Below are 143,653 nucleotides of genomic sequence, written 5' to 3' on the forward strand. Positions count from 1 at the left end.
TAGCGTTTGAATCAGTGGATTTAGTAAAGTTGATTGTCCGCCCCATTGTGGTTGGGCATTGTCCAATCTACTGAGGGTCTGACTAGAACAAAAGGTGGAGGAAGAAGAAATTCTCCCCGTTTTTTTCCTGCTTGAGCTGGGACATTTCACTTCATCTTCTCTTGCCTGTGGACTGGGATTCACATTATCAGCTTGCCCGGTTCTCAGGCCTTCAGACTCAGACAAAATTATACCATCAACTTCCCTGGGGTTCCATCTTGCTGAAGGCAGATCGAGGAACCCCTCAGCCGCCATAATCACGTGAGTCAATTCCTAGTAATAGATCTGCATCTAGATCTCCTACTGGTTCTGTTTCTCTGGGGAAACCTGACTAACAAACACACCCTCTAAGGACATTTCTGAGAACTGCGTACACCAATCCTGCTTAATTCAGCTTGACCAGAATTCAGTGATATGGGCACACCTAGCTTCGAGGAAGGCTGGGAAACATTGTCTTTACTGGAGGAGGCCGTGACACTGCTTATTCAGGATTTCAGTGTATGAAAGGTAAAGGGGGGAGAGTGGACATCAGCGGACAAGGAGCAGTTCTGGCCACTCTTATTATTTGTGTGTCGTTAGATGACTAGTCAAGGTCAGGGCTGTCCCTAGGCTAATTTTAAATGTTGAGTTGGGATGGAGAATAGATCCTTTTTTCCTTAAATGCACATCTTACTTAGTAACGTAACCTAACATACGTAACTGACATTTGAGCACCTGCTCTCCTTGAAATGGGGCCGGGGAGCCAAGACCACGTCCTGCACAAACTCTGGGGCTCCCTGCATCACAGTTAGAAAACCACATCAGAACGGAAGCCCTTTAAGAAGAGCCTTCTGGTAATGAAAGAGTAATTGGGCTTTTATCAAGGATTAGCTTTGTAACATACATGTTCTGGCTGTGCCCTTTGTTTGGGAAGGCAGAAACTGAGGTTCAGAGAGAGCAAACCGCTTGTCTGAGGTCTTAGAGCCGAACGCCCATATATCTCCATCCCTCACGCTGCCTCCCATTCCAAGATGAAGGGGCCTGGTCTGGGTTTTTTCCCCAGTATTCTATTGTCCCTTATCATGGGATAGAAGGCTAGATCCCTGAAGTGAGGATCTGGAACCCTTGGTACCCAGCTCCCAGTGATCCTCTAGCTAGTCTCCTGGAGGGGTGAGGGGGGAGTTCCCCAAGTTCCCTTTGTTAACACGGATGGTCCTGCAGCAGGGACCCTTTGGGAGGGCGACTGTTGGGCCCCATCAGTCGCCACGATTTTTAGCTGACTCTGAGATCAGAGGCCGAGGGGCTCTTTAAACTGCATCCAGGAAACTGGAGCATTCACAGTGCTCCAGCTCAGTGTTGACCCCCAGAGGAGGGAGGGTGCAAGGATGGAGACACATGGGTCCTGGGCAAAGCAGTGGTTTTGAGTAAGAGACCTGAGATTTAATCCCTCATTTCCCACCGACTGACATTGTGACTTTGGGAAAGACCAGCCAGCATGGGGCAGACGTTCAATCAATCCTTGCTGAATAGTAATACGCATCAGATCCCGTGCTGAGCTCTTCGGGTGGGTTAACTCACTGAACCCTCACGGTCTCATGCCATATTAGATGCTAGCATCTGTCAGCCACACTTTTCAGAGGAGGGAACTGAAGCACAGAGCAGTTAAATAACACCCCCAGGGGACACGGATAGTAAATGACAGGCACTCTCCCTCCAGAACATGTGCTTTGAACCCCTCTGGTGTAAAAGGTGGCACACACAACCTCTTGGAGTCCCTGTTCCTTCATCTCAGGAGGCTGTTGAGAGTGGGGTCACCTTGAGCTTAATCGGTTTGCAGGGTGGGATTGGAACCAGTGCAGCATGGCTGGGGAGTGGTGAGCTCATCCCTGGAAGGCTGTGTCTGTGGGATGGGAGCCCCCTGAGAGATCCTGGGCCAAACAGCAAAGCCCCGAACAGGGTTGGAGTGACAGTTCTGTGATGCGTGTGGTGTTTTCACTTAGACATCCGGTCCTGCCCCATTTCCCATGGCTGTGCACCTGTGCTCCCCAGACAGAGGCAGTGGAGGTAAAAACAAAATGAGCATTTCACCAAATTGTCCGCGGGAGAAGGCTGGGCAGTACTGGTTTGGTGTCCCTTTGACAGAGGGTAACATCAGGGAGAAAGGTGTTTCCTCAAGTCTCGAAATATATTGAAGGGTGTGGGATGCCCTCATCTGACCCAGGAGATAGCAGTGCTGGTGAGGTAGGTAGTTCCCAGCCAGCCCAGCCTCACTGGGAGCAGGAGGGGAGAAATGGCCCACGCACAAGGTTCCTGGGGGGCTTCCAGACTGGAGAAGGGGGGAAGGACCTCCCAGGGTGAGACTGGGAAACCCAGCAGCAATGTTAAGAGCACGTGATGAGATTGGGGATGAGAAGTTCTGAAACCTTAGCCAGTCTGTTTGGAGCAAATTAAGCCATGTTAATGGTGGAATCGCTTTAACAGAGGGAAACACCAAGGAGGAAGAGATGCTCCCCTAGTGTCTGAATTCCTCAGGGTCCCATGGTGGACAAAGGAGAATGAAGAGGCAGAGATGGCCAGCCTGCGGGGGAGAGCGGAGAAAGCAGAGGAGGGCAGAGAACCCCAAGAGCACTGTTGGGGGGAGCCTCTGGGAGGGTCACCTTAAACATTAAGTGAAATACTGAGAGTAATGATTATCTTGATAAATGGTAACTATTGTTCTTACTGTGGACTAATAAAGTACAGCCTGGGTCTGTGAGCCTCAGTTTCCTTCTCTGGAAAATGGGGATAACAGTGCCCCCTTAGGAGGGTTTGAAATAAGGGGACGTATGGAAAGCAATTAGCTCAGAGCTTGACAGATAGTAGATGGTCAACAAATGGCAGCAAAAGCACACAGAACTGCCCTGTGGATACACGTCTTCTGTCTTCTGGCTCCCTTGCTGTTAACTACTATCAACCAAAGAAGTAGGGGGCGGGTACAGCTCAGTGGGAGAGTGTGTGCTTAGCATGCACGAGGTCCTGGCTTCAATCCCCAGTACCTCTGTTAAAAGAAATACATAAATAAATAAACCTAATTACCTCCCCTCCCAAAAAACAAAAACAAAAACAAAAAAAAGTACCCAAAAAACAAAAAAACAAACAAGTAATCAATAGTCAATCAATGCAAAAATTAATCAATAGTCAATTTAAGAAATAAATGGAAGATTTTATTAGAGCCAAACTGAGAATTATGACCTGGGAGACGGTCTCTCAGAGAGCTCTAAGAATGGCTCCAAAAAGGTAAGTGGGGGGAGGCCAGCCAGTGTATATGTGATTTTGGGGAGGGGGTCCCGTGCAATCAAATACACATCAATACACATCACAGGAGAAGGTTGCTGTTAGCCTCCGAAGACAGACATCTTAGTTAATGATTTTAGTGCTTTTCTAATTATGGGAAAATGCAAGAATCCAGGTTCATAAAAAAATTCTTCTGAAGATACCCAACTACCTGAAGGCACCTCATCGTGATCTTCAGCCTTCAGGGTGTATTGTAGGTCAGCGGCCACAGTGGCCGATGCCTTGATTCTTCTGGACCGGATGGTGGGCAACGTTCTTTATTTGACAATCCCTCCCTTTCGGTCTTAAGTCTGACCAGGATTGGGAGGCATCTCATGACCAATTTGTCCCGTGGTGCTGGGAATGCTCATTCCCGAGTTAGGCAAGGATTTTGTTGATTGGCCTCTCAACGTGCCATTACTGGACTAGACCCTGTTAATAGCAGGCAGAAGCCTCTGGGCCCCCATCTTACTGGTCTGTTAGGGTCCAGGATACAGTTCCCTCTTGTTGCTTCTTCCCACATCTGGAGTTACACTCTTACCATCACTGATCTTATAAGATATATATTTGATCAGTCGTTTCAAGTCACCTAATTATCATTACTTTTAACTGAGGCTCAGTCACGTTCGGTACTGCAAGAAACAATAATCTTATAAAATAGGCAAAATACAAGTAATAAAGCTTGTAACGTGAATAAGGTCCTAAGTAAGTATTTAAGCTAAGAACCCCCATTAGATGCAGTCCAGTATCTCCCCAGGTCCCATGACCAGTCTATTCCACACCAGTTGCTGCCTTTAAGGGTAATTATATCTTGGCATCGTAGGGAATGTTCATCCAAGATCTCTGCACGTATAAGGCAAGGAGGTGGGCCGTCGTGATCCTCTGCAGGATCGAGAGAGCGATGTTATCTTCTGACGAGTTACAGGACTAGCGTCAAAAGGAGGAAAACTGATCTTTATGGTTGAACCGGTATTTCTGCCTTCGGGGAGTCTGGTTAGCACGTAAGACAGATGTGCTGTGTGCGTCAGAGGGAGGCGGCCAAAGGGCAGAGAAAACATTTGATGTTTAAATGTTTAAACGTTTCTTGTCTTGCCTTGAAAGGTGAATTTTATTTCATCATGACTTTTATTTGTCTTTTTTGAGCTTATAGTTTCCCCGCACCGCAACCCCCCCCCCCCCCCCCGTTTTCCTCTGAGAGTTATCACACGCCAGGCACTTTCTCATTAGGCCATCGGAGATTTCATTAACTGTCCTTTTAGTCTTTTTGTCCGAATGCCTCTATGCTCAAAATTATAAGTAAAATGTCGAGCTTCTCCAAGTGCGAGGCTATCCTCAGAACAGCACCCAGCACTGGAGGCTGGTGACGGTCCCAGTGGAGGAGTTGTAGCTATATTCCTGAAATAATGCACTTTGCAATTCTTTCAAAGCAGGCTGTCATCATGGCAGTGTGAGATCAGGGAGGGCTGACTCCCTGGGGCCAGGGAGGTGACCTGAGTGGATTAAGTGTTTTGGGTACACCATATGCTTTAGGTCATGACCCAAATGCTTAGTACTTGACAAAACTGATAGTGGAGATGCCTTCTTTAATACAGCTGATAAATTTTGCCCAAACTCAGTCATTTCTCCTCTGACTTAAAAAAAAAATTTCAAACTCTAAATTTTGGACGTATTTGGTTGTCACAACGTGGGAGGGGGGCGCTACTTCTGTCTGGTGGGTAGGTCAGGGATGCGAGAACATCCCACAGTGCACAGGACAGCCCCACATCAAAGGGTTATCCAGCCCCAAATGTCAGGAAGGCTGACGTTAAAAACAGCCTTCGTCTAGAACAGTATTCTGACTTCATTTGTAATTTTCCTGCCCTCCGTAATGTAAACTGTCTGGGGATCTCTCTCAGATTTTACCCGGATTATTGAAAGAGGTCAGGCAGTCCTGCACTTAACCCCGCCTCCAAGTACAGCCCCTGTACTTACATGGCAGCCAGTCCACCAGGCCAGTCCTTCCTCTCTGCTCCCTGGTCTTTCAGGGGCGAGGTAATTCTACCGAAATTATGAGGATGGAGGGGAGAACCAAATTTTGTAAACATTGGAACCTGCTTCCCAGCCATTTTCCTTGATCTTTAAAAACGTTGAGCCTGTTAATTAAAACACAACAAATCATTCTGTGCCTGCAGCAGTCAAAGGGCATCTACTGTAAGCTAGCTTTTAAAATATTTCCCTTTGTCCCTAGCAGTTCCTTGGAGACATGAGTCAAAGGTTGCTCTAAATGGGATTGCTGTTGGAAAGAGCTGGAAGAAAAGTTGACAGGAACCTTTGATGTGAGGCTTGCAGCATCTCTCTCCCAACAGAGGGGCTGTTATTATAATATTAGGGTCTATGCATAGGTTTAGAGGTAACTATGCATTTTACATTTCCAGGATTCATTCACATTTTAATTAAAAATTAATTAATGTTTAAAATTGCTATCTGCTTTTTCAAAAAATTAAAAAACATGACTCCCATGCAAATGTATAGGAAAAATATGTGAAAGATTTTACTCAACTCATTGATTAATGAGGAAACCAGTAAGATGTTATGACTGGTTCAAAGGATACTTTGAAGAACAGACATTTATATAGGTAATCGGGAATGCTGAAATGAATATCTGCTGATAGTTGCAAAATTTGTCACTATCCTATAGGGCAGTGAAGTATTATGTTTCAACAGGGTGGAAAGGAAATGATCTTTACCAGAGAACAGCCATTTGCATTGTTACCAGTGTTCCACAATTTTGACTTCTACCCTTACAGAGTTGTGATGTATCCAAGTCCATAGAAATGCAATCAAACATACACCTCTATAGAATCCAGTAATTCCCAGAAGGGCCTTTTGATCATGACCCTCACTCACTGGAAAGATGCCCAGTCATCTCCTTTGCCCATTTCCAAGTCTTGGACAATTTATTCTGCAGAGCAAAGGTCAGAATATGTCTAGCTCCTTCAGCCTTTCTGGCTTGGAGCCATACACATCCTTGAGTCATATTATGTAAATATTTATAGGATGAACATTTAACTTGTGGACCCAACAGCCCTACACCCCAAATGTATGAAATTGAAACTAAAAATCGGGGGTAGGGGTGAGAGAGCGTTTGACAGAGAAATAGAAAGAGCAGAAATAATAGCTGTCATTCATTGCCTCCTGTGTGCCAGGTAGGTTGCATATACCACCTCATTTAATTTTTGCAAAATCTGTATTTTGTAGGTGAGGAAACTGAAGCTCACAGAGGTCAAGTACTTATCGAAGGGTATACAGTGAACATGCTTATTGATTTGCTGGCTTTTGTGTCTCATGGTCTCCTTTATGAGGGGGTAAGCTCTGGAAGGCCAAGGGTGTCCTTTGGTTTATTCTCTGCCTTTTATCTTTGCTCAGCCTGGCTCGCAGAAGGTACTCAATCAACATTTGTTGAATGCATGTACAAGTGAATGAATGAATGCATGAGAATGAATGAATGAGTCAGTGAAGGGAGTAAAAGAGCTAGGGCTTGTTACCAGGTTTGTTCAGCCTCCACCTCCCATGCTTTTCCCACAATACCACAAAATATGGCTCCTCCTTCACTCTCTAGTATAAATAATTTTGGGGACTATAATTTAACACCTTCACTGCTCTGGCAAAAATGAGTAGTATTTTAATTAGCAGGAAGTTTAGTGGGTTTAAAATAAATATCTGACTACAGCTTAGGTAGTAGACAAAGTATGATGCAAAAAATTTTGCAGAGAATCATTTTTTAGAAAGTCTCACAATGAGGGAAATACGCAAGGGGTAAATAAGAGGAAAGACAGTGTTTCATAAAATAGTTTTTTCGTAAGTTTCATTGGAAAAGGTAACTGGAAGACAAATTCAGCACATGAAATATAAAATTCCCTCCAATCTGCTCCATTAAAGTGTAACAGACTCTTCATAAGGATGTTCTGGGTCAGAGTAACTGGAATCTCTAGCTCCTGACATTTAGTAGTGTTACTGAACTCAGGTTCGACTGCTTATTGCTCAAGAATTCAATACTAAGAAACAAGTGTTGGGTAAAAGGAAAGATAGTTTCGTTAAGGAAGCTGGCAATCCTGGGAAGAAGGTGAACTCACGTCCCAAAGAACCAACTCCCAACTCTCCAGGTTTTGCTCGGAGATCCTATGAGGAAAAGAGGAAGGGCTATGTGCTGGGGAGGGGATAATCTTCAATTTTCAGAGATGGCTGTCTTGATTATGTGCTTCCAAGTAGCCATCAGGTCTTGCTTGCAGCTGGAACATTATCTGAGCCATATATCTTTGGCTAGCTGGGAGGGCCCTGCAGGATTCTGCTGGGTTTCAGTCGGTGCTGAGTAATTTTTATGAATGAATGAACGAATGATTAACTCATGCTTAAAGTGCTTTTAGATGATGATGAAGATAAATGCAAATTAATAGTTCTTTAGAGAAAGGTAATAATAGTAATTATTCCCAGAGGGGTAAAACACTGTGTGCATAGATGCAAGTTTTGTGTTGTGTAAATTAAAAGTTCCTGGTGAATCTTTTATGGGATATGATAAAAACTGAAAACTATAGAATCAGAATTGTGGAATTTTCTTGCCTTTCTCCTTCTGCAAGCTCTCAATATCATCCAGCTGGAAAGAACCTTGCCTTCCTTAAGAAAATGAGAGCGAGTGTGCTAGCACTTTATAATTCTCTTACCTTCTATGGCTCTCATTTTTTTCCATACAGTCCCTGAAGGCAAGTTATGAAGCCCCACTTGAGTCAGTGCATGTTAAAAATGATGTCAGAGGGAAAGGCACAGATGGAAGCCAGCCCCAGAGATGAGGCATTTATTCAAAACAGTTACCAAAAGACAGACTCAGCACATAAAATATAAAACTACCGCACACCTGCCCTATTAAACTTGACTGAGTTTTCCAACTTCTCCCCACGTTTCTTATTTGGAATTGAAACTCTGAGGCACTGTCCTTGGCCTGCGCTTTCTGTCTCTCTCCTCCCCTTGGTCCAAACTGTACTGATGTTTTCTTCCTCTGCCTTTGAATTAGTATGCAGTGGGTTTGATGGAGGAGTTGCAACTCGTAGCTGAAGGTTCTCAAAGTACAAGAAGACCGTATTCTTGGCTTTTGGTTATCAAACACCAGCAATGCTATTTTCGGTACCTAAGTCCAGAGCAAGAGGGAAAAAGCTAGGTTAACAGGAAATCAAGAGGTAAATCATTTAGAGGAGAACCCTGGCTTGACTGAAGCCATTCCCTTCAAAGCTAGTGGAATTTCTATTTAGAACAATTTTTCTTTCTCTGTCTCTTTGTCTCTGTCTATCTCTGTCTCTCTTTCTGTTTCCCTGTCTCCCTGGCTGTCTCTTATGCAAGTTTCAGTCTTAAGAAGACAAGGCAGTGGATGTTGAGATGACACAAACCTGTTTTTCTAAAGGGTCACATGCTGCCATGTTTGTTGGCCATAGAAACACATAATTTTTTTTGAACATAGTTATTCATAGAAATTGTCAGGTTAACCAGAATAATGTATTCACTAACTTATTTTGTTTTAGCCTTAGTGACTCAGAAAAATAACCAAAGTTCTTCATAAAGAACATCTTGTCAAAGATTGAGGATTGTTGAATGACGAAGCATTGTGTACTCCGACAATAATTAATTTCAATCAACACTTCATTCTTTTTTAACACTTAACTTCTAATGTCACATAACCCTGATAACTTTTGTTGAAACTTTAAGTTTCTTATTCCAGCCCTGTTGTAATTTTTCCTTTATTATAGCTCACTATTTAACCCAGCACTATCCAGTACACCTGTCTGTGATGATGGAAATGTCCTGTATCTGCACTGTCCAAAATGGTAGCCTCTAGCCCACTGTGGTCATTGAGCAGGGCTCTTGACCAAAGAGAATGTGAAGTCTGGGGGGTTACATGACTGACCAGGGAACCACTGGCAGCTTATGACTGAACCTGAAGGAATCTTCTGGCTGTTTCCAGGATGCCACACTGCCTCATGCTTAGATTTCACTTGGGCAGGAAAAGTGAGGAGTGATTTTTAGAAAAGGAGACCTAATTTTTGCACCTAATGACTGAGTATGTATATGGGAATAACATCACCCTCTCTGGTCTTGCATATGACAGATGACATAGAAATTTAGTTGCACTAAGTCAAAACCACAATGATGTATCACTTCAGAATGGCCATCATCAAAAAGTCTACAAATAATAAATGCTCAAGAGGGTGTGGAGAAAAGGGAACCCTCATACACTGTTGGTGGGAATAAAAACTGGTGCAGCCACTATGGAAAATAGCATGGAGGCTCCTTAAGAGAACTAAAGACAGAGCTACCATATCCTGGGTATCCATCTACTCCTGGATACATATCTGGCCAAAATGAAAACTCTAATTTGAAGAGATACATGCCCACTAATGTTCATAGCAGCACTATTTACAATAGCCAAGACATGGAAACAACCCAAGTGCCCATCAACAAATGATTGGCTTAAGAAGATGTGATATATAAGGGACTATTAACCATAAAAAAGAATGAAATACTGCCACTTGCAGCAACGCAGATGAATCTAGAGTGTATTATGCTCAGTGAAATAAGTCAGACAAAGACAAATACTATATGATAGCACTTGTATATGGTATCTAAAAAATAATTCAAATGAATCTACGTACAAAACAGATGCACAGACATACAGGTTACCGAAGGTGGTGGGGGTGGGAGGGGTAGGGATGGGTGGGGGTGGGGAGGGACAAATTAGGAATATAGGATTAGCAGGTACAAACTGCTATACTTAAAATAGATAAGCAACAAGGATTTACTGTATAACACAGGGAATTATAGTCAATATCTTGTAACAACCTATAATGGAATATAATCTGCAAAAAGAATCCAAAACTCGAATCACTATGCTGTACACCTGAACCTAATGCAATATTGTAAATCAACTATACTTCAATGAAAAAGAAAAGAAATTCAGTTGTGCCAAATAACAGAACTATAGCATCAGAACTCCAGGTTAAATTGAACAGAACAAATCATTAGGTCCTGTCACTGTCTGCCTTAGGCTGTTCAGAACAGATCTTAATATTGTGTTCTATGTTTACTATTTATTCATTCAATTATTAAACACCTAGGATGATCCAATTAGAGTGGGGTTGGGGGATCTGAGATAAAAGCAGTTGCAGGAAGACAGATGGCTGACCTTTTCAATCCACACTACATCATCTGTCAGGGTTTTATATTATCTTTCTGTGCACTGGTGTGTTAGAACGATCATGGGCTCTGGAGACCAGATCTGAGTTCAAATTCAGTACTTCTCTTACTAGGTTTGTGACCTTGGGCAGATTATTGAAACACTTTTAGCCTTATTTTTAAGATGGGGATATGCTCTTCTTATTGCTAAGATTACATGAAATAATGCACATAAAATGCTTGGCATAGTATTGCATTTGAAGTGAAAATTCATTAAGTTTTAGCTCTCACCACTACTACAGTTATAATTATTATTACTGTTTTTTATTATTAGGGATAAGAATGAGCCCTGTGAGGCTTAATTATCTTTCTTTTCTTCTTTTTTTTTTTTTTTTTGCAGACAAGGAAACTGAGGTTTAGCTAGGTTAAGCACTGATGAAAGAAGACAGGGCTAAAATTTGGGGCAGGGCACAGCTGGCTGCTCTCAGGAGGGAAGAACTCACCTCTGGGCCCCACCTAGAGAGGGTGGCCTTTGAGCAGAAGTGCTGGGGCCTCTGGAGGTGTTCCATCAGGGGCCCCGACCAACAGGGGCTTTCAGAGGAGGAAACATCAGGCCTCATTAGACATCTCACCTAACCTACCTATGTCTGTACTGCAGTTTTCATAAGTTTCCAGAACTAGCATTTGCCCTGGAAATACGCGCATTCAAGATCAATTTAAACTTTTAACTATAAATCAGACAAATAACACTCTTTCCAACACCTGTTTTGTGCTAGGTTCTGGGGTAAGTGAAAGAGCTACTGAATTAACGTTACTGTCCATCTTTCAATCGTTGGTCTATTCATCCTTCCCATTTATCCATACCACAAGCCTTGAACACCTACTGTGTGCTAGACACCGTCCTGAAGGTGCTTGTCTTCTGTAGGTCGTCTTTGTTCCTATCAGACTATACTCTCCGCTCAAGATAGGAAGTAGGGAGGGAAGAGTGAGATGAACGTCAGTGAGTGTAGTTGGAGTGGTTGCTTCTGGCAGAAGGTTTCCATCACTTAGCCTGCGGAAATGGCAGGCAACTCATAGGTGAGAGACCGATATGCAAAGAGTCACTAACGCTCAATGTTTGCAGCTATAGCGGATGCCTGTGTGCACATAAGGGGTTAAGGACTGCTTTTTGCCGGTTTTATAGCTCCAGCCACTGGCATTGCGGTTAGTACACGTCAAGGAACCAAATGATTTGAGTTTTCTTTTATTTGGGCGCATTAAAAAAAAAGTCTTGAAATTTGGTAATAGAAGCATCTAAAGCGTCAGGGGTTGTCACCGAGGCAGGTCTGAGTTGGAAAGAGAGAGAGAAGTTTGTGGAAGAGCAGCGGCGTTCCGAGTAGCCCTCTCCGCTTGCGTAAAGGAGGCGTGGGTGTTGGGAGAAGAACGTGCTCGGGTGAGGGGACTCTCGGCGGCAGGAAATGGATGCAGCGAGGTCCCTGTGGGTACCCTAGGGCATCGCGCGAAGCTGCTCAGCTGGTCCAACCGGGAGCGCGGGCAGAACCCCGGGCTTAGCGCTCTTCAAAGTCCCCAGCCAGTCCCCACCGGGCACCTGGCCGCGCGCTCGGCTCTCCCGCCGCGGGTGAGTACGTTTACGGAAGCGGTGCATTCCGCCGGCCGCAACCGCCAGTCCCCGTCCGGGAGCGGGGGAGGCCGCAACAGGTCGCCGCCGGCACCCTGCGCCTGGCCGGCGGGCCTCCAGGACAGGCGCCTTTCCGGGCCCGCCCCGTCCGGGGGTCTGGCTGGCGCGCGGGGCAGCCAGGCGGCCTCTCCGGAAGCCGTCCCGGTGGTCCCCGAGGCCGACTCATAAATCATTCATGAGCCGGGGCCGGGCGAGGGGGGCTGTGAGCAAAGGGGGCGGCGGCGGCGGCGAGGGCAGAAGAGGGAGCTGGACCCGGCGCGCGGTGAGTAGCTGCATCTTCATCCCGGGGCTCGGGAGGTGTCTGCGGACTCGACCGCGGGGCTGAGCGCTCCCCTTTCCAGAAAGCTGGGGCGGGGAATGGGGAATGGCAGGGCTCGCTCTGCGCCCGTCTCCGCCCAGCCCTCGGCGCCCCCTCCCCGGCCCCGTGGCAGGTGGTGCGAGCTCCAAGAGCGGCGGGGGAGCCAGCGGGCATTCCGGGCGGGGGGCAGACGCGCGCAAACTTTGCGGGCTGCGTGGTGGGCGTTCTTTCCATGCGCTGCGGGGGAGCCGGCGGCAGTGGCTCGCCAGGTTCCGGGGCGCGAGCTGGCGGTGGGAGAGCGGGCGCGACCCAGACCCCGAGGTTGCCAGCTGGGTCTCTGAGAGGGCGAAGGACGAGAGGAGGCTCGCCTGGGCCTTGGGAACTGTTCTGCTGGAGAGTGACCCGGGGTTGCGGGGCACTGACCCTCCCGGGCTGGGTATGGGAAGGGGTCACCTTCCTCTGATTTTCTAAGTCGAGTACGCTGGGCAACTGACCATCACAGGACGGGGGCTCTGGGGGGGGTGCAGTGGGAGGCCTTATCGCCGCGCCCATGAGGGAGCACTCGCTCCCCTGACTTGAAGCATCCCTCTGCCCACTTTGGGTGCACAGCGCGAGGACGTTCGGCGATTGCTGGAGGGGGAACTGAGAGATCGCGGCGCACCCCGCCTGTACGGCGCGAGCCAGGACAACAAAGGGAAACGTGGACGGAGGGAGAGCTTCGCGGTGCGGGAGAGTCGGCAGCCTGGAGTCAGTTTTCCCGAAAGTCCGCGCGGGGGCTGGGGATCCGATCCACGGGGGCTTGAGGCACACCGCTCAGGACCCTCACCACCCCTCCACTGGCGACCCCCGATCCATACCAACCTGCGTGCAGCCGGGAACCCGCGCTGGCGCGCCGGGCGCAGCCAAGTTACTCCGGCAACCCCCTCCCCCAGGCGGCGGCGGATTCCTCGAGTCTCCTCGCTTCCCGCGCCCGCCCTGCGGCTTATCCTTTGTCCCGCAGCCCGAGAGAGGCTCCTACCCGGGAGGGAGCGAGCCCCGGAGGGGCCCCGGCCTGTCTTGGATTGGAGGGAAAGACTGAGGAAGCCATTGCCGCTAGCTTTCTGCAGCAACAGGTTGCGCCTGTAGCCCACGGAGGCTGCTGACCTTTCTCCTGCCCCGGCTTGAGAAAGGTTTTCCCGGGTTCCGGTGGGCGGCGGCTGACCTTTGTTAAGATCAGCAGGTGTATGATTAAGGGCCTTGAACACCCCTTCCCCCAGCCCCAACATAAACCCACTGGAGACTCAGACAGCTGCTGGTGATGGCTGGTTGAACTACATGAAATTGCCGCTTTCTGTGGGTCGAAGACTTGACTATCAAGGCAACTTAGTGTGTGAAGTTTCTACCTCTTTCCTCACTCATTTGTGAGTTTCCGCCTTTAGTACCTTCGGAGCTGCCCTGCCTGCCAGGGTGATCCTGGGAGCCACAGTGGAGTTTAGACTATTTCTCTGTGCAGTGGCCGTACACACCCTCCACCACACCTGCCAGGCGTTTGTGTGTCAGGGCCTGTACCTGTTCCAGCTGCAGCCCTCGCACACAATTCCAAACCCCATTTTACAGATGAGCAGAGGACAGCTTGGAGATTGTTAAGCGACTACTGTCACAGAGCTCATCAGTGGGACTGGAGATGTCCCCGTCTCAAAAGCGAGGGCTCTTGTCCCTGCAGCAGCGCCCTGCAGTTTAGTTTTGTTTTCTTAATGGGTCCCCTAATCTTTTTTTAAATGACCTTCCTTAAGAGTTGCATGCTGGGCTATTTCTGTGTGTCTAGATAAGGACCCAGTTTTACTTTGTTTTCCCCCTAAATGGCAAGTCAGTGAAGCAAAGTGCATCAGAGGACAAGTGAGAAATAATAAAACTTTAAATCAAATATTGTTTTGTTGGTACTGTTTAAAATATGAAAAAATGGGTTTTGCAGGGGCCGAGAACTTGCTTTGAGGTTTGTTAAAGGTCAGGTTGCTTTGTTACAGGCGACAGAAACCAACTCTGGATAACTTAAGCAGAAAAAGGGAGTGGATACTGGATGGCTTAGAGAAATGACAGGAGGGCTGGCTAGCCAGGCTGAGGAGCCTGGAGGAGTGGGACACAGGACATGCAGCAGGTCCCCTGATTGGTGTATGGCCATGGCTGCCCCCAGAGACTGGCTGTGGCTGCTGGCAGGCCACCATCATTGTTTGGATGAGGTAGACACCACCTCTGCCTCAGTGTCTCTCTCCTGCACAAGCCCAGGAGTGAGCGTCTGATTGTCCAAGCTTGGGCTCAGTTTGGGCACCTCAGCTGGCCTCACAATGAGAGGCAGGACGGCCACCCACAGGACTCACAAAGGTTGGCTCAGAAGTTGGGCAGCTCCCATCGCGCCCCACCCCCTCAGTAAACCCAAGATAACAAATATCTACAGATCCTTTAAAAAAGTCCTTCAAAATTTCCGTCATAAAAAGGAGAGCAGAAATGAAGCTGGATGGTCATTGTATTTGTTTTTAAACCAGTGTTTGTGGACATGCCCATCCCTGGGCTCCAGGCTCAGAATCATGTGAGGAATTTGCTTAAAATTCATGTTCTTGGGTCCCTCTCCCAATCTGAACTCAGCGCGTTTGGAGTAGAAACCAGGAATCTGCACCCCGCAAACCAGAAAATGGTGACTCGCCCTTATTGATTATAGTCTGGTGCCTGTGTGAGGAGAGAGGCCCTGAGGGAGCCGGTTCCAAAGCCTGTGAAGTCGAGGGTCCCAGCTGAAAGTATGGCGCCCAGAATGGTAGGCCGGTTGTTCCGCGGTGGGTGACTCTAGCGAGGCGACAGTCTGCTGCTTGTGTTGGAGGAAACAGCTGTAAGCAGTCCAGCCCCTCCCTTCCAGAGGCTGGAGGCTGCTTATCAACAGATGCTCGGTCAGTTCTGAAACAGGTAAACATGACCACTTTGGCAGTCTTCTCTCTACCTGCCGCCATTTGATTTCAGCAGTCCTTACTGAGTGCCTACCGTGTGCTGGGCTCCGGGGGCGCGGAGAGGATGAGTAAGTCAGGGACCCCCCACGCAGACGTTGGGCCCAGTCAGTTCAATGTAAGAAGGGGACTTGGGAGCTTTTGTCTTGTGCCTGTTGTTCTGCAGTTGTGTTTGGGAAGATTGAGGTGTTTGGAAAATAGCACGGATTAGCCAGGGGGTCCGAAGGAACAGTGCTGGTTCTCAAATCTTACTTGTTTTACTAATTACTCACAGGGGCAGTGGGTTAAAAATGCAGATTAATGGGCTACATCTTGAGCGATTAGTTCCGATCGATCATCTGCACTTGAAATAAACACCCCGTTTGATGCTGATGCAGCTGAGCAGTGGGGAGAGCTTTCCTGGATTTTCTGCCGGCAGCTCCCTGAGCTGCTCTCAGTGGCGCTGGCTCCCTGGGGTGGTTTCATAGGGAAGTTAGCCAGAACTTCTTTTTTTGGCACAGCTGATTAAAACTGAGATGTAAAACTTCCTTTCCGACTTGGTGTGTATCGATTGTCTAGTGTTTCATAAGTAGAGAGATTTTATTATGCTCTTAAACTTCAAGAGTTCCAGAGCAAGATGTAAAGAAACCTGCACATGCCGCTCAGGTGCCAACTCCACTGACACCCTGTCTTCCCATTTCATTTGGGATTTCCTTTCCCCTGCTTCTTCTCTGAGGGAGTCGGAAGGTCTCTTTAGTTACAGCTCTCCCGTGGGCCTTCCGCCGTCTCTCTCCCGCTGTTTCTCTGTGTCCCTGGCTGAGGCTTGGTGGCATTACCAGGAAGTCAGCCTTTCTTAGCAGCTGAGCCCTTAATCCTTCCACCGGCTCCTGCCTGTCCTTTAACAGACAACAAGATAAGATGTGAGCGTGGTGTGTGTATTTGTATGGTGTGTGTATTATGTGTGATGCTTGTGAGTGTGTGTGTGTGCATGTGGGTGTTAGTATGTGGCATGTATGTGTGTGGTGTGTGCGCGCACGCCCACCTGCCTGCCTAAAGGAGCGTGGTCCTATCCTACCTGAATAACCACACCCCTCCCCCCACCTTCCCATCTTCCTCCTACCCCGTGCTGGTCTCGCAGACTTCCAGAGAGGGGCCTTGCGAAATAGCTAGCATGCTTTGTTTACTTCTCATGTGCTCTCTCCGGAAACGATCTGAAGACTGAGCAGAGCGCTGATTCCTAGTAGAACCCGGGAAAAGTTAAGCACTTCAGAGCCCAAGGACAGGGACAGCGGCCATGCCTGGCAGGGACTGCCCTTTGGAAACAGTGCCCAGGGTCCCAGTGGGTCTGTAGGGGAGATGGAGCTGGAAGCTTGGGGTTTGATAAGGTTGGCACTGGGCTCCATAGAAGATCTGGGCAGCCCATGATTTCATAAAGGGAGGATCCAGGGTCATTCCGCTGGCAGAATCAGTTGGAGTGGGATGGGGCTTAGAGGATGAGCCCATATCCAAGGGTACCCGATATGAATGAGCATCTTCAGTCAAACAGCTCGTGCAGTACTACCTCTTGTCCGGAGCTTTCTTTGACACCACCTATTTCTGTGATATAGGTGGTGGGCCCTCATACAGTGTGTCACTTTCTTGGTGGTCCCTCTCCCCCATCTCACAGTATGTGTTTCAGGAGCACCCTGTCCTTATTCTGAAAGTTATTGAGTGTGTATCTAAGATGAAAAATAAAATCAGGGTGTTTTCTGTCCCCAAAGAAGTAAGGACAAGCAGAGCATCCCGGCTACTCTGGGAGGTTCTGTTTTGATTCAGCCTGTGTTCAGTTCTGGGGATAGAAATTGGAGGAGGACAGGGTCAACGTTGCTCTCACTGGACACTGGGCTGGTGGCACTTCTAGATTCCTGATCCTTCTCCCTTTCCCTGGAGGTGGGCGGGAGCCTCCCCCTGCTCTGCCTCTCATCGCCTGGACCCCTAGTTGTCCATCTGGTGACTTGGGGCAGGGATCTCCATCAGGGCTACCTGGTGAGCGTGTTAGGAAGACAGAGTCCAGTGTCACCCGGCCTTGAAGGGTGTGGTCCCTGCCGGGCAGGCCACGCTCGTCTAGTTTGGGTTGAGGGTGAGTGGAAACAGGGATGTTTGAGATGAGATCAGTGAGCACATAGCAGAATAAAAGGCGTATCTCCAGAGACGGGAGAACAGCCCCAAACTGGAGGAAATAAACAAGCATCATCTCGTCTATTGCTGGCGGTCTTCGCTTCTCTGACTGCGAGGGAGGGCTCTGCAGGGACAGTGTCTTGGAGCTGCGGTTAGACTTCGTAGTTAAAGCAAATGACTGGGTTTGAATTCTGTCCCACCATGAATCAGCTGTGGCCCCAGGCAAGTCGCTGACATGCTATCTGGGTCATCTGTAAAGCGGGATAACGCCTTAACCGAGGGCCTGCCTGCAAAGCATGTAGAACATGTCTGGCATGTAGTAAGTGCTTAATAAATGGCAGCTTCTAAGACTGCACATGCACTTCACTACCTGGTGTTTCTGGGTCTGGTCCCTGGAACCTTCTCGCTTTCCTGCCCTTGCGCTCTGAAGCAGGCTCAGTGTTTGCATCCCCGACAGCGGATTAGGCTGAGGGCTTGCTCTAAAGCTTTGCAGCCTCTCCTCCAGGGAAGCTGTGGGTGCAGGCAGGCTGTGTGCATTAGTGACCGCTGCCCCTTCTCTCCCTGCCAGGGATGGTGCCTTGAGCGGCTGACCACCCTCCACTTCCCGGAGAACGTTCTCTGCCGCCCATCACCGCATGCCAGCCCAGCCGGAAAACCGAGGGCTCAGCACACAGTCCTCACCACGCCTCTTCTGCACAGCATCACAGGCTCCTGTCTTCCTCCAGGCTTCCAGAACCTCTGAGGCAGAAGGCCCCCGGTCCTACCTCATGTTTGGGGCATCTTGCTAGCTATGGCCCCAGTCCTCGGCTTCTTCCTGCTGCTGGGGCTGTGTGGGGACACCGTTTCAGACGGGTCGCCGCCATCCACCAACAGTTTTGATGGTTTGGAATTTGAATTTCCTCCAACAAACTATGAGACCGAAGATTCTTATGAAGCTGGACCCATTGGCATCCTCTTTCAAATGGTGCGCATCTTTCTCCACACTGTGCAGCCCCATGCTTTCCCTGAAGGTAAGTGCCGGTTGCGGGAAAAGATAGGGTTGGTCCCCAGACACACTCAGGTGCACACATACAATATTGTTTGTTTATGACAACACCATCCGTGTAGAATATATTCAGTATTTTAAAGTGTGAGATTAAAAACGATTAAATTGCACAGGAGCAGAAAGTATTGAGACAGAAATTAAGAAAACCAGGTTAAATAGGTTGTCGGGAGTGTGAATATAAGAAATGAAATCAAACTGCGTTGCTGCGCTGTTTTTCCAGTTCTTTATCCTCCATCTCCTCCCTTTTATTTTTTTTTCATCTGATTAGTGCACTGAATTATTCTCAAGTACGTACCAAAGGTAAAAATTAGGATAAAGATGCAACTTCTCTGTCATCAAATGAGAAGTTAATAATGACCTTTCATGACCATGTAAAATTACAAATGTAACTCCCCCACCCACCACAAAGTGCAGTTTTGACACTGCTCAGGGCAAGGCCAGGCTGGACAGAGCCTGTTACCTGGGTAACTGTTGGCTTCAGTTCTAAGAGTCTGAGTGAGGGCGGGAGGGCGTGTTCACGGCACCGGGCTGTTCTGCACCGTCCTGCTGTGTGGCCTCACCGCCGCTCCTCCTCTGTACTCCCGAGTCTTGGGGCTCTGTGTTTTCAAGTGTGGGGTGATGAGAATGTAAATGGTGTGTGGCAAGTGCCTGCTATTAGGGTTCGGCAGTCTAAATTTTTATTGATTTAATGTTAGATCTAGCTTAAGCTTGTTCTTTAAACTATGACGATTTGAAGATGAGCATGATTACTAAAAATTATGAAATTTGTAGTAATGTTATCATCTTCTTGAGCTGGTCAGCTGTTGTGCATAAGAAGATTATTTGTGTGTATGTGAGAGAGAGAGGGGAGGGGGAGAGAGAAAACGAGAGAACGTATTTTGTGAACTTCAGCTCTTGTTTCTATTGCAGGCAGTTCATAGATTTTTGTTCATGTACATTTTTAAATGTTGTTGTATTTTTTTAGATTCCACTTATATGTGACATCATATAGTGTTTGTCTTTGTCTGACTTACTTCACTAAGCGTAATACCCTCCAGGTCCATCTGTGTTGTATCATTAATACACATTTATATTGAAACTTTCTTTATGTTTGTCTCAGATTAAGCAGTTGAAACAGTTTGAAGTGTAGTTCTCCATTTTTAGTTTAAATTTCAGTTGAGTGAAATAAATCGCTCTGAGCCCCGCTGTCATAGGAGAGTCCTGCACGTGTAGTGCATGCTGTTTATGTCACTGCTTGAGCGACTAAATGTGGAAATCCTAAGGGCAGAAGCAGAAAATAAACTGAGTTTATTTATTAATGTTGAATACAAGTTCACTGTTCTCAATAAATAGTTCTTCATTTGTTTTTAGACTTGATGTAAATAAAATTAAATAAACAAGTATCTACTAGTGTTTTTAGTCTTGGCTTTTTTGTTGTTTTTTTCTTTTAATGTAAAAAGCATAGAATTCTGTTGTTTAATATGAATTTACAATGACTTCTTTAAAAAGACTGTGATGAGCATCTTCCATGGGTCATTCTAAGACAGTCATGTAATTAGTTAATCCTGTAATCTCTTTCCATATGTTGTTCTATTTTGCTCCTTCTAGACTTCTTGGGAAGACTTCCTCACACATATTTTACAAGGAAAAGCAGTGTTTTTAAAGGTCTTCATTCAAATGATCAGGTTAAAAGACATCTTTCTGGTGCTTTCCGAGTTTTTCGACTCCAAGGTCGTTATTAGTTTAGAATTTGAATCCTAATGTAATCTGAGGCTGTTGGCCTTGCTTGTCCCTTCACCTTCATTAATACTTGTTACTTCAGAGAAAGAAATTCCCAGAAGTTTCAAAAGTAGACCAGAGCAGACCAGTACTCCCCCTTTCAAAGTCACCGTTAGGTTGCTTAGAGAATACAGTACTGAAGTTAGCAGGTGACGTCTTGGACTGTTGATTTTCTTCCATCATCTCGTTATTTATATTCTTTCACCCAGTTGCTAGATTTCATAATAGTCTTGAAGTGCCCATTAGGTGCTTTGCAACATAAAGAAAACATATGAGACAATCATGGTTTTTCCATTTGGGGCCAGTACGTTTCATGAGCGTCAAAACAGAGGCAGATGTCGTCATAATTGAAGATGCAAAAAAAAAAAAAAATAGAGCAAGAGGGAGAGAGATGGATTTCCGTTCATTAGGTTAACTAACGTAGTACACTAACCAAAACAGATGACTTTGGACGAGTCTTCTGTGGAGTAGCATCTTCACAGATTGTGATACCCCGCAGGTCTGTCGTTCCACGTGAGGGAGAAGTGTTTTGAGTGCAGAGTCCCAGCACAGAGCAGAAGAGGAAGGGAGGAGGGCCCTGAAACCTGGGCTCTGTCTTTTCATGCCCTCGGACTGGGGAGTTTTCCACTTTCACATCCCATGTGCGACCAAAGTGGTGTACCAAGTTGTGCATTTGGAACTCCCTAAAGAGAAGTTGTACCGTGTTCTATCCTGGTAAATACAAAATGGAAAGGTCTAGTTTAGCTGGGGCTTGAGACAAAGGCTTATTTCTGGATAGAAGAAAAGACCAGGAAGACAGGAAACTACACTGCGGCAGAATGTGCTCTAGAACCTGGTGTGGGTATTTCATAAATCCCTGCCCTGGACTGAAGTTGCCAGAGCAGAGTGGTGACCTGGGCTTGGCTCTCTAAGCAGAGAGTGATGGCTTACATTTGGGAGGAGTTGTCAGTCTATGCATTCAACCTAGAAAAGGTGTTGATGGCAGGATGAGTGAGGAGGGGCTGGGGGTGGGGGGTGAGGGTGGGGGTTGGGGGGGTTGGGGAGGTTGGGGATGGGGGGTGGGAGAGGGAGTTGGGGAAAGAGCATTCCAGACAGAGAGAATGGCTTGTCCGGGGAGTGAAGGAGACATTGGTTCATGGTGGACCGATGGAGCGTGTATCGGTGGAATAAGACCACCAAGGTTGGGAAGCCAGAGCTGGAGGACCCGGACTGGTAGGCCAGGGGGTTCTGTAGGGGGGCAGAAGCTAAGGCAGCAGGAGCAAAGGTTTCATTCACTCGAGAAGCATTATTGAAAGCCCTGCCTTCTGTGGTGCACCTCGCTGGGTGCTGTGAGCCAGCGTGGACGTGAAGCTGGGTTTTGGGAAAAGAATCCGACAACAGCTGGTAGGATAGGTCACAGGGAGGGTGGTAATAATGAACTAACGTGGAATGAGGCGAAGGCGATGGGGGAGCAGGGCAGGCTCCAGTTTAGGTCCAAAAGGCTTGGTTTCAGTCCTAGCTCTTGCCTGTTACCTGCAGGGTGCTCTTGGCCAAGTTAATTTTCAGAACCTCTGTTCTCATAGACATAGTATGACTATAATCACAGCCCGCTCCGTGGCTTTTATCTGTGAGGCCGAAATGAGCTGATGTACGTGAAGCCTCTGTTTAAAACCATGTCTGCAAGGCACAGAGAAAAATCCTCAGTACATGTGGCTGCTATTAATATTACCATGTGAGGGGAAGAGTGGGCGAGATTTGATGCCCAGATTGGTGTCGGGAGGGATGTGGAAAGAAACGGTGTCCCAGGAGGGCTCATCAAGCTGTCCCTGCTGCTGCTCCCTCGGGACCGTTCTATCCGGAGCTACTTTCCATTACTTTTGAGGTTCCGTGGGCTGTATCTCCTCAGCAAGCCCCACGGTGGCAGGACTGGGTCTAGGAGCCAGGACTTGGATGCAATGCTAGTTCACTGATTAGTCTCTACTACCAAACTACCGGCGTCTAACGGGCTCCTGTTTTTCTCTGTTGGTTCTTCCCTGCTGTCCCCAGTATCTGCCGTAAGGCATCCTGTGCAAAGCGTTAGCTCATTTGACTCTCAGGTAGTTGATGGTGGTAGATGGTGGTCTAACTTCTATTTATTACATCCCCCTTTACAGACTGGAAAACTAAGTCAGGACGAGATTCCACATTCAAAGTACACAACTAGCCAGTGGCAGATTGAGGACCCCCCAACCCCCATCTCCAGGACTAGTTATTTCTCGTACTTTGTGGGTAATTTATTTCCCTTTTATTTTATCATAGTGCTTTTAAAATGAAGAAATATGAAAAATAGTAATTTTTACACCTTAAAAGCATGCAGTGCAGAAGATTATCCGGTGTGGATGGTAAGCAGTGTCTTGTCCAGTTTTGTGTGTCTGGGATGAAGTTGGTATAAATCATGACCCAGATTAGAGCCTTTCTAATGGAGGAAGCAAAGAAAAAGGTCTCCTCTGCTTTTATTCTTAAAGAAGTTTTCTAAAGTCATTCTCCACTCTGTGTTGGTATATTTTAAAATTAGATTTTAGGATGGTTGACCTATTTCTATCTGTTTTGGGCTAATGTGATTTGCTTCCTGGAGTTGGCGAGCGTGGGAGCGGAGCTGGTAAGTGGCAGACCTGCAGAAGAGGGAGGGATTAAGCGTGGTTTCTGCAGACTTTGAGATGCGTGAGGATGTGACATTCAGTGGGAGTCTCCCTGTTGACGTAACAGAAGCCTATTAACGAAGGGGGTTTATTATCAGGACTCTGGGTTACCTCATAGTGGGGAGGAGTCAGCCACCAGGGACTCCACCTCCTTCCCTCTTGGCTGCTGTCTGCCCGGTGGCCACTTCATTCCTCCTCCTCTCTCCCATCCCCCTCCCTGGATTCCCCCATCCTGCAGTCCTCATAGTGGAGAACCTGCCAAGGCCGTAGGTTTCAGGCCGGCTTCCTGGAGAGTGGCTGGGCATTCTCTTTCTTTCAGTCCTAAGTCTCAGTTCTTGTCCCACCTGGGCCAGTCACCAAGCACGGGCCCATCAAGTCGCCGTGGCTAGAGTGACACCTCGTGCGTGGGCCTGGCGCTGCGAGCCGTCGATGTCCCCCTGACCTCACAGGCATGGAGGTGGTTTCCAGGAAAGAGGGGTTGGGTGGACAGCCTAATAGGTGTGTCTGTGTCAATGTCCACCTAGAATCAGGAGGTTATATTGTATCCAACACCTGCGTGTTCTTAATTCAGAGCCAGCACTGTCTCCTTTAGAGCATGAGACTCATTGGCACCGGGCCTGGCTATAAGCAGGGTCATGGAACCATCGTCCTCCTTCCCAGGTGTCACTCGCTGTGCCGTGCAGGGTACAGCTGTCATCTCTTTGCATCCTAACAATTATAACAGCAAACTGCTGTTATGTGCCTGCTTTCAGGGGTTTGAACAACTCAGTGGCTCTGTGAGTTGGTACTATTACCCTCATTTTACAGAAGAGGAAGCAGAGGTCCAGAGAGCTAACCAGCTTGACCAGGGTCACACACTAGCCGGTGGGCAGGGTCAAAGTTGAAGCCAGGCAGGCTGGGTTTGTTGTCCAGGCTCACAGTCGTCACTTGTATTTTGTTGATAAGGAAGGAGAGACTCAGGGAGGTTGAGGGACTGTTGGCAAGGTCACACGCACTGACGGCTAAGGGACCAAGCCAGGGTTTGCCCCAGAGCCCTGTGCTGCCCAAGCCTGGACTTGTCCCCCGTGCTGCGCCGCGTTGCCTCCGTGGAGGGGATCTGTTGTATATCAGATCAAATAAATGGCATATGTGCCACCTATGAGTGTGGGTGGGTTTGAGGAGAGGGGACGTGTCTGGAGACAGTAACGGGCTCTCCTCTAGGCCATCCATCATGGTACAGCTTCTGCAGCTAAAATGAAAAACTAGGCCTGTTGACTGTGTTCCCATAAGCTTGTCCATGAAGTCGTGCTGAGCCCTGCCCCAGCCTCTTCCCCATGAGAAAGCAGTACAGGCAGGCTGTTCCCTTCTGAGGAATAAAAGTGGGCCAGTCCCCAGCAAGACACGAGAAGGAAAGCTTCCCTGTCCCCAGCGGTGACGTTCTCTTGGAGGCCTTCAAATACATCCAGGAAAAGACAGATTAGGTATGAATATAAAATGGCCCCCTTCCCCCAGAAGCTGCTGGATGAAGCCCACGTGGTGTGAGATATCGCTGGTCCACTGAGTGGAAGAGAAGTTCTTGGATGTGCGCTTGGACATCCAGCTGTCGAGTGTGGTCTGGACAGGGCAGTGCTGGGGCAGGACTGTGAGGGATGTTCCCAGGACGGGTGGCCCCGGGCAGCCCTGCCACGTACCCTCTGCCTGGCTGGGGTCTAGATTCCGAAACGGGCCCAGCCCTTGAGCGGTGGTGAGCACTCTGGAGCCACTGCCTGAGTTTGACTCCTGGCTCCTGTGTTGACTAGCTCTGTGACCTTGGGAACGTTGCTTAAACTCTCTGTTCCAGAGTTTTCCCTCTGAAAAATGGAGATAATAATAATAATAGTACTTTTGGGATCATCGTAATATCTAAGTAAATAATATTTATAAAGCAATTAGGACATTGTCTGATATACACTAAGAGCTATGTGAATGTTTGTTAAATAAAATATGAATGCATAAAATCTATATTCATTACAAACTTTTAAATTAATGTCACACCTCAGTGATCACATGGACAGAAGAACAAGTATTTATTTGACTTACACTGTGTTGGCTTTTAGGGCTGCTGTAACAAATAATCACAAACTGGGTGGCTTAAAACAACAGAAATTTATTTTCTTATAGATCTGGGGGCCAGAAGTACAAAATCAATATATTGGCAGGGCTACTCTCCCTTGAAGGGTCTAGGGGACAGTCCTTCCTGGCTTTCTCCAGCTCCTGGTGCCTCCAGATATCCTTGGCTTGTGGCTGCATCACTCTAGTCTCTGCCCCTCTCCACACAGCTGCCTTCTGTGTCTCTGGCTCGAATCTCCCTTTGCTTTCTCTTATAAGGACATCTGTCATTGGATTTAGGGCCCATCCTATATTTGGGATGATCTCACCTTGAGATCCTGAACCTAATCTGCAAAGACCCTTTTTCCAAATAAGCTTACATTCCTGGGGTCAGGACTTGCTGATTCTTTTTGGGGGCCAACATTCATCTCACCACACCTATTACAGACTTCTTTAGTTCTCCTGGTAGCCCCAGCAGCTCAGAGATATTAAATGATCTGCCCAAGGTCATATTTCTGAAAAATAATGGAATGAGATTCAGACCTGGTTGTCTGATTCCAAGTTCTTGAATTTCAATGCTGTAAGTATAGTGAGCACCCACTGGGTGCCAGGCCTGATGCTATTTGGCAGACACACTGGGTTCCCCTGCTCTCAAAAGGCTGACATTGAGCACTGAGCCCTCCAGCTCCACAGTCGGCTGTGATGCAGGCAGGCTGGTCCATGCTGACTGTCAGGTGTGAATAGTGGGCTCTCGGCTGTCCAGAGGAGGGACTAGCCATTGTGGGGCAATCAGAGAAGGCTTCCTGGCGGAAGTAACATTTGAACTGAGCTGTGCCGTTGTGGAAGAGTTCAGGAAGCAGAGGAGAGCATGCCAGGTACACAAGCAGAGGCCCTAGTGATGCATGTTGAGACAGGGGCTCGTGGAATATGTCTTGTAGAGCAGTGAGACCAGAGCCCTGCTTGTCCAGGAGGCTGTCAGGACACAAGCCTGGGGAGTAGCTTGTGAGCAGATGGCGGATGGGCTCTGGAATGTCATGCCAACACGTGTGCTCGGGGCTCTGCGGACAGCGGGAAGTGGACATCACTCAGTAAACCTGTAACCCCGACCAAAGTAACAGGAAGGAGGCTGGGGATGGGGTGTGTATTGTTCTCGAAGCCCGTTCCTGGAAATTCTCTTGTACACTTGGACATGTGGCATAGCTCGCTGCTACTCCAGGTGTGTCCTTTGGACCAACAGCATCTGCCTCATTTAGGAGTTTATTACAAATGCAGATTCTTGGGCCCTACCTAGTAAGTCAGAATTTTCTATTTTTTATTGAAAAAAAATTTTTTAAACAATTTTATGCATATAGAAAAGTGCACCTAAACCTGCAGCTCAATGGCTTTTACTAAACTGCACACATCTGTGTAACTAGACCCCAGGTCAAGAAACAGAAGCCCCCAGAAGAACCCTCTCGTTTCCCGGTCGCTGTCCCCAGCTCATCCCCAAGGAAACCCTCTCCTGATTTTCAATGTATAGGTTAGCAATGCCTGGTAGGGGAGTATGTTCTCTTTGGTTTCTAGCTTCTTTTACTTCACATTTTATTTGGGAGATTCATCCACGTTGTTGCATGTAGTTGTAAATATTCACTGCTGTTGTTCTGTCACATGAATATACCATAATTTATTTATCCATCCTACTGGATTGGCATTTGAGAGGTTTCCAGTTGGGGCCTGTTTTAATCATAACAAAACACCACAGACTGGGTGGTTTAAACAGTCAACATTTCTCTCTCCTAGTCTTGGAGGCTGGAAGTCCAAGATCTTAATGCCGGCGGATTTGATGTCTGGTGAGAGTCCTTTTCTTGGTTTGCAGATGGCTTGCTCTCCTCACTTGGTGGAGAGAGAGGGTTCTGGTCCCTTCCTCTCCTTCTAAGGGCACTAACCCTACCGTGAGCCCAGGCTCTTGACCTCACCTAAACCTAATCACCTCTCAAAGGTCCTACCTCCAAATACCGTCATATTGCAGGTTCGGGATTTGAAATATGAATTGATTAGACACACCAATGGATGTTTGAGTTTCCAGTTGTTTGCTGTTTCAAACACCGTTATGAAGACCACTCTTGAATATATATCTTGCATACTTATAATTGGGCAATACAACCAGTACGAGGAATCCCTGGAAAAGGAATTACCGTGGCATACGTACCATGGTATGTGCATTTAAAATTTTCATCGCTATTACCAAATTGTTCTCTAATTTATATACCACTTTGTATTCCCTGTATTAGTGCATGAAAATGCTTGTTTCTCCACACTTTTTCCAGCTGTGGTTATGAAGACTCTATCTGGCTGGTCTGACATGCTATAGAAAACATGCTTTATTTTGTGTACCTTTAATCATTGGTCAGTCATATCCTTTGATCCATTTTTCTTCTTTATTTTTTTAAGATGGAGATCCTGGGGATTGAACCCAGGACCTCCTGCATGCGAAGCATGCACTCAACCGCGGAGCTATAACCTCCCCCACCATATATATTTCTTTTTTTCCAAAAAGACTTGTGATTTTGCCTTTGCTCATTTTTTTCAGTTGAGTTATCAGTATTTTTCACCTCTGATTGGTTCCCATATTTCACCGAACTTAGAAAATACTCGTTTCTTGATTGGTGACATATATTTACATACTCAGAATTTAGAAGTGCAGAAGGGTATGCGTCGTGAAGCTTCTCGCCCACTCCTGGCTCTCAGTCCCCAGCTCGCTGCTTTCACAGACGCCTGCTGTTTGCAGGTTTTGCGTGTGCATTTGTGTGTCTGTGTCTGTTCCGACTTGTTTTCTGCTAAGGCAGGCAAACGTGTGTCTGTGGTCTTTTCTCCACAGATGATAACATATTGTGTATATTGTTTGGCACCTTGCTTTCTTTGTAAATGCATATTTTGGTCGTTGTATTAGTACATTAAGAGCTTCCTCACCTTTTTTTTTTTATTGCTGCAAAGTAGTTCATTACTTTTAATGTGTTTCCACCATTTTGCCGTTACAAATACTGTGATAAATAACAAGTTATTTCACAGATGTGCAGGTAAGTATGTATTCCTAGAAGCAGAATTGCTGGGTCAATTTATAATTTTGTGAATTGGCACATTTGACAGGTAACCCCTCATCGCACTCCACAGAGGTGGATTCAGTTTTGTCCTGCACGAGCGAGGCAGAAAAATCTCGCTGAATTTTGTCCAGTGTCTTGGGAGGCGGACATCATCTCTGTAATATACACATGGGGGAAGAGGCTCAGAGAGAGGAACTCACTTAGCCAGGGTCACACAGCTTGTGAGTGAGCAGAGCAGGGATTTGAACTCAGATCATCTGATTTCGGCATCTTACTCTTTTCGTTACACTCTTAGACTCAGCTATCGCCCGATGCCTTTTAGTCGGATCGAACAATGCACCCCATGGAAAATGCTTTTGTAAGTTCTTCTATTTCCTAGAAATCTAGAAAGGCAAACAAGGAGAATGATTTTAAACTTTTGCTAGAAAAGTGTAGTCCAGTAACTACTCTGGATTTTGGACCATTTCAAGGTGACCTTTTAGACTCTGTATTGCTTGTTTTACAAATAAGTTTCCCCAGTGTAGCAGAAATGGGCTCTGGAGTTAAGGACTGGCCTTTACTGACTTCTAATGTGCCTTTTAATAAATGAAAAAGAATTCATTTTGTTTAGTCTGTTATTAGTAATTCTACCCTTCTTCATTTGGAAGTCTATTTAATTTTGTTTTTTTAAACTTTTAGAGTAGAACATCTAGTAATTTCATTTTTATTCTTATTTCTTTTTCTAAAAATTAAAAAAAAAATTTTGTGGGGGGAAGTAATTAGGTTTATCTACTTATTTATTACTTTTGGTGGAGGTACCAGGGATTGAACCCAGGACCTCGTGCATGCTAGGCATGCACTTTACCACAGAGCTGTACCCTCCCCCTTATTCTTGTTTCTTGATAAATGCATTTAAGCCTATAAAATTTCTCCTGAGAACAGTGTTGGCTTTATCCTGCAGATTTAGAATGTGGTGTTCTCATTTTTAATTTCCAGTAGTTCGTAATTTCAGTTTTGATTTCTTCCTTTTACCCAGTTTGGCTAACATCAATTGAGTCAATTTTACCTTTTTGAAAAGGCATGGATGACAAAGAGTGAGCATGAGTTGCTATAGTGTATTTTAAAAATCTCCAGTCTTCACCTGTGTAGGCTGCCATCCGCCTGGGCTTCGCCCTGAGCTGTGAGCTGTGCGTGGAGGACTCGTGGTGAGCCCTGACACCTCTCCTTGCTGCTGTCTGTGACTGCACAAGGAAACGGGTCCCTCCGGCTCCCATTAGCATGCTGTCGAGGCGGTTAATTACATCTCAGGGTTTCCTTTTGGTGAGCGCATGTGGAATAAAACTTTCTTTCTGAGAAGAGTGGCTCCCCCTTCAGCTGCAGGCACAGGACACAGATGTGCCCCTTGCTCCCTGTGTTCCTCTTCCACAAATGCCAAGTGCGTGTGCAGCGCATGCTGTGCGGGATGGGACCGTGGGTCAGATGGGCTCTACCTGCACAGAGCTTGGGAGTTTCAACTTACGTCCCTGGACTTCCTTTTCTCTTTTCATCTTTCATATTCATGTTACCTTAATTGTATACATATCCCTGTAAGCCTTGGAAGAATAGGGAAAAAAAGTAAAATCCTGGAAAACAAAAACACTAATTCAAAAAGATACATGCACCCCAACATCATGGCAGCATTATTTACAATTGCCAAGATATGGAAGCAGCCTAAGTGTCCATCCACAGATGAATGAATAAAGAAGATGTACTATGTGTACACACACACACACACACACACACGAATACTACTCTGCCATAAAAAATGAAATTTTGCCATTTGGAGCAACATGGATGGACCTCAAGGGCATTATGCTAAGTGAAATAAATCAGACAGGGAAATACAAATACTGTGTGACATCACGTATGTCGAATCTAAAGGTAAAAGCTAGTGACTATAATCCAGAAAAAAGCAGACTCACAGATACAGAGAACAAACGAGTGGTTACCAGTGGGGAGGGTGGGAGAGAGGCAATATAGGTGTGGGGAAGTGGGAGGTACAAACTATTGGGTGCAGACTGGCTTCGAGGATGTATTTTACAACACGGGAAACATAGCCAGTATTTTGTAATAACTGTACATGGCGAGTGACCTTTAAAAATTATATTAAAATAAATTAAAAATTAAAGATAAAAGTCCTAAAAGCCAAGTTCTTATTGAGTGGGATTAAAAAAAAACAAAATAATTTAAAACTAGAAGAGAGAGGATGGAGAAGGCTCTCAGGGCAGTAGCTTCGGTGAAAGCAGTCTTTTCAGTCTTTCAAGGAGAGCAGTGACTCGTTTACAGAAAGCAGCTTGAGAAAGCTGTTTAGTAATTCTGTGGGAGGGAACTTCTAAGTTAACGCTGGGAGCCAAAAGGTGGCGACATAATGTTTGTGTTTGACATTTTTTGAGCGCTGATTACCTCATACAGGAGTCCTTGCATTATTATTTTAAAATATTTAATATTTTAGTAATTGATGGTGATGCAGTATGATGTTTATCACTGCCCTTGAAGGCTCTCCTCCAACCTGATTGGAAGTAAGTAGCCTGAATCCTGGGGAAGGGGAGGGGGGTGTGGATGTTTTTATATCCCCTTGGAGGTTGGCTGACCCAGAAGCTCAGCCTAATGAGATTTGGATGGCTGGCTCCTTGGGGGGCCGCTGATTGAGACGTGCTGTGCTTAACGCAGCCAAGTCTACTAGTCTACGGTGTTGTCCAATGACTGAGTACTCGGGAAGCCAGCTTTGCAAGGAATTGCATTTCTTTAAAGAGCCATTCCAAGTATAACTTGTGTAATAGAAATAAAGCAGAGTAAAAATGAGTATCTGCTCTGAAATCAAGTTAATAGCTGACTTCAGAAGTGAGTGCTTCCTGAGTTCTGCACTGAAGTAACAGCACAGACCCGTCTTCCTCAGGACCAGTTTGCTCGGATGTAATTCCACGTGTTGTACTGTGGGAGTGTGTATCAGAGCTGTCCACTTCTCTCCCACAGGGCTGTCCTCCCCCTCACTAGGGCTGCCGGTCGCCTGGACCAGTGGAGATGCCTCCTCACTTAGGGGGAGAGAACGGGGAAGTGGGGGACACAGTAGCCTCTGAAGGACCGTAACAGTCACCCCAGCTTCCTCCCAGCCCTTCCTGAACGTGCCACATGATGTCCTGCCACAGACCCTTGGCATCTGGCCATTCCCTTTGTTTGGACCATTCCTCTGCATGGCTTGTTTCTCCTGTCGCTTGGTCTTTGCTCAAATGTCAGCACCTCAGGGACCATCTCTGGCCACACTCTCTAATTTAGTATCTCTCTCCAAACACACCACACTCCCTGATGGTCCTGACTTGTTTCTCATACTATATGCATACTTTCTCTTCTCTTTTGAAATTTCTACCCTGAGCCCTCCTCCACCAGCCAGTGGCCTCCTACTTCATGGAGAAAATGGGTGGAATCCCATGGAAACTAATTCATCCCTCCCTATTTTTATTTCCAGTTTTTCACTAGGCTTATTCAGGCATTTAGAATTCTTTCCCCTCAATGACTAATTAGTCAAAAGGTATGATCATTTTCAAAGTCTTTGAAAGAACTACCCATTTCCCAGAAGGTCCTGAAATGGTTGATGCCGCCACCAGTAATGTGCTGGGATTTTTTAAGACTGAATTAATTGCATCTTGTTACTTTATACTTATTTCTGATCACTCCTGTGGTTGATGGTTCTCTCATCTGTGTTTCCTTTTTGTGGAGTTTGTGAAATGCCTTCTGCCCCAGTTATGTAGCCGAGTCTCTGTCTTTTTAGTGTTGATTTTGTGTCAACAGCTCTTTGTACAGAAACCTTTCGCCTAATCAGGCCACTTGGTTTTAGGGACTCTATCATTGAGGGATGATCATCTCATCAGAAATAATCATCCAATTTCCTAGTCCCATTTTACAGACGAGAAAACTAAGGCCCAGAGATGGGAAGCTCGCTCATTTCAGGTCACACAGTCAAATGAATGCTGGTAGGTCAGGCAGGCAGGAAGGACGGCAGGGGAGTTGTTGGCTGGGTTGGAGGCAGTGCCTGCTTTGTTGTTTGAAACTGGATTCTTGGTACTTGGGTATAGCAGGAGCTTTTGTTGAATGAATACGCTTTTTTTGACTAAGTGAATAGTTTATTATTGTTAGTTAATATCATTCTTTGCAAGCACAAGAGACATACTTTTATTTGTTTCCATTTTGCAGGTAGAATATGTTCATACAAAATATACAGAAACAGAGATTTTAAAAAGGTCCATTCTCCACCCAAAGAAAAAACATTGTCTTCAGATTTTTTTTCCCTAGGCAAAGACATTTTAAAATTTTTTTTATATAGTGAAAATCACGCTATATCCCCATATAGAATGTAAGCATAAAGTTAAGACTTGGAAGAAAAAAAGGTATTTAGGACATCTGGTTTCAGACCGTGCACCCACTGGTCTCCAGTATACGCAGAATATCTAGAACTGACTGTGCTTTAGGGTCAAATCATTTTTTATTATGATAAATGAGACTTTTGAGAAATAGATTGCACATTTAAAAACCAGACTGAATTAAGGACTTAGAGCCGGAGGGAAGTCAGATTTTGTGTGATATTTAATGTACCATTGGAACGGCTGGGGTTTTAAAGTTCAACAGTAGTGGTGATTTGGGTTATGATTTAGTTTATAAGAAGTCTTTGATTTCTCAGCCTTCCTCCTTTGGAGCTTAATAAAAAAGACGAGGCAAAAGACATACAGGAATTTCTTAAAATGTAATGAAATATAACTTAAGAATAGTATCATGATTGTATTTCTAGATTTCTTTTTTCAAAGAAAATATTCTTACCTAGAAGAAGTTATTTCTTAGGTTGGATTGAGGTGTCTTGTTTAGGGCATGCAAGTTCTACTGAAGATAGGCTGCAGGTGCATAACACTGGGTTAGGAGTGATAAGATTTACGTGGGAGAAAGAACATTTCCTACTTTAAGGAATGAACAATCTCCAGTTGAAGAGATGAAATATATTTACAGAGAACAAATAGTCCAGGAGACATGTAAACTGATGGATCATTCAATCTCACAAGTGGTTGATGAACTGTAGGTAATTAGTGATGAGGGAAGTTGGCAAAGGCCCTCGAGTGTTAATTTGAAGGACAGAAGGAGGGTTTGGATAGGTGGGGGGATAGCATCACCAAGCCTCAGAGGGTTGGAATAAGGTCTTTTTTGTTTGTTTTGGGGACAAAGGAGGAGATCTGGCTGGATTGGAGGGGTCTTGTTTGGAGGGAGACATAATTATAGCAGCTGCCTATTGATTGTGTAATATGTGCTGGGCTTTTGACGTATTATTTTTAGCAATGGGTATTTATTACCTCCGTATCAAAGATGAGACAATTGAGGTCCAGGGGTGTTAAATAGATTGCCAAGGTCACACAGCATTAAGTATCAGATCTGGAATTTGAACTCAGGATCACATGATTTAGGGTGGCCATTTAATTTATCATCTAAACCAGGACTTTTTAAGAGTGAGAGAGAGCACTGATAATGATTAGGCCAGGAGAGAAGGTGTGCACCGGACTGTCTGGGCGAGCCAAGATCCGTATTTGGTCAGTCTGATTCCAAAGCCTGCACTCGCTTTAATTTCAGTGGGAAGGATAGGGTCACATTATGCACAGCTTTAAAGATAATTAGTGGAGGCCATGTAAAAAGGGTTGTAGGTTAGTTAATCTGACAACATTGTCTAGAAAGGAATGGAGTTAAGAGAGATGTGAGTCCAAGGGATCAATTAGGAGGTGACGTCACTAAAAGTGGGTTACGTGGAATGAAGATATGAATTGAAGGATGGAGTGAGAGGGAAGTAAGATTTCCTATATGTTTTTATTAATCTGTTTCTTTATTTTTGTTTTTGTTTTGGTGGGGAGAGGTAATTAGGCTTACTTATTTTTTTATTATTGGAGAAGTTACTGGGTATTGAACCCATGACCTTTTGCATGCTAACTATGCACTCTACCACCTGAGCTATACCCTCCCCTTTCCTATAAATTGTTTATAAAAAATTTTCAAACCTACCCCAAAACTGGAAAGAATAATACAGTGAATCCTCATTAGCCAGTTGCCCAGATGAAAAAATTTATCAGTTTTTCTCATATTTGTTTCATCTGTCCTCTTTTCTTTCTTGTTTCTTTGCTGGGACATTTAAAGCAAATTCAGACATACTATCATTTCACCTTCCACATCAATGTGCCTTTCTAAAGAATACGGGCATTTCTTACTATCCACACTGTCCTTACCGAACTACCAAAATTAATAAGAATTCTATTTTTTTACTATTAATTCTCATCATTAAGTGTGATATCCATTTTCCCAGTTACCTTTTTACTTATTCCTTTGTTCCTTGAGTCAGAATCCCAAAAAGGAAAGAACAAAGCATAAAATGTGTGACTTTCTAAAACTGAGTTCAAAAGTTTTGCCCCTAATAAACAGGAAAATAGGTTAACTGGCTAACTAGTATTAGAAACAGAGTTTGGAAAAGGGAAAATGATTATAGGGAGAAAGATGAGAAGAGATCCAGGAACTTTTGCCTTCCAGATTTTTATCTTGAATCATTTCTAAACTTTAGAAATGTTACAACAATAGTGCAAATGGACACCTGTCTGTCCTTTATAGATTCATCAATTGTTAATATTTTGCCACACTACTTTGTTACTATTTTGCCACACCACAGCATGCATCTTGTAAGACTTAGTCTCTCCTACATAACCACATGCAAGTATGACACTCAGGACATTTAACATTATTGTAACACTTTTATCTAATATATAGTTCATATTTACATTTCTCAGATTTCTCCATAATGTTCTATATAGTTTTTATTCCCTGGATCCAGTATTCAGTCGAGAACCCTGCCTCACCTTAGATTTAGTCTCCTTTAATCTAGAACAGTTCCCTAGCCTTTTTTTCTTAATAGCATACAAGTTTTATGGACGAGCCTAAGCCATTTTCCCCTCAATTTTGAATTTACCTTGATTTCTCATGATTAGATTCAAATGAAATCTGTCGGGGTACTACGTGCATGCTGGATCCACTCAGTGGATCCCATCTGGAAGTTACTGATGTCAGTTTGTCCCATGATTGGTGAAATTAAGTTTGATGATTTGATTAAGGTGGTATCTTCCAGTTTTCCCCATATCCTGTCCTGTTCCCCAGCCCTCGTTGGCTGAGTGCTTTTAGCATCCAGGGATTACCCGTGCCTTCATAAATCATCACTGTGTTGATTGTGAATGGTCATGCTCTATCATTTCTTTTCCATTCATGAGTGGCTTTCTGCTGTGTCAGGAGCATTGTGGTGCCATGTCACAGGAAGGGAGAAAGCCCGCACAGTCTAGTATTTCCCCAGGACTCAGGGGTGACTTTTGAGTGGCCCGAACAGAGCTCAGGGACTTGGGATCTGTGGGGTGCCGTGAATGAATGTATGTAATCGCAGATGCGGGGGAAGGTGCACGTGCTGCCTCAATGGCTGGGGGGCCTTATTTAGCCCCTGCACCCTCCGAGGGGGCCCAGGGGCCCAGGTGTGGGTTCAGCCCTCATAAAGCATTCCTTCCGTCTCCACCCTGGCTGCGGGGCTTCCCATCCCACCGCTAACAAACAGGCAGTGCTGTTGATCCAACAGAAGTTGGTTTGTTTTTGTGTTTAAATTGAAAGGAGGTGGACTTTGGGCATTTCACTGACTTCCTCTTCATTTGGGGTTTTGTTCTCTGACACTTAGGAAGTTTATGTAGGAGAGATTCAGAGCAAATAAGCAGATGTCGTTTTTGTACTGGGGTTTGGGAAGTTGTCTTTGGGGGCCTCCGGGCTCTTGCTAATCCCAGTCTCATTCTGAGTTCCCAGCTCTGCCCTGCCTCGAGGAGTGACTGGAAGACAGTGGTCGAAGTCCAGGCTCACAGACAGGCTCAGGACTTTCACATAATGCAATTCTGTCTCTCTTTTAAAACACAGCTCAAACATCATCTGCTCCACGAGTGTTTCCTTATTCGCCACAACTCCCCCGACTTGACCTGCTGACGGTGAACCTTGTATGACCCCATCTTCCCAAACAGCACACCTACTTTTTATCCACTTGTCTGTGCTCCCAGTAGACTGTGAGCCCCAAGAATTTTATCTTTTCGTCTCTGTATCCTTAACACTCAGTATAGGGTCTAGGACATATTTGTGCCTATTAAGTGTTTTTTTCGAGATGTATTTTTATTGAAATATAGTTGATATACAATATTATATTATTTTCAAGTATACAACATAGTGATTCAAAATTTTTATAGATTACCCTCCATTTAAAGTTATTATGAAATATTGGCAGTATTCCTTGTGCTGGATAATATACCCTGGTAGCTTATTTATTTTATACATAGTAATTTGTACCTCTTAATCTGCTACCCCTGTTTTGCCCCTCTCCCTGCTGGTAATCACTAGTTTGTTCTTTATATCTGTGAGTCTGTTTCTATTATATTCATTTGTTTTATGTTTTTAGATTCCACATATAAGTGATAACATACAGTATTTGCATTTTTCTGTTTGACTTTTTTCACTAAACATAATACCTTCTGGGTCCATCCATGTTGTTGCAAATGGCAAGATTTCAGTCTTTTTTATGACTGAGTAATATTCCATTGTGTATATCTTCTTTATCCATTCATCTTTTGATGGACACTTAGGTTGCTACCATATCTTGGTAATTGTAAATAATACTGCTGTGAACATTGGGGTACATGTTTCTTTTCTGATTAATGTTTTCATTTTCTTTGGATATATACCCAGGAGTGGAATTGCTGGGTCATATAGTTGTTCTATTTTTAGTTTTTTGAGAAACCTCTGTACTGTTTTCCATAGTAGCTGCACCAGTTTACATTCCCACCAACAGTGATGAGGGTTCTCTTTTCTCCACATCCTTGCCAACATCTATTACTTGTGTTCTTTTTGGTGATAGCCATTCTGACAGGTGTGAGTGATACCTCATTAAGGTTTTGATTTGCCTTTCCCTGATGCAATGTTGAGCATCTTTTCTTGTGTCTGTTTGTTATCTACATTTCCTGTTTGGAAAAATATCTATTCAGTTTTTCTGCCCATTTTTAAATTGAGCTGTTTGTGTGTGTGTGTGTGTGTGTGTGTGTGTGTGTGTGTGTGTTATATAAGTTGTTTATATATGTTGGATATTAACCCCCTACAGTCTTATCATCTGCAAATATTTTCTCCCATTCAGTAGGTTGTCTTTTGTTTTGTCGATGATTTCTTTTGCTGTGCAAAAGCCTTTGAGTTTAATTAGATCCCATTTGTTTATTTCTGCTTTTATTTATTTTGCTTTAGGAGACAGATCCAAAAAAATATTGCTATGAGATATTGCTGCAGTTTATGTCAGAGTGTTCTGCCTATGTTTTCCTCTAAGAGTTTTATGATTTCTGGTCTTACATTTAGGTCTTTAATCCATTTTGAGTATATCTTTTTGTGTGGTGTGGGAAAATGTTCTAATTTCACTCTTTTACATGCCGCTGTCCAGTTTTCCCAGCACCACTTACTGAAGGGACTGTCTTTTCTTCATTGCATATTCTTGCCTCCTTTGTCGGAGGTTAATTGACCGCAAGTGCATGAGTTTATTTCTGTACTTTCTATCCCATTCCATTGATCTATGTGTCTATTTTTGGGCCAATACCATACTATTTTGATTACTGTAACTTTGTAATATAGTCTGAAGTCAGGGACTGTGATACCTCGAGCTCTGTTCTTCTTTCTCAATATTGCTTTGGCTCATGAGGGTCTTTTGTGTTTCCATACATATTTGAGAATTATTTGTTCTAGTTCCATGAAGAATGCACTTGGTATTTTGATAGGGATTGCACTGAATGTATAGATTGCCCTGGGTGGTATGGCCATTTTAATTCTTCCAGTCCATGAACACACTGTATCTCTTCATCTACACTCCTATTTTGAGGAGTGTAGTCTGACCATGTCATTATACCGATGAGAAAACTTCAGCCTGGGAGAGCGAGGAACTTAACAAAATATCATGGAGCAAAGTCTCTCATCTCCCAGTCTTGTCCCCTTGCCTGCCATTAATAGATGTTTTGTCAATATCTATCTTGGATTAAAAAGCCCAAAGATCTGTCTTTTCATAAACCACCATTACAGCTACCACCATCACCACCACTATTTGGGGACATTTATTTTGTGTCAGATACTCTTCTAAGTGCTTTTCTACTTACAATACTTAGAATAATCTTGCAAGGTAGGCAGTATTAACTCATTTTACATATGAAGAAGTGGGAGCCTAGGGAATTCAAGGCAAGGGCCCGAGTCACTTCACATCCCACAGGCTGCAAGGCTGGACCTGGGATCTGGATCCACACAGGGCTGTGTACTGGAAAGAGCATGGGCTTCAGCATGAAAACACTCCTGAGTCTGAATTCCTGACTCACCGTTTATCACCTGAGGGATCATGTGCAATGTATTCAACCTTCCTCGGCCCCAGTGTCCTCATCTGGGAATGGGAGCGATACGGGGACTGCTGGCAGGATTCTGTGTGGTGGCCATCTCGTGTCATTCTGATGAGCTCATGAGTGGCAGTTGCTTTCTCTCCATTTTACAGATGAAGATCTCGAGGCCCAGAGGGTTTCTGTAACTTGGCCCATATTCAGACCGGTCACATTGCTTCTGAGTGCTGGAGGCAGAACTTGAAACCACTTCTGACTGGTTCTAAATCATGTGCTCTCTCTGCTTTGCCACATTGCCTAGAGCGCTTGGCTCTGGTTAATAGTCCCTTATCTTCCCCTCCCTTTCCTCTAAAAGACTGAGAAAGTTAGAAAGTGGGAGTAGGGTAGTAAAAGCCACAGATTGGAGATTTGGACAGAACAGGATAGGTTATTATGATTCTTAGAGAATTGCCACTGGATTGATTTATGGTTAAAAAAATGAGGATTAATTTAAGGAGAGTTGAACCCTCTTATTCAACATGATTATGATTGATAGTCGATTCGTTAAAGTCGGCAAATTTGGGGAATCCTAAAAATTATACGTACTTTTTTTTTTGTTTTTAACATTTTTTGAAGTTGAAGTATAGTTGATTTACAATGTTGTATTCATTTCTGGAGTAAAGTATAGTGATTCAATTATACATAACGTATTCATTTTCATTACAGGTTACTACAAACCATTGAATATAGTTCCCTGAGCCATACAGAAGGACCATGTTGTTTATCTGTTCTGTACACAGCAGTTTGTATCTGCCAATCCCGAACTCCCAATTTATCCTTCCTTCCCTCCTTCCCCGTCCGGGTAACCACAAGTTTTGTACGTACTTTTCTTAAGCATGTTATTTTACCTTGAAGTATAAATGTAAATTCCCTCAACAGTCTTTTTTTTTTTAATTCATCTCTGAAAGGTTTCTAACATCTGGATCCTCTCTGGGTTTGATTCTTCCTTGGAGAATCTTTTTCATGTGTCTTGTGATTTTTTCCTGAATGCTGGGCATCCTGAGGAGAACTGTAGGAGCTGGGCTGAACCGTGGTTATTCCCAGATACGGACATGCCTTCTCTGCTTTCCGGAGGCGGAGCCCTCCTGGTCGAGCAGTTTGCTGTTGGAGCGTCTTCGCGGGCTTGCAACTCCCCCAGCCGTGGAGTGTGGTTGCCATGTGTGCAGCGAGGGGCCTGGCGTGTGGAGGGTTTTCTTCCGTGTGCCCGCTCCTCCCTCAGCCCCTAGCGGTCCCTGCTCACCTGTGCCACCGAGGGCCCCTCTCGTGCTCCTGCTCCTCCGCCCAGTGGCAGGCTCATGGGGGGAGGCAGTGAGGGATGGTCTCCGGCTACCCTGGTCCAGCCTCAGGCTTAGGCTGGCCCTGTGCGCTGAGCTCGGGGAGTGGGAGGGGCTTTTATCGGTGTTCCTCTCCCCCTCCCCATGGCAGCCAAACTCTTACTGGGAATTTGCCTTCGGTGCTGGAAAGGAGCGAGCTTTCTGCCCAAGAGTGCTTTCCTCCCTAGGAACAAAGGGCTTTTGCTCCCGCCCTGTCCCCCAGCAGCAGTGGGCCTTTACCTGTGTCCCACAGGCAGGAGGGTTTCAACCTGTTCCCCACGGGCGGATGAGTTTTGCTGACATCCCCCACCCTGGAAGCAGTGGAGTTTTGCCTTGGCCACAGGGCACAGAGGGTTCGCTGCCCTTCCTCAAGTGGCTTTAATGCTTTTTCTCTGAGAGAAATGTCCAGGGAAGTCTGTGGTCTTTGTGTGTGTCCCCAGTGGCAACCCATCACCTGCCCACCTGCCACCATGGGGACTTTCTCCAGGCACCTCCCCCGCCCCAGTGGAAGCTTGCAAGCAAATGCAGACTCCTCCACATTTCTGGGTCCTCCAGGTATTCCTCGGGGACACGCTAGCCCATACGTGCCCTTTAATAGGTTGGGAACATTTTCTGTGGTTCCTTTTCGCCTGACCAGCAAAGGGGAAACAGCTTGTGGGTCCCTTGTCTCTCCTTCAGTAGTGTGGTGCTCTTTGAATCGATTGCTTTGAAGCCTCAGTTCTCTGGTGTGCCCAAGAAAAGTGAAACACACACACACACACACACATATCTGGCTAGTTCTCCATGCTGGTGAGAAAGACCTGTTTGCAAATTCCTACATCCTCATTCCCCACCAAACATTCTGAAGGTCCATCGACTATGGGGCTCTGGATAGGAATTTCCCCAGCATAACTTTGATGATGTCCAGTTTGGGTTTCATTCATGTAACAAGAATGTGTGGTGTAAACTAAGCACTGATTTTTTTTTTTTTCCCTAGATTTTTATTGGTTTTTCTATCTGGGCTTTTAAAGTTGCCTCCCCTACACTGAATTCAACAGCTCTTGTTCTTTTTAAAATGACTCCTCTTTACTGAGTTTTAAAAAGCATACCACTGAGAATTTGTATCAATCACTTTTGCTTTTGGAAGTCATGTTTTATCCGCTTACATAATATTTAATTCAGTTATGAAATTGCATCCACAAGTACAATGAGCAGACAGTGGTTTGGGGACACACACGAAAGACTCTGGGAGACTGTTCAGCTCAGCTAGTGCAAGAAGAAGGGGTGGAGACAAAGCCCAAAAAAAGCTGCTTCTGGTGATTATTCACAAAACACTGGAAGAGTGTACCTTGTCTGGACCACACACTTGTTGGGACAAAACTGGGCTTATCCAGATCTTGAATATTTGGTTATTCCTTTCCCAGTCATTATTGGGCAGCATCTAAATTTTGCAGATTTCAGCCTTATTTCTTTTCCCTTTTTTTTAAAATAACAAATACTACATGCTGAAATACTATAAAAATAGCTCCAGGTCACATCTCCTATACTAGATACTGTAAAATCTGATTCACATGTATGGGAACTGAAATTTTTAACTTGATAGTGTTACAAACTCAATTTTTTAGTGATTTTTTTGGAAGGGGAGGGTTTGGAAAAAGTAGAAGGGTATGTCAATAAAAGTACTTTGTTTAAAAACTTTTTAATATTCTCTTAAAAATTCAAGTGTATTCCAAGTATACAGAGGAAAAAAAAGTCCCCCTCCACTCACGTCCTGGTCCCACCTTCTGTCCCCGGTTGTGGGGAGGCCGTGCTCAACAGCTGAACCTTCCTCTGTCACGTGGTAGAAAAAAACAGGGTGTAGTGGATTCACATTCTCACAGGAGTGTGTGTGCGATCACCTGGACCTCGGTGCCAACCGAAGGATGTAAGTCAAACTATTCCTTTTAAACATCCTCAAGCCAACGTTCCTCAAACAATCCAAAGATGATAGTGGAGCTACGCTTTCCAGGAATGTCTTAGGGGAGGAGATGAGCCAGACACCCTGGGACTCCACAAGCCCCTCCACCCTACTCCCCCGATTTACCAGTGGTGGCGACACAGATGGCAGACCCGTCTCAGTCCCAGCGGCCCCCTCCCAGCCCCCGCCCATCATTAGGGAGCCCCTGGGCCCTGAGCCCTTATCCAACTTGCATCTTTGTCCGAGCTCCAGGAGACCCCAGAGGTCTCCCTTCTCCTGTGCAACCTGAGAGCCTGCTTCCTCTAAAGGAATTTGCAGTGATTGAAGGGCAGGCCTGCCCGTCGCAGGCTTGGCTGCTCGTTGCCTGACGATGAAATAGGATCCCCAGGCACAGACTGGTGTAAACATCTGGTCGGGGAAAGCTACAGGGGCCAGCCTGGTACCAGATGTTTTCCCAAGAATCGCTTCCTGTGCGCCGTTTTTCCGAGCTCTTTTCTTGAAGAGCAAGTCATTAATTCTAGTACAAGCCGAAGTGTGCCAGTCCTGCCGGGTAGCCGCCCCAGTCAATTCAAGGACAACGGTGCAGTCCCGTGCTGACAGCTGAAATGAAGGGAAAACCGCACCAAGGGTGTTTGAACTGTGCTTTAAATCCAGGAAAGGGGGCTCACCCTCCAGAATACTGGATGATATAGTTGGAGGCAGGGGGAATATGTTTGGAGTTCTAATAAACCCAGCTTGGCTTCCAAATGTCTGAAGCATCAATCCTTTTATTAAAAACCAAACCAAAGAGTTTAGTCACGTTGATGGAGGAGTTGAGCGGCAGAAGGTAGCTCTCCGTGAAACGGAAAGGTTCAGGACCTGCCGCCTGAAGTGGTTGCTAAAATGCATTATCACCCAGGTCCTGAAGTCAGACAGACTCAGCGCTGCCACTCCAGAAGGAGATATGGTGGCAACACAGATGGCAGACCCGTCTCGGTCCAAGACCTGAGGCAGTTGCATCGTCTGGGTCCCCAAATCCTCACCCACACCAGCCACAGGAAAATGTGAGCCGAGAAGTGGGTCAGTCACGTTCATCCAAGCCTCAAAGGACAGTGGACACACTTGACCAAACCAGGCTGCTGGGAGATAGGCTCTCTTAAGTACATTCTTCAGAAAAGCAACACTGACCTTGCAAGTGATAAACTCATTTAGTTCTGTCATTTTTGATGGAAATATTTTCAAAAAGCATTTATCTGTCTGCGCACACCAAACGTAAGTCAATTTTGGAGGTGGTTAAGGGCCATCATTTCAAGGTTGGCGGTCCCCTGCCTTTGCGCTCGCTCGGCCCCAGTGGCTTGGCTGGAGGCTCCGCTGGTCGGGAGTTGCACTGACGATGGTGAGTCTTCCTGCTGGGTAACAGGGCGGCTCAGACAGCCTCTGCTGCAGCACCCCTCCGGGGCGTAATTATTCTATGGAGAACACAGCTGACTTGTGCCAAGTCGTGATTTGTCTTCTGTGTCTACAGTGGTACCCAGGGACTTAATGAGATGCTAGTCTAGGTGTTGCTGTGAAAGTATTTTGTAGATGTGGTTCACACCTACAGTAAGTTGACTGTCAGTGAGGGCGGCTACCCTCGATAATGTGGGTGGCCCTCATCTAATCGGCTGAAAGGTCTTCAGAGCAAAACTCGATTTCCACAGAAGAAATTCAGCCTTGGGACCGTAGCATCACTTCCTGCCTGAGTTTCCAGCCTGCCTGAGACCTCAGACTTAGTACCCATAGTTCTTTTAAATCAGTCTCTCTCTCTCTCCCTGTTTCCCTCTCTCTCTCTTTCTCCTGCTGCCTCTGTCTCTTCCTCTATTTCTATCTCATCTCTTACACAGTTCTGTTTCTTCGGAGAACCTGATGTCTTAACATAGGCAGTTATTACCAGCGTTTGGGGATGAGGGTGGGGAGCAGTGTGTAGTTGGATAAGAGTTTAGTTTAGCCCTTTCCCATTCCAGTCACTGAAGAATCAAATAAGCAAGATCTTCTCATTTTTCTTGAGGCAGAGTTTGTGATTGCCGAGTTCTTACTCTGAAGTACCTATCTCTGTGTAGGTGGTGCCATCCTGTGAGCCCATCTGTGAGTCATCACCATCTACCCTAAGCGTGTGGTTTAGAGATGCGGTGGTGGGCACAGGTCTACCTCTAAATAAGCTGGGAGCTTGCTTTTACCTTGGGTGCTATCTTAACTCACATCCGTTCTAACCAGAGGACTCACACCCAAAAAAGCACCTCAGCTTTTCGTCAAATGCTGGTCAAATATATGTGTGTATTTATTTGCTTTAAGTTAAAACAAAATGTCTGAGGCACGAGTCCCTTTTTATTTTTCCACCAACGTATCAGCTGTCAGAGCTGATCACGTCTGCTACGCCGATGTAAGGTAGATTCGGACATTTTCTATGCGGTGAGTTGGCTCCTTAAACGTTTTTCTTGATAAAAAGTAAACTGAGTCAAATTAGTCAAATAACCAGAGGTTTCCTAATTTATTTGAATTAATGAGATTTTCCTGCCAAGAGAAGAAACCAGTCTCATTCTAGAAATTGGAATCAGGATGTTCTAAATCATATAAACAAACCCTAGAAAACCTAGATGGATGAGAGAAGACAAGGTTCAACTAACAGCAGTGGGGTACCTATGTCTGGAATCCAAGACCCTTTCCCCATGGGGCTCTAGGGAGAGGGCTGGGGGCCACATTCAAATCATGTAAATGTTAACATTTTCACCAACTACCTTTGCATCTTGGTTGAAATCTGCATCCTCCTCCAGAAAGAACAGTCTAGACCTAGAAGCTGGTGCTCACGACCAGTTTTACCAGCCACCCTGTGCACCTAACTCTTGGAGAGGGTACCGCCATCTTACAACCACTTAGTCTTAACCCTTTGTCTGATGCCTGTTTCCCAGGATAAAACTGTTACCTGAGAGCATTTTACGTACATATGTTAGCAGCAGAGACGTGCTTGAATCTGTGGCTTGAACTGATTGGGAACACACGCTTTGTAGATTAGGAGAATTCAGGGGAGTAGTGAAGCTTTTGAAAGGCTTGTGGACCTGTGGATGACAGCTCAGGTTGTGCAGACCCGTGGATAAGAAGCAGGCAGGAAGAGCTCTTTCTTTTTAGTATTTTGTATCTTTTTTTAATTGGCTATAGTTGATTTACAGTATTATATTAGTTTCATGTGTACAGCATAGTGATTCAATACTTTTATAGCTTACTCTCCATTTAAAGTTATTAAAATAATGGCTGTACTTCCCTGTGCTGTACAGTATATCATTGTTGCTTTTTTATTTTATACATAATAATTTGTACCTCTTAATCCCCTACCTCTATCTTGCTCCTCCCCACTTCCCTTTCCCCACTAGTAATCAGTAGTTTGTTTTCTATATCTGTGAGTCTGTTTCTATTTTGCCACATATATTTCTTTTATTTTTTAGATTCCACATAAAAGTGATAACTTAGAGTATTTGTCTTTCTCTGTCTGATTTATTTCACTAAACATAATATGTTCTAGGTCCATCCACATTCTCGCAAATGGCAGAAATTCATTTTTTTATGGCTGAGTAAAATTCCTTTATATAGATTGCATATGTATATAAGTATAAATATATATAAATACATATAAATATATATATATATTTGTGGTGTGTATATATATATACACCACATAGGAAGAGGGTTTATTTGAGGTATACTGCAGTGCATTTTGTAGTGATTTTTCTGGGTTCAAATACCATTTCATGCATTCTTTTGTGAATACAGAAATCCCGATCTTTGAATGAAGATGTCTTTTAAATCCTGGTTTACCTTAGTGCTAACTCTCAGCCTCCTGTATTATGTGTATGTTACACCTGCTCCTGAGAAAAATGGGTTAGTTTTTATTTGGCCAAACCTGGCAGATGAGGCTGTTGTTAGAGGATGCTTGCAGTGGGAAAATGTTGGGGGTCTTAATTGGTTGGCTAAGGCTTTTTTAGTTAGGGCAAGTGACACCGTCTGCTATAACAAACAAGCCCAAATTTCAGTGAAAAATGCTCCTCTCTCACAGCTCCATTCAGTGGAGAAGTGATGGAGTTGGGGGGTGGTCAGGGCATTCGACTTAATGGTTCCGTCATCCTGTTGGGCTTTGTGTTTCTCTACTGGCTCCTCCGGTGGGTGATGCGTAGATGGATAAAGAGGGTACGTGAGGTTTTAGAGGAGGTTTTAGAGGCCAGGTGTGGAAGTGGTGGGATATGTGTCTGCCCACATTCCAGTGGCCAGAACTCAAGGCTCAGGGCCCCACCTAACTTCAGGAGGGCTGACCGAGGAGAGTGAGGTGACACATGGTTCTGCTGGGTGCTCATTCGGGCCACAAGCTGAAGGACAGGAGAGGGCAGAGCAGTGAAGGTGGTGGGGTACAAGGGTGATGGTGAAGGATGCCAACCTTTACACGTTAGTGTCTTACAAACCAACCATGCCCTAAATGCTTTTCTCAGGGCGAAATGCCTCTTGCTCTTCCGCACCCCACATCATGCTAGCACATCCAAGACGTTACCATTTTTCAGACTGTCTAGGATGGTGTTTTATCTGGACTTGTCAGGAATTCCACTTGGTCTGCCTGCCTGAATCCCATCCCCACAGGAATTTGTCCTGATGGGGACAGTTGTCAAATTGATTTTTAAGAGCCTTTGGAAAGTCTTTTGTGCCTGGAAAGAAACACTTAGAGTTGTGTTTTAAGTCATATTTAATTTACTAAAGTTATACATTTACAACCCTAGTGTTTGTAGGACTTTAAATTGAACTTGAATATCATTTTTATTTACTTATAAAACTCATAGCTTTAGCAAAAACGTGAATAATCTCTTTCACTTTGACCAGTGTTGATTTAATGCACAAATTAACAGATTAAGTCGCTCTTAGTACAGAGACCCCCATACCATGTGAGTTTAAGATGGTGCCACTGGGGGTCAATGAGGGACACTGTGGGTGTCTCCAAGCGGGGCACGTAACACTATTTATGCTCTTAGTTAATCACATTTCCAAGTAAACACTTTAATTCCCCGAGAGGGCTGACTCTGCTCCAGGGGTGTGTGTGTGTGTGTGTGTGTGTGTGTGTGTGTGTGTGTGTGTGTGTGTGTGTGTGTATGTGTGTAATTTTTATTAATAAGAATTCTGAGTACAACAGCAAATTTAACCTGACATTTAGGAAAAAAATGATTCATCCTCTAAGGTTTGTTCATAAAGAAAAACCTATTCTGTGCATTTTATTCTCCAGTTTTAATGCTTACACCACAATGCTTCTAAGTCTATAACTTAATTTTAGGCTTAATGTTAATAATCCTACATTATTGCATCTGGTCAAAGAGACTAGAAACCATCAGGTAGAAATTAAAATAACCTGAATATAAATCTTGACTAAAAAGCTTTAAAAAAAAAAGCATTTTAAAACAATACAGCTTAAAATTAGAATACTTTTGGCAGATAAATTTAGCAGCTATGAACAAAATTAACATTTCATAATATTTTATCAAGAACTACATTACAGTAATATTGTTTTACATATAGGAGAATGATTTGCCTATTTATATCAAATATAAAAATCTCTTTATCAAAAAAAATTTTTAATCTAGTTTAGCACTTTGGGGAGATTTTGTTCCCAAAAAATGGCAGGAACAGAATTTAGAAGATGAAAGGTGGGGTATATTTTTTAAATCAGAGACCTAACCGATAAGTCTTGTCAAATAGATCCTATGAGCAAAATCTTTCCAAGAGCCCTTCAGTTTGTCACAAATCTGATACATCAACTGCCAAGACAGATGCAAAGGACTGGGCTGCAGCAGAATGAATGTGACACTTGTGAACCACTGAGAGTGGGGGGCAAAACGGGACCCCGGTCCTTCCACAGGCTTTCTGAGATGGACTGTAATCGATTCTAAGTTCTCCCCTGCGATGAACCTATTAAAACTGCGATAGAATCTCCCGGAGTGAGGTCCCGTGGGTTCCCAGATGACGTGTAAGCAGCAGCAGGTTAATGCCAGGGCTTTTCAAGGAAAGATGCTTGGGTTGTGTTCTACAGGCATCCCTGATGTTCACTCACCCTAATTAAGAGCCGCTTAGTCAGAGATACACAGGGAAGCCAAGGGAAGAATGGATGTTGTGGCGCTGAGCATGAGGGCTGCTCATTGTGTGTTCCTGTGACTGGGCACGCTGGGAAGGAGAGGGGGATAAGGAAACAGAGGCCCTGGGGCTTTGGGGAAATGGAATTGCTCCAGGGTGAGCGAGTGGCATTGGAGCACTTGAACTGTAGCTGGTCTGATCTGAGATGTGCTGAAGGGCATCTACACGGGCTCCTGAACACTTAGTAGCAAAGTAGGACTGTAAAATAGCTTGGTAATATTTATATTGATTGCATATTGAAATAATACTATTTTGCATATATTTGGAGTTAAGTAAAACATGTTAAAATTAATTTTAAATTAACTAATCACCTTTTTAAATGTGGCTACTAGGAAATTTGAAACTACTTATACGACTTGCAGTATATTTCTGTAAAACAGTGTTGTTCTGGACTGCAGGAAGGGAGACCATCTCTGCTCCACAGTCTTGGGGTGGGTTTTTGGCCAGCATGGCCAGGATCAGCCTTGGCAGGATGTCAGGGGCAGCTGGCAGCCAACAGACAGGGATCAGCCACCAATGAGTGTTGTCACTAGGTGTAGCTAGGACCGTGCCTCGGATACTCAGGACCACGAGAACCCCAGAAGGACTCGGGAGGGGCCGGGGGTCCTCAAGCAAACTGATGGGAGCATCTGTTTGACGTGGAGAAATGTCACCGTTTCACAGAGGTTGCCGGTGGTGCGTGATCCATGTTCTCCCTTATTGGCTCACCTCCAGAGAGCTGTATAGAACAACACCTGTTACGTGTGTGCAACTGACAAAAGCAAAGAGACTGGTTCACCGTGGGAGGACACTCGTGGGGCTGGGCAGCCTCAGGCTCCTTCCTGCCCCTGGTTTGTCCCCAAGGAGCCTTCGAGAAACTCTAGGGCTCCCAGGGTACCTACCAGCTTGAAAATCCCTATTCCTGCAGCATGTCCTTTACAGATGTGTTCCACGTATTTGCTCTGTGCAGGTGGGAAGCTGTTTTCCAGAAGGCCCATAAGAAAGCTTGCTTTGTTTACTGGCCAGTAAATCTGAACGTCTCTGCTTTATAAAAGGGTTCACCGTGGGCTTTCCTCCCCCCTCCCACAGTAGTACACTTTGGAAGTGATCATACAGGATACTGTCATAGCATCCCAGAACCTCATTCCTGGGGCCGGAGACAGTGTGCAGTGTGCGAGGGGCCCGCAGCAGGGGAACAAAGACCTGTGCCTGGGTCTGGCCTCAAATCCACAAATTACCGCTTTTAGACAAGTCACTCTCCCTATTGGGCATCACTGTGCCATGGCATTACTAGATGGGTGAATCAGGATACGAGGTAGCTCCTGACCTACTGAGAATTTTAAAACTCTCCAAATAAACATGCATAGAAAAATCCAATTTTGCTTAGCATCACAGGGTTTTCAGTGCACTGCTTGGAGATGGGAAGGGAGAGACAGCTCATGTTAAGAACTCTTGGGTTAAGTTATTGTAAGATTCCTTTCCTTTCTAAAATATCATGTAAATGTGGAATTATTAAAGAATAAATTAAGCTTGTGGTTCCAAATTATTAAGAATTAGTAATTTCAATGTAACATTTTATCAGTGAGTATTAATGAGGAGTTACGTGGTTTGCTGGTTCATATTGAGGTGTGTTGTGAGAAACTGAAAACCTAAAAATGGCAGCCCTCCAGTTCTGCCACTGGCAAAATAGTAGGTCAAAAATATTTGTCCTCCATTCTTTGCTTCTAGCTAGAACCTCATTAGCTTAATTATTCACCTACATTAAGAAATAGGAATAAAGTTATAAGAATATTATATGAAGGTGCAATCATTTGTGAACATACATAGGCCTTTATTTTCTAAATATGCATTTTATATTTTTATCGAAAAAGTGATTTTGTTTTGTGGCTTTTCTTCCCAGATATTATAAGAAAAATTCTACAGAAGAAATTTGACCTCTCAAAGGACTATGATAAGGTAATTTTTATTGATGTATTTGTTATAAAAAATAAGTATGAGCAAAATTTTGACTCACTTGAAAGTAAATCTTTAAACAACCTGTTATTTAAGAATTTAGTAACCTTTCTGGCTGAGTTTTATGGACTGTTGAAACGCCTTATAAATACTATTTGAACTGCAGCAAAAATTTCAAAAGTTAACACTTGCAGAAACATTCATCTTTCAAGTTGTACGTTGTTGAGAAACTAAAATTTCCTTAAAGGAAGTCTTAACGCTACTTTTTTAGCTAAGGAGAGAATACTCCCTAACTGCATGAATTGTTTGACCATCCCTAGAAATAGGGATATGTACTTGTAACATATGCATGTGTATTTGTAGGGGGAAAATAATTAATTCCGACCAGAAGCTCTTCTGCAAGGACGTGACTTTGCAATTTGTGAAAAAGATAAGCAGGGCTGGAGCGAGTGGGGAGGTGGCTTTCCAGGCAGTGGGGACCACGGGAGCAGAGGACAAGGTGTGAGAGGAGGAAGCCCATGGGCCAAACTGATGGATGAGCTGAGGCCAGTTCAGGGGAGGGCCTTGAAGGCCTCGCCCAGATAAGTGTGCAGTATTTGCAGAAAGTATCCAGGTACCTTGCATGTCTCTACTTAATACAAGGTGCTGCTAATTCACTCCATTTGCATCTAGGATTAACTTAACAGAAGAATGTGTTCTTTTGATTTTGACTGATGATGAGTGTAGGTTGCCAGGGAAACAGATGAATGTTTGTTGCATTGAAGGTTAGGATAATAAAAAAAAAGTTGAATCTGTTTGTCAAGCTCTTAGTCCTGCAGGGTCAGACACCTTGTTCCTCCTCTCCCGGTGTCATCAAGACAACAGTAAAAGTACCAGTGGACATCCTTTAATGGCCAGCACAACAAATGTGAATGACAGTGTCCCCAGTGGCTGTGAAGGCAGTGCGTCCACCAGGAGGGCTGGCGAAGTCTTTTCCAGAGGTGGTAACAATGGCTGCGTATTCTCAGTTTGCAGTATAATGATATTCGAGAGAAAGTAAATGTAGAAGCCAAAGAGGAAAGCCTCGTCTCTAACCATTTACACACATCAGAGAGCATGAGCCAGTCGCTCCCTGGTGCCAACAACTGTTCTTAGTACCGCGGAAAGCAGCTTCATTCTTGAATGCCGCTGGCTTCATTTATACCTTCCAAACATGTTTGTCCTTCTCTCTGGGCAGAATAAAATGATTGTAGCTTTTATATTTATATTAAAAATTAGCATGCCATTAGCAGTCCAGCCTGAATGCCAGTTAGTTCTGCCAAAAAATGGGTGGGGCAGGAGGCTGTGCTTTGTCTGTGTCCAAGCCTTGGAGGACCAGGTCCTTAGACCCTGAGGCTGCTCTGAGCAGCCTGTCCAGCGTGAGCTCGAGTTGGCTGTCACTGTCCATGGCAGGATTCTTAGTTGGACCAGTGCTTTGTGGTTGGCTTGGTATTAGACCCGGAGTTCCTGTAAAATCGGGGACCCCCCCAAGTTCCTGATTTCCTTTCCATCTTAGGATAGTGGATAAGAACTTTTGGGGTGGAGGTGAAGTGAGGAAAGGAGACAGAACTGGGCCCACGTGAATGAACTGAATCCTACCTTAGATGTGGAATCGGGTCACATTTTCCTGGTAGCTAAGGAAGAGGGACTTGGTTAAGCAGAGGCACCAAAGAAGCCAGGGCCCCTTGGGAGGGGAGCTTTCTGATTGGTGTTAGTCAGATAAATGCTGGGCACATTGAGTCCGTGTCCCCCAAAGCGGACCCAGAGTCAGGGATTCCAGGGCAAGTCATTTATGCAGGAGGTGCTGGGAGCACTGGTTGGGAGGTGGGAGGTGACCCAGGGGAAGAAGGGCCACTATAGAGGATGTGCCATTCCACCACCTGCCCCAGGGGACGACAGAGCTCATCCTGTGGAGGAGATGCAAGAGACCCTGTAGGACACCAGCCTCCGGATTAGCCCAAGGGAGGGTGAGAGAGCTGAGGTATCTATACTCCAAGACCCAAGAGGCACTGGTTAAGGGCTGCTGGGGGTGGGGGACAGTGCTAATCCCTATGACCCCTGACCTCCCACGGCTCCTGAAGATGCCTTCGAGCACAGATGGCAGCAGTAGGAAGTCTGAGGAGGTGCACTGGCATGGTTAAGGCTGGGGAACATAGGTGGACACCAATAGCATCTCCTATACTGGCCGGTGCCCACTGGCTCTAATATGTGCAATGGGACAGATGAGATCTGTCCAGGTGAGTGGCCGTCGGGGGTCTTCTCAGCTGTCCTTGTCCTGAGCTCAGTCTCACCTCCTGGTGAGCCCTGGGGGGCCGAGAGTCAGCGATCCTCTGCCGGGCGCTCTTTTTGTGAGCTTTCCTCATGAGGAAGTTAGGAAGCAGTCAGCCGTACAGACCTCTTGTTCCAAGGGGTGGGCCTGACTTTGGAAGGGAAATGGGACTCCTTTTCCCAGACCCACCTCCTTCCTCCACTTCAGCTGAGAGTGAGAAGTAGTACTTCAGGATTCTGGGCCTCTTCTCCTCCCATTTTCTCTCTTTTGTTTAATGTATTCATTTAATCAGTATTGAGGGAGTACTCACCAGAGGCCATGCATGGTAGGGGTGCAGATGTGTGGAAGGATGGTCTTTACCCCAAGAATCTGCGGCTGGTGAAGGGGGGCGGTGGGGTAAGACATGTAGATGCGTGGATGTCATGGGCTGAACTGTGCCCAGAACGCGTATGTTGATGTCCTAATCCTCTGTACCTCAGAATGGGACTGCATTTAGAGATGAGGTCTTTAGAGGGGTAATGAAGTTAAAATGGGGTCATTAATCCACTCTGACTGGGATCCTTATAAGAAGAGGCGAATAAGACACACACACAAAGGAAAGAGCATCTGAAGACACAGGAAGAAGATGGCCACCTGCAAGCCAAGGGGAGACATATCAGAAGAAACTAACCCGGTCAACACCTTGATCTTAGACTTTCCGGCCTCCAGGACTGTGAGAAAATAAATTTGTTGTTTAAGCCGCCCAGTGAGTGGTACTTGTTACGGCAGCCCTAGCCGACTGATACTGTAGAGCCAGGGGGCAGCACAGAGAGAGATACACATCATATAAGAAGTGCTGATAAAGGCTGCTTTGCCCGACCTCACTCGTGCTGCAAGTCATGGGGTAGGGATTCGGCACTTAGTAAATGGTAGGCCATGGTTCCAGGTGGAGCTTCTTCGGGGGCAGGCACAGGGCTTGGGACGCAGCCCTGCTGCTTTTTCCAGATGGGTTTGCCATGTTTGGAACTCACCCTACACGTTTGTGAAAGACACATGCCTTGGTTCCTTGTTTCCTGCCCTCCTAGAGGATAAGTTGCTTTAAGTGTGTAAGTAAGCATGTAAGAACACACTCTCCTCCCCCAGTAAGGGAGGTATCTTTTGGGATCTCAGAAAGCATTGAGACAGGAAGCAGTACGAGATAGTCCCTGACCGCGTCATTGTCTGAGGCTCCCGGGAGTTTAGAGCTGAGGATGATGCTGACGTGCATAATTATTACTATTATTATTACTGATTGAGCTTTACTCTGGCAGACACTTCCACATAATATATGTTAAATAGTACATGTCAAGTGCTGAGAACAGAATAATGCACAAAACGTGCATCGCCCCTCATTCTGTTGTCATTGTAACTCAGGCTCAGAGTCGCATTTTAACCATGCCGAGACCTGTCCCCCAGAGACTCCCATGTAGCTGGTCAGGGTCGGCTGGTCACTGATACTGCTCAAAAGGTTCCCGGGGGAGTGGTAATGGGAGATTAATTGGAGCACTGTCCCTCAGTTCATTAGTGTATCTGATTGCATTTGGGCAGCTCTCATCTGCCAAGCCCCGGGTGGGTCCCTGGGAGAGAGCGGGGAGTGTGACTGTCACAGTTCTCCCTCCCCTGGGGCTGCAGCAGGCTCAGGAATCGCCCACATGGGAGCCATCACCCTAAGTCGGGTGAGTGCCATGAAGGGACAAGTGTAGGACTCCATGAAGGAAGGATTTACAGCTAACTCAGACATGGTGATCAAGACAGACTTCCTGGAAGAAGCAACGTCCAAACTTAGACTTGAGTTTCATCAGGGGAGCAGTGGTGGGAATAATGTTCTGGGTGAGGAGGTGGCAGGAGGGAGCCCAGAGTGAAGAACGGGAGAGAGCATGATGCTTCCTGGGGACTAGACTGGTCAAGAAGAACAGGACGTGCCGCCGGGATTAAATAGCAGAGGCCCACGTGGAGGAGTGTGAATTCCACGTGGTGGGAGCCCCTGGGATGCTATTCAGCAGGGGAATGCCCCATCAGAGCTTCATATTGGAAAGGGCACTTGGAAGGTGGTGCCTTGGGCTCTGGGGTTCTAGGCAGCCGCTGATTCTCTTTTACAGAGACCATGTGGTTAGTGTGTTAAGCATTTGTAGCTCTCCCTCCCATTCCCCGGTCCATGACTGATTAGCATATGATTAAGGACCTTTCAAGAAATCCAAATGTGAATTCAAACGTGAGCCCTGGAACTTGACTCCACCCGCAGCACCGTTTCTCTGATGAACACTGCTTTCACGCTCCTGTCTGGTGTCCTCTCTCCCTTGATTTTCTCTGTGTCGGGTATTAATGTTCTTCGTGGTGGTTGATCACTCCAGTAACTTTTCTGTTTTCTCACTGCACGCTGCCTCTGCGGGCACAACGGCTTTGACTTCTACAGCCAGAAAACGTAGTCCTGACTCTGAAGGTAAAGTCCTGGCCTCTGTTTCACGTCGCTCTGTCTAAAGCCCACGAGTGGTGTGATGCTTTGGCCTGAACCCTCTGGTCACTGTCATCTCCACTGTGATGGTTTTAAAATTACTTGTTTCTCTTTTGTTTCTTCCATCATCTTTCATCTTCTCTTACAGCTTTAGTGGTTCACGAAAGTATAGCCACTCATCTCGGCAAATTTAAATCTTGATCTCTTCAACACAGTCCACAAAGCCCTCCGGAGATCTTGGTATGTCAGGAAATAACTGAGGTCCTTGCCAGACCTTGGCCAGACTTCGGCCTAGACGGGGGCTCTGGAAATGACGTACCTTGTTCCTGACACTGTTTGACCTCATATTTAGTCAGAAACATTGGGAAAGTTGTACATAAAACATAAAATTTGCATTTGGAGCTAAAGATAGCACATTTAAAACATTTTAATACACCTTTCTCTTCTGGGTTTGGGTTCAGTGTCTGGGGCTTCAGAAAGGATTTTAAATTCCTTTAAAAATAGTAACTTTTTTTTTTTTAAGTAACGATTTAGAATATTTGCTGGGAAATGAAAGCAAACTAAGTAAGAGTTTGGAGTGTCTGGCGTTGGTTTCTCTATTAGCCAATGATGTGAGTCCTCAAGGCCGGGTTACGCACCAGCAAACAGTGACTCTTCGTGGCCGCAGTGTCGGGCTGAGTTTGAGGAAGAGAGTGTAAGTGATGAAGGCGGCAAAAATTTAATCACTTTTTTGCTCCTTTTTTTTTTTTTTAAGCATTTTAACCTTAATATGGGCGTAGATAATACTCGAGGGCCATGTGCACCTGGCTTAAGACTTACAAGCATTTGCCCACAGAGTTAGCGAATATTGATAGAATATTTGCTGCGTGCTGGCTAATTGCTGACACATTACATTGTTTAATTAGCTGTCCTTTGCAATATGCCTGTGACATTAGTGCTCGCAATGCAGCGCTTCGCAGTTTAGAGAATGAGAAGCCCGCTGCTGGGATTTAATTAGGCCTTCTGACTCTAAGTTCAGTGCTCTCTCCCAAGACGTCACATGTGCTTCTGGCAACAAGCCGTGGGCTTTGCTTCGCTTTGCTCAGCTTGGCTTCAGAACATACTGCTATCTAGCTGGCCCATGAGCTGCAAACTGCCAACCTGTAATTTCCTATCATTCTTTAAAAATGTCTTGCTTTCTGGAAACGTGAGCAACTGCAGACATGGACTGGAACAAGAACAAGTTGTATCCAGTTGCATTGATTTTTATTTCTCCTGGAATAAAGCCAGCAGTGATTATGAAAATATGTTTAGGTCACGTAGTTGTGTCTAAGAGCTGGGCCAGTTCCTAGGAGCCTAGGGATGATCTGAGACAGGCTGCCGAGCGCAGCCTCACTTGTTAAGCATCTGCTCCGTGCCAGGTACTTGGTACGTTATTGCTAATCACAGATTATCTGTAATGTTCACCGTGACCTTACAAGGTATATATTATTATTCCCAGTGTATGGATGGGGAAACTGAGTCACCTGTGATTCACATGTTTGATCCGGAAAGTCTGAGCCTTTTTCCTAAATGTAGATATATTCCGGACTCTTTTGCAACTAGCTATGAATTTATCATTAATCGATCCAGTCCAAACTGCTTTGAATCCTTAATGACGACTACTAGTTCTACGTGGTGAGAAGCACCCTAGGTATAGGTTATTCATTACGCAAGTACTCCTGCCAAAATTTGTCATGCCATTTAAACAAAATACCTTTGAGGCTGAAATTCATTTGCAACTTGACCTTGCATTTGGATATTTTCCTGGAAGTTGAAAGAATTTAGTAATGGCTTGGTCCCATATTCTGATAACTCAAATCTCTGCTTCCACTGTTTCAAGAAGGATCTTCAGAATGGATGCACACACACACACAAACACACTCCTTACAATTTAACTCACGATGGCAAATAGGTTAAAAAGCATGAAATGTGTACCCTGTGGAATGTTCTACGTGTGATTTTGTGTTACAGCATGTGCTGTTTCTTTTGTTTGACTTGCAGATTATCTACTATGAGATCGGAATTATTACCTGTGCTGCCCTGGGATTGCTGTTTATTATCTTGATGCCCCTGGTGGGGTTTTTCTTTAGTGTGTGTCGTTGCTGTAACAAGTGTGGTGGAGAAATGCACCAGCGACAGAAGAAAAATGGCACCTTCCTTAGGAAATACTTTGCAGTCTCCCTCTTGGTGATTTGTATATTTATAAGGCAAGTAGAATCTTGGACAACAGCTGATGGTGTTTTAGGTCAATGAGAAATGTCTCGTGTTTTAACTGTTAAGCCCATGAGTTTGAAACAACCACCACCAAAAAAAAAAAAAAAAAAACCTAAAAACTAAAAACTAAAAAAAAAAACCCATAACAGAAAAGAGAGGACAAAGATGCTTGCCCAGGACAGCTCAAAAAGATGTCACTTTTAAGCAGAAGTTAGCGTTGTAACCAAGCTGCTCTAGCTTACGTGATAAGCCAACCCTTTGGCAGTTTTTCATCTTGAAGGCATCCTGATACACCTCTGGCCTCAGAAAGCGTTCACCAGAACGGCACCCCCCTCCTCTGAGTAGCTCCCTAGAGCCAGGCAGCAGGCAGGAGGGCAGAGCAAATATTTGCTAGTTGATTTGTACATCGTAGGTATCTTGAAGGATGGGTAGAGTCCCTGAATTTGGCAAATTGAGAATATTGTAGAATGGAATTAATTTTCTCATCATATACCCAGTTTTCTTGAATTTGCGATTAAGCTGAAACCCTCTCTTGAAGCCTGGAGTACGTGTCATGGTGTTTCTTCTGCAGCTCCTACTGCTGCCAAAAGTTTTCCAGTCGAGTGACAGATGGGACGTGCCCTGCTTTTAGGACGAGGACATTAAGTTGGGTCCAAATCAGACTCCTCGGTTGAGGAGTGTGCATCATGGTACTGGCCCTCTGGTTGGGATATTTGGTCCTCTCTTCACATTTCCTCATTCATTCAACTGATGTGTCAAATCCAGGGGAAAAATAAGTGCCTGTGACATGAATAATGCCTTAAGGAGACACAGAGACAGCGAGGAGAGGCAGTCAGCCTCTTCCCTGAGGTGTCTCTACCGCATTTCTCAGTAGCCGTGAGGAAGATTTTTCAAGTTGCTAAATAACTGATATTGGGGAGTTTAAGCAGAAAACAGAATTGAACAGAACAATTTAAAGTTCTAAAGCTGTAGCTGCAAACTCAAGAGGAAGAGTCTTTAAGTGTGGCCGCCAGTAGGGGCCTGGTAACATGTATGCTGTCGGGGGGACCATTCAGCGGCATGCAGTATACCCAGGGGAGAGAGCGCTGGCCAGCTCTAGATTTGCTGATATAAAACAGTCCCCAAGTGAGATGCAGTGAGACAAGCAGGTGGCAGACCATGTGTAGAACACGGCGTCAGTGATTGAAAACAAAAAAGTCAGGACACAAGCACTTTCTTACATTTGCACAGAGCACATGTGGAAAGATTGCCAGGACCCTGGCAACGCGGCGGTCCGACCTCTGGGAAGGAAACAGGTGGTTGTCTCTTTTAGATGATCTACCATGCTCAGCATTACCTGCTGAATTAGGAACACTAAAAATTAACCCTGAACAACCGAAAAAAATCCCCTCAGAAAGCAGAAGCTAATGCACTGCCGCTGATTCCAGGGAAGTCATTTTTTGAACAAGGGCATAACTTCTGCTGAAAATAGTCAAATAACAGACCTTAACAATATGCTCTTTAACAAATTACAACTGAGTGTTAGCTCGTTTCACGCACCGTTGTTTGACCACCAGGGAGCTTTGTTGTGTGTGTTTTCTCTGCAAGATTGGGATGTGAGTCTCATTCTCTCTCTACCCGCCACCCCAACTCCTGTTTCCCTGTGTGCCTCTGCCTCTGTCTCTCCGTACATAATTTGAATCTGTTTCTTCACTTTGCATTCTGCAAAGCAGCTTAGGATCAGGTTGATGGTAATTCCAGATGTCCCCCCTCTCTCTGCTTTGCATTTGAAATATTTTCAGGAATGCACAGAGGAGTAATTACCTCCTCCCCAACCGCCAGAGAAATGTCAGGTATAGCCCAAAGCCCCTTGTACGTTTCCTTTAAGCCTGAAACTTACATCCTTCATGCATCCAAAGACTTGGACAGCCATGCCTCTCCCTCCTTGTACACCATGGACATCAAAGATGAGGCTCAGGTGACAAAGTGTCATTTGAAAAGACTTGCCCTTAGGGCTTCTTGTCAGCATGATTACTTACTTAACAAGTTAATAGTTTTCACTTGATATAAATGCATGTGATGTAATTTCAGGAAAATTCTTTATTGCATGTAGTTACTTATTTACCCAAATAAATGTTCACATATATAATAATAGGCTTTGAGGGTTATTTATTTTAATGGAGCATATGTCCTGTATTGGGCTTCTATTTTTAAACTGGATTTTTATTCACATTACATATAATTATGCAATATACACGTTATAGTTCACCCGGAACTGACTGCATTATTTTTATTAGGTTTTAAATACCAAAATATATGAAAGCTTCAGTGTCAGAAAGAAACTTGAATGCTATATGCATCTCTTATTTTTGAGAACTCAGACCCATCAAACAAATTTAGAGAAGTTTTTTCTCCTGAGTGTATTTTAGTTTAGAAAATTCTTAAATTTTCTTACGTACACAGATGTGAGTCTGTAACCTCCAACACATTCAGTTAAGATATTTTCCCCCAACCAAGTAAAACTTATTAATTAATATCACAATTTTAAATGTCAGTATAATTAAACCAAATTTGATCAACCATTTGAGGCTAAGTGACACATTTAAAACTTATTTATTTCACACAGAACACTGAATTTATATATGAATTATAAATAGGCCTAAATAAGAGGAGTATTTGAGACTGTTTCGTTTACTTCAAATTCAGACGAGAAGTTTAAACTTCTTTGCCTTGAAGTTTTCAAATTTAAGTAGCTATTTTGATGTCTTCCTTCTTGAACACTTATTGGTTTGCAAGTATCTTCAAATCATGAGTTGAAATAATGTCTGTGTGTTGTTTGCAAGTAATCAAAACTAGCCAATGAGATTAAAGACTAGGCGAAAGCAAGGATTTCTCTATTATGATTAGATAGAAAGGAGAAGAAAGTTACGTCCCCACATCAGAAGATTAGATAAAATAAGAGGGGAAGGAATGCCAACAAAACCAGAAGGCAGAAAGAGGAAGAAAAGGAGGTGTTAACCCCGGCTTATGTTGACCTCAGCGGAGACTGGATTCTGTTGACAAATAATCTTTGTATATGATTTTTTAAAACTCCGCTCAGAAGCCCACAGTAGTCCACTTGCCTTTTAATCAGGCTCAGTTCCACTTTGTGGCTGTACACTAAATGTTAGAATTAAAGATGAGGTTGGCTTTTAAATGAGTCTTGAGTACTCTAACATTTCATAGGTTCTGTTTTCTTTAAAAATTAAAAAAAAAATTTTTAATTAAGAAAGGCATAGATGTTAAGGAGAAAGCTTCCCTATATGTGGGCTTTTCCAAAGGCAAGCTGCGGAATGTTTAATTCCACAGACATTGACATGTGTTTGCGTAAGTCTGTTTGACCATCAGCAGAAGATTACATTTCCACATCTCGCTGTGGACGGTTTACACAGATGTGTCTTACTCCAGAAAAAGCCAACTTTCCTTTGCACCTGTCATCACTGCATTTTTCAGAATTTCATAAAGGTTATAAGCAACAATGAAAAGGAGAAGCCATGCATGCCTTTATTTCTCCAGTACAGAGGCGTTTCTAAGTTTCCAAGTGCGATTAAGTCAGCTTTTACTAATTACCGTAGTGAAAATTGAATCCCGGTCATTTTAGGAAGACAGCTGTTTTCAAAGTTCATTTATTTTTGTTGTTGTTAGGATGTGGTATCAATTCCTGGCTTGGTGGCCACAAGCTTCTAGCAAAGAAATTGAGCCAGTATGCCTTGAAACTCATGAGGCTTTCTTAAAGAGAGGGCTAGTTATTTAAAATCGATACTCAAATTGAAAAATTATTTTTGAAAAGTAAGAGACCAGTTACACACTGAAATTTATTTGGCTCTTATTGGCTAATTTCATTGTCAGTAGAAATTGGTAGAACAAATTGCTACAAATTTTAAAGGTTTAGCTATACTCTTTAAAAACTTTAAATATTTACTTCTAAGTGTATTTGAGAACAAATTGGTCCGTCCATATAAAATATAGAAGATGTAGTGCTAATATATCATAAAAAATTCCTGTCTTCTGCTAAAATTTTCCAGGAAATTTTGTTGTCCTGCATTAAACTTGAAGGCTTTTCTGTCAAATGTGAGAGAGCTGAAAGTCATTTGATTATCATTTGACTGAAATTTTATTCACTTTTTGTGTGAGGTGAATTTCTTTCATCCTCATATCCTAAGAGTTGATTGGTAGTTGTTTAAAAAAACCCAAAAACATTAATTCACATGATTTTTTTTTTTGCTTTAAAGAGCATCAAATAATAGGGAATGTCTAAATCAACAGCAACAAAAAGCGTAACTTTTTCACTTTCTATTTGTGTGTAAATAGCAGTGTTAAATTTGAGATTATAAATGGAGACCATCAATTTGTGTAGTATATAAAATTTTTTTCTTTGATTTGTTGCTAATATTTAAAAACAGGAAAAAAATTTAAAAATGAAAATGGGAGATTTTACATACAAATCCAGACTCCCAGATTTTTGTAAATAATGGGAAGATCTGGCAATACTGGTCTTCCATCGAGGTGCCACTTGCCGGAGTTGCAGAACATCTGCCGCACCCATCTTTGCTCCCCCAGCTCCCAAAGGTCGGTACCCTACACTGTGCCCTCCATGCTTTCTGCCTGCCTCTGCGGGCTTTTGATGTTCCCATCTTTGATTTAAATGTAAAATTTACAATGAGCTATGGGTTTGAAAATCAGCTTTGAAAGTTGCTGAATTCTATCCCAGAATTCTGTTTAGTACAGTTTTTTTTTTAATGATCTATGCTTTCATTTTAATTGGATTCATAACTGGGTAGCAGAAATGTGGGTCTCTTTAACTATGTTGCATTGAAATTCAGTGTCATATTGCAGCGCTGTGATGCTGTTCATTTTACTGATTGATGATCTTTTGAGTAAAGGCATTAATTCAATAAAGGAACAAAGACAGTTTCTGACTTGGACACTCCGAACATGTGGCTAATCTTCTAAATGGACCAAATGAAACAAAGCCCAGTCCTTAAACCCACATTCACTGATCACCCACCGTGAACAAGAGACCCTCAGTACCCAAAGCCAACAAAGAAGCAGTCAACCTTTCTTTCAGAGCAGTTAAACGTAGGTGAAAATAAAGACAAAATAGGAGACGAAGTGAGAAATATCCCATCAGAACTTCAGGCGCGCCCTCTAGGGGTTCATGGCTAGGCGTCCTCCCATCCAGGTGGACTTGGGCCTGCTGTTTGCTTCCCAAGTTCACTTTGACTTCTTATGTGACAAAATGAGTCTGGAGCATGATGAATGACGAATAATTTGGATGTGATGGGGAGGAGAACAAGGGTCCCAGTGTGAAATCCTCTGGTCAGGTGGTGATCCTGACTTGGCATGGTGCGGAATGTTTGAGATTTGGCGTGGTAAATAAAGCTCCAGGCACGTTGCTGTGACTCAGCCTTTCCTTCCTACTGTTGACACTACACCAAACTCATTGTTTTGGGTCGTTTGGCCTCATTTTGCATGAATGTATCATTTAATAACTCTTATTGCTCTGGTGTAATGTCAACCTCATAAATACTGATGCAGACCTTTAAGACTAACAAAAATGTATTCCAAGGTGGTCATTCTAAATGGCAACTTTTAAAGGTGGTCCTTGACACCCAAACTTTTAAAATAATCGTAGATACCTTGTAAACATCCATACCCCTCTTCTTTGCAGTTTGAGAAGCACTGATCTGATCGAGTTTCTAGCTTTGTGATGCCAGGGAAACTCAGAGGGAAAGTGACTTTCTCAGGCTCACACAGTGTGAGTTAGTGGCACTAGAACCCAAGTCTCCTGTTTCTACCCTAGTACACGTCCCACTGCAACATGTTAACCAGAAGAAATATTGTTCATCATTGTGTAATAGACTTTTTAGGATTAGTTTGGAAAACCCAAAGCACTTGTGTAATACTGCTGAGGGAAAGTATGTTTTTATGAGAACAGCAACGAACTCCTTGGAATAACTCATTACCGAAACTGGGGTGAATGATTCCTCATTTACCCAAGGCTGAGAGGTTTCCTGGGAACATGGGACCTTTGGTGCAAAAATGGACACTTGGCCACCCTACTTGTAAATATATGAATGCATACTGCCTAAGACGTTGCTTTTGGTGAAGATGCAAAAGTATTCATATTCTGCATCAGAATTATTTTCCCCAAAGTTTGTTATTTGCAAAACATTTTTCTAAAAACATATTCACACCAATCATTGAGTGGTTATAAACTAACAATTTGTTGCAAACTAAATTTTGTTATTAACTTCTCAGGTAACATCTACAGCCGATGTGTTGAGTTTATGTGATTCCCTGCTGCCATCTAGAGGCTAAATCCAATGAGGGGGGGCTTGGCAATTAGCAATTTTAAATGTAACTTTTTAATGTTTAAAGGCTTTGACATAAAAACAAACCAGTCGATCAAATTAATTGAAGTCAGTGAATTGTTGGTAATTAGCCAACATTAAGAGCCCTTAAGATTAAATGTAGACATTTCAGATGGTTCAAAAAAATGGTTTTTATTTTCATGTAGAACTTTGCATGCAGGATGCCTTTCATGTAGTGTTTTTGAAACTCTTTTCCGAAGTATATTTCGTATGGAAAGAAGTGTTCATATCATAAACACATAGGTACGAATTTCCGCGAAGCGAGCACAGCGATCCACCCCTCCCCATGTCTAACCGCTGGCCTTTAGCATCAACGTTGTGTTTGATTCTGTATTTCACGTGAGCTAGGATGACACAGTATGTACTTTGCTGTGTGTGGCTTCTTATGTAGCATTTTAATGCAAGATTAGTTCATGTTTCTTTTCAATCTGGACAATACAGTAATAACAGACAATTATATTAACTGAAAACGTTATCATTTGGGTTTTTTTTTCAGTAATGGAAATGGATTTTTTGTGTATATATATTTTTATAGAAGTATAGTCAGTGTACAATGCTGTGTCAATTTCTGGCCTGCAGCATAATGCTTCAGTCATACATGAACATACAGGTATTTGTTTTCATATTCTTTTTCACCATAAGTTACTATAAGATATTGAATATAGTTCTCTGTGCTATAGAGTATGAACTTGTTGATCTGTTTTATATATATTAGTTAATGTCTGCAAATCTTGAACTCCCAGTCTGTCCCTTCCCATCCCCTTCCTGCCTCCCAACCATAAGTTTGTTTTCTATGTCTGTGAATCTAAAAAAAAAAAGACAAAGGAACTTATTTACAAAACATTTGGGTGTTTTTGCTGAGAGTCTTCTGTGAGGGAAGCAGAGCTATGCATGTGGGGTTTGTGTGTGCGCTGTGTGGAGGGTGTGCACCTGCCTTCCTATCTGTACAGAAATGGGACTGTATTCCACACGCTGCTCTGTAACCTTTGTGACTTTTGTTTCCCCTGTAACTGATCGTGAACATTGTTCGGTTTATAAGGCTTGTATTTAACAGAACAATGTCTCTTGAACGGATGTGGGTGTTCTCTGAGAGGATGGAGTCCTGTTCCGTGGCTCACATTTGCTGGTTCATGGATTATGGTTCTGTGGCAGGAAGGTTGTGGCAGTGGCGGGGCTGGGCTTGGGGAGGAGGGGCCTCTGCGCAGGAAGACCCCCCCCCCCAACCCCGGGCCCTGGGGCTGCTCTGAACCTGGCCACAGGGCCGCCGTGCCCTCAGTAAACGCTGTCCCTTCTCTGCTCTCCCCGCAGCGTTGGCATCACCTATGGTTTTGTGGCAAGCCACCACATGAGGACTCACCTCAGAAAGACTCAGAAATTGGCAGAAAGCAATTTCAACGACTTGAGAACGCTGCTGAACACCACTCCAGGGGTAAGGACCATGGTCTGATTATCCTGTGATGCTCTGTGTCTGGGGCCTTTTGGAGTTCCTGAATATATTTGGAATCTCATTCAGACCTTCTGGAAACCTGATGAATCAATGCAGATGGATGCTGTCTTTTAATTTTGCAGATGAAGAAATAAAGGCCCAGGAAGTGATTTTCAAAAGAGTATAAAAGCATAATTTCCGAATTTGTGTTTTTATTATATTTTATTTCTTTATTTTATTAAGGTATAACATATAGTACGTATTATAAAAGTACTTAACCATTTTAAGGGTCTCATGATTTTTAAGATTTTATTGTTATTTATTTGTGTATTTATTTATTTATTGAAGTATTACTTTGTTTTTAGGTCTTTTTTTCTGTTTTGTGAACACTTACTTGCTAATACCTGTATACATGTGTAAACTTCCTTGGGAAGGAGACACACAGACACAAGCTGTCTTTGGGGAAGGGGACAGGGTGGCTTGAGGGCATCCTTTTTCTGTATCCCAGAAATATGTTGATGCCCTGCCTATTCAGAACCTTGTTTTTAAAAATATCTCAGCAGAAAGCAGCCCAAACATGCTGCTGAGCGTGTGGGAACCTACATGCGGAGAGAAAGATGCTGTCTTATCAGTCACTAGTAAGAGCCTGCTGGAATCCCTGGGCCTCCTCACACAGGGATGTGTTCTTCCAAATTGAACACATTCTACAAAAATGCCAACATGTTAAATATGGCGCTAGTTTTTTAATATGTGGTTGGAACTAAAATAGCAAAGCGTGCAAGCTTTCTTTAATACTGAGATTAGAGAAGCTAGTTTTATTAATAGTTTCATAGCCTGTGCAGAGAGGGACACTTCATTTTCCCAGCCTGTGAATAAAAGTTCATATTTTCCACCTATCATTCTAACGACTCCAGAGTAAAACTTTCCCCCTAAAAAGTTGGCAAAGTCATACACGCAGCAGTCACGGCTGGTGAACTTTGGAATTGCTTTCCTAATCTCGGAAGGAGAGTAAATTGTTATGACTTTGGGGGAAATTTATCTGGTTCAAAGTATATGATAGAGCACTGACAAATCTATAAGAAACTGAGCAAAGAATGTCAGTAGTCGATTCACAGAGGAAATATAGCTGGTCCCAAACACAATAAGAGATTCAGCTTTACTCTAGTAATTGGAGAAATGAAAAAGTAAATCATGATGCACCGAGAAGGTTGGCAGTAGTTATTTTATTTAAAAGTGGTGATACCCGAAGTTGCAGAGGCTGTGGGGAAGCAGATCTGCTAAGACCCAGTAGACGGAAGAGCAAGTGTCCCCAGCAGAGGCCAGATCAGCGATAACTGCTAAACAAAATGATGCTAAGGTGGTAGGTTTCTAATGGCCTCGAATTCTTTGCAGTCTCTCCTCCCTTCAAGACGTGGATCTGTTTGCAACCCCTTGAATCTGGGCTGTGCCTCTGACCTGATTCTTTGACCAAAAGAATGCAGCGGACATGACCTTGTGCTAGTTTTGACCTTAGGCTGCCAGAAGCCTAGCAGGGTCCACTCTTGTCCTCTTGCTGCAGGGGTTGCTCTGTGAAAACACCCGGCAGGCCTTAGGGGGAGAAGCCACATAGAGAGAGGGGTCGTTTTATCCCCAGCCACACTGGCCCCAACCAGGCAACCCACATAGTCCATCCACAGGACCACGAGAAATAATAAATCATATTTCTTAAGACAATAAGCTCTGAGTATTTTTAAGAAGTCTGGGAGTCAGATAAGAGAAGTATCTCTGAGAACCCCCTTTCCTTTAAAAATGTTCTGATTCAGGATAATTTTTCCCTTTAAATCTCTTTTTGTTTTTTAAAAAATTGAAATATAGTTGATCTGTAATGTGTTAATTTCTGGTGTACAGCGGTGATTCAGTCGTATATATATTCTTTCTCATATTCCTCTTCATTATTAGGTTATTATGAGCCATTGAATACAGCCCCCTGTGCTATACAGTGGGACCTTGTTCATCTGTTTTGTATAAAGTAGTGTTAAACGTCTTCCTACTGTGGCTTCTAAGGAGAAGAGGCGGTTTCATTTAATTTTTTGTTTTTGTTTTTGTGTTTAGCAAATCGACTATGTACTGGACCAGTACACTATCACTAAGGCAAAGGCATTCTCAGATCTGGACAGTAAGTAAAATCTAAAGTTGCCTCAAATTGTTTGTTTGTTATGGCCACTTCCCATAAAACATGGAGGAAGACCTGAAATAATTGTTTCTACATTTTCTGCGTGAAAGCAGGGGAAAGCAGGTCAGTGGTTCCTCAGCGCTATTGACAATGTGTAGTTTGTTCCTCAGTGAGAAAAACCTAGCACTTATTGTAAGAATGCTTTTGCATTGAGGAGGAGAGAGCAGCGCTGCTGGCATCCATCAGTAGAGGCCAGGGATGCAGGGAAAAGCCCTCAGTGCCCAGGACAGCCCCTACCACAAAGAAAGATCCGGCCGCCAGTGTCGACGTGCCAGGGTTCAGAAACCCTGGTCCAGCTGGAGAGATTAGGGACCCCTCTGCGGTGATTAAGTTTTCCCGAGGGGCACCGCTGGTGTGGGGGCTTTGAAGAAGGTGACGAAATCCCCACGGCGAGGGTCCACGCCTGAACGGAGTCTGGAGTGAAAGGGGGATTTCAGGGCGGGAGAGACTACAGAGAATCTTCCAGGCAGGGACACCTTGCAGCGTGAAGAGACTGAGCGGTAGGAGGGGAGGCAATCAGTGCAACCCACCCTCACCGCCCCTTCTGTTTCTTTGAATTTAGATGTTAAATTATTGCTGGGAGGCAGCATTTACGAAAAGCTGAGACCCAGGGTGGTCCCCGCGCTGGATAATGTCAAGGCCATGGCAGACGGTAAGCACGCGGCACAAAGACCCGGACAGCCTTGCACCCGGAGTCCCCGGCTCCCCAGCCTCCCTCTCCGGCTTCTCTTTTCCCTGCGAGTCAGCGGGGCGGGGTCTCGCTAGTCTGTTTTTTAAAACTTTTTTTAAAAAAAGCCTGTGCTAAAGCTGTTGTACAAATGACCTAAAAGTCATTTGAAATAATAGTAGCAGAATTTGATAGGGGCCCACCAGCTGCTTTTGTAAATAAAGTTCTGGGAACCCAGCCGTCCTCACCTGTGCAGACATCACCTGTGGCAGCTGTCACACTGTCACACGGAGCTGAATCGATGCACCAGGGGGCCCACGAAGCCCACATATGACGGCCCGGCCCTTGACAGAAAAAGCTTGTCAGCTCCTCCTGCAGATTTTAGGTCTTTTGGAGTCTGTTGGTTTCCTTTTCCTTTTCCCCCTGAGAGAACAACTTCTGATGCAGTAGGAGAATATGTTTGTATTGCAAGCTGCTGTGGTCACTGATGTAAGTGAGCAGATATACTGAAGTTAATTAATAAACTACGTATTCCACTGCAGTGAAAAAAGACCTCCCGGGCCCTTCCCGATGTTGAGAAAATGTCGTTTTCTAAGCATTTGGTGGAGAAGACAGTTTCATCTATGCAAAACATTTGTCATTTTGCCAGTCTGAATTTCATTTTCATGAGCTTGTATTCCTGAGGAAATAGGCCATAAGAGAGTGAATTGGGTGGAAGCTGGGAAATTATGCCTGTTCCTTTTGGCAAACCTCCTCCCGTCTTAGATTTCAGGGACTCAGGGAGGTACAGAAACACGTTGACGTACAGAACAGCCAGGAGCTGGTCAGATTAGTCTCATTAACTGATGGGAAGGCCCTTCCCCTTGGCTCTGCGAAGGCTCCAGCTACTGTCTGAAGGTGTGTCCTCTGCTCTTGACGCCTTAGACGGCTCCAGACACCTGTTCTCCTCATCACCAACCATTTCCCATGCAGAGAAACTGAGGCCCAGAGAGGGAAGTGACTGCTGAGACCCATGGCCTCGCCGTCCTGTCCTAACTTCTTCCATGTAGTGTTCTCTTCCTCCCTTCCTTCCTTTCTTCCTCCCTTCCTCCCTTCTTCCCTTCCTTCCATGCCTGGCCCCTGCCTGTCATTCCAGTCTCTCTTCTGCCAGAGCCCCTTGCCTTCCATTCCAGGCCGTGAATCCGGGTGGTCATCCTGCTGTAAGTCCCTGACGGTGTCATTCTCTCCCAGACCCCATACTGCGTGTGTTTCCTCTGCCTGGGGTGCCACAGAACCCCACCTCATCTCACCTGCCTAGCGGCCCCGAGCTAAGCGTTCTCTCCTCTGCAAGCTTCCCCACCTCCTCCCCTCCCCCAGGGGAGCATGATAACTCCGTGTTTCTGCTGCTCACTTTGTAACCCTGAATACACGGCTTATTCATGGCATTTACAGCATTGCCTCTGTAGTACACCGTGAGCTCCTTCAGGACAGGATCTGTTGATTTTGTTCACCCTTTATTCCCTGTACCTCTTGCAGCATCTGGACTGAAGCAGAGAGATGATCATTTCTTGAATGAATAAATGCCTGTGGCCCTACCTTAATTGTCTAAGTTTAGGATATTGTGAATTCACTGGGTATAAAGTAGAAGATGGACTATATTCTTTCATCATTCTCCTCAGTTGCTAGGCAGCTCCTTTTGAGTCTATAAGCTTCCTTAGCCTTTACTTTTTTTAAAATATATTTTTATTGAAGTACATTCAGTTTACAATGTGTCAATTTTTGGTGTACAGCACAATACTTCAGTCATATAGGAATATACATATATTCGTTTTCATATTCTTTTTCACCATAAGTTACTACAAGATATTGAATATGGTTCCCTGTGCTATACAGTATAAACTTGTTGTTTATCTATTTTGTATATATTAGTTAGTATCTGTAAAATCTCAAACTCCCAGTTTATCCTTTCTCAACCCCTTCCCCACCTGGTAACCATAAGTTTGTTTTCTATGTCTGTTTCTGTTTTGTAAATAAATTTGTTTTGTTTTTGTTTTAGATTCCACATATAAGTGATAGCATGTGATATTTTTCTTTCTCTTTCTGGCTTCCTTCACTTAGAAAGACAATCTCCAGGTTCATCCATGTTGCTGCAGATGGCATTATTTTATTATTTTTTGTGGCTGAATAGTATTCCATTGTATAAATATACCACAACTTTATCCACTGACCATTTACTTTTGATGTCTCTAGTCATTTGTTTAACTTCATGACTTATTTATTTATTTATTAAGGTATAGTCAGTTACAGTGTGTCAATTTCTGGTGGAGAGCATAATGTCTCAGTTATACATACACACACATATATTCATTTTCATATTCTTTTTCATTATAGGTTACTGCAAGATATAGAATATAGCTCCCTGTGCTATATAGAAAAAATTTGGTTTTTTAGTCTATTTTATATATAGTAGTTAATATTAGCAATTCTCAAACTCCCAGTTTATCCCTTCTCACCCTCTTTCCCCCTGGTAACCATGGGTTTGTTTACCATATTTGTGAATCTGTTTCTGTTTTATAGATAAGTTCATTAGTGTCTTCTTTTTTTTGTTCTTTCCTTTCTTTCTTTCTTTTTTTTTTTTTAGATTCCACATATGAATGGTATCATGTGGTATTTTTCTTTCTCTTTCCAGTCTATTTCACTTAGAATGACAGTCTCCAAGTCCATCCAAGTTGCTGCAAATGGCATTATTCTATTCTTTTTTATGGCTGAGTAGTATTCCATTGTATAAATATACCACAGCTTCTTTATCCAGTCATCTGTCGATGGATATTTAAGTTGCTTCTGTGTCTTGTTTACTGTAAATAGTGCTGCTGTGAACACTGGGGTGCATGTATCTTTTTGAATTAGAGTTCCCTCTGGATATCTGTCCAGGAGTGGGATTGTTGGATCATATGGTAAGTCTATTTTTAGTTTTTTGAGGAATGTGATTTTTTTTAGTTGCCTTTAGTGTGCTCTATGGCTGTATCTGTCTGTCTGTCTATCTATCTCTCTATCTATCTATTTATGTATTTCAGTGAGATTAAAATTGTTTTCATCGGCTTTGGGAATTTAGGAGATAATTCTCATTATTAGAGATCTTTTGAAGGTGATACGGTATCAATGCTAAAGATCACTTGAGTGGCTTAAACAACAGAAAATATATCACCCATGACAGGGTATCGGCTGTGAGGGGTTGGTTGCTTCAGTGGTTCAGTAACGTTGTCAGGGTGTCCCCTGCCCTTCAGCATCCCTCGTGTTACCCTCCGTGTGTTGGTGTGGCTCTCCTGTGTAGCTCCAGGTACATGGGACTCGCATATATGTCACGTGAGGAAGAGGGACACTGCCTTCTGTGCTCCTTTATATTGCAAATGACAGCAGGCCTGGCCTCAGTCCTCTTAGCCAATGTCCCTGGCAGTAGCTGCAGGGGCTGAAACGGCATGCTTGCTATGGAAGACCTGTGGTTCTCAAACTTGAGGGTGCACTGCCATCACCTTGAGTCTTGTTAGAACACAGCTGCCGGTGCCCCGCCGCAAGCTTCTGATTCAGTTGGTCCGGAGTGGGCCTGAGGCTTCCAGGTCTAACGAGCTCCCAGGGGATGCTGCTGCTGCTGCTGGTTCGAGAACCACGTTCTGAAAACTACTGCTTTGATCTGTCGCTCCCAGGCCTGGGTGCTTATTAGACTCACCAGGTGAGCCTTTAAAAAATACCCTCCCTCGACAGACTCTGAGTTTATGGCTCTCGGGAGGACCCTGACTGATGTTCTGTGCCTCTCCTGTTACGTTTCGTTGTTGAAAACTCCAGATGATTCTAAGGAGCACTTGGGTTGATAATCTGTTGCTTAAAGGAACAGGCATGCGTGCTGTGTGGTTTGTGAGGGGCTTGTTCAACACATTGCCATGTGTTTCTGAACCAATCAGAAAGGAGGGAGCAGAGCCGAGGCCACCGGATGATTGTATCAACTGACTTTTGCTGCATAACACAGTCTGTTCCAAACTTAATGGCTTGAAACAAGTCATCTGTTTAGTTCCTGATTCTTTGGGTCAATAGGGTGGCATTCCTGCTTCAGGTTAGCTCAGCTGATCTCTGCCAGGCTCTCAGATGTGTCTGCAGTCAAGTGCCCATCCAGCCTGGGTCTGGGTGATGAACGATGTCCTCATTCACCTCTGGCCATCAGGAGGCTGTTGACGAGGGCAGTGGAGCCACTTGCCCCATCACCCAGCAGGCTCACTGGTGCTGCCTCACCTGCCAGCCACAGGTTCTGCAAGCAGCAGGGAGGGGGGGCCCCAGTGCTCCAGCCCCTTTCAAATCTCTGCTGTGTCACATTTATTATTGTCCCACTGGCTGCAGGAAGTGACATGGCCAAGCCTAGTGTGGGAAGAGACTACCCAAGGGTGTGGACTCAGAGCAGCACCAATGTATGGGGACCATCACTAGAACAGCCTACCACAGTGGGTGTGATCCCCAGCCTTCAGGATGGTCCAGTGACCGCAGCCCGCTGGTGGTCCCATCATCATGTGAGTCTCCCACACCATGACACATGGTCTGTGTGGCTAATGCAATATAGCAAATAGGGCAGAGGTGATGGTGTGTCACTTCTGGGCTCCCATCTCTCTCCCTCACTAATCAGACACACTGGGAAGTCAGCTGCTGTGTGGTGAGCCGCCCTAGAGAGGGGCCCACATGGTGAGGAGCTGAGGTCTCCTGTCAACCACGTGATCGACTGGGAAACTGGTCCTCCAGCCCCCAGCAGTCTTCAGACAGATGCAGCCCCAGCTGACAGCTTGAGTGCAACCTCAGGGGAAACCCTGAGCCGAAACAACCCTGCCCAGCTAATCCCAGACTTCTGACCCTCAGAAACTGTATGAGATAATAAACATTCGCAGTTTTAAGCTGCTGACTTTTGGGGATAACGTGTGTGCAGCAACAGATAACTAATACCGTGGACAGTCAAGCGTGTCCGTTATGTCCCTAAAGCGTCAATTTACTATCCGGGCTCCGACACATGGAGAAGGACTAAAATCGTCTGATTTTCCCAGTCAATATATACGATGTTATCTGTGACACCTTTTCAGATTTATAATAATACTTGATTTTCAGGCAGCGTGTATTATATAGACCGTTGGATTAAGAAAGAACTTGTTTGGGGAAAGAGGAAAGTATCACATTAAACTAAATATAATGTTGATCAAACATGCATCTTCATTTCACTAAAGTTAAAATGTAAAAAAAGAAAGTGAAAGGAGTCATTGAATCAGGGAAGTCGGATAATCCTTAAAAACTGACAGATGACCCACTCCGGAACCAAAAAAAATAATAGGGAAAGAATAAACACACAAAAATGATAACACGGTGGACTCGTAGGGGGCGCTGTCTGAGATGAAGGACTCAGTGTGCAAGGAGTGTAACGTCTTATTCCTGTTAATTGGTACATTTTCTTTCAACTGAGCTTTAACATGTCTTTCCCCCAATAATCACTCTTAAGACAGAAGATGAAGTCTTTGTGATCATGGCCAAAAGGTGGCCCCCAAACAGTGTATTATTGTCCTTTATTGAAAACTAAATAGCGTTAGTTATAAAAAGAGCCAGCAAAGGCCTTCGGCAGGGTCTTCATGTGGGAGGCATCAGGTCTGCTTAAAGATGAAAGATGAAAGGATGACTCTTTCTCACTTGAAAAGATACTTGAAACAGTGAAAAGCACCTTCCTTGGTTTCAGCCCGTTTTCACGCTGAAGCCAGGATGTCTCTGATCTGGGAGGTGGGTGGGGCCCTCTACTCACGGGAAGGGCGAACTTCCCTAAATCCTCTTTCCGGTGTTGCATCTGTGCCAAAAACAAAACAAGAAGAAGCAGATTTGAGAGAGAGAGAGAGAGAGAGAGAGTGTGTGGCGGGTGTGCCGAGGCTTGCTTCGACCCTCACCTCTAGGTGAGATTTCACAGCCCACGTTCCTTGAGTGTTGACATTGCTTTTCACGTGGCAGCCGTTGTACAGGCTGGTACCAGAGGAATCCGCATTCCTGCAAATCCTCCTCCCAAGTGATTCCCCCAGCCAGTCAACGGTGCCGAAAAGCCACTCCTTAACTCCACTGTCCCCGCAGAGCTACTCGGCCTCCCACGATGGTGGTATGTTCTCCCTCCTCCCATAGGTATGAAAATAATGCCTGATGCTTGTATAGGATTTTGTGGTTTTTCAAACACCTTTTAAAGTATATATGTATTCCGTGTACTTGTCATCATGTCCCTGGGATACAGGCAGGGAGCTATGATGAGCCCCACGTTGCAAATAAAAGCCTAGAACTTGAAACCTACGTTCTTTGGTTAAATTGGATGCTTTTTTTCCTCTAGTGCTTTCTGACCCACTCTTACTTCTCCGCTTTAGGACAGCCAGAGAAAGAGATTGGAAACACCACTTCCTCTCTAACTAGGCAGTGTCCTTTGCTGACACGGGGAACACAAGAAGCAGGGAGGGACCCGCTTTGGAGAGCTTCCTCTTGCCCCCGGCACACTCGTCCGAGTGGCCAACAAGTGTGCTTCACGCCACGCGAGGCTGGGAGGAAGTCGTGGAGTACAGCAAATTTTACTCCAACGTCAGCAGGTCTGCCTTGCTTGGTCTGTTGAAAATTCAGCCTTCATAAGCTGAAGTAAGTCCCTTTTAAATTAAAACCGAAACAAAACCAAAAACAAAACAAAACAACAGATGCCTTCTCATTGAGCAAGCGTACTGGAATTTGGGCTTTCATTGGCAGAGGTGGCTCCTGCCTCTCCCTGTGATGGCTCTGATGATCGATTCATCCTTGTCAAGCAGCAGAAGGATGTTTTCTGGACTGCCCGAGGAGAACCACCCACCGGATCAGTACATGGCAGAAATTTAAGTCGGGGGTCCTTAACCTTTTACGTACTATGGACTGGTGAACTCTACGGACTTTTCCTCAGAATATTTTTAAATACATCACATAAAAGATACAAGGTCATAAAGGAGACCAACTGGGTTGAAATATCAAAATATTAAAAAAATGAATCTGCAGAGCAGTAGCATGTGCTTGTTGATTAATGCCATTAGCTAGTGGCGTCTAGTAGGGGTCTGATAACTGTCATAATTTCAGAATAGCCATGAGCAGACACAGTATATCAGCAAACACTGAATATTAAATAAAAATATTTCTGATTTTTTAGTGACAGTCAGAGAAACTGCCAGAGATTGGCTGTCCACTTTTGTAAGAGAATCAAAGGCTAAAATGTGACTAGAGTGGAAATAAAAAGGGTGGTTTGCTTTGGTTAGATCTTTTTCTTCCAAGCTCATACATCCTTCTGAATTCTATTCACAGGCACAGTTGAAAAACCTCTGATTTCACCTCAGACAGTTCAGGTTTATCCAGGGAACCAGATTACATCAGAAACAAGGAGCCCTGGGTTGTGATTAGAGCTGAGGGAACAGTCTTCAGGGACGACTTTGTCACTTGGTGTTTGAGCATTCCCACTGCGGGGAGGAGAATGAAGCCCGGACCTCCTCCCTGGAGAAGCTTCCTTCCATAGCTGTCCCCCTCGCCGCCCGCCTCCCTCCACCCCCCACCTTGCCCAGGCCTGTGTCTTAGCAGGAAATACTACTTAACTGGCAGGAGCGGAACTGTGATGAGAGGTGGGGGTCCAGTGGCTCCTCCTCCCTTCGCCTTCAGAGTTCACCAGCCTTGTCCGATAGCCTTCACTCTCTGCTGCCTCGGCATCGCTCTTGCCGACGATCCTCTAGGGCCCTCCACCCCACCCTCGAGTGTTTATTTACACTTCACCAGTGGATTAATGATTATTTGGGTTGACTCTGTGACCTTTTACAATCAAATCTCTCCAGCCATCTCTTTCACTCTCTTATAAACATTTTTTGAGTAATCATGGGATGTTTACCTGATTCATACAGAAAACCTCTCTCTATCTGGCTTTCGACTGAGTGGATTATTGGCTCATGCACCTGAAACTAGCTTCAGGTGAGGCTTGATCTAGTGGTGAGACGCCTTCCATCTAGCTGTTCTCTACAATGTCTGCACCACTCAAATGCAGACTCCCCTTGCAGTTGAAAGAGGGCTGGCTCCAGCCACACTGGTCCTCCTGCTCAACCAGATTTCCCTCCAGTTGGGTCATTAAGGGCCCATGGCCAGCTCTGAACCGGTGCTACAGAGGGGAAATAGGTTGGCTGGGGGCAGTAGAGGCCCACTCCTTAAGCTGAGGGTGGATCCTGCATTACCCAAATTGCTACAGCATGGAAGAGGGCTTCTGAGATGTCAGCCAGCAAAGTCCAACAAAGCAAGTGTTTGTAGAAATGATGAGCCATGAAGTCAAATTCAGAAAGCTGTTGAGTGTTGAGGGCCTGCCATGTGCTAATGCTGTGCACCAAATACTCTCCTGTGTTCTGTCAGTCAGTGCTCACAACTGCTCTGTGGGATGGATCTGGTTACCCCCATTTTGCCAGCTCGAGACAGTGAGTGTCAGAGATCATCTAACTTGTCCGAGATAAGATAGCTGGAAAGTGGTAGCTGGGAGCTGGGATTCAGACCCTGGTCTGACTCTAAGGCCTGTGCCACCTTGACTCCATGATATTTGGGCACATTTGGGAGTGATGATGTAGGGTGCTTCTGGGCAGTCCACGGCAACACAGCTCAGTGTCAGTTTGGAAGAGGAGTTAGGAATCTGGAGTTCAAGAGCTAGTGTGACACCAGGGTGATGCCGGGCACCTCTGCACCCCAGATCCCTCATGAGTCAGTGCCTTTGGAGCAGGGGTCTGCCAAGATCTCTTCCAGCTTCAAAATTCTGTGAAGGTAAAGGCCATGCAGAAATAGGCAAATGGGTCAGAGTATGTTTACTTTGCCTTGTGGTTTGCCCAGTTTTTCATGTTTGCTTTATAGTTCTCTTGGATTAAAGTCAATTAACACAGATGTTTTTTCATTTCAGTGCTTTCTGTATTTGTATTGAAGTTGTCTGTATTTTTTAAAAAAGCCAGCCTGAATACGTTAGAGTTTAGCCTCTGGTGTTGCCAGAGCTTCTTAAAATGTACTTAACAAACTGCTTCGGCAAATGTTTTGCTAAAAATTCCTTTCAGCTGCATGTGTCTTGTGGCCTTTGGAGAAAGTAGAAACATGCAGATGGATTGGTGCAGGTCGTATTTGAGCTGCAGGCCAGGACCTCTAAAGGAAGTGTGCTATGAGCTGGTAAAATGTTAATTAGCTAAAACTGAGATTCTAGAATACCTTTCCACTGACTTCAGATACATAATATATGTGATCTTGGTGGGCTTGGAATGACTCCCAGAGTTATGACCCAGTAGACATTTTATAAAATGCTTTGAAGCCTTTGGAAAATAAATGTATTTATTACTTCTCAATCCTTCCTGGGACATGGCAGCCTAGTACCCGTAATCCAGATTGTCTACACATGGCGCCTAAACGGACACACGTTTTCTGGGCCATCCACTTATTTTACTGTCCATTCTTTGTTGCTGTTGTTTGTTTGTCTCTTACCTTAAAATAGCTCATCTTGAAGTCAAAGTGGAAGGGGCTATGAGAGGTAAACCACAGAACATTAAGATGTGAGGTTTGACATGGTCTTTTGCATCCTCCTGTGTTTCTAGCTGGAACTGTGTTCTTTGAGTCTTGTTTCCCTATGATAGATATTTATTGAACCTCTAATTTGGGCTGGATACCTTCTCCATGCTTTGCTGATAATCCTGGGAGATAGATGGAAAATGAGCAACTGGGGCTCAGAGCTACTTTCTGATAAAGTCTTTATTAATATTGTAATCTCAAATATTGTCAAGATATGACTGGGCCTTAAGTCAGGAGAAAAGGTTGTAGCAGACTCTAAAATTTTCTATTCAGAGAAGGTGATAGAACTGGGGGCCGAGGATCATACAGTCCAATCCTGGAGACCTCCCCAGGTCTCTGAGAGAATCATCAAGGCTGGGTTGTGGCGCCATCTTGGATGACATGGGCAGTGCCACCTCCTACGAGCATACCTGCTAAGGCCCGGCCTAGAAGCACAGACTCGCCTTATAACCAGGAGATGACCCACCCAGCCTCCCGCCCAGCCTCTAATTTGCAGGTATGCAAACCAGGTTCCGAGAGGTGAAGGAGTTTGCCAAACGTGCTAGAACAAGGTGGTAGAAGACCTGGGGTGAGACTGCACGCTGCTTTTGGCAAGAGGCCACGACACATAAAAATGTGTGTGTGTGGTGTCAGCACCGAGTTTCATGTGGTTGCCAGGGGAATTTGGGGAAACTAGTTTTTAAAGGCACACTTTCCCTAGCAGCATGCCGTTGTGACTTGGTGCCCCCACTATCTGTTTTGTGAGCCCAGACTTATTTGCTTAGAAGAAGAGCATTGCCCTATAATTTAAATTTCACCTCTTTCACTGCTTTGGTTTTAAGTCATTGTGGAAAAGAGTTGTTAGTTTGCTCCTTGCCTAGCCTTGAATTTCTACGCCCCAGAGAGACCAGGGTAGCAAACGACGGTATAGGGATTTCCTAGTCTAGGGACGTGTCCTCGGCGGTGGAGCTTCCAGCATTTAACAGGCGGACTCACTGCCACTGAGGGGTTTCAGCCTGGTCATCTTAACCTCACAGTTTGCAGTATGAGCCTGGTGGTGGTGGTTTCACCGTTTTCAGATGAAGAAATTGCCAGAGTGTTCAGGAATCGGCGTCCGTTTACACAGCGGGTAGTGAGGCTGCACCTTGGCTTGCCTGCATCCCAACCTGTGATTGTAACCGCTGTCCTGCGTTTAATTGCAGCTCTTTGAATGTCCACAGCTAAAATCTGACTTGGGGTGACTAGTTTTTATGTGGGTTAAAACTGCTTGGGATGGAAGGTGCTAGCCTGTCTGGGCTGACCTCTTCATGGGCAAGGCTAGGGTGGCAACACCTTTCCCTGCCGCTGCTGCTCCAGTCTGGCCAGTTCATGCTGTGCCCACCCGTCCCGGGCACATTCCTGGGGGTTGTTGGAACCCCTGCTTGTTGGAAAGAGCCCCCCGGTGGGAAAGCTGAGCTGGTGGGCGCAGCTGGCAGGGGCAGAGGAGGCCAGCAGTGTCCCTGCATTTCCCCGCCAGATGCCCCCTCACAGCAGGCTCCCCTGCTGTGCCCTCCAGTGTCATTTACAAGTTCACGTTGAGTTCCCCTAGGGGAATTTGTAGATGAGAAGGGATTTTTCCACTTGCTGGCCTAGTGAGTGCCTCTGTTCTGAAGTGGACTGTGTTCCTGCAGCCATCAGAGAGACCAAAGAAGCCCTGGTGATGGTGAACAGTGTCTTAATGGACATGAAACAGTCATCCGCACATCTGAGTGCCAACCTGAGTGACATTCAGAAGGACCTGGCGCAATCCCTCAAGGACCCCGCGTGCCGTGTGCCTTCAGCAGCCACCACTTGCGACCACATCAACAGCTCTCTAAGCTACCTGGATGTCAGCGTGGACTTCAGTCAGGTGAGGAGGGGCCCTGGCTCTGGGGCAGCGCCAGCTGGGGAAGGCTGATAAAGAGGGGCTCACCCGTCAGGTGCTTGGTGACCGGGGTCTGTGTCGCAGTAGAACAGTGGCAGCAGGAGAGACGGAATCGTGGGAGACCCTCCTTGGGAGTTCTCTGCGATTGATCTGATGAAACATCAGAATGAATTCAGCTTTTTTTTTTTTTCAGATTCTTCTTTTTAAATTTAATTTAAATTTTACTTTGGTAGTTTCAACGTACATTTTATAAAATATAGGCTGTGTTCCCTGTGTTGTGCAGTATATCCCTGTAGCTTTTTTTATACATCATAGTTGGTGCCTCTTAATCCCCTCTCCCTGTGTCGCCCCTCCCCCTCCGCCTCCCCACTGGGAACCACCAGTGTGTTCCTTATATCTGTGATACATTCAGCTTTAAAAAAGAAAAAGGGAGTCTAATGCATTTTTGTAGACCTTTAAAAATTAAAATATATTTAAAAATGGTGAGCCTAGTATATTAACCACATATGCCTAAATATTGGGTAATTTCCCATATTCCCAAAGAGATTAGAAAAAAAAAGAATTTGGAGCAACTTGAATATCTAAAGTTCTGGGATGTAGACAAAATAATCATATATCAACACCGTGATATGTACACACCACACTTTATACACAACAGTATTTTAACATAGCTACATTTTCCTCACCTTCACGTCCCGTGAATCGGTTTCATTCACACACATCACATTCAACATCTGTGTCTGCGTATCTACTACAGTCACTTTTCTTGTCATCGAACAGTTTTTCAGAGCCTAGGACCTATAGTTGCATTTAGGTTATATGAAATCAAGTCCTTTTGGGGGTATTTTTAATTTTTGATGTGCTTTTAATACATGCAGAAAATTTGCAAGATTGGTATAAGGAACCCTTGTCGACACCTTTTATCCACGTTCACCAGATGTCAACATTTGGCTCCATGTGCTTAATTTATTTCTGTATCTGCCATCTGTCTCTTCATACCACCATATATGTGCAAATTTAGTATTGTGTACTATGCATTTTGCTCTTTTCTCAGTCATTTGGAGGTAAGTTGCAGACAGTATTCCCTTTTACCCTTAAATATTTCAGTGGATTTCCTAACTTTACATAACCATTTGGATGATCAAAATTAGCGCATATAACGTTGACCCAATACCACTAACGAATCCACAGTTTACATTCAAATTTTGCCGATTTTTCCAAAAAATGCTCTTTTAAACTGCTTTTTCTTTTTCCAGTCTGAGATCCAGTCTAGAGTACACGGTCTTTAGCTGTAATGTCTCTTTAGTTCCTTTGATCTGGAACAGTCTCAGTCTTTTTTTGAAGACTGCGGGCCATTTATTTTAAAGCATGACCTTCAATTTTGCTTTGTCTAATGTTCCTCATGATTAGATTTGTTATGTGTATTTGTCAGGGTGTCACAGAAATGATACAGTGTCCTTCTCGGTACATTGTGTCAGAGGCCCGTGATCTCTGTCCCAGTACTGGAAAGAGATAGAACACGTACATCCATATGTAATGCTGTAAAATAAAATATTTATTCCAGGCCACTCACCAAGATAACCACTGACTATTACTTTTAAACATGCTTTTTCAAAGGTTATTTACAACTGTATTCAACACTGTTCAGTACCTGACATTGTGAGGTCACGCATACTCAATCTGTGTTAAATTTCTTTCCCTCATTTTTAGCTGACTGCAACAGGAGACCTTCAAACGTTGAAAAGTTAATGCTTGTAGAGCCCATTCTGAGCTAAATGTGTTTTCCCCAAATAATACTCTTAGATCATACCCTGAAATATAGAGACTTTGGGACTTGGGTGTAAGATGATTCCCATTTTTATGACAAATAATTTTGGGGGAAACCACCTTGCCTAATATTCTGTTTTATAAAATTTCAGCTCCCACCTTTGGATAAGCAAATTGCTAATATTACTGATGTTCTTCAAACAAATTTGTCCGGCTTGATCCAAGAGGTATGTTTTTTTGGGGAAAAAAAATACAGTAGCTCATTTTAGATTATTTTAAAGAGTAGAGCAGTACATAAGAAAACAGGTAACAGCAGAAAAGCAGTGATGCTCTGGAGGAGGGTGGCCAAGAACGGTGATCGGTGTTATCCTCCGGGTAATTCTATTCATTCCAAATCAGGAATTTTTTTTTTATCGTGTATCTATTTTATGCCAAGCACAATGCTAGGACCATAAGAGACAAAAAGAAAAACATGATCTCACCTTCCTGGGGCTCAGAATTTGGTGGGCTTGGTGTTGGACCCCATGCTGATTCTGACACAGACGCTCTCCCACTCGGCCTGTGAGTCAGCCGCGTTTTGTTTCTTTCCACTTCTGCACGTGTGCACGTGCTGGGCGCTCTGCCCGTGCTCTCTTCCTTCTCCCTCCCCTTTGCCTCCCTTCTTGGGCTACTAAGGCCGAGCTCCTTTAAGTTTTATACATCACTTTCTTAGTGAGACTTTTCCTGGGCTTCTTGACCAGGTCAAACCCTTTTTAATGCATTCTTACAGCATTGCAAATATTTTTGTTAATTTCCTCATAATTGTGATTATTACTTTCATGTCTCGATTATCCCCCTGGACTGTAAACCCTAAAAAAGGCAGGGACCACATTGGTCGAGAATACCTTGATTTCCGCAATAGCCTAAAAAAAAGAGAATAGAATTTTACTCTTGGCTCTGTCATTTAGCATAGGCATAAAAAAGTTATCAAATGTCTCTTCAACACTCATCTTCATATACTAACAAAGTGAGTGTCCCCTGAAACAAGCCATTCAGAACTCTTAGCCTTTGCCTTCTGATGTCACCTCCTTTGTTAAACGAAGGAATGGAGCCGGGAGATGTGTGAGTCCCCTTCTATCCACGAAGCCTCTCATGATGGGTGAGCCCCACAAGTCCAAACACCGATAAAGACAGAGGGACCAGGTGTACTGAAGCCAGCACAAGCGCTGGTGCGCTCAGCGGCTTAGTCCCTGTGAGGAAACGAGTTGGGGACGCGCTTTTAATGACATCAGCGCTGCTGGGCTGAGGTGGAAGTGTTCTGGCACCATAAATCTCATAAAGGCTATAGCAGATTGCACTGCTATGAAAGAATATAGACTAGGTGGTTTATAAACAACAGAAGTTTCTCACACTTGCGGTGGCTGGACGTCAAGGTCAGCCTGCCAGCATGGTCGGTTCTGATGAGGACGCCTTCCAGGTTGCCGATGGCCATTGCGTCATTGTAACCCTGCGTGGTGAAGAGAGAGCTCTGAGGTCCGGCCCTTTGAAAAGGGCACCGACCGATGCCATTCGTGAGGGTGAGGGCTGCACTCTCACAACGTAACACCCTCCCAAAGGCCCCCTCTCCTGACAACATCACACTGGGGATTAAGATTTCAACACATGCTTTTGGGGGGAGACAGACGTTCAGTTCATGTAATTGCCATGGTGTCCCCTAGAGGATGCCTAAATACACCAGCAGGCAGGTAGGAGACACAAACTAAACCCCTTCCAGAGGAAAGGCTGGCTATTGAATTGAGTTGCTTGGAAATAGTGACATTTTCCTGTCGTGGATTTAGATGCAAAGTGAGAAAGCTTGGCGTGGCTGTTTTGGTTTTCATTTTAGCCTCCCTGCAATGTCTATCCTTTGTCAGCTGTGTTTTAGGACATGACTGTTTTCTATGAGACCTGATCTCCAATTTTACTGTGTAATTGCACTGGAGAAAAGATTCTATTTTCAGAAATTCACTTTATATCTGCACATGGTACATTGTGCAGATAGAGTCTTTTTAGCCTCAGCACAGCTGGGGCTGGATGATTGGTTGTTGCGGGGACTATCCTGTGCACTGCTGGGTTTTTATTAGCTCCTCTGGCTCATGTCCACACAAGGCCAACAGCACCCCCACAACTGTGGTAACCAGAATGTCTCCAGACGTTGCCAGATGCCTCCTTGGGGAGCCAAATGGCTCCCGATTGAGAAACACTAGTATAGATACATGTAAACTTGTAACATGAGTCAAACATTAAAAATGGGAACCTTTGAACTTGATCTTCAGCGGATACAATTTAAAGGAAGTCCTCTCTAAAGGGAAATGAACATATGATCGTTTCAGCCTTAGGGGGCATGTTCCATTTTAATTTTGTTCCTCTACTCCATACGAGGTTGAAAATGAATAATAGCGAACCGCTCACTCTGTATTTCACTTTATTTTGAACTGTTTTTTAGGGCTATAGATCTTTTAACGATATACCTGAGACAGTAGAAAGTAAAACCACGAACGTCATATCAGGTAAGAGTCCCAGCCGCGGTAATTTTGCGTCTCCCCTTGTTCGAAATTGGTCGCTAGTACAAACAAATGTACTGTTGAGAATTGTATCATTCTTTTTCCCTCTTAAAAAAATATTCTCTCCCTAAAACCTTAAACACTCAACGCATATTTCAGCTGTTACCTTCACACCGTGATGGAGATTTTCAAAAATAGTAATATTATTGAGCATCCATCACATCCGCCTGCGGGCTGGAAGCTGTCTGGTTGAGGGCCACGCCTTCGTCAGGCGCTGTCAGAGCCCACAACAGCCGAAGTCCGCAGTTTGGAAGGTCACATTCTGACTGTTTTCGCTGGAAATTTATTTTATTTTCTAAGAGAACTTAAAATTCATTTTTTTAAAGTTTGTTTTTAAATTTAAATTTTTTTTTAAATTTTTCAGGGGGCTAATTAGGGTTTATTTATTTATTCTAATGGTGGTACCAGAGATTGAACCCAGGACCTTGTGCATGCTAAGCATGCACTCTATCACTGAGCTATACCTTCCCTCTTGCAAAATTCATTTTTTTTAAAGGAATATTCCGTAGAGGGATTCATTTTGTCTTTTTATGAAGATGTTCCTCTGATGCTGATATAATACTATTTTAGACTCTTAAGGATGCTCGTAATTTTGGAGAGACAGAACTGATGCTGAGAGAATGCCACTGGTCTCAAATGACCACATCATGTCGAATTCAGGTTTTGGTATCTGGAGTGGATATGGAGAAAGAATGCAGTATACACAGTTCTTTGAGCAGGGGTGGGACTCCATCAAGGTTGTTTGCTAAGAAGGGAAATCTCTGAAGCTATGGAAGACGATCTTCTCTTTTTGTAAAACGTATCATCTTCTCAGTGCTTCCTTTTTATCTGTTGACCAAGGGGTTTTATTTCATTTTTTATTATTTTTTTAATTGAAGCATAGTCAGTTACAATGTGTCAGTTTCTGGTGTTCAGCACAATGTCCTGACCAAGGTGGTTTTAAAACACCGTCTAGAGGTATTTGATATTTTCTTTCCTAGTAGAGCTCTTTCAACCCATTAAGACTTTAGAAAGGGGGTTTTATCCTGAGACATAGTATTTTGGATGTTTTGTGGGTTCCCTTCTGTTCTAGATTCTGCTTTAAAATGTTAAGAGTCTCAAGACAGAGTCCACGCTTTCCTAAGCTAGCATCTGAGGGCTTGCACACCAACGCTGCACACCCAGTAGCCACCTGCTGACTAATCTCTGTGTTTACTTTTTTTGCTTCCCCTTTCTGGACCTCTCCTGCCAGTACTCATGGGCCTCCCTTGTAAGTCTGGCCAAGCGAGGCGTGCAGTTTGTGTGAGTGAGGCCCGGTGCACGCCATGTCATTGCCCAAACACAAGCCAGAGTTTTCCCAAGTCTGAGCGGGTGCCAGCCATTCCATCAGGCTGAGTATCATGCCCTTCCAAAACAAATAACCCTTCGCTCCCATGTCTTGAGCACCGGGTCCTACCCTGCATGCGTACTTTGAGTGCCTACTGTGTGCCAGGCGCCGCTAGGCTCTGGGGATGGCAGGTGAATGAGGCCTGACCCCTTCCTGCCCGTCAGCTGGGCGTGTTTACAGATGCTTGTTATCACCCTCCGGGAACAGGGCGAGGTGTGTGCAAGGAATCCAAGGTGGGTAGAGGGTCACGGAAGGCTTCCTGGAGGAAGCAACATCCAGATGGAGGCCTGAAGAAGATATTAGCTGAGAGAGGGCGCCAGCCATGTGCAGTCACCAAGGCTGTGGTGTGTGGGAGGCAGCACAGCCTGAAGAGCAGAAGGGGCCCGACTCTGAGTTGAGGCACCCGTGCGCAGGAGACGGGGGCGGTCTCCATGCTACATCTCCTGAACTCCCAGAGATCCCAGGGGTGACAGAGAGACCTGCAGGGTCACCTTGTCCAGGATCCTGGGGTCTTTTGGTGCACAAGCCATCTGGAAGAGACGCTGGGCTCTCCTCTTAGGTGCTCTCGAGATTGCATATTGATGTGAACCACCGGCTTTGGAAAACAGTTCTCCCCCACCCCCATGTTATGTAATTTCATTTTGGCTCATGCTACCACCGCCCCGAAGTTCACCAGGAGCCCTGGGACTGCATTGTGAGGACTGCCAGTCTTACTTCTGCTGCCGCAAAGAGGTTTATCTGCCTTTGAGGGTCGGTGGACTTTGCACTGATTAGCATGTTTTTGGTATGTCCATGTCAAGAATCACGGTGGATAAAGCCAACTTCAGATCTTAGGCGGCTGTTGGACCAGGTGACAGCCCTACCCACCCCCCCCCAGGGCTTTGACCCCAAGACTTGTCAGGATGGATGGACGCTTTCCAGGAAACTGGAACTTTATTTCCTCTCTGAAGGATTAAGATGACTATTAATAGAAACTGTTCAACCACTGGGAATCCTATTGATTCTTGCATATAAGAAAGAGATGTACTTTAATAAGTCTCAATTTGTATGAGTCAAATATAATTTTAACAAAAATGTCACCTGGGTCACTTCTTCCAAAAACTAGTCCTTGGGAATTACTTTGTTCTTGAGTGGCATTTCATAGATGGAGGAATTATTAAAATGTTAAATTATTTTCCCCAAGTCATTTAACAGAACCTTTAGTCAGAGAAACCCGAGTTTTCATCCCATTTCTAGTGCTTTCTGAAAAAGAGACAATGGGCGAATGATTTAAACCCCCAGGAGCCTCAACATCACTGTCAGGGAAATGGGAATAAAGAAACGAGTTAACATTTATTAAAGTGCCTGGCCCATGGTAGGCACAAAATACATTTTAAATCACCTGACCTTTTTTTTTTTTTTTTTTTTTAGTGAAATAAGTAGAAGAAAACTCTGGCTTGATTTCAGCACCATATCATTACAGTCAGCTCTCATGGCTTGCTGTTTTGTTAAGTAATTGCTTTCCTATGGGCTTGGCTACATTCCTGCTTGTCATAGACCCTTTTCATATTTTCGACACGTACATAATGTGGGAAAGGCCAGAAGTGGTTCGAGCTTTCCAGTTGAGTTCCAGGGCAAAAGTTCTGTGTCCTCTAGGTTGGAAAACGCATCACTGAGGTATCTTTGTTTTCAGATATCAAGAGGACCTTGAATTCCATTGGCTCAGAGATCACTAATATAAGCAAAAAGATTCCTGTTCAGGATAAGCTGTCAAATTTCATTCACTACATTAATAACACTGAAGATTACGTCCACCGCTATTTACCCACTTTGGAAGAATATGATTCGTACAGGTGAGTGAGTGCCTCCTGTGAGCTGGTAAACTAGCAGAGTGATACCTACCATGGGGCAGGGAGAAAATTTAACATTATAACCAAGACAATCTTATGAGAGCCAACTGTACAAAGAGGCCATAACCTGATGGGTTCGCCCTAGTTTATGTTCATTAAGTGGAAGTGTTCACTTCGGCAGCACAGATACTAAAGTTGAAACTATGCAAAGAAGACTCGGGGCATGGGTGTAGCTCAGCGGTAGAGCACATGCTCAGTATACATGAGGTTCTGGGTTCAATCTCCAGTACCTCCATTAACAAAAATTTCTTAAAAATAAAGACTAGCATGTTTGCTGTGAAAGGATGTCATGGGAATTCACGAAGCAGTCCATTTTTTAAAAATTGCAGATTTGAAGTTCTTGAGCCAAATAGTCGATAACATGCAATTTTGATGTTGTCAGTGGGCTCTGGAATCTTGGTTATAATTATCTAAGGCAGGTAAAAGGATTTTGAAGCTTAAAAGTGATTAAAAAGGGCATTTGGATAATATTTTTCTCTTTTTTGGTTTATAAAATAAATACATAGGTGTCGGTTCTCACAGAAAGAGCATCCTTGAAACCAGACCCGTGACTGAAGCTGCTGTCGTTCCCAGCTCTTCGCCCTTTAGGAGAACGCCAGGGTGGGGTTTGGCCCCAGGAGATGCTGGTGGACATCTCAGACAGGAGTGCGGGGGAGGGAGGGGCTTGGAGACTCGGTGTTCCCAGGATCGCGTGAGATGTGGGACGCACGCTTCCCTCTGAAAGGCTCAGCCCTATGACCGGCCACCGGAACTGTGCCTTCTGCCCCAACCCACGGAGATTCTGGAGGCTTCCTTTCCTGTTCAGGTTATTTATTAGGCAAGAATATGAGACAAATAATAAAATAATAGCAATACTTGCAAGCCTTTAGGGGACAGTCACAACATGCCTGTCACATGCTGTACACATGGCATCCCCTTTAATACAAAATCCCTTTGGTTGTGTTCTATTTATAACCCTGTTTCATAGGTGAGGACATTGAGGCTCAGGGAGGTGAGGCGACTTTCTTAGGGCTGGCGACAGCACGGCAAAAGGGGGTTTTCAGCCTCCACCTGACTCTGCTCTTAATTATTGCTCTGTAATCAACAAGCCATTTTCTGACCCTGCGGCTTGGCCCCCCCAGCAGGTGTCAGGACAAACATAAGACAGACCCTTTACAATCTCATTGGAAGTCACAGCTGGAAAAATGGTGCAGTGATCTGTCTATATATCAGCTCCCCATCTTTTCATCTCCCCCTGTCCTGAGACTATAGTCTCATTAAAAAAAAAAAATTAATGAAGCAGATGAGATATGCATTAACTGGAAAAGATTTCTGAAGCCAGGTCCAGGGCTTATTTCATTTTGTGTTCTCAGTATCTGGAACAAAAAGTCACAGAATTGGTACAGATGGCTATAATGGTAATTGACGAATTTGCGCTTAATTGAACGAAAAGCTGTAGTGGCTGCTTTTGTCCAAGAAGTAAATGCTTTGTTTTTTAGTGTTTTAAGGGTTGGGAAGCATTTCTACCCTTAAATGCTCCTCAGTTGCTGGGAAAGGTTGATGTACGTTCCAGGAATGCCAGTAAGACCTAATTGAGGCTCCATTATCCTAAAATGTCTCACTGGACCATTACAAAATTGAGACTTGCAGACATTTGATTTAGGATGCTCCTAAAATTCAAAAATATTCAATGCCCTCATCACGTAGAGTTGCTGGCTCAGTAAAGAACACAATTCACTCCCCGCCCCAAATATTCCTGCAGCCACAAAACATGTTAGAGAAAGACCAGTGGAAGGAGCCTCATGTTTCTTTCTCTCATCGTATCTGTTCACATCTCATCATCATCATAATAAACACTGCAGGAACCCTGAAGGAACTTAACCCTGCAAAGGAAAGACGGAATAATCCCGTGTCCGTTGAGAGCTCTTTGAAACCAAGATAAACATCATCTTGGTTGGGTCTGAGGGCTAGGGGTAGAGAGGGGTCTTTTCACAACACTCTCACCCTCTGAGGAATGAACAGAAGGATCTGAGACTTGATCGCCAGCTGTTCTGGCTCAAGTCCGAGAGCTCTTGGGCTGCGATGACGTCTCTCTTGTGTTTGCTGACACTGTGCTTGTTCCACCAGGTGGCTGGGTTGCTTGGTCGTCTGCTGTTTGCTGACCCTCATGGTGATTTTTTATTGCCTGGGCTTACTGTGTGGCACGCTGGGCTATGACCGGAAAGCTACCCCAACCAGACGAGGCTGTGTCTCGAACACCGGAGGCATCTTCCTCATGGTGTGAGTGCTGGCTCTTCCTTGCCGTGGGTGGGGTGGGGTTTGGTTTGAAACCCAAGGGGGAGAGCAGGTGAGTCTGGTGTTACAGGGACCCGGTGGCCTCTGGGCCAAGCAATCTGCGTTCCAGTGAAGTAGGTCACCTGGTGTGATGGTTCTTTCATTGGTTTGGGGAATTCCATTAAACATAAGTGGAAGGAAGACTCTCAACTGGTTGCACTTTGATAGACAAGCTTAAAAACAATCCTTCTATATGGTAGACTCCTCCTTAAAGCAGCTGTCATGGAAATTGTTTCCAAGTTTCTTTTCCTGATTCTTACTGGTTTTTTCCCAATATTCATCCATCTATCCATCCACCCCTCCCTCCCTCTCTTCATTCATTCATTCATTCCTTCACCAGATACTTGCAGATGATTGACTTGGTATCATACACCATTCTATATGATCAGCCAGCTTGTTCACTTTGAAACACTAGAAACTTGATTTAGAACAGAGGTGGCCAACCTGGCACCCTTGGAATTCAGACAAGTAGCCTAAATTAGTGATGAGATCAGATGCGAGGTACCAGGGAATGGTGAGCCTGCCGTGGACTGAAGCCACTGCCCCCATTTCAATCACATTCATGTCTAAGTTCGTATTTTTGAAAGGGGAAAAAAAAAACTTTACTAGAGTGTAACAAGGTATAGGGGACATGCGCGAGGTGGGACTGGAGATGGAGCCAGGAATGGAAGGCAGTAACCAGGGACAAAAGCTTTGAATGGTCCCCAGAGAGGAAGCTGTGTGAATTCCACCTCCATGTTCTCATCTCCAATGAGCTCGTGGAGAATCCATGGGGGTGGGCACGGGGGTGAGGAGGCCCCAGGGATGGGAAAGATTTGGAACAAGTCCTTCAGACAATAGAGAATCACAACCATGGCCCTTTATTATGTCACGTGACATGCATTGACTTGCTTTTTTAACCTTTGGGTCACTCTAATGTTCAGACTTCTTATGAGCAATGGTTCTAAGGCCTTTTCCTTAAACCTTTAAGCTCCACTACAGTGCAAGAGTTTATTAACATTAACACAGGCACACGAGTTTTAAAAATAACCTTCAAGCTAATGACGTGGGAGTCTGCCAGAATTGGACAGAATTGGACAGAGTTCCACACATGGAAAAGCCTGTTTGCTTACATGCCTAAACTTAAGAAATTAAACTAGCAAGGAAGAGTATATTTGCCTGGACTTTTTGTTTAAATGTACACGGCTACAGACAGAAAATTAATTTCATGTTCAGAATTTAATAATCCCGGCACTTGGCTATTTTGTCAGTGTTTTGATGGCAAATTTATTTATTACAACTTTTTAATTGTTTGAAGGGAGGAAGTAAATACTCCATCTTTTTTAAGGGATAAAACCAAAAGATGTGATATTTAGCTTCGAAGAATAAAGAAACAGGAGAGTCACGAGCGGATTGATGGCGGCTGAGAGCAGCTGTGGTTTGGACGTGATGCTCATGTGTGCAGGTTAAGGACTCTCTGAAGGGCTGAAGTCACGTGGACACCTATGACTTCGGGGCCACAGGATTTAGCTCAGCAGTAAGAAGAAGGCTGGTGACTATAAGTTGCCGTCAGATGCGTTCCAGGTGGTCTGCAGATCCGGAGGGTGGCCGTGGTCTCTGGACTGTAAAGCTCACCACTCCGCATGGCGTGCTCTGCAGTCCTTGGCAAAATTCTCCATCCCTTGCCACATCTGGCAAACAACTGGATAGACTCATCAGACTAACCAGAAGAATGCAGTTCCTTCTTTATAATGGTCTTCTTGCTTGTAGACACAAGAAAGAGTATATTTAGTTCAGCTTCAACCAAAACACCACCGACTCTTTAAAAATAGGGACACTGTTGAATCAAGAGCATGGACTTCATAAAAATCCTTGCCTCCCGAGAGGATGCTAGTGACAGATCTGGAAGGAGGGCAGGCAGAGAGTCCTGGCTCTGTCTGCCCCTCCAACTCCTGAAGGCCCAGGGAGCATCTTAGGGGCTGAGTGGATGATGGGGTGAACGTACATCTGCAGGGGACATGGACGGTTTTCCCAGAGATAAGGAGACCCAGTTAAGGCAGCCAGAAAACAAGTCTCTTGTACTGAAGCCCACTGTAAAACTTCCAGTTGTAGCTTGAAAACAATGCCTGGATTACCCAGACCTTTGAAGAAAAACTAATACCAGATGTTGCTGTGGGCGTTTTACATACAGTGGAACTACTGGTGGCAGTTTCAACTGTTCTGTTAGAGCAGGCAGATGGATAGATGTGAGCAGAGAAAGGGAGACACAGGCCAAATGGCAGGAAACCATACATCTTGTGAGCAACCAGGGTCCTTGGGCAGACAGAAGAAAACAGCAGCCGCTGGACTGATAAGAAATCACACATTTTGGGGTGACAGGTGTTCTGGAGGCAGACAAAGAAAACTGGGGAAAAGCAAGAATCTCTGGTGTCCCAGTGTAACCTTTTGCTCACTATGCCCTCATTATAATACAATTAGCCTTGCAGGTTAAAAGTACCCATCACGCACTGACGCCATGACACACTTCCGAGCCAGACTAAACAAGGACAAAAACCTCTCCTCCCCTTGGGAAAGTGGAGCTGGGATGGAGATCAGGGAACACAACTCCAAACCCTTCCCTCCCCAGTGAATATTCTGCCCATTCATTTTTATGCCCCGTGTAACCAGCTTGACAAAGAAACTCAGCACAGCTACTCACCTGAGTCTGCCCACTCTCCCCATGAGAACATGCTATGTAGCCCTTAATGAATCCTCACTTTACTTTCTTGACCTCCGTGTCTCATCTCTGAATTCTTTCTGCAAGGAGACAAGAACTTAATCGCCAGCAACAGTTATAGATACTTGGAAAGCAATTTGTTAGGTTCTAGCAAGGGCCATAAAGAGACCATAATCCTCTTGGTCAAGTCCTTCCCATTTAGGGAATTTATTTTGAGGAAGTAGACCAAACTGTGGGAAGAGCATCCTGCGCAGGTGAGTGTTTTTGCCTTGTTAGTTGTAACAGCTAATTCCGGGTGACTGTCAGCTCCCGAGGAATGGGAAATCACGTAGCCACGGAAATGATAAGTAGGTTAGCTCTCCTGGATGGCTGACAAAAGTGTCTTAAGATGTGCCACAAGGACCCACAAAATCATGCACGTGTCATTAGAACCATGTGATCGGGAGTGGGCAAACTTTTTCTATCAAGGTCCCAATAGTCAATATTTTAGTTTCTGCCGGCCACATGCAGTCTTTGCTGCATATTATCATTCTTGTTCTTATTTTTCCTTCTTCTTGTTCTCCACCTCCTCCTCCTTTACGACACTTTAAACACACACCCACCATTCTTACCTCACTGACCTAACAAAGACAGGCCCTGGGCAGTTGTATGCATGTTCCTGACCTGGATACATGCATGTTTAGAAAACAAAAACTGGAAATGTTAGCAGCATGCTCTTTAGAGTAGTGGTGTTGCTTTGGAGTGTTCTATAGTAGGTTATTGATTATTTGTATAATTCTAACACACACACACACACACACACACACACACACACAACACTGATGTGCTCAGTTAGAACCTGGGGGTCTGTTATCACCCTCTGTCTACTGAAAAAGAATGTACAACCTTAAAGTTGAAAATTATGTTTTATTCAACGGACTTGAGGATTAAGCCGAGAAGACAGCCTCTCAGGTCGCTCTGAGGAGCTTCTCTGAAGAGGAAAGGGAGGAGCCCAGATATATAGGAGTTTTTGCAACAAAAGCTAGGTAGTCGAAACATCAAAATATTACTGTTAATTAAAGAAAACCAGACAACTCAAGTTAATGAATTTCGCTCCTTTCTATGTATGGGAAAATGCAAGAATCTGGGCTTACTGAAATCATTCCTTTGACGAACACCTTAATTAACTCTCTAGGGCCAGTGTCCTGCTGCTCTCCATCCTGAGTCCCCCAGGGCGCACAGACAGGCAGCAGCGGCTGATGGCTTGATGGCCCCGACACCCTTTGTTTACTGATATGGCAGGTGGTGTTTTTCATCCACATCTCACCTGAGGTCCCCTTCTTTACCTTCCCCCTAACTCAATAGTCCTGTCCGTCAGAGAAGGCCCAGACTGACCGAGGGCCCCTCCAGCAAACAGACCTTGCCGTTTATTTCAGACGAGCCACTTACATGTAATTCTGCTGTGAGTGTTTGCCCTGGGAAGAGTCGTGCTGAGAAGAACACTGTTATTATTAAAAACATCAGCCCTCACCCTCCTGAGGGTCCTTCCGATGTGCGCCAGTGATGGTGCAGGATTGGCTACTTCGCCTAGACTGATTTAAGGGTTTGCTCTGTCTTGTGTTTCTGCCTGGGCACCTGAGCATGGCTAGAGGAGTCACACAACAGGGCACATTAGGATCCCTACAAAATTATGATACCCCACCTCGAAGGGACCCTCCATAGCCCTGGAAATTCCTTCTTTCCTCTCTCTCTCCCTCCCTTCCTTTATTCCTTTCTTCTGGTCTTCCCACTCTGGTACATCCATCCTTCTTATTTCCTCTCTCTCAGCAGACAGCTTTATCGTTTTCTTCACAGAGAAAATAGAAGCCATCACAAGCTTCCCACCACCACCCCTCCGAACGTGACTGCGCTCACAGGCACGCGAAGCCAGAGGCGGAGGGGTCTCTCCCGTCTGGGCCCTCCTCCCGCCCTGGCCCGCTGTGTTCTCTGTCCTTCCCTGCTCACCGTCCGAGGATGGGTCACAGCCTCCCTTCTCTCTCCTGCATCCTCATTATCTTCTCTCCTGGATTTTCTTCTCAACACTTAAACATGTTCTGTTCTCTGCCTTTGAAAAGGAAAACAGAAAACCCCTACCAACACTGCTCCTTCCCTCCCGCTCCCCTCTCTGCACAGACGTCAGGAAGTGAAGGTCGGGTCTGCTGCCTGTTTCCGCATCTCCCTCTTCCTGCCCAGCTGGCTCCCCCGTGACTGCCCGCCTGTCACTTGCAGGGCAGCCACGACCTCTGCGTCTCCAGGACGGCGGGCTGCTTTTGGTTCTTCTGGGGCGCGTCCTCAGGGCAGGGATTGGAACAACGGGCTGCTGCTTTTGCAAACACTCCTCAGCCCCCCTGTCAGTGATTTCACACCCTGATGCTTTCCTTCCTGCCTCTCTGACCCTCCACCTTGGCCTCGTTTGCAGACTACCCCTATTCTTCAGATGGTGAGGCTCCCCCGGTGCAGCCCGAGGCTGCTTCTCCCTCCAACCCCAGCCCCAGGGGTCAGTGATCGGGTCTAAACCGCTGATGCCCTAAAGGAGGCCTGTAACCCAGGCATCTGCTCCAGACACCTGGCGGCCGCCTCCATGGCATCTCCACTGAGGTGTCTCCCGGGCAACGTGACCAAAAGGCCACCCTCTCTCCCCTCCCTGTCCCTGCCGCTGACAAGCCCTGGCGCCCCCCTTGGCCCCTTCCCTTCCTTCACCCCCAGTGCACACGTCTTCACCACGTCCCACCACGCCGGCCTCCCGTGGCACACCGCTTTCACCGCCGACTTCTCTCCACCACCAGCACCTGGGTCCGGCCACCACCTGCGGCCAGAAACAGCCCCCTCGGTGGCACCTTGCTCCACGTGGGCACCTGTCCATCCATCCTTCACGCTCTGCCAATGGGGGGAGGGGTGTTCTTCCTGAGTGTTCCCTCCCTGGACCCTTTACAGACTCCGAGGAGTACGTTTCCCACACCACAGCCTCCTCACTCACCAGGAAGCCTCGGTTCTCTCACGTGACCCCAGAGCCCGTGCCTGACACCAGGGTGCTGGGCTGCAAGCAGGCCAGGGGCTGAGTCATCAGGGGCCCCTAAACACGTGCTTAGGACTGACGGGGACAGTGCTTACCCCTTCCTGTCGGCGCTCGTGGGGAGGCTGACCCGCCTAACCCGCCGGAGGCTGAAGCATACAGTGACTGGGTAGAGTTAGTAAGGACTGGTAGGAAATGTTGAGTAATTCCTGGTAAAATTATTAACTTGATTTCTATTTTGTTTTTCCCCAGCGGGGTTGGATTCAGTTTCTTATTCTGTTGGCTACTGATGACCATCGTGGTTCTTACTTTTGTGGTTGGTGGAAATGTGGAAAAACTCGTCTGTGAATCTTACCAAAACAAAAAGTTATTCCAGGTACATATATGGTTTGGGGACCCATTATGGAAGGGGCTTGGGTCAAAACTTTTATTTCCCCATATCTTGTGAGTTTCTTCAAGAGCAAAACGATGAGCAGTTGGTTTGTATTCAATACAGTGAGATTCCTTCTATTTGTCAGAGCAGAAAAATACAGCAACGCGGCCGACCCTAGAACAACAGGCAGTTGAGGGGGTGGGGGGCTGACCCTCCACGTATTCAAAATCGGCATACAGTTTATGCTGGTTTGAGGACCCTAAATTTTAAGTGAAAGAGACTGATAAGTGACACACCTTGTGACTGAGGGCTGTCCCTGGGGGAAATCTAATGAGGTAGTTAGAATTGAACTTGAACACTTTCTCCCTCTGAAACCAGCTGCTTCAGAGTCAGTGGCACCAGGTCCAAGTTCAGCTTCATTAACTAATGAAGTTTTGATTTACATGTCTGTCTTCTAACTTTAGCTTTCCAAGGTTTTTCTCTAGATTCAGGTTTTTTAAAAATCTGTTTTCTTGTTTTATTGGCTATATTGTGTTGAGCTCAAATCTGTTACTAGAATCAGGTGGATGGCTACTAAAATAAACCAGCTGTTGGGGTGGTATTTTAATTACTCAGCTGGCTGAGGAAAATTAAATCAGGAACATCAGTTTGTCAAGTCGTCTCCATTTGGCCTCTTGATTGAAAAATAATACATCAAACCAGACTTCACCATCTTTTGTGCTACGCTAAATCGTTGAAAAGGAATTCTCTAAAAGTAGGGGATATTTGGGAACTATTTACAGTCCTCAAGCATATGTACAGTCATGTACTAATTACCCCGTCTTAAATGTGCATCCTGTGAGGTCAGAGAATGTGCTCGATTTCTTTCATCTTTGTCTACAGGGAAGTAGTGAAGAGCTGGGTCAGCTGCTTCATGGATTCTATTAGCTATTCTCAGTCGAATGGTCTGTTTTGCTCCCATTTCTAATATGTTCATTTTACCAAAATAGAGTCCCCCCCCCCAAGGGTACTGTTTTTTTGTTTTTTGGGTTTTTTTGAGGGGGGGTGGTAGCTAGGTTCGTTTATTTATTATTTCTTTTTTAATGGGGGGTACTGGGGATTGAGCCCAGGACATCATGCGTGCCAAGCACGTGCTCTACCGCGGGGCTCTACCCTCTCCCCAAAAGTAACCTAAGTGATTCCTACTGATGCCACCCAGAAGTCAGTCCATTCATTCCAATTACACTCCTGTTTTCTAGTTGTAAGTTGAAAATCAATGAGGAAAATCATGATACGAACATCCCCCCAACACTGTCTCTATCACAGAATATTCATTTTATTATCTGTATATATGTGAGTAGAAAACTGTCTTTCCAAAAAAAGTTTTAAAATTTGTTCTAGGTTTTGGACACACCATATTTACTGAATGAGAATTGGAAATACTACCTCTCTGGCATGATGTTTGACAAACCAGACGTTAATCTCACTTTTGAACAAGTTTACAGGTACAAGTAATTGCATGATGCATTTGTGTGTTGTTGTTGTTATGGAGAATGTTGTTTTTCTACGGTGAGAATTTTGCTTTTAAAGTGTCTTTAATTTTAATGATCAGACTTTGAAGTTCCAGAATTAAGCTGCTCTCTAGTCTTGGCTGTATGACCAAAAAGATAACCCTCCCCCTGAACGCCTTCTAGGCCTTAGAACGGTGATGCCCCGAGTCTCTTTGTCTTGATCCCTGGGGAAGGTGACCCCAAAATGCATTCATGGGACACTGTGAAAACTCTTATTTAAGAATCACCCTGCCCCACGTAAATGCCATATAACAAGAATTCATCGAATGGGTCTGTTGACGGAAGTAATCAATAAACAGTCTCCAGCAGGAATAGAAAAAATTTTATTTGAGCCAAACGAAGAACAATAGCCTGGGAGACAGCCTCTCAGGTTACTCTGAGGAACTGCTCTGGAGAAGCATGGTTTTCAACACAGTTTTGTATTTTGTCAGAACAAACATCAAACAAGTCAAGGATACACTCGTTAAATGTTTCCAAACAAGCATCTATTAAACCATCCCTAGGCAGAGAGGATGAGGCCAGGCTGGGCCTGGCCTGCCGGCTCTTTGTGATTCTGGCCCTTGTGGAACTTTCTGGTCTCACCTCCGATGGTTAGTATGTCAAACGCTCTGTTCCAACACCAACCCACCTGGGGCTCCCTGGAGAGGAGTGTCGTTCCTCCCAGGGGTGGGGGAGGGTTGCCTCTCCCAGGCACCCCTTGGGGCTAGAGGACTTTGGCTGCTGGACAAGGAGGAGGTGCCCCAGGCAGTGGCCGTCCTGGTGGCAAGGATACACATCAGATGAGGCCACCCTGCTTATCTCAGTCGAGGAGGCACTTGTCACATTATGAAGCACAGAGAGGTGAGGCCAAGTTAGTTTTGTGGCCAAAGTGGACTGACCCTGTGGAAGTTTATCACCCCGTCAAACTGGGTCTCCTTCCTGCCTTTAATCCAACCTTATGTTTGGTGAGTGAAGCCCACCCTAGAAATATGCAGGGGCTTGATAGGATCTTTTCATAAATCAAAGATAGTTTATTTTTATTTATTTATTTTTTAATTTTTGTGGGGGAGGTTTATTTATTTATTTTGAAGGAGGTACTGGGGATTGAACCCAGGACCTTGGGCGTGCTAGGCATGTGCTCGCACTGAGCTGTACCCTCCCTCCCCCCTTAATAAAGGTAGTTTATTTGAAACACACCTTTGTAACATGCTTCTTTCTGGCCTATGCTTTTTTTTTCTTTTAATTAGAGTTTATTTCTTCCCAAATTTGTAAACTCCGTTATCACTCACAGCACTGGAAGAGCTCAGAGGAGACAGACAGAAGGATGCAGTGTTTACTAGTCCTGTTGTATCTGTCCCCAACATGGGGCATTTAGTAAAATGGGGAGCGAAGGCAGGAATGGTGGGCACCATGGGGGTTCGTGTGGCCACTGGTGACAGCCCACTGTGTCCACCCCCAGACATCACGCCTGTGTACACAGGTTAAACAAGGATGAACAGTTAGCCTTTCTCTCCATCCTGAGCAGTGGACCAGGGTGGCCACAACTGCCTTTCTGGATCTTGATTTCTCTGTTTATTCCTTCAGTGATTGCACGGAAAACAAAGGCATTTATGCCACACTTAGGCTGGAGAACATCTACAATATCAGTAAACATCTCAACTTCCAAGAGGTGGGTAACCAGGGCTGATCAGGTTGCTGACCTATTTCTCTGCTACATTCAGTTGTCTTTTTTTTAAATCGGGGTGAAGTTCACGTAGGATAAAATTAATTATTTTAAAGTGACATTTAGTACATTTGCAAGGTTGTGCAACCTTCACGACTGTCTTAATTCCAAAACAATTTCATCACCCGCCCCCAACCAGTTGACTTTCTTTAGCATGCGTTTCTCTAGTAGATCATATGAGCTCCTCCCTGCGCACGCCTCATGGGGAAAGATTTTTGTCTTGCTGAGCGTTGATGTTCCTCGAGGAATAAACCCCGCTTGCTTCCCAGGGATGTTGACTCTCCAAGACCAGCCACCCTTTTCGGTCACGTCCCTGAAGAGAGAACGAGGCGCCAAGAACTGTGGCCCTCACAGTCACCACTGCTGGCTGTGGCCCCAGGATGCCAGGGTGGGCGCTGGTGAGCTCTGCTGGCCTTTGGCAAGAGACACCATGAGGACAGAATGGAGCGACCTCTCCTCCTCCTTTGCCCAAGCTCACACCCAAGGCTTGAGTCTTAAGACTGCAAGGAGAGGCCAGACTAGAGCACACTGGCTGGAAAAAGGGGCAAGGGGGTTTCAGCTGCCCAGGCCTAAGGCACTATTAGCCTAGGCTGTCCCTACTCCCCCATGCCTGGGGGCCTTCTGGGAAAGAATCTAAGGAACCTTCTTTCTTCTGGGCTTCCACATGGAAGCAGATACCAAGGGAAATCAAGGGAAGAGGCTGCTCCCCAAACCTCACGGCTTACCCACTGAGGCATCACAGAAGGCTTCCAAGAGGTACCGTGAGGCCATGATGGCCTGACAGTTTTCAGATGTGAAGAGGCTTATTTGAAAGCTGCATACAGATTTTGTATTGGTTATCTTCCTTAAATATCCCTTGCACGTCTACATAGATAAAATACAATTTTGCAACCAAGCCCTCAACCGATGCCCTCTACTCATTGGCTCATTATGCTATGTGCCGTTTTCTTGGTGCACCATGACGATGTGTGACACCTCCCCGCCGCCCCATTTACCCACAGGCCCAAGCCATCAACCACGGTCCCGCGATCCCGAGTCTTCCTACCACGCAAGTCCAGTGCATGCTGCCTCCTTCCGCCCCTTTCAGCATCTCTATTTGTCAAGACTCACTCAGAAGCCACCCCCTCTGTTGGCCTCCCTAGCCCCCTGCCTTGAAAGGCTCTGTCTCTGGTGTCCCAATGTGGTTCATGTGCCTCTATTACAACACTGCCTCTTCCCTTTGAGGTCTTTGAGGGTGGAGGTGCAATATTACTCTGTTCTGCTGCCCACCTCCTGGCCTCGCACAGTGCTTGGCCTGGGTATAAGGAAGAAGGCAGGGAGGTGGGGGAGGAGTGAGGGGGGGGCGGTACCAGGAAGAAATGCCGGTCAAGTGTGTGTGTGTTTGTTTTTGGCCTGTGTGGATTTTATTGCTCTTTTAAAGCATTGGGTGTGTGACGTTCTTGGAGAAGAGCGGACTCATTCCTAACTTTTCTTTTTATTCTGCAGCGTATGGGAAACATAAACAGTAATTTTGAAACTACAGACATCAGAATTGAGAACGTAGTTCTGCTGGATGAGGCAGGAAGAAAAAACCTTATGGATTTCAGCTCTTCGGGAGTAGACAGAATAGACTACAACGCCTTCATGAATGCGGTATGACGCACGAGTTCATGCTTGATTTTGGGGGGATAAGTAGGGCATCGCATATATATGGTTTTTCGTTTGTTTGTTCTTAGTCCTTTTTTTTTAAATTGAGATGAGATCCACATAACAAAATTAACTCTTTGGCCAAGTGAGCAATTCACTAGCATTTAGTATAATCACAGTGTTGCAAAACTAACCGCCTTATCTGGTTCCAGAGTGCCTTCATCACACCAGGAGAAAGCCCCAATCTCATTCAGTAGTTGCTCCCATCCCCCACTCCCAGCCCCTGGCAACCATCGCTCTGTCTTCTGTTTCTGTGAATTTACCTATTCTAGATATTTCATATGAATGGAATCATACAACATGTGACCTTTTGTATCTGAGGACCTTCACTGGTCCCTTCTGTGTAAGTTTTTTGAGATACGTGTCCATCATACCATGCATCAGCACTTTATTCCTCTTTGTGGTTGAGTAACAATAATATCAGTTTTATGTGTATAAATTAGAATGCAGATGTTGCCCATGTGAGAGTGTTTAGCCTTACTTTATGGTTATGGACCTGTGTTCACTCTGTTGCTTCTGACATGTTAAGGTTTAAAAATCCCACATCCGTAACATAGATTTTTGCACCTCTTTTGCAGACCAGTAAACATCCCACAAAAGTGAATCTTTTATCCTTTGCCGCTGATCTAGATATAAAAGCCAATCATTTGGTGAGTTCAAACAGTCTGGTTAAATGCTGTAATTGTTGTAGATGTCAAATGTCTGTACCATTCTTAGAGAAGCTGCGGAAGGGGTTCCTTAGACCACAAGTAACTCCTCTCCGTGCATGGTAAAATTTCCCACCAGCAGCCACTGCCGCCTGGCCCGAAGTCTGCGAGCGCGTGAATGTTTCCCGGGCGGCTTCAGGATGCACGCGGCTGTTCCCAGCCTCTGCTCCTGGTGCTGCTGCCCTCGCTACTTTAGCCTCGGGTCTGCTTTCACCCCGTCAGCCCCTCGCTGCCTGTGCACACATGTTTCTTGCAGTACAGGGAACAGTAACTGAGGACACGGGAGGGAGATCCCATTTGGTGCCATGTGTCGCCAGTAGTGAGTGGCTAAGAGAGGGCAAAGGCACCATCCAAGGCCCATAAGCCTCCTGGCCACCACCGCCTCTGCTGGAAGGTGACTAATGGCTGTAACTGGTCCCTCTGAGGAAGCAGCCGAGCACAATGATGTGGAACTTGGGCTCTGGAGGAAGACTAGTATTTAAATCCTGACACAGCCACTTCCTCACTTTGGGCAAGATAGTGCACCCCTGTGCCTTAGTTTCTTCATCTGTAAAATGGGGGCAATAGTAACGCTTATTATACGTTATTATACCAAAAACTATGTGAGGGTGGGTTAAATAGAAGTTTTTAGTTGAACCTTGGTTTTCTCATCCTGTAAAGTGGCTCTCCAGCGGCCGTACTTGGGTGAGGTGAGAGAGAAAACGCAGCCTCTGGCACTCGGGGAGAGCTGAGTGTGGGCTGTCACTGAGAGTGTGTGGTTCCCCGATTTGAGGTAGGGAGTCCTGGTGCTGCCCCTCCTGGTGAGCCCCGCACCCACATCGGCATCCCATTAGAAGGGCAGCATCCTCGTGTCCTGTGATTAGAGACTGTGCTCCAGAGTCTGGAAAGATGGCGCTAATACTTATTTACTTTGCTCTCTTTGTAGCCCCAAGGAGATTTGAAACAGTCCCTGAAAAGAAATGCACAAACCTTGAGAACGATTCACCGCATCAGAATCATTCCTTTGGAAAAATCAATGGTAATAATCAACAAGCTCTGGCACCTCACCAAGACCCGGGCGAGCCCCCTTTCACCTAGGATGAGTGATATATTTGCATGTAATGCGTAGGTTGATTAACCTCAGGCTAAGAAATTGAGCTCTTTTGGGGAAAAAATGGTAGTAACTGGGCTTTGAAGAAGACACACATTCAATTCTCACTACTCCTTTTCTGCCTTTTTCCATTTGAGTGTGAGGTTAGCTTCAATCTGTGGCCGCCCCGTATGTTTTGCTGTAGTTTCCATGGCTTTAAACAGCCCCCACCCCGCCCCCCGCCCCAAGCCTTGCAGCAACTGAAGTGCTGCTATTTTGGTCTGGACTTATTCTTACCTGGTTTCTTGTTCTTAAACTCTTTTCCTCCTGACCCTGCTGGGAACTATGGGAAGGCAAGGCTGTGTCCTCTCTTTCTAACTATGGGGAGTGCTGCTCCCTCTTTTCTCCTCTCTTCCATCCAACTTCCATTTTCCCTTCTTTTTCTTCTCACTGCCTTCTGGCTTCTTTCCTTAAATGCCTGAAAGGCAGTTTGTAGCAGAGAAAAAACACAGACCCTGGAGTCAAGTGGCCCTGATGTCACGTTCCGCTTCTGCGTCTCCAAAGGCTTGTCGCTTTCAGTTTCCTCATCTGGAAGCAGTGGGGACAGTCCTCGCCTCGCTGTTCCCTGGAAATGAAGGACCTGATGTCCCCGAGGCACTCAGTCAGTGGGAGCTGTGACTCCTTTTTTTTTTAATTGAAGTACTGTCAGTTACAATGTGTTAATCTCTGGTGTACAGCGCAATGTCCCAGTCATGCGTATGCATACATGTATTGATTTTCATATTCTTTTCCCTTAAAGATTATTACAAGATATTAAATATAGTTTCCTGTGCTCTACAGAAGAAAATTGTTTTTCTTATATATTTTTATATATAGTGGCTAGCATTTGCAAATCTCAAACTTCCAAATTTATTCCTTCCCACTGCCTTTCCCTTGGTAACCATAAGATTGTTTACTATGTCTAGGAGTCTGTTTCTGTTTTGTAGATGAGTTCATTAGTGTCCTCTTTTTTTCTTTTTTTAGATTCCACATATGACTGATATCATATGGTATTTTTCTTTCCGGCTTACTTAGAATGACAAATGGCATTGTTGCTGCAAATGGCATTATTTTATTTTTTCATGGCTGAGTAGTATTCCATTGTATAAATATACCACAGCTTCTTTATCCAGTCATCTGTCGATGGACGTTTAGGTTGCTACGCTTGTGTGGAGGTCTTGTTGGCAGTCGTGGAGGGGAGGCTGCATGGGCACTAGGTTACAGGGTCAGCTTGCTCAGGCATGAGGAAGCTGATCAGTCCACTCGACTCCAGCTTCAGAACCTTCTAGAACTAGTTCTTCCTGTCTCTCTCTTCATTTTCCTCCTTACTTTCTCGTTCAGTCAAGTCTTCACTAAGCCCTCCCAACTTTCCTGACTCATGTGCCGTGCCCCCTCGGTTCTTTCTCTGCTGTCTTGTTTATCAGAGCCCAACTTTGTTAACATTTTAAGCTGGTTTTTACACATTCCTTAAATCCTGTCCTTTACTTCACTTCCTTGGACTTTTCAGAGCTGGGGCAACCTACAAATGGGCAAGTTGTTCTGTAGTTGTGACCCACGATTTAAACTGGGGGTTAGCAAACCAGGGCCTCAAAAACTGCAGCCTATGGGCTCCATCTGGCCTGCTGTCTGTTTTGATAAATAAAGTTTTACTGGAACACAGCCACACCCACTTCGTTTCAGAGGATCTGTGGCTGCCTTTGGCTAAAAGGGCAAAGTTGAGTAGTTGGGACAGGGTATAGCCCACAAAGCCTAAAATATTTACTTATCGGGACCTTAACTGACAAAGTTGGCCAGTTTCTCCTCTAAACCATGCAAATTAAGCCACTCTTGTCAAGGAGGTTTTACTGTAAGCATTGCCTGCTGCTTTGCACAAACCCGATTCCAGAGGGTTTCCTGGACACCTTACCTGTGGTGTGCTGCCTTTCAAAGCCCTAGAACATCGATCCCAATTTTCTCCGCCATGTTTTCTTATACCAGCAGTATGCGAGATGCATATTGCCACCCATGTCTGTTGGGTTTTTTTCTAGAGTGAAATTTACAGATTAAAGCCAGATTTGATGGCTGACTTGGGGTTGGGGCTGGGAGAATACAAAGCACATGACCCTGCATCTTCGTGTAATAAGTTGAAAAATATTATCTGTGTTTGTTCATCAGACCACTGTGTACCAAACCATGAGGGGACTTCAGTACAAAAACAGTGGATTGGGGGTAAGGATTTGTTTTCTTTTTCTGGCTTGGAGCCCTGTTATAAAAGCACCCGCAGACTTTCAGAGATGTTGGTTTTTGCAGATACTTTAAGTAAAATGAAGTCTCAGTTACCCACCCATTCTAAACACCAAACTGGGTTCTGCCACCAATCTCCTTTCTACAAGGACTTCTGTAAACACAGGCAGCATCCTGGCATGTTGTTAGTTACAGGAGAAAGTGGTATTTGGATGTGTAGGACGCAAGTGGAGAAGATACACCGGTCACTTTTACGGTCGTTTTTACAGCCTCCAAATCTCCATGCCTTCTGACCACAAACCTTCATTCTCATGGGAGGACTGGCACAGGGCCACCTCGTCTGCCTTCCAGTGGCCAAAGCAAGTCACACAGCCAAGCCCACCCTCGTGGGGAGGGGGCGTACCCTGGTGTCCTGGGAAACCATGCCTGGGAAGCTACCAATAACCATGAACAGCTAGCGCAGCCTTCTTAACTAGGAGGCTGTGGTGGTGTGGCGCGGAATTAACAGAATCTGCCAACTGTGCAGTGAAACCTTTTATCACTTGATACCACTGCTGTGTTTTCCAGGTAAAAGTGGCCAATGTCATTTTCTTTCTGAATACTGCTCAGGACTTCCTCAAAAACCACACCTCCATGATTACTGCCGAAGTAAGTTTTGTTGTTTAAGTAAGTATGCCAGTAAGTGGACGTGACTGCCTGCGTAAGGAGAGGACGGTGTTGGCATTTTAATGGGTTTAATTCTCTTTGCTGTCTTTTTTTCCAGGAAAGTAAGAAGTTTGCCACTATGATACTGGGATACATTGAGCACTATCTGCAGTGGGTCAGGATCGCCGTAAGTGGTTTGACCCTTAAGAACTTCAGGGGGCCCTGTCTTGAGATAGTTATTTTCCAGGATAAAATCAGGAGGAAGTCAAATTAAATTCCCAGTAATTAGAGAGGAGGGAGGTAAAAGGCCCTTGATCGTGGGGCTCATGAGTGGAGGTGCTGTAAACTCAGTACAAGTGCCGTCCACGCCAGGTGGCTTCCCCGGCCTGCCCACGTGGGGTCGTGCCCACTGCTCCAGGGGCTCTGGCCCCCTCCCCGCGTCTCCCCTGGCAAACCACGAGCTCCTGACGATAGAGTCCCTTTGACGCTGGGGTTTGTACCTGCCCCAGGCAGCGCTGCGTCTGCTGTGTTGCTGGTGTACTTGGGGACTAGGGTTCTTAAACAGCAGAAGTTTATTTTCTCACCATCCTGGAGGCTGCAAGTCCAAGATCAAAATGGCAGCAGGGTGGTTCCTTCTGAGGCCTCTCTCCCTGGCTTGTTGGTGTCCGTCTTCTCTTGTGTCTTCACAGTGTCTTCCCTCTGTCCGTGTCCATGATTCCTCTTCTTTTATTAAAGACACCAGTCCTGTTGGATTAGAGCCCATCGTAGTGACCTCATTTTAACTGAGTTGCCTCTTCAAAGACCCTATCTCCAAATAGGGTCCCATTCTGAGACACTAGGGGTTAGGACTTTGACATAGAAACTTGGGGTGGAGGGTGGCCCAATTCAGTCCATAAAGTTGGGTCTCTATGGATGTATGAGAAGTTGAGGGGCAGGGTGAAGTTCCCAGGGGTGCACGTTGCTCCCAGCATGTGACTTATGGAGAATTACAGCGTTTTGGAAAATGCCTTTTGTCATCTTGGGCCCTGGGCCGGGTCCCCACTGAGGATCATTCCTCTGGGGCGGTGTGCTTGCAGGAGAGTGACTTAGGGAGGTGCACACGCACAGGTGAGTAGTGGCAGAGGAAACACACAGCCTTATCGCCACCATTGCCAACCTGCATCTCCTCTGCTTGACCAGAGGACCCCATCCAGTCACTCTGGAAGTAAAGCGAATCTGGACAGGAATGCTTAAGTCATGCAAGAGCCACAGCATGGGAATATTAAGTGGCCGTGGGTACAAAATGGATCAGAGCTACCCCACAGGACTTGGAGAGATTTTTATGGAGTACATGTGAGAGAGAAAAGCGGGATGCAGGAAAACATGCAAGACGTGACCCCCTACCCCACTTTTTGTAAAACTAACGGTGAAAAAGCCTGATAGGGTTGTTTGAGCTCAGAAGCATAAGGTTATGAACATGGGTTGCCCTGTAAGGTGCAGGTGGAAGAAAGGGGGAGGTGAGCCAACCAACAAAGGAGAAGAACTAAGACACACCCCTGCCCCAAAGGGCCAGCACCTGGCTTACTGTACTTACTGTACTCACTACGAAGCTTCTGGAATCAGTGAATAGAGCTTTCTGAAGTCAGTGGGATTGGAGCATCTGTTTGTGTTTATTCTCACCTTGTTAATGAGAACTTCGTTTTCTGTCTTCCAAGATGGGGTACGCAGGTACTGCCAGTGTTGTAAGTAATGTTTTATTGGCACACAGCCACGCCCATTTGTTCGTGGATCGTCCGTGGCTGCTTGCACCCCACCACGGCAGAGCGGAGCAGTAGCGACAGATGTGTCTCAGCCCAGCCTGCAAAGTCTGAAATATTTATTCTTTGGCCCTTTAGAGAGAAACTTTGCCAACCTCTGTTCTGAAATGTCCCCTATTCTGAAATGTCCCCTGTTCTAAAATTATCCACCTTTCTATTTAGATCATCCTGTCAGATTACAAAGGGGTCAGGTAAGAAATTCAGACTGAGGCGCAGTGCTGGCCGCCTGGACTCTCTGATGCTCTCGGGAGTCTGGCAGGTTGGGACTTACTGTTCCAATAACAAACGAGGAAACCAAGAGAATCGAGGTCTTGCTTTCTAGTACGTACTTTGATGTGTCGTGGAACTCATGCATAGAAATCAGCTGTCAGCTCCATATCCCAGAGGGCACAGAGATCCTTTCTGTGAAAACGGGCCAGAAGTGACTGGCATGTCTCACTCTTGTGGAATTGTGTGGGAGTGGCTCAGAGTTTGCCTGTGTTTCTTACCCGCTACAGATCACCGAGCAGGTTGCAGCCTGCAAACCAGTGGCCACTGCTTTAGATTCCGCCGTTGACGTCTTTCTGTGCGGCTACATTGTTGACCCCATGGTAAGAATTTCGTCTTTCAAAATAAGAAGACACGATAAACTCACTATCTTTGATTTTTTTTTTCTTCCAGATTGTGGTACACGCTATAATGTGAAATAGATTTTTGCTCGGGTCTGTTACAGTTGTAGAATCCAAGACCTAAAATCTAAAATCTAGCAGAATGTGTTGATACCAAATAGACTAGAAAAGTCCAAGTCCCAGCTGCATCTCTTCATTCCTTACTGGGATTTTAGTTACGGAAGTCAGGAGACCTTCATGAAGAAGACTCCTCTTTGCCCAGAATAATCAGAAAGGAGCAGTCACCGGTGTGCAGAGTGCCGCCGCTCCACGGGACTCTTACTGCAGCTGTAAATGGAAGCCTAAAGATACAGCAAACTTAGTTTAATTTTTGAGTTAAAAGCCCTTTAAGATGCTTGTTACCTTTGGGCTGGTAAGTTCCGGTTAATCAAGTTCATTTCCCAGCTCTATTCACTCCTTGGTCTACAGTGACTGTCTCCATGAGTCAGTCCTCTCACTGCCTTCCCTTAAAGCACCTCAGTGACTTACCATTCACACCACAATAAGGATCAGCCTCCTTAATGTTCTACACCAGACCCTGCATGATTGGCTGCCTGCTCCTTCGGCCACATTTTGTACTATTTGATCACTTTTCCTACTGTGCTCCAGACACACTTTCTTTCATTTCTTTAAAAAAATTTTCTATCTTCCCACCCCAGGGCCTTTGCACATGCCAGTCCTCTGCCTGGAAATGGGAAACTCTTTCTCTTTCATTCCTCCCCTCCACACCCATCCCTCACCTAGCTGACTCCTCTAGGTTTTACAATATAACGATTGAGAACAAGTTCTGAATTCAAATTCCACTTCTCCATTTCTTGAACTCTGTGACTTGGGAAAAATATTGACCTTCATCACCTTAATGGGGTGGTTTCAATGGTCCAAAGAGAGATTGCATGGGAAGCCCTTGGCACCATTCTTGGCACGTGAACACACTCCATGAATGTTTGCTGTCATTCAGTTTGTGTGTCTTGCCCAAACGTATCTTTTTTTGTCCAGGAAGTCTTTTCTGATCTTCTCAACTAGATCTGGCTCCCTTTCCTACACTTCCGTGGAACTGCCTGCTTTTCCTTTAGAGATGTTATTAAGCTGTTTGAATCATACATTTATGTGGCTCTTTGATGAAGATCTGTTCCCCACAACATACACTAGACTCTAGATGCCTTAGCAAGGGGTACATGTTCACTGCTGTGTCCCTGTCATCTGGAGTATCTCCAGCACAGGCCATTGAATGAATGAAGGATGATCAGATAGCTGTCTGTCACAGTGCATTCGGATTGCTCTATCCATCCATCGCCCTGTCCCATGTCCACATGCCCTTCCTTCTGTGGGATGGACTTTTGTACCTGAATGGAAACAATCCTGCCTCTTTCTCCACCATGCAGGCCCCACACCTTGGCTTTCCGGCTGCTTCTCTCTTGTTCCAACTTCTTTTCCTTTTTGTCCTGCTGCTTGGAGCCCCTGCTGATGGCTCTGGTTGAAGCCGTCATTAGGGGAGCCCTCAGTTAGCCTAGTTAATTATGAATTCATCTCCTTGTGTCCAGTCTCTACCACCTGCCCGCAGCCAGGCATATCACCCACTGACCAGAGGCCTCTCTGAAACAATGGGAGACACTGGAGGGGAGGCTTGGAGGGGGCTCAGGGAGATTGTAGGCTGGAGCTTTGTCAGAGGTGGTTTAAAGAGTCAGGGAGAGTTCTGGCCAGGAAAATAGACTCCAGGCTGTCTGATGTGTTTCTTTTATATCTTGAATATACCCCGAAGGATTGAGGCAGCTTCCGGTAAAAGGTATGGTTGTCATAAAGCTCTAAGGCCTCCACAAACAAGGTTGAGAGCATAGAAATCTACCAACAGAGAACATGTGGAAAAGGAGAACAAGTTTACTGGAAATTCTGGGCCAAAAGGTGCCACTCCAGTGAACACTAAACCCAGCCAAGAACAAAGCGGCAACGCGGGGGCCGAGGCGTGCGGGTCTGGGCGGTGGTGGTTGCCTCCCTGCGGGCAGGAGGGCTGCTGTAGTGTCACTGCCATGTCCTTGGGAGGGGCCGCAGACTGGAGCCTCTGCAGGGATCTGGCAGGTGGTAGATTTGCAAAGCAGGCCGAGGTCGGACACCGGCTGGCGTACAGGGTGGATGGTACCCACAGGGCCGTACCGGTCGTGCACGGCTGTGTCTGTGCTGATTGGCGGTCAGGTTAAATGACGTCGGGTAGCGCCCCTGCGAGAGCTCGTGGTGTGGCCTGCAGCAGGCTGAGGACAGATGCCCCTCTTGAAGGAAGAACCATCGCTTGGCTCCAGCTGACGTCACCTTGTGGGCTCGAGAGTCCAGCTGTTACAAGATCTAACTTGAGACTTTCTGAGAAAAGATGCGTAAACCCAAGTTTCGAGGTGAAATCTGACTTAGGAATATTGGCAACTGTCTTCAAAAAAATAACTTTAACATTGTTTTTTGGACAAAAACAGGATTGAATCCAGCCTCCAACTGACCCTAAAGTTGGTTTAATGAGTCATGAGGTGTTTGTTGGGGGCCTCAGCTGCACCGAGCATTGCTTCTGCTTTCTTCACCCAGTAATGTTATGGGGTTAGGATACTGCCGTCCACTGTTCCGATGCAGAACAAAGCCAGGAAGTTTCATGAGCCACCCTAACATCAGAGCAACTCATGGAAAGATTTGCCCATGCTCCTGCCGCTGGCCGCAAAGGGAGGCCATCTAGTGGGGTGGTGAGCAGTGGTTTCTGGGGATCCAGGATGCTAATCCTGGCTTCACCACTTGCTGCCTCTGTTCCTTGTTTGTAAAATAAACAAATACAATAGGATCTAGTCAAGGTTTTCAGAAAGATTGAATGAATTATAATAAGACGTGGCACTTCACACAGTGGCCAGCGCATCTTAAATTCACAACCGGCTTCGATGAGCAAAGTTAGAATCCATTAAAAAAAAAAAAAACCCAAGCAAGTGTTGTTTTCCATTTCTCATCTCCAAGCGTCTAATCCTCCTGATTTTCCTTTTTCCCCTCTCCAGAATTTGTTTTGGTTTGGCCTAGGAAAAGCTACTGTATTTTTGCTTCCAGCTATAATTTTTGCTGTGAAGCTGGCCAAGTATTACCGTCGGATGGATTCTGAGGACGTGTATGATGATGGGTAAGTGTGCATGTAAGGGCCACGGGGTCGCTTTCTCAGTGGTGCTTCCTTCCAAGAGCTTTCTGGGGAAGAGCTCTGATGAGATTATACTTGATCATTTTTTTAAGCGGCAGGTCAGCCCTATTCAGATGTTTTCTTTGTACTGATTTTCTATGCTTGACCTATTTGTCCCCTTGCCTGATCTCAGCTTCCTTAACCAGCCTTCTTATTTCTCATTTGCAGTTCCTCTGTCCCGGGGACTTGGCACTTTACTTTGTAACTGTTTCACTAGTTTTCGTTTTGACTCTGTAGTCCGCACTCCACTCTTCCTGGTGAACTTGTATTCAAACTGTGTTCATTTTTACGTTAGTCACCTCCTCTGCATTATGTGTTTCTTCTGAATTTGCTTCGTCAGCGTCTGTATTAGAGTGAAAATGTGGAGGATGCAGCTCCTGGGCTGTAACTGTAATTAAAAAATAATTTTATCTCTTTTTTTTGTATTTTTATAGTCTTGAAACTATACCCATGGAAAAGTAAGCCTTTTCTTTATTAAGCTGTATTTATAAGGTGGGACTGGGGAGGGCTTTGTTATTAGATGATGGACTTTTAAAACTCAATTAACAACATTATAGTTATGTCACAACCACAGATATGCCCAGATAAAAATAAACACTGATGCCTCTTAAAATGAGAGCAGGCACGTGGAGAGGACTAAAGAAATACTTGTTGAATCAAGGAAAACTTTATATGTTATAAAACTTATTAATATATAAAATGTCGGTTTTGATATTTGGTTTTTAAAGGAAACAAAATGTGAATATACCTTTTTACTCTCTTTGTAGATGTAACACATTGTTATAGACATTGTACAGCCATTATATTGTCTTTGTAACCCATGATGTAAATGCTTTGTCTTAGAGATAACATGGTTTTTTTTGGTGTATTCATTCTTGTTACAGTATGAAAAATGGTAATATTGGTTTTCGTAGACATCGAACCGCTCAGACATATTGAACAAAATTTTTAAACAGAGCCAACTGCACAAGTTCTTGAACTGCAGCGTCTGAAAATATTGGAAAAGAAACCTTCCCTTGAGGAGTTCACAGAGTTCAGTGGGATCATGTGGAATGTATACTGATGGGAAAGCACGCATGCTTATGTTTTATTTTTAGTAGTTTTGTTTTAATCATTTGAGCCTCCTTTGAGCATTTAAATATGCAACACATTCGTTAATTACCCGTTTAGCCTTGGAAACAAGATGTGAATTTTGGCCCATTTCACTGCATGGGAACTTAGACTCCTAGTTAGAGGAAGTCCAGCAGACCACAGATACGTGTGTGCACAATAAAAGAATGATTTCAGAACTATGACTCTAATCTTTTTATTGCAAAATGGGCCTAAACTACAGGTGTCAATTAAGTCTCTGTATTATTTCCTTAGGGTGGCCGTAACACATCACACAAACTGGGTGGCTTAAAGCAACAGAAATGTGTCCTCGCGGTTCCGGAGATGGGAAGTCTGAAATGAACGCGGCAGCAGAAATCAGCCTCCTCCCTGCGGGTCTGTGGGAGAGTCTGTCTGTTCCACGCCTCTCTCCCAGATTCTGACGATTGCTGGCAATCCTTGATGTTCCTCGGCTTGCAGACATATCACTGCAGTCTGTCTCTTTCTTCACATGGAGTTTTCCTTTGTGTATCTGTGTCCAAATTTCCCTCATCTCCCAAGGACACCAGTCTTTGGATCAGGGCCCATCCTAATCAAGAATGACCTCATCTTAATTTCATCACATCTGCAAACAACTTGTTTCCGAACATTCACAGGTTCTAGGTGGACATAAATTTGGGGCAGGGGTGGATATTCAACCCAGCACAGTCACACAACAATAGCAAATAGCCAAAGAGATAGAGACGTGGACATGAAACAGCAACACTGTACACACAGAAATAAAGTAAGTTACCAGAATCAGAAATGACAGGAAATAAAAATTTTTAATAGACATACACAAAATAGTGGCTCGTTCCCCTCTTAATTTTGTTTGTCTTTGTCTAAGAGCATGTTAATACTCCACTGCTTGTGCACATAAATTGTTTTCCATCTAACCCAGTGATGCCCCGCCCCTGCTAGACAGTGGATTTACCCAAGGAGGGAACTTCTAAAAAGTACTGATACTGGCTCCTACCCTAGGAGGTTCCCATGTCGTTGGTTACTGATGTAGCTTGAATATGTGGATTTAAATATTTTCCTGGGTTAGGGGGAGGGTATAGCTCGGTGGTAGAGTGTGTGCTTAACCTGCACGAGGTCCGAGGTTCAATCCGCAGTACCTCCACTAAAAGAAAAATTAGTTAAAAAATACATAAGTAAACCTAATTACTACCCCCCACCCCTCCTAAAAAAAAAGATTTTCCCTGGTGATTCTGATGTACAGCCAAGGTTGAGAAACACTACCTCTGATTCATTAAGTTAGAATTTCTGAGCTGTATCCCAGGTAATTCTCATATGTAACCTGGATTGAGAAGTACTCATTCAGCTTCTACAGGCATTGTATCCCATTAATATATTTTCATTTATTTTCTGCTATGTCCCAAGCCCTGTGCAAGACCCTGGGTGGAGGAGGGGGTGAGCTAACAGATTAGGTCCAGCCTCGTAGGAATTCACCGTCAGCAGCGGAGAGGGGGTGAGCTAACAGATTAGGTCCAGCCTCGTAGGAATTCACCGTCAGCAGCGGAGACTGAGAAGATACACTTGATGAGAGTATGAGAGACAGAAGGCTGTGGGGTGGTGGGAGTCAGGGAGGTTTTTGCTGCAGTTAAATTTCTAAAAAATAAATACATTAAAAACCTACGACACACTTAACACATCTGTTTCTTGGGAAAGCTCTGCATCTTTTACTGTCCCCTCCTGTAGTCCTCACCGCATCCCTGTGGGGTCAGCAGTTTTAGTTAATAACTATAAACAAAGTGGCCTGAAGCTTACAGAATCGAGTTGTCCAGTACCACCCAGCTCATAAGTGTTGGGGCCAGAAGAGGCCTCCGGTCCCCCAGATTCTGTAGCTTCTGACTCCCCAGCACATGCACGGCTGGGCTGGGCTGGGTTTTGGCTCAGACACGTACTGACAACATTTCAAAGGAAAACCGCCCGTTAGCTGCCTGGTTTCTGTGGTCCACTGAAATGGAATGAGCATCAGTGCTACTCAGCGTGGGCTGAGGACCAGAAGCATCACCAGGGGAACCGAGAAAAGCTAATTCTGACCCCACCCTGGACACACCGAATCAGAGTCGCTGAGGGCAAGGCCCAGGAATGTGGATTTTAACAAGCTATCAGGGTGAGTCCAAAGTACCGTAAAGTTGGCCAGTATTTCAATATTTCAAATCACCCTGAAGGAAAAGATCCTGATTCATTTACAAAATTGCTTTTGCCCAAGAAATGTGGCTAAGCCCCACTGCAAACTAGAGACTGTTGGCAGAGCAACCTGTGCCTCTGTAAGGGCTGCAGAAGGCAAGGGAGCACGGTCATGGTGCTTTACATGGCTGAGCACCAGGCGCAGACCCACCTCCACCTGAAACGCCCGTCTCCTCGCCCATCGTCCCCTGCGGGCCTTCATGCCTTTTCGGAACGGCAGCTGCCATCGGGTCAGATCAGTGACAGCCACCACTTCTCTGTCCTTTTCTAAACGAGCATTTATTTTATTGCTCCAACCAGATCTCAGACCCCTGTACACAAAGCCCATGTCTCAAGTTCCTTTGATTCCCCCTGGCCCATTAGAGTGTTAACCACAATTTCAGAACCAGAGACCTGACTGAAATAAACAGATATTTATTTGGGGTTTGTTGGGAGCGCAGTCCAGGAGACACAGATTCAAGATGTCTCTACAGGGCCTTCCCGGGACAGACCATCCCAGCCCCCCGTCCCCTCCACCTGCCTCTTGTTGGTAGAAAATTTTAGCCTCCTAGACCTTCCCCAAGTTCCACAGAATACATTTAATCAGAGAAGTGAGAAAATGCAGAAACAAAGGAAAACAGTCAAGTAAGACAAAATAATAACAGTTTAGCCGCTAAACAAAGTCAAGGACCTACAGTCCCTCCTCCGGGGCTGTGGGAGCTTTGAGCTGTTCTACAGGTACATGAACCCCCACTGGGTGGAGGAAGTTAGCTGTGCGCTGCCCACAGCGCGTAGACCCTAGACTGGTCGGCTCCCGGTTACCTCATCACCAGCCAATCAAAACAAGGTCCACAAAGCTGATCTCGAGCCCCAAAACCCTCTCCCTCACCCTGTCTTTAAGAAATCTTTCCCTGAAAGCCACTGGGGGAGCGTTCAGGTCTTTTAAGCACCAGCTTCCTGGACTCCTTGCTTGGTGTCCTGCTGTAAACACTGCACTTTCCTTCACCACAACCTGGTGTCGGTGGATCGGCTTTACAGCCCGAGGCTGAGCGGACACGAGTTTGGTTGGTAACAAAGAAGCACTTGAATTGTGCCCCCCCAGGCTAGAAAATGGGAGAAACTTATAAGGGCAAAAACTCACAAGATTACAGAAGTTGTTTGTCAAGAATTAGAATTGGAGCCGGCAAGAAGTAAAGGTGCTTGTTAAGCAAGGATTGGCTGGGGTTTGAAATGATTAGTTACAGTGTAAGGGGTGGGGTACTTTGAAATGGCATGGTTACAGCTAGCAGCTGCTAGCAGGCAATGTTTTGCAAACTTAATGCTGGTAGTGTCCTTGAGTTTGATACCGTCCAAGAAAGTTCAAGTTCTCAAGGATGCAGGAATGTGTTTGAAACCACAACCACAGTGGCCACCCAGCTCCATCTGAGAACCATAGTTACTCCATTTTGATTTTTAAATGATTTTAAGTATGTCATCAAGAGACAGTATGGACTGACGTCAGACTCTGAGACCTCAGTTCAAATGTGGCTCTCCCTTGAGAAATAACTCAAGCTTTCTCAGCCTCATTCCCCCATCTGTTAACTGGGGAGGGGATTGCACCCACCTCCTTGGGTGGATGTGATGGTCCTCATGATGGCTGGCACCGAGTAGCCTCAATAAAGGAGAGCCAGTGTCACCTGCCAGTGATGCTATAGGCTTCCAATATACAGCAGATCAAATTTTTATGTGAGGTAGTGAACTCCTTATCCCTGGGGGGTTCAAGAAAGTCTAGCCAAACTATCTTATTTGTGAGATGTCATGAAAAGGTGTCTCCAGTTCAAAGAAGAAAAGAAAGGAAAGGAAGATGTTAGAGAAGGCACGAGGATCTGTCTTCCCACAAAAAAATGAATTGCACAGACAAAAAAGTGTAACTATTTTGGAACCCTGGAGTCTATTGAAAGCTGACAAATTCCAGGGGAATGTTTGGATGGTAAACTGGTTAATTTCCATCAATTTCATCTTGAAGCTTTCCATTCCCTGCCCTAGTCCGATGGCAGTCAGTGGTGTGTGTGTTCCTGGAGTAGCTCGTATGCAGACTTTTCGAGTGCCAGGATGGGCATTAAGGACCCTGTTCCCCAGATACTGGAGGCCTGTGTTCTGATCACTGGCTGCTGCTTCTAATCGCAGAGGTGCAGTCGCAGACACGGGTGGCCCTTCTTGACTTCCTCTAGGGACAAGCTGCTCTAATGCTCACGCAGTCTGGCTATGGGGTGGCCCACTATGCTGGCAGCACATTCTATCCTGCTGGATGGACTTTCCCAGCCAAGTTTTTTCATGTCCCTTCTACCTCTTGTTGATGCCACCAGCTGAGACATCTGTGGAATGTCACGTTCACCAGCCCACTGCCAGGGCCCCTTTGCTGTGAGTGATGCAGCTTATGTGACCACAATGAGCTTGGTCTCCAGTGCTACCTGGGATGGCCCAAATCTGCCACTGGCGCAGAATGACAAATTCTAGTTAGAGGCTAAGTGTCCAAGGCCACTGGAAGCCACGAGCAGTCACAAGATGGCAGCAGAGGACACGTGTGTTCTATTTGCCAGAAAAGGGCAAGGCTCACCCTTAGAGCTGAAAGGGTCCTGGCTTATTTTCAGAAAGACAGATGAACTACTGACGGGCACCACAACCCGATAATCACTTCAGTCTCACCGGCACACAGATGTAGGCCCCGTTTTAGAGCCCTCTGTGCTAGAGGCAGGATTACCACAACCAGACCAACGCGGGTGGAGAGAGGGATTGATGACGGCACCAGGAATGTGCAGACCACTGACTCGCACTGTTCCACTCAGTCTCAGCTGGGAGTGCACCTTCCCATGGTGACCCACCTGGTGCACAGAGAAGTGTCATGCAGCAGTGGCTTTCCAGAACACGTAGCTGCACAGAGGGGTGTCTTGGATGTACTTGTCGTTGTCAGCCACTAGCTAGGTTGCTATCCAGGGTCCAAGAATAGGTAATAAGAGGCCTGCCTGGTCCCTAGGAGTATTGCTTAAGCATTCAATTTCAGTTTAGCCCAAGAGCTGATGGGCTCCTTCCAGATCTGTCACCAGCAGTAGGTGGCTGCTGCCACCCAGTGGGCTCCATCAGTTTTTAGCTGGGATATGCCTTCAGCAAACTGGGTCCAAGCATCCTCAGGGACTTCTGGGAGCCACCTCCAGGTAGGCAAAGGCTTTCCCCAGGAGTAACCAGGGGAGACCCAATGGATCCCTAAGGGTGTGGCCTCAACCTTCTTGTGTGAAGAGCACTCATCTGTGGGGCCAGACTTGATGTTCTGGAATGTTCCATTTCCTTTTTTTTTTAAGTAAGAAATCTGTTTGCTTTTCCAACTCTGTCTTCAGCATCTGAGGGGGCCAAGGCAGGATGGGGATCCCTGGACATAGTGACATCTGGCAGTCCTCTCTAAGGCACTTGGTCTCCACAAGTGCCCAAGAGCAGGCCAGGAGCTGGTTTTTCTTTTTTTTTAGACATTATTTTAATTTTTTTAGTTGAAATGTAGTTGATTTACAATGCTGTGTTAGTTTCTGGTGTAAAGTATAGAGATTTTGTTATGTCTATGTGTATATCTATATCTATGTCTATTCCTGTTCAGATTCTTTTCCATTATAGGTTATTACAAGATATTGATTGTAGTTCCCTGTGCTGTACAGTAGGTCCTTGTTGTTTATCTATTTTATATACAGTAGTTTGTATATGTTAATCCGAAGCTCCTAACTTATCTCTGTCCCCTCTCTTTCCCCTTTGGTAACCATAAGTTTGTGTTCTATGTCTGTGAGTCTACTTCTGTTTTGTAAATAAGTTCATTTGTGTAATTTTTTTAGATTTCACATATAAGCAATATCATATTTATCTTGCTGTCTGACCTACTCTCCAGGTCCATCCATGTTGCTGGAAATGGCATTATTACATTCTTTTTTTATGGCTGAGTAGTAGTCCATTGTGTGTCTATATATATATATACATATATATATAGACACACACATACTACAGCTTCTTTATCTGGTCATCTGTTGATGGACATTTAGGTTGCTTCTATGTCTTGGCCATTGTAAATAGTGCTGCTGTGAACACCGGGGTGCATGTATCTTTTTGAATTAGTTTCCTCTGGATATATGCCCAGGAGTGGGATTGCTGGATCACTCTATTTTGAGCTTTTGTTAGGAATTTCCATACTGTTCCGGGAGCTGTTTTATAAGTGGGGTCTCACCAGGAGCCATGCCTCCGAGGAGCCGGTAGCCCAAGGGCAGACTCTGGGCAGAGGCTGCCTCCTTCTGCTGGAGGCTCCACTCAGCATAGCTCGCAGTATCAGCCAGATTTCACCCCGTCCTCGGGTTTACGGGGCCCCAGCATAGGTTGCCTGCGGGACTCCCTCTAGCACACCTGCTACCCAGATGCCCAGGTAAACCTGGCAGATTTTCTGGTAACTGTGTACGCCGGGCTCAGCAAAATACCTAGATGAGGCACATTGCTTTCTGTTCCCAAGGAGTCCTGCTAAGTCTGGGCTTTCTACTTCAGTTGTGAGGTCTTCAGGGAGAGTAACTTTTTCTTTACTGTCTCAGGAATCAATCTTGGAGCCTCAGTTCGTGGTACTCCCAGGAATTGACGTTGTGGCTGATCCCTGATCCTCTGGGGACTGTTGAGTCCCCACCCCCACCCTGCTTTGGCATTAGTCAGAGTCTAATCTCAGTTTCTGCCACCTGCTCTTCATGGGAGCCTCTCAGAATGAAATCATCCACGTAGCCGTTCCCTGAGGGGAGAAAGGCTTGTCCCGTCACTTGGCTCATCCTTTGGTGACAAATACTAGAACAGTAAACATGCATGGACATCCAAGTGATCTTCCAAGAAAACTGACCCCTGACACTTTGTGCCAAAGAGACTGAGAAAAGGCATTCATTAGCCGTGTCCAGGACAAAACACTGGCAGAATGTATAACATTTTGCTGCAAGTAGACAAAGTCTGCCAAGGCTGGGACTGTAGAGCCAACCACTGAATTTTGTTGGCTAGAATTAGCAGTGGAAACATCCACTGTGGACTTCATGTGAGGAAGAAATGCCTTTCCAGTGTGTTAAGCCCCTGAGACCTGGGGCTTTATTTGCAACTGCATTCCTGGCTTACAGACTCGGCTACTTCTTGGCTCGAGGACTTGTAAGTGACACGTGATCTGTCTGAGCTTCATGTAGGAACATCAGTAACTATTTGTCAAATTAATTGGGTTAATGGATATAAACTGATGACATTGAGCTGTATCATCTCTCAGAGGTACTCCTCTTACAGTCAGAGATTGAAAGTTTATTTGAATGTTGGGCCAGTTTGGACGCTGGACTAATTACTGCCCTTTATAAACAACCATCCTCTTGTCTGCAGGAAGGCGTTAAGAAATGCCCGAGGAGTCCATGAGGTGAGAAGCCTCACGGCTTTGAGTTTGATGGCTAAGAAACATGTTAGCGTGAAAAGAGAAAGAAAAACAGCATATGATATCACTCACATGTGGAATCTAAAAAAAGAAAACAGAAAAAAGAGGACACTAATGAACTCACCTACAAAACAGAAACAGACTCGTAGACATAGTAAACTATCTTTTGGTTACTGGGGAAAGGGAGTGAGAAGGGATAAATTTGGGAGTTTGAGATTCGCAAATGTTAACCACAATATATAAAAATAGGTAAAAAACCAAATTTCTTCTGTATAGCACAGGGAACTGTATTCAATATCTTGTAATAACCTTTAATGAAAAAGAATATGAAAATGAATATATGTATGTATATGCATGACTGGGACATTGTGCTGAATACCAGAAACTGACACACATTGTGACTGACTATGCTTTAATTAAAAAGAAGAAATACGTGAGCATGAAAAATCCCTTGCTGTGTGTCTAGTTGCAAATATAGGTAGGTCTCTGAGCACCACAGGGATGGCAGTTTATAACCAGCATAAAGAAACGCTTTGAAGGACTGTTTTCTGCCTGGAGAGCTCAAGTCTGAGGCCAGCCTGGAGCAGCTGGGTGGTCGTGTGGCTGTTCTTTAATAATATATTTTTTATGTTCCCCTGAAGTCATACATCCATCAACACTTTAGAGATCAGAGTTGGAAAAGACTTCAGACCTGTTAAAGAGAGTGACCCTTTGGGTGAAAGCATCCTCCCTATTCCTCTCCAGCCTTTGAGTCACTCAGGCTGCACCCACCCTCCCAGGGAGCATCGTTCTCTTTCTGCTTCGCCTTCCTTTCTCAGCCCCTCTGCATCCAGGAGCCTGCCAGGCTGCAAGCTGAAGTCTAAGCAGGATTTCCTGTGTGCAGTTCGACCCCCTGACTCCTGTATTCATCTGCTGTCAGGCTTCATTTGGGCTTGTGGTGTCACGCAAAGATGAAAAATCTTTGTCAGAGGAGAAAGAACATTGTCTCTGAGGTAGGAGATCTGGGGACAGCTGAAAGGTTGGAGTTCTGAGACTTTCGGGAAGTCACTGAAGTCAGTTTTCTCACCTTTATTTTTAAGCGTAAATAACATCAGGTTGGTATCAAAGTCTGATGTAAGAGTGCACAGTGGACACACAGCAATGAAATGGTCTGGGAAGATATGAGGTGCAATTATCACACAGATAGAAAAGAGGCTGAAATATTCAAAAAAGGGAGGAAAAGACCTCAGGACAGACCAGTCTACCCTTCCAGGATAAGATCACCACGAGGTGGCGATATGGAGTCACCAACGCGTCTGAAAACGTAACCGGAGGCTCCCCGTCACCCTAAGGACTGAGGACTAAACCAGCCTGAACAGAAGCCTTACCACGAAAACCTGCTGTAAAAGTTGGTTGTTACAAATTTGAACTCTGAGACAAATTAAATTGTTGAATTCATTCAGATGATGGTTTTAAACAGAAGCTGAGGAAAGGTGACCCTTTTTCTGCATTTAGGTCATTTGAAGGTGCCAGGAGAGGGAAGCAGGTTACTAAACCAAACCTGGCCCCCGGGGGTGGGGGTGGGGGCTGACATCAGACTCTCTTTCCCTCCCCGGTCACACTCCGATGACCCTGTCCCTCTTGGAGACTGACTCCCCCCTGTATTTGAAGAGCTGTGTCTGTTCTGAGGTCAGACCCTGGGTGGGCGGATGGCCTGTGGATCCATTTAGCCTCTCGCAGTCCCAGAGTGAACCTTCTCTACCCACCTCTTTCAAAGGTGGCAACCTGTGTGACCTCAGGGATTTCTAACTGCTGGTCCCAAAAGGGCCCCAAGCAGAGGGTGGCAAGGGGTAGGAGGAGAAGAAAGAGCATAGGGTTTGAAGGACAGATGTTACAGGGCTGAGTGGGGCCACTGTGTCTTGGACATAGATATACAACTCATGGGCAAATGACAGTAGGTGGTACAATAGTAAATGAACTGCATATCTATTTAAAAGCATAATTCCCATTGGCTCTGTGTCACCTTTTGACAGTTTAGGCTCAGGGCATAGATTTTTAAGCGTCTCCATGACCTTGTTAAACCATGGCTTTGTCAGTCGTTAGCTGTCTGGTCTTGGGTAATCTTTAATTTCCTCATCTCCACAATGTGGGTAATGATAGCACCTATCTCGTAAGCTTGGTGCAAGAATTAAGTGTGATTATCCACGTAGATTGTGCAGAGTAACGGCTCACGCGATAGCTGCTGTCACTTTCAAACTTTATTAAATGCGTGAGTGCAGTGATGGAGAGGTCTGCCCAGGGTGCAGGGGTCATCAAAGTGTCCTCATCCTGGGGAAGACAGGAAGCCATTGATCTGGATGCAGCCTCAGGTGAATTCTAGAATGTCCTCCCGCACACCTCCTGGTCTACCTGATCCATAAGTTTCTCTCACGCAGACCTGAACCCCACAGAGTCTCTCCATGCTGGGAACAGCTCTTTGAGAGCTGTTGTGTCTTTGAGAAGAGTTGCTCCTCCACCAAATCCTACCACAGACGTCAGGGGACTGGGCTGTTTGCCCCAGGATCCTGCTCTTTGCCAGAGTCCATGAGTCCAGCAGCAGGAAAGTGACTCAAGCCCAGGAAATTGAATATAGTTCCCTGTGCTATCAGTAGGCCCTTGTTGTTTACCTATTTTATATACAGTAATGTCTGTTAATCCCAAACTCCTAATCTATCCCTCCCCCTCCCTTCCCCCCTGGTCATCACAGTTTGCTTTCTATGTCAGTGATCTATCTCTGATGTGTAAAAAAAAATTTTTTTTTTAGATTCCACATGTAAGTGACATCATATGATATTTGTTTTTATCTGTGGAGTCAGTCATTTTAAAAATATTAGATATTATTGGGTATGAGGGTCCTGGAGGATGAGAACACAGTATTAAAGTTGTTTTAATTTACCATGAGGTAACCTTTATTTTTCTTCAATTTCTTGTAGTGAGCTGTAATAGAAAAGAATCCGAAAAAAAATGTGCATGTATAACTGAATCTCTTTGCTGTACATGTGAAACTAACACTGTAAATTGACTACACTTCAATAAAGAACAAGAATTTAAAAAAAAGACTGACTATACCCAGTTAACACCTGGTGACTGTCTGCCCCATGGCTTTGGCTAGCATGGTCTTTTCAGTGCCTTTTTGAGCAGCCTCTCACTGCTGTTTGCCTTCCCCCCCAAAGGGACACGATGCACTTCTTCCAGACCACCCACGGACTACGCTAACAGCTTTGTCATCATGGCAGCTTTGCAGACAAGATCTTAACGGCTTTTAAGATTACACGACATACAATGTTGAAATTTAATGAGGTCCTCAGATACAGCTATAATTTGAGCCTCAATGTTGATTGTGTTTTATCAATTGTCAATTTATCATTTGTAAAGCTGATGGCACTCCTCCCATAAGCAGCCTGCTCTGCAGTGTAGACAGTTCAGGTCTCGAAAGTAATCTAGGGGCGTACCCATCAGTTCAACACCTGCTGGGCCAACTGTCTCAAAAGCTACCCTTAAGATTCTAATTTACAGGAGTGGCAGGGTGATGACATTGAGAGGCTAATGCCATTAAAAGAACAATTTATTACTTACATTTCCGAAAAGAAGTGGGCACACCGTGACACCACGGCCACAGGGGAAGCACCTGGTTTTTGTCAGGAGGGAGGGGAAAGCGGAGGCTAGAGCCCTTACTGTGGTTATTTGAGAGAAAGACCCTTCCCCTTTAAATATGTCAACAGGAAAAGGCAGGGCGGAGTAAACAGTTTAGGATGGGCCAGTGTGAATAGTTCCCGCGGGCTTGGGACACAGTGGCTGGCTGTTTGGTATATGGTCATGGGTTGACTTAAGGCAGGAAAAAAATATTGGCTTGGGGAGTTCAGAGTTAGATAAGGATGGTTGGCTTGTATAAGGGAAGAGTGCCCATAATTAAGCTACTTACTATCTCCAGGATTAGCTTGCCCTGGGAAGGGCAGTCTCTCCTCGTATCTGTTGGCTCCCAGAAAGATGTCAAAACATCCTAAGATACAGGATATAAAATACACGATTAAGACAACCACTCAGACACATAGAGGTGGGGACCTAGAAATCACCAGCACAATCTCTCGTATTGCCTCTCTGTTTTCTCTGCACGTGTGCTTTGCATTCCCCACGTGGTTGGAAACATGGGTGTCGGCAGCTCTGACAGAGGCACAGTGTGGCAAATCTCAGGGAGAGACTTTGATAAGCTGGGCTCGAGGCCCAGAGCTCGGGTATGACATTACGTTGACAACAGCTCCGCTAAAGAGAGACATTTGACACGTTCATTATGGACATAGAAGTCCAGCAACTTTTTGTTCCTTTTGGATTCTGGTGGCAACATAGTCTTCATCTACAAACTTTACTTCCAAGTTAAAATCAGCTGGCTCCCACTGGTGCCCTCGGAGACTCCTTCATCGGAGTGGCCTCAGCCACCTCTTCTCATGCCCCCTGGAGTCTCTGGGCCACCAGTGAAGGCCATCAGTCAGCCAAGGGCTCTGATACAAGAAACCACCCCCCTCAGCTGGGCTGCACACCAGTAACACAACAGATGACTGGCTACCTACTGGGCTGTGCTGGACCCTGAGCCCGTGACCCTTTATGCCCAGTGGCATGTTATGGTTTGGGTCATGCCACCAGCACCCCACAAGACAGGATGGAGGCAAACCGAGGCTCTCTGGAATATTCCTCCTGCAGAAGCGGGTGGCTTCCCCTGTCCTCTGTCCCTGGCCAGAGGTCTCAGTGCTAGAGGAGGTCACCCCTTCCCCAGTCACCTTTGTGACCCGAGAAGCCCCTTGAAAGTAACTAAGTGAAGAGCAATGGATAGTCATAGACCATGTGAATAGCACCACCGAGCACCGTGCCATCATCCCAGCACTGGAAGCTTTGGCCAGTAAGGGGCCCCATTTCCACATTGATTACAAACTCTTGGTCCATGGCCTTAAACTTTTCCTCTTCAGAGTAAAGAACTCTGGGAATCTCTTGTCTCACAGATACCCAAAATATCAATCAAAATCACACATGTCCCTACTTGTACCAAGGCCACGGTACAAGGCCAGGACATCTTGTACCTGGACATCTTCATAGTAACCAAGTTACAGACACTCCTCATAGTAACCAAGACACACGTTTCACTTCTCAGAATATGTAGTGCTTGGAAGAGGCGTTCAGTAGAACTCTCGTGTCCTGGATTGTTCCTGGAAACCTGGAGCAACTGAGACATGTGACTGTCTCCTCTAAGAACTTGTTTACATATTCCAGTCCAACAAAGAAACCTCCAGGATGAGTTTCTATTTTGCCCGAGGCCCTAATCCAGTTTTATCAACTTTCTATCTTGAGCCCATCTGATGACATCCGGCAGCCAGATCGAGGGCACAGATTCTGAAATCCATTAACCAGACGTTATCCCAGGACCAGCAGATGCCTGTACAACACAGGACGGATGTGAACCTAGACTTTCCTCCAAAGCAAAAACCAGCTCAGTGCCGCAGTACCACACCCTGTGAGCTGTTGCTTTTACTGCTTCTGGTCTAGGAGCGTCACTGGTGTGTAATACAGAGGCCCAAACCCTCCAAACAAGCCATTGTCTCATCCAAACGTGGCACGTGCTTAGGGCCACATCAGTTGGAGGGGATGTCCACTTGGAAAGGATGCTCTAGTCACACATCCCAGATGACATCACCCTGGCCTAGGTGACGCCACTAGTGACGCCCTCACTGCTGAAGATGACATTGCCCCAAATGACATTGCCCCTTAAGTAGGGGCAGCTGAAGACCTCACCTTGGATGTAGGACATTTTTGCTTCTTTTTTTTAATGTCAGAAATTCTGTTGTGTTTCTGAGCTCACTGCCTAGCTCATGATACTGGAGTAGACATTCCTTGCTCTCTGCCAAGACCTACACACCTACACTCCCTGCCTAAAGGGAAATCTGGGAAGGGTTACCACTGTCTGAGCCATTCTCCCCAGGATACACCTCACTTGCCTCATATCAGTCAACATCCTCGAGCCCCTGGGTAGAGGACCACCCACTTCTCTGTGCCTTTACCTACTACCCCCACCTCAGCTTCCCACCACAATCTCCACTCTTGCATTTCCCACGAGACCACCGTAACTGTCCCTCCCCTTAGTTACACACAATGCCACCAATCTTTACATATACTTTACTAACTTGTGAGTTTATATCCTCCAACAGCATAACTGCCACCTTGAACCAAAATATGTACACAAAGACACTATTGGCAAACTGTTGCTTTTAATGATTTCCACCAAGGTATGGTTGGAAACCTCTGCAAATTCCAGATCTCGTTTCTTGATTACACCTTATAAATAGAAAACTTACTTATGGGCTGGCCTGCAAGAATCCCATGTACCTCTACTTGTGTCTCTCCATTCTGCTTTCAAAACAAAACATTTTCTTAGCTATTGAGGGCAACTTATGGTTCACTCCCCCAAAATCTCCATGATCATCACACCAAAATTTCCTTAGTCTGGTGTCAAAACATCAGAGGATGGATTGAATTCATTATTTTTTTTATAGTCTGCATTATATGATGCTTTGCTATATTACAGGATCTTCTAAACTTGAGGAGAGACTGCCCCTCCAGAGGTCGTTCATTCTGAATGAGAGCAGCAGCTTATTTGGGAGCATACCTCTCATTTGCAAGGTAAGCACCTCCTTTATTCAGCTGTCACACATCAAACCAATAACTCCTTGCCCCCAATCCATCCAGGGCCACGGGCCAGATAGCTAGGGATACCCCTGGGCCCCACGTCCCTCTAGAGCTATTCAAACTGACCAGTCCAAAGCTGTTTACTATGCCCTGCTTCACCTTGCCCTTGGAAGCCCCAATAAGGGCGCTGGTCCTGGCTTTCCTTCCCCCTCTCTTAATTCTGCCTCCCAAACAAACAAGCCAGATGCTCTTCCTTGGAAAGTGTAAGTTTTGAACTCTTCTGTCAGTAGCTTTATACACTCCACAGAGTCACTTAGTAACTTCCATAAATGAAAATTCCAAAGGTACATTTTGAGACAGGGGTCCTACCTGATCCTTCTTGCCTTCCATGAGTTATAAGAAACTTCCTGCAAATTCCCAATTCTGTTTCTATTGTTTTTAGTTTTTTTTTTATTATGATTACAATCAGAATAATCTTGATAAATACAAAATCCAATTCAATCCAATAAACATTTGCTAAGTGCTTACTTATTTTTTTAAAATTGAAGTATAGTCAGTCTACAATGTGTCAATTTCTGGTGTACAACATAATGTTTCAGTCATACATACACATGTGTATATTCGTTTTCATAGTCTTTTCCATTGTAGGTTACTACAATATTGAATGTAGTTCTCTGTGCAGGAGAAACTTGTTGTTTAGGCCAAGTGCTTTCTAAGCTTTGTGCTTGAGCTCTGGGCTAGAGATGTCACTACCTGGGATGCAGATGGTGACAAGTACATGAATGAAACAGAACAAGGTGACCCCTCAGCTGTAATCATGGTGAAGTCAGTGAAAACGTATGAGAACCCAGATGAAGGAGCAATGAATTCTGCCGGAGGCACAGGGAGTCAGGTAGAGAGAGAATCTCCCAGGTAGAGAAGGGTGAAATGGACTTGTAGGCAAAAATATCAGTTTGACAGAGGCAACGTGTCCTGAAACAGTCCAATGTGTAGGGAAAAGAGTGGATGGGAGGATACAGCTGGAGCCCAGGGACATGTGTGTAGGATGTGCAGGGTATTGACCTTGAAGTTGGCTAGAATTGAGAAGGGAAGGACTTAGGTCAGATTCAGAAATTTGGACCTTTTCTCTAAGCAGATGAAAAGCCTCAGGGACTTGAAGCTAAGATGTAATGAGATATCACCACGACAGCCGTCACTGGAGAGTGAGCTGTAGACCCGGCTGGCGGTCTGGAAGGCAGGGGCCAAAGCTCTCTCACCTTGCATCCCGCACAGTGAGTAACACCACACTCGGCACAGAGTGGGTACTGAGTAATGATCAAATAGATACTGTTGTTTCTCTCCAGCTATTGTGTTGTCACCTAACCAGTAGAAGGCTATTGAGAAATTCTCTCTGCCTCTGGCTAGGTCAGATGTCCCCACCCTGAGTGTTCCTGCCTTCCCTCCAACATTTCAGTGACCCCTGTATTGTCATGACCGGTAGCCCTTTCTCACCCCCTACTGCTGTCTCTTTGAGGACGGGTACCAGGTCATTCTTGACAGCATTTCATTCAATGACAGAGAAAGTCTGGGACCTGAGGTGCTTCATGAGTGCTCTTTGGGTAACTGGAAGAATGAGAGAATGACAGCCTGAGTGGCAGGATGAATGAGGTCTGGCAGAGGCCAGCCCTGTTCTTGCTGGAACCAACAGTGTCGGTTCCCCCAGCATCCCTCTCTTCCCCCAGCATCCCTCTCTTCCCCCAGCATCCCTCTCTTCCCCGAAACCGCCCGCAGCTCTTGGAGCATGGATACCATTTGCCCCAGGAGTCACCACAGGCCTTTTCAGAGCTGTTTTCTGATGCCTTTCATCTAAATGTCTTCACCTCTTCATGTGACAAAAGCAGCCAATCAAATGCCCATGCGCATGGTGACACAGCATTAACGCAAAGGGCAACTTGTCTTCTCCTCTTTCCAGATTCCCAGGACAGCAACAGACACTCTTTGTAGCAAAGATACTGAGGGTTAGAGACACAGGTTAGAGACTAATAGTTCCAAAGGGAAACTCTCTAAGACCTTCTGCCCCAAGATACAGAGGTGGCAGCTGTGCGTAGGAATGTGTCCCCATCTGTGACGCACCTGCATGACAGTACATGTGTTCAGGATGTTTAAGAGGATGTTGAAGATGTTTTAAAGTAATTTCTTTTTAAAAACGATATGAAAACCCAGAAAAAATCAATTAACTTATCTTGTATAAAGAGTTTGTTATAAAACACTAAAATTAAAAAATATATATGTATAAAGCTTTGAGATACCCAGGGAAAAAACCCTCTAAATATTATTATTAGTTCAAGCTATTCAAAACTTGCTGATATTCTACCATGTCTACCTACCAGAAACAACAATTTCATCTGGTTTAACTTTAGTAGAAAAACTATGAATTACTCTTTAGATGGATTCAGAATCAAAACCAAGAATTGCACATGGCTTCGAACAAAATAGTTTCAATGTTAAGAGATGTGACATAGGGCCTTCCTTTAAGAGAAATAAACATTAATATACTTTCCATTTGCATTCATACAAAGTGCTGTACCATCAACTCTTCACTGTCTCTTATTTTTCTAAAGTAAAGCATTAGCAATTTGATCTGCTGGACAGGAATTCTGAAACCTCATGGCTAATGAGCATTTTAAATTTGGAATGCAAATACTGTTCTGTAGGTCTAAGATGGATGCTTTCTGCCAGACTAGATTTTAGCTTATGTTTATTTGGCCAACTTCCTCATTTTCTGACAATGAATATGTTTTTAATGTACATAATTTGACTGAAAAATTAATACTGCTTTGATGCAGTGATAAGCATTTTGTCTGTATGTGAGGTCACTTTTGAAGGAGGGGCTAATTTTTGAGCAAATTTGGCCTGGCAAAATGCACAGTTAAGACTCAGCTGAGAGCAAAACCTCACCCACTGGATAGCCACTGGTGACTTACAAACAGGGACCAGCCCTCTAGGTCAGGGAACCACACGGCAGTACAACATGCATGAGAGCAAGGTCAGATTTTGAACTTCGAAACTATCAGTGACCAGACTGCCTAGGACGCGTGTTCAACCACCAGCCTTAGCTGTGGGTGATCACTAGTTGTGTCCAGATGTTCTATGGAACCCCCAAAGGAAACCTGCCATCCATCATTTCAATCTTTGGTGAAGAGAATGACACATCCCCAATCTAATCAGGAGAAAAAAGCAGAGAAATTCCAGATGGAACACATTCTCAAAACACCTGACCAGTACTCCTGAAAACTGTCAAGGTCATGAAAAACAAGGAACATTTGAGAAACCATCATAACCAAGGGGACCCTAAGGAGTCTTGTCTATTAAATGTCACTTGGAATCTTGGATAGAATCCTGAGCAGAAAAGATCATTAGGAATTGAACACATATGTCCATAGCAAAGCCTGCACGCAAATGTTTATAGAAGTTTTCTCATAGTTGCAAAAATGATGGAGCAGCTGAGATGTCCTTCAGGAGGTGAATGGATAAATAAACTGTGGTCCATCCACTGAAATGCTATTCAGTGCTAAAAAGAAGTGAGCTATCAGACCACAAAAAGAAACAAAGGAAACTTAAAATCATATCACTGAGTGAAAGAAGCCATTCAGAAAAGAGTAAGTTCTGTATGATTCCAAGTATATGACACTTGTGAAAGGCAAAACTACGGAGGCAGTAAAAAGACTGGGAATCTCCAGTGGTTGGGGGAGGCGGGGTGAGCAGGTGTGACGCAGAGGATTTTTAGGGCAGTGAAACTCCTCTGGGTGACACTATAATGGTGGAAACATGTTATTATGTTTGTCAGAACCCGTGGATTATACAGCCCCAAGAGGGAACTATTATGAAACCTATGGACTTGGGGTAATTACAATGTGTCAAGAAACGTTCATCAGCTATTGTGATTGTACCACCCTGGTGGAAAATCTTGACAGTGTTTGTGAAGGACAGGGTTGATATGGGAATTTTCTGTACTTTCCACTCAATGTTGCTGGGAACCAAAAACCACTCTTAAAAATAATATCCAGTAATAGCCTCCAATGAATAAGAATATTAAAGAGTATATATACATGCAACTGAATCACAATGCTGTATACCAGAAATTAACACAGCATTATGAATAAACTAAACTTCAATTAAATAAAGTCTCTTGATGATTTAAAAAAAGAACACTAGGTAAAAAGTAAGGAGGGCTGAACAAAATATGGACTTTAGCAGTAATACATCAATATTGGTTCAATGGTTTTATTAATGTAGCATTATTTTGCAAAAGGTTAACAGAGGAACCTGGATTGGATGTAGGGCAACTATCTTTGCCAATATTTTGTAAAGTTAATACTAGTCTAATATTTTAAAATGTATATATTAAAGAGAGAGTTTACAATTTATCAAAGTAGGGGTACATCATTTTTCATGAAAGTATTAGAAGTGGCCTCCATTCAGTCTTTCCTAATTACATGCCAGGCACGTGCTTAGCCTCATCTTCACATCTGGACCACAAAATCTGGCAAAAAAAGAGTTGATGAGCCTTTACAGAGTCTGTTCTCCAGGAGTCAGGGAAGCCCTCAGTTCTGGGAGTATGAGGGGGTCATGGAACCTGCTGAGAGCAAACCTTGCTGAGGTTCCAAACCCTGTCCAGCTCCCCAGGGCACGGCAGTGCAGGTGTATGCTTTCTCAGCACGTTGAGCTGTGAGTTAGTGTGTGGATAGAGCCTCAGCACGACGCTAGCACACTGGGAGTGGTGGTCTATTTCTCTCCATGGACGTCCATGAGAAACGGGCAATGGGGAAGCTTCAGGGGACCAAGGACACCAACAGAGAGGAGATGGCATTTGAGATGGATCTTGAAGGATGAGTCATTGTGTGTCTGGCAAAGTAGAACTGGAAGGGCATTCCAAGTAAAGGGAACAGCAGTAGCAAAGGCAGGAAGGGGAAGAGTTCACCAGGTATTCAGGAAATGCTGGATGAGTGGCTTAGTGTGTGTGTGTGTGTGTGTGTGTGTGTGTCTAGAAATGAGTTTGAAATTACAAGCTCAGTCAAGAGGAAAAAGACTACACAGCCTGGTCTAATATTGTTCCCCCTGTTTGGAAAAGAAAGATCAAGGCAGAAGTTGGCACAGGGTCACAGGAAAAGCTGAGGGTCTACGGGAAGCCAGTGAAGAAAGCTCCCTGCTCCCTGCCAGAGCTTGGAGACATATCTCAGAAAAGATCCCAGAGTCCACGTGTTTTTGTTTTTCTAATTTTGCTTTGTATTCTGACCTATAGTCTTTCTCCAGAAAGAATCTGGCTGCCACTTTAGGATCAAGATGAATTTCTCATTTTGCAGGAGACCACCTCGATCTGTATTTCCTTGTGAAACAAAGCAGCTTTGTCTTGCCTGTGTCCAAGTAATCCCCCAAAATACCACATTGTGAGTGCCTGTTTGTGTGGTTCAACAAAGTGAACAGGGGGCTTGGATCTTAGGGTGAGCCAACTTTACATGGGGCTTGGAGTCTGGGGAAATAGCCTCCTTCCATGCAATTCATGAAGAAAACCTTTGAATCACTGAGAGAACCAGTCACTACCCATAGCTCTGTGATCTTGGAATTCTCAAACAGGTGGAACTTGAATGGAATCCATCCACAGTCACAACTTTTTGTATCTTTATTGTGGATCAGGACAATGTTTTTGAAAGTTACAATTAGCTACCAACCCAATTCTACAAACACACATCAAGATGTCAGAGGATCTCTTAAAATTTCATGAAATGTCCATTTTTATTTTTAAAATTGTATATGTGAAAAAAATTCATTAGGTCAGAAAATACTGATCTTCATGCCAAACTGTTTTTGGTCAACTGGCACCGAGTGTTGACATTTGGATATCAGGAACTACCCCGTTTGCCACAGTCCCCACCACTCCTTATTGCCTCATTGTCCCTGTCCCAGAGGCAAGGCTCAGTTGCTGTTTATCATCACACATGTGCTGTTGTTTTCCTTACAACTGAGTCAAAAAGAAAAACAACAAATTTCTTGTGCCCAAACATCATGAAAAGTAAAGAAACAAATTATAAAGATCTACATCTTTATGGAAGTGAGTTCTTTTTATATGGTCAGTGTGAAAACAAAATGTACCTATTTTTAAAGAATACAACTTATGAACCAAATCTGTTCTGCTTCACTTCATGTTAATAGCTCAGCCTCCTATAATTTAGTATGAAGCCTTACATGAGGGGCTGTGGTTGTCAGCTATCAGGAGATGAGCAAATGGAAATTCAGAGAAGTTAAGATCACAGCCAAACAGATGCTGTATCCAGGGCTCCATCCACCTACGTCGTTCTGCTACCAGACTCTGCCTAGAAAAGGCTGACCAGAGTGAGGTTCCCCACATGTGGCCAGAAGGTGAATTTTTTTAACTCAAAAACCCAGATCAAGAATTTCCTCCTTATTAACCTCTCAGGGCCCAAGGATGCCTCTGCTCACACAGTAACTTCAGGTGCTTCACAGGAAACAGGAACTCAGAGACCGAGATGTCTTCCCCAGCTCAGTCCTTCATTCATCGAATGTTCATTGAGAGCAGCAGATAGGAAAAGATCAGATAGTGGACTCCAAGCATCGGGGCTTCAAACTCTGGGCTTCTCATCCTCCTAACCCTGTGACTTTGGACAAGCTGTGAGTATCTCCAAGCTCCAACATTCTATCTGTAAAATGGGATGAATTATAGGTTACGCATACCATGGAGGGGACTGTGATGAGAATGAAGGGAGAACTTTGGGTAAAATGGGCTTATTGTTTGTAACTTCCCCTCCAAGATTTTGCTGCTGGGGTCCTTACCCAATCAAGGAGGGTCTTTACAAGGCTGAGCTGTCCTAAACAGGCTGCTGGGGGGAAAGGAAAGGGCTTGGAAGAACCTGGTCTAATGCCATGTATGTAACACCCTCCCACCCCGCCCCCACAAGATTACATCAACCACTTTCCCTGAAGGAAATGGCTGTCTCTGAAGGGGCGTGGCTGGGAGGAGTGTGAGTAAAGCTACACAGGTTTGTGAGTTGTAAAAACCTGGTCTGTTTGGGCTCTTGTATAAAAGGCCATCCCTGCCTCATACTGTGGACGAGACAGCTGTAAGCCTGCAAGCTCACTCCTACATCTGGGATCACACTGGATCTGCAAACTCAGAGCCAGGTAAGAGCCTAGCTCTCTAGAGAGTTTCATTGCCTGTCCCCCTCCCAGCTCCCATGAGGACGTCAGGTTCCTGGGGTCTGGACCCCAGCAGAGACATGTGGGCGCTGAGTCCCAGTGCCGTGAGGAATGAGTGGGTCTTCATCTGACATGCCTGGCTCCCATCCAGCCTTCATTTCGGAAGCCCACGTTTGGTGACTATCCTGTATCAATCCTGAAGGGAGGCCATGTGCTAAGAGTAGCAATGAGATCAGGGCCACTTCCTGCCTCTTTTGTTTTTAAGTTTTTTTTATTGAAATGTAGTTGATTTACAATGTTAGTTTCAGGTGTACAGCAAAGTGATTCAGTTACACAGATATATATACTTTTTCAGATTCTTTTCCATTGTAGTTTATTACAAGATATTGAATGTAGTTCCCTGTGATACACAGTAGGTGTTTGTCGTTGATCTATTTTATGTATAGTAACATGTGTCTGTTAATCCCCAACCCCTAATTTTCCCTCCCCGCCCTTTCCCCTTTGTGAGACCTGCCTCTTTTTAAACAAAATTCTGTATTCTTTTAAAATGGAGCACTGATCATAATAATCAGCTTATCACCCTGAACTGAGCCAAACCAAATCTTGAGTTGTTCATAATTGCTTTTTTATTTCTTGCCAATGTTTTCTGAAAGGCAGAGTAAGGTGAAGGCAAGAGTTCTTCAATGAGGGCTGGTGTACAGGACCAGAGAGAGACGTTCTGGCTGTCTGTCCCAGCTTTGTCACTTGACCACCAGGGGACACTGAGCAATTTGTTTGCCATTCTGAACCTTAACTGTCACATCTGTTACCTGGGGGTGAGGTATTATTACCTACCAGGCAGGGCTCTTGTGTGGATTAACAAGACAAGAATTAAATACCAGTCAAGTGCTTAGCACATAGTAGGTATCAAATTAAAATGCTAATTCTCTTCTTTCAAGTGTGGTTTTTGTTGCCCACCTGATAAAATCTATGCAGTTTGGTGCAGCAATTAAGGTCATCCTATTTATTCAATGATTACTTTTGAAAAGCACTGACCGTGGGCTTTCTGTGTGTCAGGCACAGTGCCACAAGTCTAAAGGCTCCGGTGGAAATTCACCCCATCCACCCTGGTTCACGTTGCCCAGTCAAGTTGGGTGACTTCCCCTCTTGCATGACCCTCCCTAGGCTCTTAATGAATCCCAAATACCCCTCCTCACAAGCCCCGCCCCATCCCCCATCTCAGAGTCTCCAAACCTCATGCATGTCTAACCTTGGGTCAAACATCACCTTTCATGTCACTTACCATGTCCTTCATCATTGTGTGGTCATCTGAGTCCACATCGAACGGTGAGAGAGAAATTCAGCACGCTGGAGCTGGAAGAGGGTTGACGATGATCTCACCCACCATCTTGATTTCCAGATAAAGAAGCTGAGACCTGGAATGGGAGAGAGACTTGCCCAAGATCAAGCTGGGGACACAGCTGGGATAGACTCCTGGTCCATGTTGTTCAGAGTTCCCGAAGAGTTGCCTCTAAGTTTTCAAGACATGAGACTTTCTTATTTACCTTGAGGAATTCAACATCCAGTCTAGTGCACAGCTAGTAGAAGCAGCTCCATGAGTGCTTAGTGAGTGATGAGCGCAGGAGTGAGTGAGTAAACGTGGAGTAATACAGTGAGTGATTAAGGGAGTGAGAGTTAAGGAGGTTCAGAGTGGTGATGAATGAATGAAGAGTAAGAACTTGCTGACATTCAAGATTCAAGTCAAGCAGAAGTATAATCAGACAGGCTGCTTGTTTACTAATTCCAGGAAAGAGAAGGATCTTTGATCTCGCTCCGCTGCAGGCAGGCATGGGTCCGGGTGGAGGGAGGGTCATCCTGCAGCCCAGCACTGCAGAACGGCTGCCTGACACTGACTCACTGCCTTTTGTCACACAGGTTCCCACCAAGCTGAAGCCATGAGGGTCCAGAGCCTCACCCTTCTCTCCCTCCTCCTTCTGGCTGCCCTGGTGCTCTCGGTGGAGGCCGAAAAAGAAAGAAAGAAACGACATGGTAGCAAAGCCAGCACAGATAAATTGCATGCTCCGGGTAAGCCCCAGATGGAGCCGAGAAGCCAGCCATCCCAGCACCTGACCAAAGGCAAGTTTGTTACCCAAGACCACGCCAACTGCAGATGGGTGGTGACTGAGCAGGAGGAGGGCATTGCCCTGAAGGTCGAGTGCACTCGGCAGGACAATAAGTTTTCCTGTTTCTTCACTGGCAATCCAACCTCATGCCTTGAGTCAAACCAAAAGAACGTCTATTGGAAACAAATTGGCCGGAACCTACGCTCTCAAAAGATCATCTGTGGGGACTCCAAGAGCGTCCTGAAGACCAGGGTGTGCAGAAAGAAGTTTCCAGAATCCAATCTCAAGCTGGTGAACTCCACTCTGATTAGAAACCAGAAATCCAGCCAGAAGTTAATGAAGCCTTCTACCAAAGAGCAGAGTGAGGTCGAAAAGACCACCCTTTCCAGCCCAGCAAAGACTCAGACCATGGCCACCAATTACTCCAAGTGTGTGGAGGACCCAGACTTGGTAAACCAGAGGAAGACAGCCTTAGACTACTGTGGGGAGTCCTGGAGCTTTTTCTGCAATTTCTTCATCTCCATGATACAGGGCAGTTCATGTTAATGAAGTCAAAATTGAACAGAGCCCACTAGGAGGCGCCATGTCAAAACTTTTCCATGTGCTGTAAAGATCTCCTGGTTACCTGTAAGATGAACATTTGTGCTATGAGAGTGCAACGGTTTATTTAAACAGATTTTGTAATTTTTGCTTTTGTGTTTTGGTATTTGTTTTATATTCATTTCCTGAGATGTGATTTCCAGAGGCTGTTGACCTCTGTATGTTTCCATGACCCCCAAAGCTATGTTTATATGAGCGCTAAGGACCAGTCTTTGAGCTGAATGAGTCAGAGTGATGATTTCAGTTCAATGCACTTTCTGCACAATTAACAAAGATAATAAAGCTCTGTGTGTTTTTCAGAAATACGTCCAACCATTGTTTGGTTTCTCTATATCTAGTTTGAATGAACTCATAAACAGGCCCTCACATAAGTGGAAAAAATATCCTGTTACCATCCTGAGTCATCCATAAGGGGACCCACCTGGAATCTCCGTCTGCATACTTCCATGCTTTGGTCTGAGGTATTTGATGCTGACTGAACTGATTTCCAGTGGGACACCTGAAGCATAAAGTTACTGATTGATACCTGTCAGGGTCTCACAGAAGGTAAGAAGGGAGGCAGGACTGGAACCCAGGAGGTCGGCAGGGTGGCCAGGTCCTTAGGCTGGAGGGGCATCCTCCATTGATTCAAGTCGGGGCTGCCCGTTACCACTCACCATATGCAGGACCTCTGACCGTGAGCTCGTTTCCAGCCTGGGGAGAGGGGCTTGAGTAAGTACAGCTTCCTGAGATGAAGACTCCAATACAAGGGTAGAGGCAGCATGGAAAACCAGAGAGGGGAGGCAGAAACTTCTGGAGATCTCAGGTTGAGCTTCGCAGAAGAGGTGATACCAGAGCTAGAATTTGGAGAGAGTTTCTTTAGGCAGGAAGTGGGGCAGAATGGAGGCACATTAGGCAGATGACAGACGTATGGTGAAGCTTCCACAAAAAGACACACTCATCTCCACTTTCTCCACTTCTGTGGTCAATGCAAATCCAGTGGCCACACCCATTTAAGGGGGCTGGAAAATGCCATCTTATGGTGTATCCAGGTGAGAGAAAACCGCATAGACTAATGACTCTTACACATAGCTAATAACTGTATCACTCTGAATGTTTCACAAGAGATTTTTCCATACCTGAAGTCTCACTGTCTTTAAATTCCCTGGGTGACTGTGAACCTCATGATGGCAAATGTAGACATGATTCTAGGTAATGGGGTCTTGAGATTTCTGAACAGGGAAGGACAGAGGTGCTAAAGTTCCATAAGTAAATGAAGGCAAGCATCAACGCGGTGCTGGAAACCAACGCTGATGCTGGTAGAGCGCAGGGGGCACTTGCCGTGGGAGACGTCAAAGACAGCAGCCGTGGAAAAGCTGCTGGAACAGTCCAGGTGCAACCTGGACTTGGGATGGTGGCGACGAAAAGACAAGAGAATACTACCGAGACACTCTGATGCACGAAACACTGAGTATCAACTCTGTGCCAAGCACTGCAGGGCACTGGACGTGCAGAGATGGGTGAGAATGACCCGACGGTGGAGGCACTTCCAGTCCTGGTGGGGGAGACAGACATGAACACTCTTCCTCTTGGGAAACAAACAGAACTAGTGAACCTTGACCTTGGATGTGGCCATTGGCCTTGCCTTGGCCGAAGAAGTAGAAATGAGCATGTCACTTGGCTGCCTCTGTTCTCACCCTGTGCCCACCTCAGAGTAAGACTTAACACTTGGTTGTATTCCCGGAAAAGTAAACCTGCAACCTCCCTTTAAAGAGGGTCCACATGTTGCTGATGATGGCGTGGAGAGCTGGAGAACGCTCCATCGGACACGGCACAGCAAAGCGAATGGTCACCAAGCCCCATTCAGTGGCGCCCTTCTTCCCCAACCCGCGCTCTGACCACAGCCGGCCTCACTTCCTTGTCCCAGGCCACTGGCACCCCCTCTCCCCCACCCCCGTATTCCCCAAACTTCCTTTTCTCTTTGCAAAGCGGTTTAGTGCTCTCTCTCTCAGCCTCTGCCAGCCTGCAGTCTGGCACACGTCACGGTCCTGGGCGTATGGCCAACCCTCCTGAGAGCACACCCTCTTCAGAAGGGGAAGCAGGTGATGAACACGACTATCAGCTGTCTCTGTCTCAGTCCCTCGCCTTCCCTGACGCTCTTCTCAGCACAGAGTGGCTTCAGCTCATCTATTACTTAACCTTTTCTCAGAGAACTTTGAGAAGACAAAGCAGGCCATTCACTCTGTGAAGGGACCCGTCTCAGTCTGTGTCTGACACCTTCCCTCTTCCCTCTGCCCTGTCGTTTAGCGCAGAGACACATTTACCGGGTCCCTGGGTGTCTCCACTGAGTGTGCTGGCCATGGGGGCTTGGCGCTCTCTCTGCTTCTCACTCCTCCCAGCGCTAGGGCTCCTGGCACTTGGGGAAGTGGCCCCTTCTGGGTCCCCTACCGATCCTTCTCCCCCAGCAGATGCTCTGGAGAAACTTAGCTTACAGTACCATTACTGTTTAGGTAGAATTAACATTCCAAATAAAGATCAAATGATGAGTATCTAGAAATGTTCTTTCTACCAGTGTCGAAGCAACTATAAAATATTGTTCATGTTTTTAAATACAGGAATAAACAAAACAATGCTCAGAGAGTGACACGCTATCCTCGTGACGAGTGTCCATTCGCCAAATGATACTGGGATCGTTTCCCACCGCTGGCGCCCCACGCACGACTGCTGTCTGGATTCTGCCTCGGCCCCAGCACGTCCTGGGGAAGGAGAGGCCCATATAGCAAATGCCTTGGACAGGGCGCCTGTCCTCACCTCTGTCAGGCTTTCTTAAGTTTCCCCAGACCCTAGGGAAAGGCTTGTAACAAAGCCCTTCCTCCTCTTAGAAAGCAAGTAGAATTAATGAAACTCGGAGTCAGTGCACGGACCTCTGTGTGGCCTCTTCCTGGAAAACAATCAAACAAACAAAACCCAGGCTGGTTATGAGGAAGGAGAAACCGCGTGGGCGGCAGAAGTCCTCACCCCAGGACCTCTCGCTGGGAGATGGTGCTGCCCGAGGGCGATGTTCTGGTTAGCGGCAGAAGTAAACACCCGCCCTGCTGCTCTACCACGGATGACGGAGGGAAGCTGGGCCCAAGGGGGACAGCAGGGCTCAGGGCACCTCGCACCTTCAAGGTGGTCAGCCGCTCGAGGCCGCAGAGCTTGGCTGTCCACTGCAGAGTAACTGCCCTGAGTCCATCCTAGAGCCAAGGCCACTGCTCACGGTATTAATCGTGTTTTAAAAATTTCTATATTGCCTGATGCTTTGATGTCTTGGGGCCTTGCTTCCTTGGGAAGAGACCCCTGCTCCAGGGACTCGTCCCAGTAAAGGACCCACCTGCACGTACTCTTTTCAAATGAGGATCCAATCCGAAGCCCACAGCCCAAACCCCTCCCTCCTTGGGCTCACACAGGACTCCCACACTCCAGGCCAGTGTTCCCCTGCCCTGGTCACCCCGGAGCCAGGTACCAGGCACCTCAGGACAGCTGCGCCACTGCGGAGCCTGCTGAAATTAGACACACTAGCCAGTTCTAAGTCTGCCTCGTCCGCCGCTTCTCACGGAAACCCCAGTGCAGGCTCCTGCCATGTTCTCCTCCCACTGCCTCTGCCCCCTGACCAGGCCTGCTGCTTCCCCATGCGGTCCTGCACAGGGGGACGTGTCCCCCTCCTCTTGGGAGCTGTGAGTAATAGCTGCTCTTTCAATGGCAGCGTCTCCTGGTCTGTGGGCCTCACCGTACCTGAATAATAATGAAACCTACATTTTCAAATGCCTGCCTTGGGCAGAGGGCTGCAAGTGGTTTTGGCGATATTTAAATGTTGCTTAGTTTTGTCTCGGATGGGAACAAAAGGTCAGTGACTAGTGTCAGTCTCTGGGTGTCCTGAAACTTCTGTCTAACTGGATCAGCAGAATCAAAGCATGGCCTAGGGCAGAGAGGCGAGTCACTGACAATCTGACAGGTCCTAAAATCGAATTAGGAAGCGTTTCCATGCATCTTTGTTTTGCGGTGAAGTTTGTCAGAATCCAAGCATACGCATATTCTTCCCATAAAATCCCTTCCTTCTTAAATTAAGGTGACACGGGTCAAGAAGCATAACGATGTGTGTAGGAAAGCCCCACTCTTCTCCTGTGTCTGCGCTTTCTTCTCACATCCCTACCACGCTCACACCGCTTCTGATGCCAGATGTGTGGGTTTTCCCCAGGCCAAGCAGTTCTGTGACACCAGCTGGGTGTCTTACAGTCTAACTCAATCTGGACACCGCCTACCTGGGAGGCACGAGCCTGCCCCCCACCGTAGATGCCAATCACAGGTGGTAGGTCCCCAGGTTACCCACAGCTTCAGTCCAACTTGGCTGCAAATCGGAGGTTCCCAGACCCCCTCCTTGTGTTCAATTTGCTGGAGAGACTCACAGAACTCAGAGAAATATTTACTTATGTTTATGAATTTATTAAAGGAAATGATAAAGGCTACAGATGAACAGCCAGATGAAGAGATACATAGGGCGGGGTCTGGAAGGGTCCCCAGGGCGGGAGTTTCTGTCCCCATAGAGTTGGAATGCATTACACTCCCCGTGTGGATGTGACCACTAACCCCATACTTGTGGGATTTTTAGGGAGAGCTTATCATGTAAGCATGATTGACAAGTAACTCCATTTCCAGCCCCTCTCCCTTCTCTGCAGAATGGGGGTGGGCCTGAAAATTCCAAGCTTTTAATTATGGCCTGGTCTTGTTGGTGACTCACTCAGCGCCCCCTCAGGAGCAAACCCAGAGTCACATCATTAGAAACAAAGACATTCCTATCGCCCAGAAAATTTCAGGGGTTTAGGAGATTTGTGCCAGGAACCAGGGGCAAAGATCAATGTGTGTGTGTGTGTGTGTGTGTGTGTGTGTGTGTATTCTATTATCTCACAAGAGCCAGCCTATAAAATTTCAATCCTTTTGAATAAGCATATTTGAAAATAGATTACATACATCTCTGCTTTCTTAAGTGAAGTTAACTCAAAGAGGGCACAGCAGGCCATAAACTAGGCAACCAAAATAAGAATATGTGAGCTGTCAGTGAAGGCCCAGAGCACGTACTCATCTGTCAACAGAACACAGAATCTTTAGTGTCCAGACAACATCTATTTTGATGGTCAGAGACATTTGTTTTATTTTTTTCTCGTTTTTTGAAAATTGAAATGGTACTAATTTTTACCAGTACAATTAAGAATCGAATGTCTTTGCTGGACTCTTCCCTGTCCTCATTCACCGAGGGGGCCAACAAGGTTCAAAGGAGTTAAGTGCCCAGAGACTGACGGCCAGAAAATAATGGAGCTGAGATCTGAAACGAGACCTGTCAGGCTGCCGAAGCCCCCTTTCTCAACCTCATGTCCGTCTTGAGCAACTAACATTATCGGGTTAGTGCCTTACAGTGGCTGGTGTGTTACTGAGGTTTACCTAAAGTCAGGTCCGTCAGTGATGATGCTGGAAGGAAAAGAAATGCCTCACAATGTAGAGAGTGACCGTCAAGCTCCGCAGAGTCCATGGCGCACTTCCTGATGGGAAACCACACTGATGGTCCTTTGGGGAGAACTGCCTCCCTAGACCTTTCCCTGCAGGAGACGTTCTCCAGCTCTGAGAATGTTTTATTCTACTTTTTTTTTGGTTTATTTTTATATCCCCAAATATGGTGAACATCAGTTTTTAAGCAGTGCCACCTAACTAGCTTGTCTCAGTAAAAGTCTAGTGCCAGCCCCGGTTGCAGTTTTGAAGCTGAACGACCCAGAGCCGTGCAGGTCTTTGCCTCCACGCTCCCGCCTTCAAGGAGGAGGTCTTTCTGCTGATTGATCTTGAACTCAGTTCAATATTTCAGTGCAGCAAATTTGACAAGCGTCCACAGAACTAGTTAGACCGCCCTGCTTTCTAGTGTCCTGAGATTTGGGTGTGGAGTTGGGAAGACAAGTGGTGTGACCCTGGGCAAGTCATTTAACCTCTGAGCATGTTTATTTCAGTCAACTCACTTCAAAACCACTCACTGAGGTCCTACTAAGTACCAGGCCCCAGGCTAGGTCATAGCTAGGTCACACAGGAGTGCAGGTTTTGAAGCTAGACAGACCAGGGTTCATAGGCCAGCCCATCACCTCCCTAATCATGTGGCCTGGGGATAGCCACTTCCCTTCTCTAATATGAGCCGGCACCCAGGACTGTATACCTTCTCCATCACCCCACAGGGATGCATTAAGCCTCTGTCATGTGTCAGGTGCCCAGCCCTGGGTAAAGTGAACAGCAAACACAGCAACCCCAGACACAGGACAGTGCTCACCACGTGCAGACACTGCCATGAGTCTTTAACAGATGTTAACCCAGTTAACCCTTCTGATAACCTGTGTATGAGGTAGGCATTCTCATTAGGCCTGTCCTACAGCCAGGAAATCGGGGCATAAAGTCAAACAACTGGCTAAGATCACACAGCTACTAGGTGGCAGAGCCAGGAGACAAACCCAGGCAGTCTGGGTCCAGAGTCCCTGCCCATCGCCCTGTGTAAGTTCAGGCTCTCAGTAACCCGCCCAGAACTTCAGCAACAGATTCCTATCTCGTCTTTGCCACTACTCTTGTCCCGTTTGGTTGTTTTCCCACACAATAGTCAGCCCATGGCCCTCCCTGCATGAAACTTCCCAACAGATTCCCACACCTTCAGAGTCAAGATCAAATTCCCCACTGGAACTCAAAGGCCCACAGATCCTACCCCTGAACAATTTCCACCAGCTCAGATCTCACTGAGACACACCCTCCCCCAAACACCACCCCCTGCAAGCTCTTATCACACAAGAACACCCTGGGACCTTGACCTTCTGTGTTTTGCTTACCCTTCTCCCTCTGCCCTCCCTCCCTCCCCTCCACCCGGCCATGCCCAATTCGTTTTTTAACAGAACACCAAGTAGGAATTTTTTTTATACAGAATGTTTACAAAAACAAAACAAACAAAAAACCTTCCTTGACTTTCTGTTGAGATATAGGTACAAATATCAAAAGTAAAACATTCACATGGTATACGTGTTTGCTAGGGTTGCCATAACAAAGTACCACCCACTGGGGGACTCAAACAACAAAAATTTATTTGCCCACAGTTTGGGAGGCTAGAAGTCCAAGATCAAGGTGTTGGCAGGATTGGTTTCTTCTGAGGCCTCTGTCGCCGGCTTGTACTCAGCCAGCTTCTCCGTGTCTGCTGTGTGCCTCTGTCTTCCGAGTGTCTGTGTCTCTTCTTATAAAGAAGACAGTCATGTTGGACTAAGACCCACCCATAGGACCTCATTTTAACTTAATCACCTCTTTAAAAACTCTAAATAGAGTCACATTTTGAAGTACAAGGGGTTAGGACTTCAATATGTGAAATTTAGGGGGACACACTTCAGCCCACCACACGTGGTTAGAAAACCAAAGCATTTCCTCCCTGCTTCTCTCATGACTTTCCCCATAGGACACCACTGCAAACAGTTTCTTGGGACTCTCACCTGCTTAATGTATATGTATTGACTACCCCTCTGCCATGAAAATCACCCAGAGAAAAGTGACTATGACTTCTACAGTGTTGCATCTTGCCTCTTCCTCTCAGTGACATATCTTGGGTCTCTTTCTGGAGTAACATGTTCGAACCCGCCTCACTCTTCACGGGCTACAGTGTCTCCAGCATAGAGAGGTACCTTCTTGAGCCAGCCCCTGCGGATAAGCAGCTGGTCTCCTAAGCTTCCACCATCACAAACAAAGCTGCGGGGGAGGCCAGCACACGTGGGTCTGGGCAAACTTTTCCCAGTAAATTCGTAGGCTAAATTCCCACC

The 143,653-nt window shown here is 45.3% G+C and overlaps 2 protein-coding genes, 1 long non-coding RNA gene and 1 pseudogene across 8 annotated transcripts; 3 read left to right on the forward strand and 1 right to left on the reverse strand.

Moving 5' to 3' along the window:
* Window positions 1-12,012: 12,012 nt before the first annotated feature.
* Window positions 12,013-112,416, forward strand: PROM1 (prominin 1). Of its 6 annotated transcripts, none has more exons than XM_072945993.1 (25): window positions 12,013-12,142; window positions 18,174-18,615; window positions 50,005-50,060; window positions 56,837-57,042; window positions 64,750-64,870; window positions 66,959-67,022; window positions 67,642-67,731; window positions 78,996-79,213; window positions 81,148-81,222; window positions 83,460-83,523; window positions 86,616-86,775; window positions 88,939-89,091; window positions 95,124-95,247; window positions 96,625-96,728; window positions 98,358-98,442; window positions 99,982-100,128; window positions 100,761-100,832; window positions 101,815-101,907; window positions 104,152-104,205; window positions 104,788-104,868; window positions 104,984-105,052; window positions 107,159-107,251; window positions 110,323-110,441; window positions 110,930-110,953; window positions 111,380-111,787. In XM_072945993.1, the coding sequence occupies exons 2-25, from the start codon at window positions 18,396-18,398 to the stop codon at window positions 111,432-111,434; spliced, it is 2,547 nt and encodes an 848-aa protein (XP_072802094.1). In that variant the 5' UTR covers window positions 12,013-12,142; window positions 18,174-18,395; the 3' UTR covers window positions 111,435-111,787. The 6 variants fall into 6 exon arrangements, with proteins under 6 accessions (XP_072802094.1, XP_072802100.1, XP_072802086.1 ...); XM_072945999.1 differs by lacking the exons at window positions 12,013-12,142; window positions 111,380-111,787 and adding exons at window positions 12,177-12,464; window positions 111,861-112,416; XM_072945985.1 differs by lacking the exon at window positions 12,013-12,142 and adding an exon at window positions 12,177-12,464.
* On the forward strand, window positions 86,938-87,151 carry LOC116276747 (U6 spliceosomal RNA; annotated as a pseudogene).
* On the reverse strand, window positions 90,417-93,973 carry LOC140700596 (uncharacterized). The gene is made up of 3 exons (XR_012079019.1): window positions 93,824-93,973; window positions 91,823-91,920; window positions 90,417-90,887 (listed from the first exon to the last, which is right to left on the reverse strand). It is a non-coding gene; the product is annotated as an uncharacterized lncRNA (long non-coding RNA).
* Window positions 112,417-132,970: 20,554 nt separating the features above from the next.
* Window positions 132,971-136,024, forward strand: FGFBP1 (fibroblast growth factor binding protein 1). Its single transcript, XM_006208098.3, has 2 exons — window positions 132,971-133,104; window positions 135,034-136,024. The coding sequence occupies exon 2, from the start codon at window positions 135,054-135,056 to the stop codon at window positions 135,765-135,767; it is 714 nt and encodes a 237-aa protein (XP_006208160.1). The 5' UTR covers window positions 132,971-133,104; window positions 135,034-135,053; the 3' UTR covers window positions 135,768-136,024.
* The last annotated feature ends 7,629 nt before the right edge of the window (window positions 136,025-143,653 follow it).

Source organism: Vicugna pacos, chromosome 2, assembly GCF_048564905.1.
Source record: "Vicugna pacos chromosome 2, VicPac4, whole genome shotgun sequence".
NCBI lineage: Eukaryota > Metazoa > Chordata > Mammalia > Artiodactyla > Camelidae > Vicugna > Vicugna pacos.

Coding starts and splice junctions, on each gene's coding strand:
- PROM1 (XM_072945993.1), top strand. CDS start 18,396: ATGGCCCCAGTCCTCGGCTTCTTCCTGCTGCTGGGGCTGTGTGGGGAC. Junction 50,061..56,836: donor TCTCAAAGGACTATGATAAG/GTAATTTTTATT, acceptor TTTGACTTGCAG/ATTATCTACTATGAGATCGG. Junction 100,833..101,814: donor ATATAAAAGCCAATCATTTG/GTGAGTTCAAAC, acceptor CTCTCTTTGTAG/CCCCAAGGAGATTTGAAACA.
- FGFBP1 (XM_006208098.3), top strand. CDS start 135,054: ATGAGGGTCCAGAGCCTCACCCTTCTCTCCCTCCTCCTTCTGGCTGCC.